General features: G+C 40.9%; 4 protein-coding genes across 4 annotated transcripts; 2 read left to right on the top strand and 2 right to left on the bottom strand.

Annotated features, from left to right (window-relative positions):
- Nucleotides 1-21,480: 21,480 nt before the first annotated feature.
- On the bottom strand, nucleotides 21,481-22,431 carry LOC139443688 (DNA-directed RNA polymerase II subunit RPB1-like). Its single transcript, XM_071224626.1, has one exon. It carries the CDS (start codon nucleotides 22,429-22,431, stop codon nucleotides 21,481-21,483), a length of 951 nt encoding a protein of 316 aa, XP_071080727.1.
- A 22,869-nt stretch (nucleotides 22,432-45,300) lies between these two features.
- On the bottom strand, nucleotides 45,301-101,667 carry LOC139442224 (anaphase-promoting complex subunit 1-like). Its single transcript, XM_071223007.1, has 51 exons — nucleotides 101,589-101,667; nucleotides 100,521-100,724; nucleotides 99,859-100,017; nucleotides 99,240-99,312; nucleotides 98,812-98,906; nucleotides 98,112-98,191; nucleotides 97,619-97,698; nucleotides 96,393-96,538; nucleotides 95,746-95,972; nucleotides 93,422-93,640; nucleotides 92,223-92,321; nucleotides 91,524-91,614; nucleotides 90,704-90,769; nucleotides 90,382-90,531; nucleotides 89,323-89,457; nucleotides 86,579-86,639; nucleotides 85,712-85,899; nucleotides 85,156-85,230; nucleotides 83,770-83,961; nucleotides 81,861-81,931; nucleotides 81,152-81,243; nucleotides 80,309-80,457; nucleotides 79,643-79,721; nucleotides 79,071-79,172; nucleotides 77,820-78,082; nucleotides 76,731-76,837; nucleotides 76,149-76,226; nucleotides 75,070-75,159; nucleotides 73,822-73,930; nucleotides 72,645-72,785; nucleotides 71,818-71,867; nucleotides 71,055-71,239; nucleotides 69,661-69,752; nucleotides 69,456-69,542; nucleotides 68,867-68,914; nucleotides 67,734-67,816; nucleotides 65,475-65,553; nucleotides 65,017-65,091; nucleotides 63,310-63,386; nucleotides 62,156-62,246; nucleotides 59,933-60,046; nucleotides 59,251-59,396; nucleotides 57,587-57,673; nucleotides 57,111-57,306; nucleotides 55,445-55,512; nucleotides 54,662-54,737; nucleotides 53,213-53,275; nucleotides 51,175-51,255; nucleotides 49,811-50,096; nucleotides 49,150-49,281; nucleotides 45,301-46,521 (listed from the first exon to the last, which is right to left on the bottom strand). The coding sequence occupies exons 2-51, from the start codon at nucleotides 100,716-100,718 to the stop codon at nucleotides 46,424-46,426; spliced, it is 5,829 nt and encodes a 1,942-aa protein (XP_071079108.1). The 5' UTR covers nucleotides 100,719-100,724; nucleotides 101,589-101,667; the 3' UTR covers nucleotides 45,301-46,423.
- A 2,926-nt stretch (nucleotides 101,668-104,593) lies between these two features.
- Nucleotides 104,594-121,004, top strand: LOC139442505 (ADP-dependent glucokinase-like). Its single transcript, XM_071223319.1, has 5 exons — nucleotides 104,594-105,002; nucleotides 106,377-106,567; nucleotides 111,408-111,504; nucleotides 118,449-118,585; nucleotides 119,404-121,004. Exons 1-5 carry the CDS (start codon nucleotides 104,668-104,670, stop codon nucleotides 120,072-120,074), a joined length of 1,431 nt encoding a protein of 476 aa, XP_071079420.1. The 5' UTR covers nucleotides 104,594-104,667; the 3' UTR covers nucleotides 120,075-121,004.
- Nucleotides 121,005-123,182: 2,178 nt separating this feature from the next.
- LOC139443689 (300 kDa antigen AG231-like) lies at nucleotides 123,183-125,492 on the top strand. Its single transcript, XM_071224627.1, has 2 exons — nucleotides 123,183-123,237; nucleotides 124,171-125,492. Exons 1-2 carry the CDS (start codon nucleotides 123,183-123,185, stop codon nucleotides 125,490-125,492), a joined length of 1,377 nt encoding a protein of 458 aa, XP_071080728.1.
- The last annotated feature ends 16,409 nt before the right edge of the window (nucleotides 125,493-141,901 follow it).

The following is a 141,901-nucleotide window of genomic DNA, read 5'->3' on the forward strand; positions in this document are numbered from 1 at the left end:
TTTTTCAATATTTTGATATTTCACTTACTGTTATCGTAACCTTTTGCAAATTAACACGGTTTGTCTTACAAATATGTGATAAATCATGTGTAAAGAAGATATTGAATCGCTGAAAAGTGAAACAAAAATGTCAAAAACTAAAATGAAAATGTCAAAAACACAAAACGAAAATGTCAAAAACTAAAATGAAAATACAGAAAACTATTTCCACCGCGGTGATAATATTTACACCGCGGTGGAAATAGTTTTCTGTGTATTCATTTTAGTTTTTGACATTTTCGTTTTGTGTTTTTGACATTTCCATTTTAGTTTTTGACATTTTCACTTCACATTTCAGCGACTCAAAAGCTACTTAAAAGTACATTTTCTATGTTTTCGGATGTTTTTATACATGATTTATCACATATTTGTATGGCAGATTGTGTTAATTTGCAAAAGGTTAAGATAAAAGTAAGTTAAACATCAAAATATTGAAAAACAGACTCCGTGTCCCTTATGGGCCACCGTACAAAACATCCGGTATATAAATTGGATACATGTTATTGGAAAATGTTCGTGGTGGCCTGATATTCGACAAACGGTGCGACAAAACGCAGCCATTGTCGATTTGCAATGTCTTAAATGGCATTGTTGTCACACTTGTTCAAAAATGTCATTGAGAAAAACAGTAAAGCAGAATTCACGTGCAAGTTATGGCATTCGTAACTCGTGGTAGTGGCTATAAAAAGGCAAGCATTAGCCAATAATTTGTCATTCAATCGTCAACATTTTTCAACTTCGAAAATGCCGAGACAGCCCTGCCGATCCGAACATCGCCATAGAACATATCCAAAGAGGGGAATCGCAGTCTTCTGTTGCATGCCACTTCAACGTCCACCACAACACCATTTGCCATCTTTGTGACCGATACACACAGTTCAATTCCCCCGCAGACCGTCCGAGAACCGGCCGACCAAGAGTTACCATCCCTGCACAGGATCGCTACATTCGACTGTCATCGCAATGCCACAGCTATGGAGACTGCAGGACGCCTCCCTGGTTTGAGGAGGGTATCGGCCCAGACTGTCAGGATCCATCTTCGCGAGGCTGGAATCCGACCCAAAAAGACAAGTTATCGAACCTGTTTTGCAACAGATACATCGACAGCGACACTTGCGTTGGTGCCATACCTAACAGCCTTGGAATTTGAGAAACTGGAGACGAGTGTGGTTTAGCTATGAATCACGATTTCTCCTTCACCGGAGAGATGGAAGACAACGTGACTATCGAGCTCCAAAATTTCATATTTGTATCTATGATATTAAATGAAATAAATCGACTTTATTAGGTACAATACATTTACTAAAAATCTGCCTGCGTTTCTATTTTTTAGGAGTATATAAGTGAACAAAAAGTAAGCAAATAATGCCTCCCGCCTTGTATATTTGAAAACATTGGATACAAATCTAGTGATAATTTATTGTGATTTAAATATTCCTTTTTCTTGACATACCCCTTGTTAAGAGAGCCAACCGCTCAGTAGCAAAGTCGACGCCATTGCTGCTCATCGCCAGAGGTGACTAAATTGTAGGGGCGGTCGGGTAGCCTGGTGGTTGTCACGCCGAAGACCCGGGTTCGATTCCCGACATGGGTACAATATGTGAAGCCCATTTCTGGTGTCCCCCGCCTTGATATTGCTGGAATATTGCTAAAAGCGGGCGTAAAACCATACTCACTCACTCACTAAATTGGATCCGGTGGCTAGGTACGATGGCTTGGTTGACAGTGTGCCATCGTTCCCCAAGAGTGTAGATCGTTCATCATCATATTAATCACCGGTTTGTCTGACACAGACTCAATTACAGATCGTCGTGATACAGCTGGAATATTACTGCGGCGTAAAACAACAAACTGACAGAAAAACACCCAGGATGCGTTTATTCAAGAATGTTGATGCCGTCATAAACTTGAAACCACCAATATTTCAAACAGTTGCAAAGAAAAGCAGTTTTGTTGTAGGACTCTTCTGGTCACAAGCTTCCAAGTTAAAGCGGCCAAAGTCAACGAATCTCGAGAGAGCTCCCAGTTGAAGAGTTCTATAACACATTTAGGCGTGTTAGTTCTATATAGTTTATCGATTGTAGAGGCTGCAAGACGTCCACACTTCTGTATATAACTACATCATCTGTCAAGTATTAAACTTCATCGAGTCGACAAAGTACTTAAAAGACTCGCAATTAATATCCTGCATTACGACTGGTTCGCTATTTTGCTGACATGTACTTGAATAAAACATTATTCTATTCATATCTTAACGCTTCTGTGCAAAATTTGGTGATTTTCCAGAACAAAATAATCTTGATTCTTGGCAATGATGGTTTGTATTAGGAAAATCATGCTCTTTTCTATATTAATTTAGTTGACAGTTTAATTTATAACATATTATTATCAGTCCATCATCAGACTAACATCCATCAGCTTGTTAGTTGAGTGTAGTCTTGAATCAGTTCCATCAGGAAGCAGGGGCGGTCGGGTAGCCTAGTGGTTAAAGCGTTCGCTCGTCACGCCGAAGACCCAGGTTCGATTCCCGACATGGGAAAGTAAATATCCAGTAAAGCATGAAGAGCAATTCACTCACGTAGTGAGCTTATCATCCTCTGTTGCTGATGAATATATAACATGATATAATGAATTATTAATGGAGAAATGGCTTGTCTGGGGTTTCTAGTTACCCAGACAATTAGGATATGGACATTATTCCCGTCGAGACCCTGGTTGCAATAGCACTCAATAGATTGTCGTGTTACATATTTCACACATACATTACGTGTATGGAAGGATGTTCGTGTCTATTCCTTGCGATGAACATTATTCTGCTAATGCTCGTTTTAACCATTAAGATGTAAATGCAAGTGACAAAACATTTCCATATTCTTGAGAGATATCTGATAAAACCAAGTCGATTTACGAAGCCGACTTTATCATAAGTTGGGGTGGTGGTCGGGTAGCCTAGTGGTTAAAGCGTTCGCTCGTCACGTCGAAGACCCGGGTTCGATTCCCGACATGGGTACGATGTGTGAAGCCCATTTCTGGTGTCCCCCGCCCTGATATTGCTGGAATATTGCTAAAAGCGGCGTAAAACCATACTCACTCACTCCATCAGGAAGCGGATATTTGCATGTTTCCGTATTCAGTTCAGTAATTCAACAGATGCGCCTGGATATCAATCATTAGTGTAAAGTAGGCGAGTTGTCTTGCATGGCTCTTAGTAAAATCTTAGTATTAAGTGAGATGCAGACGTTCAACGAATTAGGGGTATGCACGTAATAAGCTTAAGTATGACGTAGGCGATATTTTGCAGCTGTAGACATGATGCTATTTCAATGAGCTGAAATGCATAGTTTGCGATACAGACAGACGCGTGGGTAACGATTTCGCATTCATAAAGGGAAGGAAAAAGTAACTGCATTCATAATTGACAATAACTCGTTTGATATGGACAATATGGTTACAAAATTAACAATCCAAAAGAAATATGGTAGGTTGATGTCATTTTAATTCGTACTAGGGTTAAAGAAAGCCACAATTCAGATTTGGTTAAAGTTTCCTTTTCTAATTGCCTATATGTTTCACGGGGAATGAAAATAAAGAGACTTTTTCCCGCAACTTGCTATGAAGTATGGGGACGAATTTAAATTAAATCTAAAAATATTAAATTCTTTAGACCAGTTTAACCCCAGTATACTTATAATCTTGAAAAATAGAGGGAAAGTATGTGCTTCTTGGAAAGCTTGGAAAGTGGGGAGTGTGTTGGGTGGGTGGGGGGAGTTGGGCTGGGATTTTGTATTGAGATTAGATATTGCTTCAGCTACAGCTGCAAACCTAGATTTTTATTTTAATTTAACCTTTGACCCAAAATGTTATGCTCCAATGTCATTTTTGTGGCAGACAATTTCTCTGTTGAAAACAATATGCTGCAATTTTTTGTTTTCAAGACTTTTCAGGGACAATTTATTGTTTTCGATAAAATTCCAGACGAACCCACCAGAGAGAGAGAGAGAGAGAGAGAGAGAGAGAGAGAGAGAGAGAGAGAGAGTATCAAATGGTCGGCCCCTAAGATGTGTTAGTAGTTAGTCAGTTCAGATTTGTAGGAAGATAATCCTGGCGGTATCTAAACTTCTTTTCAGGAATACGTAGCACCAGTTCAGACAATTAAGACGTGTTAGGATTATTTTTACTTTAACTACCTCAAAAACGCAGGCATCATCTCTTCAGGTAAGTATGACAGCCAAGATGGTTTTTCTACGAACTTATACGCTTAGATGACGTCAATGAAGAAAAAAAGGACAACCATGACGATACTTCAACGACATTTCAAGCATACAGGGCATTAGCGACAAACACGATTAAATTTTGACTACCCTTAAAACAGAACGACAAACAATACGACTACGACGACGACTAAGACCGCTTATCAGGTAATGATGGTTTTCATACAGACACGATATTGCCGTCTCTTCGGAGAAGACACAAATGTATTTTTTGAACAGAAATTAGAAGGTTGGTTTTGATAGACATGTAGTTATGGTATAGAGTCAAAGGACCTAAAACATCGACATGCCACGCGTCCCAGAGACTGTGCTCTTAGCAGTAAGAAATTACACTGTGCAAATACAACACTCTACTGGGAGTTCAAGAAGTGGTAGATGTTGGAGAAGTTCTTGTACAAAAAGATGTGGAAGAGGAAATGTCATTTTTTTACGCAAAGTGTTCCTTTACGTGACTAGAGACGTTTACGTCATTCCTCGGGGGCATTGGCGACCGTTTCGTCATCTGTGTCTAAAACATAGTTGAACTGTACATAAAAATACAATGGCTGCCATTCATTTGATAATGGATGCCAATTATCTAATGGGCAATTCAACTAGACAGCGTTGCTCGGAATAACTAGCCCATTTTTCTCAGTTACCACTGCCTTTACCCTCAGATGGCTAAACATGTTTAATGTTATATAACTGAGAAAAGTAAAGGCATATTAATTGAGAAATTATGAAATACTTTGTAGAAAGGGCGAATATTGGACAAAGGTTGACGGTCATGTCATCACCTCCGTTTTTAACACCAGACAAGCTACCACTAGTACTTGATTAGAATCTAATATAATGTTCGGCAAAGATGAAGCTTGTTGGAAAATTGGCAGCTTACTTGACACGACGTTGATTGATAACATAAAAAAATAGGTCTGTGTTTACAAGCGAGATTGTGGGGCGTGAGAGTTTCCTATTGGGCAATGAAAGCCAATGTTAGTTTGGTTTATCTCACTCTTGTCAGATTTGACCGTTGGCATTTTAATTTTCTTCTAGGGATTAACGCTGTTATGAAAGAAAGCTGAACTTTTTACACTCTACTTTTGTAAAACAGCGAATATTCCCCAAATGACTCCTGTCTCGTTTGTATTCAGACATCAATATCTCGTTCAACAAGTGATGCCGGGCGAGAAGGGAGGCAAGAGTCTTCTGTGAACTTCTGACCAAACAACTTCGATTGCGAAATTGGACAGTGGCCTCGAAGAAAATTCATAAAAGGAGGGAAAAGTTGAAGTTTCATCTCAATTACATCTGTCTGCCCTGAATTCTAAAAAGGTTTACAAGAAACATTGAAAGATGATTCAATGTAAAGAGATTAATGAAAGAAGCTATACTTATTGGCAGCTTGAAAGATACTGTATTCACTATCGGGTGATTATAGTTTTTTCATCTGTGTGATGTTAGTTCAAAGTAATGAAGCGACGCGGACAAAATGGATAAATGGGACAATAATGTATGTAAAATTCATCGTGAGGCACCATCATCTGTTAGCAGAACTCCAGTGCGTGGGCAAACACGTCGCTGTAGATCTCAGGCATTATTTCTTCTCAAAGGATAGATTGAACATACTTTGTTTTCGATGGCGAACGAAAGTAAAAATGTTCCTGGAAACGTCTCACTATTGGCGGACAATATTAATGAGCTTTTTATGCAAATTGTGTGAATGGCGGGTGCTGCAGGGCATGCTTACCCTTTGCGTGAACACCTGGCGCAGTACTGGTTTTCATTGGTCCAATCATACTATTTTTTCAGCTATTTTGCCCTTTACGCCAAATGGAATCCGCTTCTACGGATAATCAAAACTTTCTTTTGAATTAACAATTTATATTCATCACCGTTCATTTCTTAAAAGCAGTATCGGTATGTTCTTGTTTTTGTATTCCAGTTATATCCGGCGTGTGATCTTCATGTGGGAGGAAAGCCCGAATTGATGCAGGTCTCAGACTTTTACCACTTAGGTAAAACCAATGAGCTGACAGTATGGTGTTGACAAAACTAGAAACATAATCGAACCGGGATTCGAACCCACAACCTTAGGTTTCTGGCGTGTACAAGGGACGCAACTCTGCACTGCGAATTGCGCGCCTGAGACAAATAGGCCACCCGTGCCCCATTTTACGAGATGGAATTTGAGGGGATATCATAATAGCCGTCTAAACTGGATAGGGAAATCCGTGTGTGACAGACTGTGACACGGTTATTAGTGAGTGAGTGACTTGGGTTTAACGCCGTTTTTAACAGTATTCCAGTTATATCACGGCGTGTCAGTTTAATGTGGGAGGAAAGCCCGAAGTGATGCAGGTCTCAGACGTTCACTACTTCGGAGAAACCCACGAGCACGGGTATGGTGCTGACAAACCTTGAAACATAATCGGGGCGAACCGGGATTCGAACCCACAATCATAGGTTTCTGGTGTGCCCAAGGGACGCAACTCTGCATAGCAAATCGCGGCGCCTCAGACGACTGGGCCACCCGAGCCCCCGACACGGTAATTAACATTGTTCAGCTGAATCACAGAATTTTGGCTTTTTCTAGCAGGAAAGACAAAACTGAAGAAGAAATAGATGTATATCACGTTGAAGAAACCCATGAAGACTGTCTTAAATGTTAAAGTTTGGAAGTCCCGTGAAGATCCGGGGTAGAATAGGTCTTCAGCAACCCATGCTTCCCGTATAGTGCTTGTCGTAAGAGGCGACTAGCGGGATCGAGGGGTCAAGATCGCTGACTTGGTTGCTGCTTGTCATCGTATCCTTAATGCGTAGATCGATGCTCATGATGTCTGGATTGTCTGGTCCAGACTCGATTATTTACAGGCCGCCGCCGTCATATAGGTCGATTATTGCAGAGTGCTTCGTTAAACAACAAACAACAGAAGTTTGAAAAGACTGTAAGTATATCTCATAAATATAAATATTAGTATTTGGACTTGTGAACTATGGCATACACCTTAATGAATCGTTCTGTTGTATTCTTCTCCTTCATTGAATAACTGTTAGGGATGCAGAAGACTAAACCTTATATGTGTAACATGTGAAATGACACTCATTTAATCATAATGAACGGGTTGGTACTTATTGTCAAGTTATTTTTATCTCCCATGAGATTGGCTCAGTCTCCAGTACTATAAAGCCAGGACTGTGGTGATTCCGTGTGTCTTTCGTGACTGGCCACACACTTCACATACTTCTCACACATTGCTGTTTACATAGACCCGTGAAGATCCGGGGTAGAATAGGTCTTCAGCAACCCATGCTTGCCGCAAAATGCGACTATGCTTGTCGTAAGAGGCGACTTACGGGATCGGGTGGTCAGGCTCGCTGACTTGGTTGATGCATGTCATCGTATCCCAATTGCGTGGATTGATTCTCATGAAATTAATCACTGGATTGTCTGGTCCAGACTCGAATATTTACAGACCGCCGTCATACAGTTGGAATATTGCTGAGTGCAGCGTTAAACGTTTGTCGTAGGGTTGGGACGGGTAACTCGGGTTCCCGGGTCGGGTGGGTACTGAATAGGACCCGGGTACCCACAGGACTACCCGGACCCGTGGTTAGTCACTTGATATATTGTTAAATGGCTCTATGGTTACACTACAAGTCACTAATGTTCGCATTTCTTTTTGACTATGCACCCATTCCTTCTGATTTTTCATATGGTTAAATGAAGATATAACTTAATTCAACTTCAGTGTATGAATGACCAGATTGTTCAACACATGTATCTAAATACGTTTTGCCAGGTCTATCCTAAAAATGTTCCTAATTGGACATTAAGAGACATCTACTGAGACCTAAAGTGGGTAAAGTAGGGTCGGGTAATAGGGAGGTGGGTACCCGGGTAGTAAATTTGGAATCGCCCCAGCCCTACAACAAACCAACCAACCAACATTGTATACAGCGGTCACGAATATAAAAACCTTTAGGGACGGAACTCTTGCCACGTGAAAACCAAAGAAAGCACATTGAAGTAAAAAAAAGACAAAATAATATCAGTCACATACAAAGCCGATGACAATATCCAGAGTAGCACAATGAGCCATTCACTCACGTAGTAAGCTTATCATCCTCTGTTGCTGATGAATATATAACATGAGATAATGAATTATTAATGGAGAAATGGCTTGTCTGGGGTTTATAGTTACCCAGACAATTAGGATATGGACATTATTGCCGTCGAGACCCTGGTTGCAATAGCACTTAAATGATTGTCGTGTTACATATTTTACACGCACATGATTTATATGGAAGGGTGTTCGTGTCTATTCCTTGCGATGAACATTATTCTATCAATGCTCGTTTTAACCATGCATATATAGAGAGAAGACTCGTTTATCCGGACGCCAGCCAACGCTCCGGTGAAATAGTTCTGTTTTACACAAATCAGGATTGAAGAAATCTGGGACACGGAGGAATGTTAAATTTGTTTTTCAGACGTTCCCATCAAGTAGGTTTCCGCACTAAGGGTATCCGGACTAACGAGGTATAAGTGTATCATCAATCAGACTATAGACAGCGTTGACAGACGCTATGGAATAAAAGTGAGATGCGGATAAAAATGTGGCCTTCAACAACTAATTATATACATTTTCATCCTCGCCCACCTGGGTTTCATCATAAGCTCAGTGGCATTTATCTACGCTGACTCAACTATAAATGAAATGAAGTCCTTGATAGGAATCTAGAAGTTGGAAAAGCATGAATACATGACACTTTTCATGGATAGCAACTTCTTTTATTCTTTGTCACGACCTTTCAGAACTACTCCTTGCTCCTTCATCAGGGCATGCTTGCCGTAAAAGGCGACTATGCTTGTCGTAAAAGGCGACTAACGGGATCGGGTGGTCAGGCTCGCTGACTTGGTTGATGCATGTCATTGGTCCAAATTGCATGGATCGATGCGCATGATGTCAATCACTGGATTGTCTGGTCCAGACTCGATTATTTACAGACCGCCGTCATATAGCTGGAATATTGTTGAGTGCGGCGTAAAACAACAAACCAACCAATCAACCCTTCATCGGGTGAATGCTGCGCTACTCCTAGAGTTGATATACTTTACGCTGCATGGAATCAGCAGTATTCATTTTAAAGAAAGGGAATAGTTTACATTTCATTTCACTTCCTTCTGCGCATTAATATACATTGCATTGTGACTTCATGACGTAGTGACGTCATAATGTAATATGTAAATGTGATCACCTCTCTCTCAAGATGAAGTTAAACATGTAGGAGAACAATCCTTGTCGTGTGATTATTTTGTGAAATTCTTTACACAAAAATAACTCACTCACTTCAATGGTCCATTCATTTAGTTATCTCCGACGTCAACGCTTGGTCGCGTCTTACGTATATAAGCGTTATGTTAAGCGGGTTTCTCCTAAGCTGGGTCACAGTTTGTAAGAACGCGTCAGTTCCTCCGACGCAAGATCAATGCGGGGATCTATTTACAGCGGCGTCATGGCAACTTATACCTGTGTAGATTCAATGTCCTCTGTTTATTTAGAGCGGGTCAGTAGTGTATTAGAACTGACCAGTTACTATCATTACTATCATACTATCATAGTATTATTCACACCGTTAGATTTATCCCACGCTGTGTGAGTTTAAATTGTCACTGCTTACATACTTAAAGCATTAACCCGTGAAGATCAGGGTTAGAACTGGTCTCCAGCAACCCATACTTGTCGAAAGAGGCGACTATTCTTGGCATCAAAGGCGACTGATCCCTGGCTTGGTTGATGCATGTGGTCGTGTTCCGCTTGTATTGATCGGGGCTCATGATATCAATCATTAGATTGTCCGGTCCGGACTCGATTATTTACAGAATATGTGGTTTTCCAGAACAGAAATTAATCTTGATTCTTGACAAAGACGTTTATATTTGGAAAATCAAGCTCTGGACTATATTAATTTAGTTAAATGTAAAATATATTATTTCCACGTCGATCATCAAACTGACATCCGTCAGGTTGTTAGCTTAGTGTAGTCTTGTTACAGTTCCACTAGAAAGCGGATATCTGCACGTTTTCGTATTCATTATTATTAAGTGAGACGAAGACGTTCGAGGAATTTGAGGATATAAATTTAAAAGCTTTGGTGTTGTTATATGGCAGTGCATTTTATTATTCAACAATGATTGTAGAAGTGTTACATTATTTCTGAGATTCGGTAGACGCTAATTGCATTGTGTTTGGACCGTGATCAGTCGTCTGGGGATTATTCTATTTAGATTCTAGTGTAGTGGGTTAACTTCTTCCGGTATACCGCGGACGGTAATAGTACGTTATAGAAACATGGATAATGTACTATGTTGTGAGGGCACGATGTGGAACTTTCCAGTAGCTAGTTCGACTATATAAAGGGGCAAGAGAGTGTTTACGTATCTCTCACGCACTTCATCACATCGGAACCAGCTTTCACGTGAGGATCACACATCATTCCCGATCCCTGCCTAGGCCCTTCTCGGGAGCTTGAGCGCTGTAGCCGCTTGGTGAATAGATATTATTTACACTGACTTGTGCTATCACCATCATATTTTGTATTGCCATTGAATATTTTTATACTACTCTATTGTGTACTATCATTATAATTGTTGTGCAGTAATTTGTGTTGATTTGTAAACCTAATTAATTGTTAATTGTCTAGTACCGTTTGTTAGTTGTTGATTATTTTTACCTACACAATTTTGGGTTAACATTATGTTTCAGTGACTCGACACGTAATAGTGTGAAGTGGGCGATAATCTCAAGGTGTAGACATGATGGTATTTCAACAAGCTGTAATGTATAGGTCAGGGAAGACAGACAGACGCGTGGGTAATTATTTCGCATTCGTATACTCCCAGAAAAGTAAATGTGATCGCATAGCTGCAATCACAATGAATAATGATTAATTTCATATGGAATGCATGGTTTCAGGGATTGAACAACCCAAAAGAGATCTGGTAGACTGATGTCGTTTTAATTCATACGGGCTTGAAACGAAAGTCAAATCTCAGTTTTCCGTCCCTTTTCAAATTGTTGTGTACTGGAATGAAAATAAATAGACATTTCAGCAGAACCTTCAATGCAGAATGGGAATTTATTATTTAATTTAAATCTAACAGTAAAAAAATATTCAGCCCAATTTAACTAACATCAGCATAGTTTCGAAATTGAAATATGAAGAATAAGAATGATGGCATGACAACGGTGTGCCTTTGACTATATATAAAGCTATTTAGGCAAGACTATCAAGATGATAACTGTGACAGTTGACGTAGGATTTTGGTCTTGGTTTGTTGTTAAACGCCTCACTCAGCAATATTCCAGCTATATGACGGCGGTCTGTAAATAATCGAGTCTGTACCAGACAATCCAGTGATTGACATCGTGAGCTCGATCCACGCAATTGGGATCGATGACATGCATCAACCACCCAATCTCGTTAGTCGCCTCTAAGTCGACAAGCATAGTCGCTTTCTACGGCAAGCATGGGTTGCTGAAGACCTATTCTAACCCGGATCTTCACGGGCAATTTGATGTACGAAAGACAACATCAAAGTGCTCCTTTTACTTTTGTTTTTGTTTGTTTATTTGTTGTTTAACGCCGTACTCAACAATATTCCTGCTGTATGACGGCGGTCTGTAAATTATGGAGTCTGGACCAGGCAATCCAGTGAATGACATCAGGAGCTTCGATCCACGCATTAACCACCCGATCCCGTTAGTCGCCGCTTACGACAAGCAAAGTCGCCTTTCACAAGCTTGGGTTGCTATTCTTCCACGGATCTCCACGAGTCTCCTTTTACTATTTGTAAATACCTCGGGGGCATTGGCGGCATTTCGTCATCTGTGTCTAAAAACAGTTGAACTGTACATAAAAACAAAGACACGCATTAATTTGATAATGGATACCAATTATCTAATGGGTAATTTAACTAGACAGAACAACTGGCCTATGTTTCACAGCACCACCACCGTCTACACAAGAGGGTTGTTTAATGTTATATAATTGAGAAAATTGAAGGCATATTACTTAAAGGAATTATGAAATACTACTTCTCTATAAAATCGATGAGTTTGTAGAAAGGGCGAAAACGAACAAAGGTTGACGGTTATGTCGCCATGTTCGTTTTTCAACAAGAGACGACTAGAACGTGATAATAACCTAATATAATGTTCGGCAAAAATGAAGCTTCTTGGAAAATTGGCAGCTTACATGACACGTCGTTGATTGATAGAATTTAAAAAATCAGGTCTGTGTTTACAAGCGAGATTGTGGGACGTGACGTTTTTCTATTCGTCAATGAAAGCCACGGGCAGTTTGGTTTATCTCACTCTTGTCAGATTTGACCGTTGGCATTTTAATTTTCTTCTCGGGATTAACGATGTTATGAACGAACGTTGGACTTCTTAAACTTTTTTTCAAACAGTGATTATGCCCGAACTGACTGTTTGTTCCTGTCCCTGGTGTCCTCATGCATCAATATCCTGTTCAACAAGCGATGTCGGGCGAAGAAGAGAAAAACGTCTAATTTAGTGTTTTCTGTGGTTTTAAGCAATTCTGATTTTTTTTAAACTCGACATCGATATATGACACTGGCCTCGAAGAACATTCAAAAAAGGAGAGAAAAGTTTCAGTTTTATTTTAAACACATCTATCTGAACATGTATACATAATAAGCTTACAGCAAAGATTAGAAGATGATTATATGTGAAGACAGTAATGACAGACGCGATATTTATTGGACAGTTTGAGAAATACCATATTCACTATCCGGTGATTATCATTTGTTTTTTCAGCTGCGTGATGTCAGTTCTAATAAATGAAGCGACATAGACAAATGGATACATGGATACATGAGTCGATAACGTATGTAAGATGCAGTACATAGTGAGGCGCCATCAGCTGTTAGCAGAAATCTATTGTCAGATACATGCGAATCTGTTTTGCCGTAGTTCCTGGATCTATTTCGTTATCTCGGACATTCTTTTGTTCATAAAGGATACATATTAACAAAAGGTGTTTTTTTGTATTTAAATAATAGAGACAAACCCTTTCCCTATTCAAATGAAATCTCTGCTAAAAGCAGAGTCGATTCTACGATTCCGACTATATCAAGAGACGGGGTTTGTCATAATAGCCGACTAAAGTGACAACGGAGGTCCGTGTGTGTGAGGCTGCAATTAACATTGCTCGGCTATAGCACGATGTGTATGCATACGCTCACCTTTTCGCGAACACCTGGTATGATTACTGTTTCATAGTGATTCATAAACTCGTGCTCGTGATATAGTTGGAATCGAACAATCGACTCTCTTGGATATTGAAAGGGTTTCGTCGCTTTATTATTATTTACAGATTAAAATAGAAAATGCAGCAAAGAGAGTTTGGACGATCCTGGCACAGTCAGGCTGGTTAGGTTCATCATCAGCTCAGGGCCCTTGCCCCTCTACACGCAGCCCAGGCAGCGAATGGGACTTCTCCCAGGAAGCGCTGCCTAGTCAAACCCATCCAGAACTTTTCGGAGAATGTGAAGACTCCCTAACACTGCAGCCTTCTGCATTGCCCAGATGGTCAGAAGGACTGTATTCCTGGTAGCAAACCCGGGGACACGATGTCAGTCAACAGATTGGGAGGTACCAAACCTAAGGTACCGAGAACAACGGGGAGTCGAGCAACTTGGTACTTGACCCGTGAAGATTCCGGGATAGAATAGGTCTTCAGCAACCCATGCTTGCCGTAAATGGCGACTATGCTTGTCGTAAAAGGCAACTAACGGGATCGGGTGGTCAGACTCGCTGACTTGGTTAATGCATGTCATCGATCCCAATTGCGTGGGTCGATGCTCATGATATTAATAACTGGATTGTCTGGTCCAAACTCGATTATTTACAGACCGCCGTCATATAGCTGGAATATTGCTGAGTGCGGCGTTAAACAACAAACCAACCAACAACAAACCAACTTGGTACTTGGGATACAAGCGTGACATTATTATTATTATTATTATTATTATTATTATTATCATTATTATTATTATTATTTGGTAGGAAAGCCTAAACTGTAGCAGGGCTAGGTGTTACCCGCGATGAAGAAACCAATGAGGGCTGTGTCATGAATGTTAAAGTTTGAAAACTGAAAATATCGTTAAACTAAACTTGAAACACAGTAGCGAACCTTTCTGTAATGAATCGATCTGTAGATTTCTTCGCTTTCATGGTCGCAGGTGACGCCTTCTTTTTGGGACATGCGCAGTGACAATCATTTCGTCGCACATGCTACCTACAATGTCATTCATCTCAACGTACGTGCTGACACTTATTCTCCGGCTGTTTCCTTGCATGTGACAGATATACCGTGGAAGGTTTGGTTTAGGGTCATCGGTTTGTCTTTCATCCTCGATTAGCTCACATGGGGTCGCCTCAATGGCTGACAAATATAACTGAGACAAAACAGTTCACACACTTCACATATCTCACATCATTTTACAATTTTACGTGACAATCAAACAGAGAAAGATGAAATAGAGAAATATGATTTTGTACAATGGGCTAAACCATTCTGCAATTGTTCTAATGAACAATTGACTTGCCTTTGCATGTGTTTTGTGACGGGAACCACTGGTTGGGTACGTTATGCTCACTGGTACACCTGGTATCATGACTATTTGAAAATGAATCGTAAAGACAGGTTTGTGATATATATTGTGAGGTTTGTGATATATAGTACACGTAGTACTATCTTAGCTTTACCACTTCTGCAAGCCTATGGTACCAGCCCATGGACCAGTCCATGATAAAACATTCAGTAAAGAATGTAATACGAGTTCCGACAAAAAACTGGAATATTGCTGAGTAGGGCGTTATAAAACACACAAATAAACATAGCCAAACAGAGGTTAGCTGAAATGGGGTTAAACTAGGACATCATGCAGTCATTTTGGCAAATCTTTCTCACAAAAAGACACTGTCCAGTTTTAATCCAGTTCCAATTCTAAATTAACAATGTTTCATAACATTCATGGCATGTTGGGGTTGAAAGAACAAATTGGGGTTGACATGTGAACCAACTCCGTGGTTGGTGTCGGCAGAGATGCTGAATATTGTCTGTCGTGTAGAAACCAAGGGTCTTGTCGACCTCGCCATAATTAACCTGTAGGAACTCGCTGCCACTCAAATATATTTGGATAAATGCAGTACCAATCTTGAAGAACATTTGTAGACACTGACAGTCATAAAGATTTTCACATAATTTTATATACGTATTTTTCAGTTCAAGTTTACAAATAAAATTTTACAAATATATTTGCACACAATTATTTTATGCATATGAGAATGGTTGTCTTCGGTTATGTCAAGATGGTGCTTAGAATTTAAGCTGCAATCCATGGTCGTGCACTTATTGCCTTGTTATTCTTTCAAACATGAAACTACCAGTGCACAGTGTTCCTCTTGACATGGGTATATATGTTGCGTCTAACTGTGCATTGTCAGAAAGTGGCGACATCCAAGGAAACAAATATATACAAAAATATCAGTCAGTTCCAGTCATTAAGTTCACCAAACTTTGGACAACTCCTACAGTGTATTAACCACTGAAAAACAGATACTGGATTAAATATTGGCTCTGGGAGGATGTGTTAATAGGTTGTGTTAATCAGTCACCTCCCTGTGAAGGTGCAGCGTTGAATGTCATTCACGGGACTAAATTATCTTAAAGGTACGACTAAGTGAGTAAGTGTGTATGTTTTACGTCGCTTGTCGCAATATTACAGCTACACACGGCGGGGGACACGAGAAATGCGCTTCAAAACTGCTCCCATGTGGGGAATCGAACCCGGGTCTTCGGCGTGGCGAGCGAACACTTTAACCACTATACTACCCCACCGCCCCACTGTCAAAAGTCTATGTTAGAGCATAGAACTTACAATTGTGGTAGCGTTAAGATCGCTTTCTGCAAGAGCTAGAAGGGTTTGACCCCACACGAAGGTACAAAACACCTCTTCATTCATGCCATCCCCTAGATGAATTACATCTTCCAAATGTGGTACATCCAGATGTCTCAAACAACATCTCGATCTTCACTAACAAGTAACAGTACATCACGACGTCAAATCTGAACGACGTTGGGCAACTTCTGTGTGACAGGAAGCCCTAAGATTGGTAGTCTCTCCGCTTAATCTGATCAGATTTTATGTGACCTCTGAACAAATCCGATTACAGATTTCCTCCTCTCCAGTCAAGCAGTCATGAACCGTAAAAAGAAGTCGAATATGTATTGTGTATATTATGTTTTTTAAACCCTGTGGAGTCTCAGCAATAGATGGGCGGTTCTAGGCTGTAAGGGCTTGAAAGCTCACTACCCTTGGAAATATAAAATACATTACTGAAATACAACTATCTCTTCCAAATTATTTTTCATCGATTTTCTGATCTGCCTTATGTCCGGTAGTTTCTTCTGTTGAATTTGGCACAATAAACGTCACCGCGCAATGACAGAAAATCACGTTTTATGGGGGAAAAAATCTGTTTATGTGGATTTTGAGAATGAAAGGATGAAAGACTAATGTGCTTACAGATTGATGGCGAGCAGGGTATCGCCTGCGATGGATCCGTGACACAGGGGGATCAGTGTTACAGGAACAATGGGCCTTTCAATGGGGGCTTCTCGTGTCAATAAATCCGCATATCTTTCTGACGTTTATGCCCGTGTTTTGATTTGTGATCCTGGTTTGACTTTCTTAGCTCCTTAAATCTTTTGGTGTATTATTTACTTCTTGTCTGACAAAACCTATTTATCCTTTGTGTCAACTGTCCCACCATGGTGTTATTCGGGCGAGGCTGAAGCACCCATTTAATCATAACATGGCAATATCCGCAAGTCATATTTGTGGACGTTGATGGGAAAGGTTGTTAGTATTTAACTGCATTTTAGTTCAGTAAAAGCGCAATGTGGTATAATCATATATTCTCCGTTATATTGACGACACCATGATCTGACTTGCAGAATGGAGGAGAACACTTCAATTCAGTTTATTACTCGAAAACCCACCAAGGGCGAGCATACATTAAACATTTTTAAAAATACAAGCATGATGACATGCCTGAAAGTTATGTTACAGCGGCAGCACGTTTAAACAGTAAATTAACAAATTTAGAAAGATTCTTTAAAAAATAAAAATGATTTGTAGATATTTCATAGATTATTTTGTGAATGTATTGTGAAACTCATCCCCAGCGGCAGAAGACTGACATAGTTGAGTGCTGTGGAAGGTTGACAGCGTGGTCTACTGTAACATGCAAGCACGACATACGGAAGATATCAATTCCCACGACAGTCAAATAAATTCAAGACATTGAAGATGTGCAGATTCATCCAAGGACCGGTTCAAGACTATTGCCCATAAATGACCTTAGTGAGCTGCGGAGGTTTCAGAACTAGTCATCTTCTGCGGTCAAAACACATTGAGGCGGCTGTTTAATGTATTCTTATTGTACACTTTCTACATTTTGGAGCATGTGCCAGACAGGTTCAGTTATCACAGACGATTCACTTTTAGTGATGAGCTCTAAAGAGGTAATATAATATGTACGCTCGTACACCGGTAGGTAACATAACATTAAGCATTTGGAGCAATATGAGAAAGAGGCTTTGGTCGCGAGGGATAATCGAAATCCGATCACTAAAATCATTAACATCTCATATACTGATTTCAAAGAGTTTTTTTTTTATTACCTAAGTCAGAATGGAGATGGAGGTTTTACTACAGCTGTAAATGCCTCGTGGGTAATAGGGCTTTAGCTCGCCTCTGAATGGCTCTTGAGGAAAAAACCGTAATGGCTCCAAGTATGTTGAAGCTTTTGTTACGTCGCATCGTTTAACCATTTTGACGTCCTAACACTGTCGCTAAGCAGTGCGAAATGACACGGATAAACAGGCTTTATCATTGTGACCTCTAGAAGGTGGTGGGTTCATCATAAAAACTGGATTTAATTTCATCCGGGGAAATAACAACTCGCAGGAGACTTGAGAACACCCCGCGAGGTAATGTGGATCGTGGTTCAAAGCGTGGGACATTAATTCACTCAGGAACCGTGATAACATGGTATTAAGCATAACTTGCAATTATTGCAGATGTGATGTGTCGTTATGAGACGTAGGTCTGTGTAGTAGTGCGTGTTGTTTTTCAAAACATTAGACTATTTCAAAGCAGACACAATGTATTGATCACAACGTCTTAGAAATGTCCATCAAACAATACCATTAGATCATTTCATTAAGCATAATATTTAGATTATACAGTTTGTCTGAAGCAAGGTTGTATGCTCAGCCCTCATCTATTAGGGGGCGGTGGGGCAGTCTGGTGGTTAAAACGTTCGCTCATCACGCCGAAGATCCGGGTTCAAAGCGTGAAGCCCATTTCTGGTGTCCCCGGTCGTGATATGGCTGGAATATTGCTAAAAAACATACTCACTCACTCTGGTAAGACCACGAAAGCTGTGTGTATTCAGAAGATTTCAAGTCTTTCCATTGACTTACCAGAATTATGTGATGGAGTATGAGTTCGTTATGGTTATGACTCGTTGTTTGTCAGGACCCATAATCTTGGGTTTCACCAAAATGGCAACCGTCTAAGATCTATTTATGTACTACACCAATCTGCTGATACGCCGTGATATATTTGAAAAAGTGGTATTAAAACCAGCACTCCTCAGTCGACAAGGTGTTGATGCTTGCTACTGCCACCTTTTCCCACTGCCAACCAATCTCTCACACAGTCTCTCTCACTCTCTCACTTTCTCTCACACACTCACGCTCACTCTCTCACACACTCACGCTCTCTCTCACTCACTCTCACTCTCTCACTCACTCTTTCTCTCACTCTCTCACGCTCACGCTTACTCTCTCACATACCCTCTCTCACTCACTCTCTCTCACACTCTCTCTCTCACTCTCACTCACACACAATCTCTCTCAAACACCAACGCTCAGTCTCTCTACTCTCTCACTCTCACTCTCTCTCTCTCTCTCTCTCTCTCTCTCTCACACACACTCACGCTTACTCTCACTTTCTCACACAGTCTCTCTCACTCTCTCACTCTCTCACTTTCTCTCACACACTCACGCTCACTCTCTCTCTCACTCACACTCCCTCACGCTCACTCTCACGCTCTCTCTCACTCACTCTCACTCTCTCACTCACTCTTTCTCTCACTCTCTCACACTCACTCACGCTCACTCTTACTCTCTCACATACTCTCTGTCACTCACTCTCTCTCACACTTTCTCTCACTCTCACTCACACACAATCTCTCTCAAACACCAACGCTCAGTCTCTCTACTCTCTCTCACTCTATCTCTCACTGACTCTCTCTCTCTCTCTCTTTCTCTCACACACTCACGCTCACTCTCTCTCTCACTCACACTCCCTCACGCTCACTCTCACGCTCTCTCTCACTCACTCTCACTCTCTCACTCACTCTTTCTCTCACTCTCTCACACTCACTCACGCTCACTCTTACTCTCTCACATACTCTCTGTCACTCACTCTCTCTCACACTTTCTCTCACTCTCACTCACACAGTCTCTCTCAAACACCAACGCTCAGTCTCTCTACTCTCTCTCACTCACTCTCTCTCTCTCTCACACACACACACTCACGCTTACTCTCACTCTCTCACACAGAGTCTCTCTCACTCTCTCACTTTCTCTCACACACTCACTCTCACTCTCTCTCTCACTCTCACACTCCCTCACGCTCACGCTCACTCTCTCACACACTCACGCTCTCTCTCACTCACTCTCACTCTCTCACTCACTCTTTCTCTCACTCTCTCACACTCACTCACGCTCACTCTTACACTCTCACATACTCTCTCTCACTCACTCTCTCTCACACTCTCTCTCACTCTCTCTCACTCACTCACGCTCACTCTTACTCTCTCACATACTCTATCTCACTCTCTCTCACTCCCACACAATCTCTCTCAAACACCAACGCTCAGTCTCTCTACTCTCTCTCACTCTATCTCTCACTCACTCTCACACTCTCTCTCTCTCACACACACTTTCTCTCACTCACTCTCACTTTCTCTCACTCCCTCTCACTCACTCTATCTCACCCACTCACTCTCTCTCACACTCTCTTACACACTCTCTCTCACACACACTCTCTCTCTCTCAGACGCAATCAATCTCTCTCTCATTCTCTCACACAGGCACGCTCACTCTTACTCTCTCACATACTCTCTCTCACTCACTCTCTCACACACACTCTCTCTCTCTCAGACACGATCAATCTCTCTCTCATTCTCTCACACAGGCACGCTCATTCTCACTCTCACACTCTCTCTCACTCTGTAACAATCAACAACAATTAGTATTGAGTTTAATTCTACTGTCTTTGTAAAGTTAGGCAAACTAGCATTGTGCGCTTACCTTGACATAAACTGAGCTTCCACATACATCACCATGATGCCTTCACATCAGGAATTGCATCAGTGAAATGAGCACGCAATGCTATGCCGATACTTCATCAAGAGATTGGAGCCAGGATTCTATTCCTGGCGTCTGCTCAGCGGGTTTTCCTACCCCAATCGCATTGTATACCACTTTCATATTTATGATTACAAATACAAGCTGTGACATAATGTTTAATTAACAATAACTCCATTAACGTCTTCACGTTTCAGAATGAGAAGGGTTGAAGCGGCTTCTCGACGTGAGAATAATGATTCTTGAAGCATTAAGCTCGGTGTGTCTTGGCGATATAATAGGACGAGCCTATTGTGTGAAATGTGGCGAAAGGTTTCCGGCTTGTAAGTGTGGTTAAAGTCGAAAATTCCTCCCATTTATAATCAGATGGATAATAGAAAGGAGGAATGTCTGTAGCTAAAGCTTAATCGCGTGATATCGTCATGCGGAGCAGGCGGTAAGATATATATATAGATTGTGTCACTGGATTGTGTCGCGGAGGTAGGTGAGGTGGAGTACATAACATTAGGTTGTGGAGTGGATGGGATTGTGGGTAGGACGGGGGAGTGGTTAGGGGGCGGCATTAGGTTGTTGAGCGGATAGGATGGTGGGATATAGTGATGCCACTGGATTGTGGGGCTGAGCGGTGGTAGGTGAGGTGGAGTAGGTAACATTAGGTTGTGGAGTGGATGGGATGTTGAGATATTGTGATGCCACTGTGAATGGTGGATGGGGCGGGGGAATGAGGACTCATTAGGTTGTGTAGTGGGTGGTGGGATAAGTCGGGATGTAGCGGGCAGTAGTTGGAGTATATGGTGGGATAAGTCGGGATGTAGCGGGCAGTAGTTGGAGTGGATGGTGGGATAAGTCGGGATGTAGCGGGCAGTAGTTGGAGTGGGTGGTGGGATAAGTCGGGATGTAGCGGGCAGTAGTTGGAGTGGGTGGTGGGATAAGTCGGGATGTAGCGGGCAGTAGTTGGAGTGGGTGGTGGGATAAGTCGGGATGTAGCGGGCAGTACATGGAGTATATGGTGGGATAAGTCGGGATGTAGCGGGCAGTAGTTGGAGTGGCCGGGGGGATAAGTCGGGATGTAGCGGGCAGTAGTTGGAGTGGGTGGTGGGATAAGTCGGGATGTAGCGGGCAGTACATGGAGTATATGGTGGGATAAGTCGGGATGTAGCGGGCAGTAGTTGGAGTGGCCGGGGGGATAAGTCGGGATGTAGCGGGCAGTAGTTGGAGTGGGTGGTGGGATAAGTCGGGATGTAGCGGGCAGTACATGGAGTATATGGTGGGATAAGTCGGGATGTAGCGGGCAGTAGTTGGAGTGGATGGTGGGATAAGTCGTGATGTAGTGGGCAGTACTTGGAGTGGCCGGGGGGGATAAGTCGGGATATAGCGGGCAGTACTTGGAGTGGGTGGTGGGATAAGTCGGGATGTAGCCGGCAGTAGTTGGAGTGGCCGGGGGGATAAGTCGAGATATAGAGGGCAGTACTTGGAGTGGGTGGTGGGATAAGTCGGGATGTAGCCGGCAGTAGTTGGAGTGGGTGGTGGATGGATTTGGGAGTTGATAAAAGAGGGCGGTTGCGATAAATGGAATTGAGTTGAGGATGGTGGGTAGTTCCATTCTGTGATAAGTTGCTGTGGCTTTAACTGGATAGATTGGCCTCGGTTGTTAGAATGTTTAGTGTACAGCTGGATTTATTTGTTGCTGAGTTGTTGAACATTTGAGGACGTTAAGGAGGTGGAATGGATGAATTAAGTGGCAGGTGGGTAGATTTAGCGGGTAGTTAAATGAATTACGTGGTCAAATTTGTACTCCCTCTTGTGTCTATGGGTCATTTTCCAATATCGGGCTCAACATATGGGTGGTAATTGTATTGTTTCTCTCTTTCTAGTTCATCCGATAGTCTCTTAGATCGTGCGCTTCATAAATCTGTAATTACATTAACAGATAATGAAAGAACAACCGTATCACCATCCGCCTCAATCCGTATCCAGAGACATTCAGTTGTGCAAAACCCCTTTTGATCGATGCTGGTTTACCTTCGGGGATCATTAAGACGTTGACCGTACAAAGCCCCGTAGCTAGGAACGCTGTTATGATACCCTCAGAAGCGTGGGATGGAGGGAGGCTTCAGGCACAGTGCTTCGGTCAGATCACAGTGACCTAGACACGGGTCAACAAGCGACCAACAATTTAAGTGGGAATCGACTACTTCGTGTGCGACCCCAGACAAGAGGAGCTGGGCCCGAGGTTGACACAGCGGGGATTCGGGGGCAGAATAGGTCGCTTTGTGGCCACCTTAAGCGCCGACCAAACTGGGGCTCGGGTGGGCACAATGGCTGAATGTGTTTCACCGTGGCCCGGCGGCGCGGAGTCTAATGCTACCGATCCTAGTTTACGTAGCCAAGAGACTTATTCCATCTCTAAGACAGCCGTCTGCAAGTACTCAAGTCTGGGCCAGACAATCCAATGAATGGCATCATGATCATCAATCCACGTAATTGGGATATAATGACCTGTATCAACCAAGTCAGCGATCCCGTTAATCGTCTCTTACGAGAAGCATAGGTTGTTGACGACCTATTCTAACCCGGATGGTCACCATGGAATAGTCACGAAAAAGTCATTCGATAATCGATTACGGTTTCAGTATGTGTATGAAACTTTGTAACCCAAACAAATATGATTCGTCAAAAAATTAATACAGGATTTTATGAAATGGTTATCATCTAAGGAACACAGTAAGCGGTGTTTAGCGGGGTTTTTTCCAGGCGTGCCTCGATAAGGCAAGGAAATAGCTGAAAAGTGTGCCCTATTCTATATGAAACAATCTCACCTAAAGAATTTCTGTTTCGAAAAAGCATGACATATTCTGAAGATGATGATTACATTGTCACTACTATTTACTATAAAACGTCGACAGCCTAACACTTAATTATGTGTTAGTACCTTAATGGTTCTAACAGCTGCAACGTGGGACCATATGACGAACATAGTTTTGTCAAAGGTCAAGGTATCCTTGTTTTTCATCTGGTGTCATGACTTGGTAGAGTCAGTAGGTGAGTGTTTGATGCAACAGTCGTCAATATCATAGCTGTCTGGACATGATGGGGGCTTGGTCAGCAAAACCAGTGGTTGGTCCCATGATAAACGATCTACGCCGTCGGATGCAATGAGACGAGCCAGATCATACCTATCATCAATATGTACTACTCAAAATACGATTTTTTGTTTGTTTGTTGTTTAACGCCGCACTCAGCAACATTCCAGCTATATGACGGCGGTCTGTAAATAATCGAGTCTGGACCAGACAATCCAGTGATTAATATCATGAGCATCGATCCACGCAATTGGAATCGATGACATGCATCAACCAAGTCAGCCACCTTGACCACCCGATCCCTTTAAGTCGCCTTTTACGACAAGCATGCATAATCGCCTTTTACTGCAAGCATGGGTTGCTGAAGACCTATTCTACCCCGGAATCTTCACGGGTCCCTCAAAATAAAAAGAAGACCCGATTCTCTATTGTCATGGGCATGACAGATTAACAAGGATAATATGAAAAGAATAAGCTGTTATTTAACTTCTATTGAGTAGTATACTTGGCCTAACTGAAAATAAAGTGTGATTAAGGTTTTGAAGGAACAGCTGTGAGAACAACAGAGCGAGGATTCAGCTCGCCCTCACTATACCCACAAATCACCTTTATATCCCGATAGGGGGCACGGTGTCCCAGTCGTATAAGTCGTCACGATTCGCTGTGCAGGGTTGCGTCCCTTGGGCGTGCCAGACACCTATGATTGTGGGTTCGAATCCCGGTTCTCCCCGATTATGTTTCTAGGTTTGTCAGCACCATACCCGTGCTCGTGGGTTTCACCGAACTTGTAAACGGCTAAGACAGCATCACTTCGAGCTTCCTCCCACATTAAGCTGACACGCCGCGATTAATCCCGCTGTATGACGACGGCTGGTAATTACTTAAGGCAAACTAAGGAGGCGATGCCAGTATTTGTGAGTGAGTGAGTGAGTGAGTAAGAGAATAGCGTTATATTATTTCAGCAATATTCCAGGTTTGTCACAGCGACCTGTAATTAAATTCAGTCAAAGAGCAGACAACGAGTAGTCGATTGCTTGAGAACCTACTTGATTTAACAACTAGATTTAAGAGTGGCCTCGTAGTTGTGACCTGAACCCTTGGTTCCAGTCTCACACTGTACAAAGCACTGTTCAATTGCCGGGTTCGAGTCTTATGAAAGATTTGTGAAATCCGATATTCACACGTCCTTAATGAAGTCATCTTCCAGAGTCAAGGGTTGGTTGGTTGGTTGGTTGTTTAACGCCGCTCTCAGCAATATGACGATATGATGATATGTAAATAATCAAGTCAATCCAGTGATTAATATCATGAGCATCGATCCACGCAATTGGGAGCGATGCCATGGATCAACCAAGTCAGCAAGCCTAGCAACCCGATCCCGTTAGTCGCCTTTTACGACAAGCATAGTCGCCTTTTACCGCAAGCATGGGTTGCTGAAGACCCGGAAGCGAGGCAAGGGAGTTAACTGACCCTAAAAGTTCAGTTTCCACCCTTGCCGAACTAGAATAGAATTTCTGGGTTCGATCATACTGCCACCAGTACGATCGTTATGTCCCTTCTATGTCCCTCCTATTGACCAATAAGATTCCACTTCTCATATCACAACACATTTCCCTCAAATAAAATGTCGTCGACCAGTGAAGACGATCTGATCGATAGCAAGATCTGTATTGTAATAAAACGGTTCTTACTTCGCGAAGTGCATCAAAGTGTGCACCTTGATTAAAAACATGAAAAGATTTTGAAAATATCTGTAGACGCTAAGCTGTCGGTACACATGCTTTGTAAATCCTGCAATCGACCGAAATCTGCACGGCAAGTTTATGAACCGGATGCTGATTTCATAACGCGATTTTGATTGGACTATGCATAATCTGGACTTTTATAGTCCCTTGCCTCGGGAAGATGTAATAAAGGACAAGGATCCAGTGTTTGGGGCCATTTTAATCTAGGTCTCTACTTTGTGAGTGAAACTGTGACATTGTACCCATGAAATCGGGTTTTCAGATAAACAAAGTGTTTTCAAAGACTTGAATCAAATTCTAGAACTCTCATTTGTCCAATGCCTAGTCCTCCTTCAACAATATTGCCGAAAGAAAGGTTGAAGACTGGAAATGCCATTACTGCATGTCAAAAAGGCTTCAGGAGATGTCCATGGACGTCGACGTCGCAAGTGTTTGTGGGGTATACTAACATGCTGTTTGCACATGCAGATGAGCAGATTGAAAAAATACAAAACATTATGCAGTTGTAATGTCTGGGAACCCACTGACTTGTGATGGCCCCGTTACAGTGAGGTACATTCACCGAAGTACGAGTCCCAGGGCTGGCGACCATAAAATGAAATCCGAGTCGAAACACAATATTTTCTTGCGTAATTCTTGCAACGTTAACTGAATGGGTCGATTTTCATTTACACTTGTGAAAAGAGTTTTCAGCCCGTTCAGAATCCAAGCGTATATAAAACCTTACCGGGAAACACAAATGTCAATACTGATGATTTCACTGTCCAACGCGGAAGTCATTCCGAAATTATAGTTTATGCAAAAGAAAACATCAACTAAGAGCGTCTCTGTTGGTGGGTATTACCATATTTTAACATCCTCACAAACAAACATTTGTGTCGTCAGCCTCAACAAATTGCAATCAGCAAATCTATGAATCACATTTTACGTCAAATCGATAGCGGTAATATAACTATGTCGATATTTTAACACGATAATTAATACGTTGGTGTGACTCCATGCCAATCCATATTCACTGATGGCGGACCGTGGGTGGGTTTTTTCCATCGTCAGAAACAGTTCAACTTCCTCAGGTGTAAATTATGCAATTTTCTACCACTGTTTTCTCAGACAGAATCTATCAATCAGGCTATGGGTCTATTCATGTAAATACAACGTTGATTGACGTCGCAACGGCACGTCAATTCAAGCACCAAAAACCCGTGCTAGTGGTTGTATTTCTAGGACAATCACATTGAACGCCTTCCACCCGTCCTGTCAATACAATGTGTGGCTGTGCAACACAACACCAGTGGAGAGTCATAAAGAGATCTGATATTGTCTGTTTTTCTAGCCACTGGATAAATATATTTTGGTAGTAGCTCGTGTAATTGAATGTGTGGTTTGGACCTGCTGCGTGATGGATCGTTTGCAAGTTTCAACTTTGCCGTTCCCAATCGGTCATGTTTTAATACGTCTGTCTCAAATGAGTGAAGTTTGGCGTTAGAAAGCAGCGGTTCGTAAAAAAACGTTTAAACGTGTTCGTGATCAAAGGGAGACAATTTGGTCCTGATTCCTTGAATTTTCATGGTATCGGTGATCTAGCTTTAAGAAACGTGGTTTCTATTTCGGAGTACTTTTACATACTAAAGCGACAGCTACTTTTGATTATCTGGTCGTAAAATATATTCTCTGAACAACGCTTCCACAGACTGTTTCAGTTATTTCAGATAATTTCGAGGATTTAGTACAGACTTATATGACGTGAATATTTTATTCTCAAGGAAAAGGATTGGGCACAAGTTTTTCCAACTAAGGTAGTCCTCTCTGAAACAATTTATATGATTTGCGTTATATGATATCTCAATTGAGACATGTACAAAAGACAGATGTAAACGCCCTCTAGCGACCCTTGGCAGCTTGGGTTGTATACTCCCCAGGGAGTTGAGAATGATAACTGGAATGCATAAGGTTCCTGGTAGATGAACAAATAAAACCGCATTTGAGCAGATACTAGTACCTGGATACCTGCGGTATATAACCGAGACAGTTAGGACTGTCTATTAAACCAATTCTAAATAAGTCATAATTCAGCTGACATAGCGTAATTTTGTGAGCAAAATGTTGTACCTCTTTCAACCACAGGAAAAATATGAGAAGGAGTACATTTAGTATGCGTTTTGGTGTTGATTTTACAAGAGCTTAGAGTACTGGATTCTCTTAATTGAGACTGACTAATTACTGACTAAATACCCGTGAAGATTCCGGGGTAGAATAAGTCTTCAGCAACCCATGCTTGCCGTAAAAGGTGACCATGCTTCTCGTAAAAGTCGACTAACGGGATCGGGTGGTCAGGCTCGCTGACTTGGTTGATGCTTGTCATCGATCCCATTTGCGTGGATCGATGCTCATGATATTGATCACTGGATTGTCTGGTCCAGACTCGATTATTTACAGAGCGCCGTCATTTAGCTGGAATATTGCTGAGTGCGGCGTAAAACAACAAACAAACAAACAAACTGACTAAATAATTGTGTTCCACTGAATGGTGACGATATATTTCGTGCATTTCTTAACTGGCACACAGATATTGCATCAACAGGATTTGGCAAAAGTTCACACAAGGAGGAAGGGGTTACATCGTTTTTAATTTGATAAAATTAGCTGAGCTTGCGAGACTTTCTTTTTTTTCAGGTGTATTTAAACCAGTTTCAAAAGAGAGAGCATCTCGGGAGCATATTTGAACAACCCGGTCACTATACGAGCTGTCACTGGAGTCTTCTACTTTTGATAAAACAATTTCTGAACTATTCTTAACATACAATGTGGAGACATTTACAGATGCAGTAAACAGAGATATCGATTTGGCTGTGAGACAGTTAACATCGTGTATTACCAAAGCTGCTGATGTTTGTGGTATGACGCAACATGAATCTTCATCACGACTAAGAGTGGATGCTGTGTGGCAAGATAGTGACAGTAAAGAACTGAAACGTGAAAAATATAATACCCTTAATATGTTTAGGATCACTGGTGACTTTACTTATCTTCATGAATTTAGACGTTTGAGAAATATGTATAGATATTTATGTCGACAAAAGAAAAGTGATTAGGAAGACAGTACTGTTATTAATCTTTTGTCGAATTCATCTAACTATCTTTTTTAGAGTAATATCAAGAATCTCATGTGTCAAAGGGATAATTCTATATCATCCATATCTACATATGAGTGGTTGAAATTTTTTAAAAATATATTGAATATTACTGACTTTGATGTTGATATTGATAATCTAAATAATGCTGAAATGTTTATTTCAGAAAACTTTGATGCTGTTTGCAGTGATATTTTGAATAGTTATGTTACATATGATGAGGTTCTGAATGCTATAAATGATTTGAAAGATCCTGACGCAGTTCTTCCAGAAATGATTAAATGTTGTAAAGCAATTCTTATTCTATATTTAGTTGTGTTGTATAACACTATATTGCAGAGTGGACAGTACCCAGAGGATTGGGCTCAAGGTCTTCTGAAGCCTCTTCATAAGACAAGGAGCAAAGCTGACGTTAATAATTATAGGGTTATTACCCTTAGTGATATATTTGGTAAAGTTTTTACATATATTTTGAACAAAAGACTAACTTTTTTATGATATATTTGAAAAGCTTCCAGAATCTCAAGCTGGCTTCCGGACTGGATATAGCACAGTTGGTGATATTTTTGGTTTTGATTCAAAAGTACTTATCTAAGACAAATGGACGATTTTATTGTTTATTTGTTGATTTTAAAAAACCTTTGATTGTGGCAATCGTTAACTGTTGTGGTATATTTTGTTAAGAAAAGGTATACATGGTAGAGTTCTTGGGGAAATTAAAGACATGTACTCCAAAGTTACATCAGCCGTTAAGTTATCTAATTATGAAATTACATGATTCTTTGATACTTTAAGTTGTGTCAGACAGGGGTGTCCATTGAGTTCCCTTTTTTTCTTTATTTATTATTGAGCTAGAACATATGTTGCCATCTTCAGGGCAGAGAGGTATTTTTTGTTGGACAGGACTTTGTTGACATTTTGTTGTTATTATATGCAGATGACTTATGTTTATTTGAGGACAGCGTTATTGGTCTACAGAGAAAGACTGATATACTTAAACATTTGGCTTGAAATGGGGATTGCAAGTAAACTTGGATAAAACTGAAATTTTAGTTTTCAGGAATGGTGGCAAAATACAGAGAATTGGAAAGTTTCTACTTATTACAGCTACCTGGGTTTAATATTTTCAAACCGTTTGTGTTGGACTTCGGGCGTCAATACCCTGGTGAATAAGGCTAATAAAGCTCTCTGTGCATCGAAGCAAATAAGAATTCGTTTTAAGAATATTCCTATCTCAGCCTTATTTAAGATTCTTGATATGCAAATAAAGCCCATATTGTTGTACTCGTCAGAAGTGTGGAGTTTTAACAAAATGCCAGCAGCTGAAAAAATTCATGTGAAATTTTGTAAGTTTGTTTTGGGTGTTGGAAATCATGTAACAAGTGCAGCAGTATTAGGAGATTGTGGTAGATATGGATTGTATGTTGATTACCATAAAAGGTGTATTAAATATTGGTTACATTTATTATATTTACCTAATACTAGATACCCAAAGCAATGTTATATACTATTGATGTCTCTAGATGCTGCTGGTCGCATTACATGGGTCACATTTGTTTAAAAAATGTTATTTGATTATGGATTGGGATTTGTTTGGATTTCGCAAGAAGTTGGTGATTGTAAAATATTTATTGATACCTTTGTACGAAGACTAAAAGATTGATATCAACAAGAATGGTATAGTAAAGTTTGTGAATCTCGTAAATTAATGTTCTTTAAAGAATTTAAGTTACTTTTGAACGTTGAATTCTATTAAACAAATTTATCTAGCCAACGTTATAGACATATTATTTTTCTGTTACGATCTGGTGAGCTATCCTTGATGAAAAATGTTGGTAGACGCTGTGGTGTGGAATATTCTCAAAAACTTTGTAATTATTGTGACATGCAAGCTGTTGAAGATGAGTTCCATTTCATGTTAGTATGTCCATATTATAAGCATTTAAGAAACAGGTATTTCCCAAAATATTATTGTCATAACCCATGTTTAAGAAAATTGTACTCTCCAGTGTCAAGAAATAAGCAATTCATGTTGATTAATTGTGCAAAGTGTATATACAACTCTCTATTTGTTAGACAAAACGCACATCTGTCTCAAAAATTATTTTTGTAATATATTGTACGTGGGCCAATTGCCTTTCTTCTGAAATAAACTTTGAATTGAATTGAATTGTCACTGGAGGTTTTTTTTAATTAAGTCATTGCTATAATTCTAATGAGAAACCACCCCATACCCTACAAGCATGTTCACGGTGAGGACGAATGAAACTGGTATGTATAGTATAAAGAGTCTTTCTTATTTATATGTACCTTTCTTTTTAATTATAATGTCAATCTCAATAAATCAGATCTTAGTTCTCGCTACTGCTAAACAAAGATCTGAGGACATCCCCTTACTGGTCACGTCAGACCGACCTTTTGCGAACTTTGACCGACCAATGGAATGGCTGACAAGAAGTCGTCATTAGCCAGTCAGAAGGCAACTTTCTCGTGCTTTACGGCACTAATTTCAAATTGGCGACTACGCTTCGAAACATATTTTGACAAATTCTCGATTAAAACTTTGAAACCTGAACAAAGGAACATTCTCGAATGGCTAATATATGGTCCAGATTGTATGTCAGTCGTTTAGCCCGTAATAATCGTTCGGAATACCCCGTTTTAAAGTTTTCGACGTTGCATGATTAGAAATCACAATCCGACTGTCACTTTCATGATCTGGTAAGAGAAGCTCTGATTGGTCGGACGAAAGGTCGTTCTGACGTGACCACTAACGGGATGTCCTCAGATCTTTGTTTTGAGGTAGCGAGAACTAAGATCTGATTTTAATGAGATTGTTATAATGTTCGCATGAAATTAATTATTTTTTGCAATAGATTTTATCAAAGACCATCTACCATCCGAAGAAAATGTTAACGTTGTACCAAGATGCTATGAGCACTTACAGTAATAATTTCTTTAGGATGAAATGTCAATCTTAGATTTGAATGTCTGTTTTAGTGTAAACATTATCCTTCTGTTTTGTCTGGATTGTATAATACGAGCCACGTTTAAGCCCTGTTGTTAATGCACCCAAGATTTCTGTTCAAAATGGTTTCTGCAATATGACGCCCAGTGGAAGGAATACCTTGAGAAGTTTCATCTGCAAACAATCTTGTTGCACACTGAAGGCTATCCGCAATACCATTAACATATACAATAAATACAAAGGGTACAAGGACCGAGCCTTGGGGCACTCCAGTGGTCAAGTATTGAGGACTAGACAATGTCCCATTTAAAAATAATACATTTTGATGTGAATGGTGAACTTTTTCACTAATTTAGCGACGTGCATGCACGTGTGTATATATCTGCTCGTAGTTGTCTGGACTTACGCCGATTTTATGGTGCCAGCCTACAAAGATTTTAACTTTTAACATGAATACCTCACTAAGACAATTTACTGACTACGAACCGCCAGGTTCTTATCAATAGATATCCCCTTAAAGTCGAACGCCAGGCAGTGTAACAACACGTACCATCTCCTAACGTCCTTTGAAGCGTAAAGTGGTCGAACCAGCGACCTTCCGCTCTCCAGGCAAACGCTCCATCCTCCAGATAACAGGATATTCTTAGAATATTACTAACAGCGGCGTAACACCACACTCACTCTATTGATACGAGCCACCCTGAACATGTATATTGGCATTGGGTCAGGTGGGAGTGTGTGAGTTGACAACTTAGGAAGGAGGAACACTTTCACGATTGAATAAACAATATTCATGCGCGGTGAATTGTCCACAATTGCGGACTTCACGTGTAGATCCGGGTTAGAAATTATCTTGAGCAACCCATGCTTGTCCTAAGAGCCAACTAGCGGGATCGGTGGTCAGGTTCGATGACTTTGTTGATGAATGTCATCGTATCCCAGTTGTGTACATCGATGCTCATGATCACTGGATCATCTGGTCCAGATTTGATTATTTACTCGATTACTGTGTTGATGAATGTCACCGTGTCCCAGTTGTGTAGATCGATGCTCATGATCACTGGATCGTCTGTTCCAAACTCGATTATTTACAGACCGCCGTCATATAACCTGAATATTGCTGAGTGCGGCGTTAAACAACAAACAAGACAAATCCCATGTAATCACGTTTTTCAACCAATCAGATTGGAACACACGCTCGCATTCCTGTTGCAACAATGTATACATCAGTTACATGTATAAACCTAAACTCGGCCAGAAACAATAACCCGTTACTTTAATGGATGTGTTAAATTTGGATTTATTTGTTTCAGTCTAATCAATATGACAAATAGAAATCAAGCTACTGAATTTATAAAAATGATTTACTGATTGACAGAATAATTCTTAAGGGCACCAATTTGAAAGAGTTCACAACATTGATGTTTTAAAAAAAACGGTTGCCATCTGTAATCAAACATTTCATTCATTTTTCTACATATCAAAGTATCAAACTTCAAATAAAGCAGCTGTACACATAGTCTAAACGTCATACAATCATTTAATCAATTCGCAAACCCTATTTCTGATGACTGCTACTTTGAAATTTGATGACCTTGTCACAGAAGTCAAATCGAATATCTGCCTGAGCGATCATGCTTGCCAATTTGGGGGAAGATTACACGATCTTAAGTTTGTTATTGCAATTTAAGCCTTGAGCCTAAACGACACAGTGCATATTGTAGACAAAATTGGGTCTTCAACTGATTTCCCACATCTACACGGTGACAGTTACAATGGGGATTTTAACAGCTTCAAATAGAGAAATGAAGGAGACATCTAGTCATCTTAAAGTAGTCACTGTTGGCTGACCATTGTCTATAGGTCAGTCTATTGTCTGTCACGAGTATATTTTCAGCAGCTAATTACACACCTACATGCAGCACAGAAGTTTACGGCCTCCCAACCAGCTCCAGCTCCAAGTTCCCATCGTCATTCATTATTATTATTATTTATAGATTAACATGTAAAATGCAACAAAGAGTCTTTGGGTGATCCTGGCACAGTCAGGCTTGTTAGGCTCATCATTCCAGACAGCGAATGGGACTTCTCCCAGGAAGCGCTGCCTTGTCAAACCCACCCAGAACTTTTCGGAGATTATGAAGACTTTCCAACACTGCAGCCTTCTGCATTACCCAGATTGTCAGAAGGGCTGTATTCCTGGTAGCAAAACCGAGTACTCTCCCAATGTCAGACAACAGATTGGGAGGTACTAAACCTAAGGCACCGAGAAAAATGGGGAGTCGGACAACTTGGTCCTTGGGATGCAAGCGAGGTCCGCATATTTGCCATGTTTTTTCCTGAATCTTGTCAATCACATAAGTGTCAAAAGGGACAGAAACTCAACGATATAATTGATTTCATTGGATAGATAAAAAAGAACAAGATCAGGTTTGTTGGCCTGGATCCGTCTGAGGTCGTATACTGGCCTATTCCAAAGAGCTTTGTATTCATCATTTTCCATGACGCCCTCAATATATTCTGGTTCGTGCCATGGATGGACCTCTAAGTCAAAACCACAAGAATGAAGAAGACGGCAATAAAATGAACGAGTCATTACATTATGTCGCTCAAGTTACTGTGTTTGTGCCAAAGCTGACACTGACAGTGTGTTGGACAGTCTCATTAAATTCATTGCATATTCTCTATTTCATGTTTACAATTTGATTTACAATCACAATGCCGACTTGATATGGCACTTCGCTTGGTTGACCATCATTTCTGTGCCGCCCAGCGGTACAGAACCATCAACAAGATCAACACTAGTACTGACATTGAGATTATGTCCCACTGTGGAATGCCTTTCATCATGAGTCTTGACATGCTTCAAAAGAGGATCATCAGACAAATAAATGTGTGTGAAAGTGCACAATACAATTCTATCATTAAGAGCCTCCAAGTTAATCAAACCACGCCCTCCCATAATAAATGGTAAATATAAGCGATTGATGGAAGAGCGAGGGTGGTGGGATCTATTGTCCGACATGACTCTTCGTGTGAGATTGCCGATACCCTGAACGTCCAATACCCAACACCTAAAGAATATGAAAGGACGGGTGCGGCACAAGTATTTGTGGCGTTGACTTGATTGCGAGCATTCACCTCTGAACTCTGATTTTCTTAAGCCTACATTTGTACTGTCCGATGTTTTTCCATGATATGGGCATTCTGAAGTTTGTCCCTAACCTGCATTCCCAAGTACGTATAGGCCTGACCTTCCTCGAGATGGTCAACAACTCCTACCCCAAGTTAACTGACTGATCCTCCTTCTTCTACCTTGCCCGTTTCAGAAGAAGATTGTTGTATTTGTATTATTCTTATTATGATAGGGGGCATGGGTGGCCCAGTCTTCTAAGGCGCCGCAATTCGCTGTGCGTCCCTTCGGCACGCCAGAAACCTATGATTGTGGGTTCGAATCCCGGTTCGCCCCGATCATGTTTCTAGGTTTGTCAGCACCATACCCGTGTTCGTGGGTTTCACCGAAGTGGTAAACGTCTAAGACCTGCATCTCTTGGGGTTTTCCTACCACATTAAGCTGACAAGCCGTGATATAACTGGAATACTGTTAAAAGCGGCGTTAAACACAACTCACTCACTCACTCACTCACTATTATGATAATTATTAGTATTATGTGAGAAGTCCAACGGGACACTGATCAAGGCCATAACCCGTCAGTACAGTTTGGGTAAAGTGTTGTTTGTCGTTTCCCGCTGCACTCCCGCTGCACTCCCGCTGCGGTTTAGGTTCTGACAGCGAAGGGTAATTGATCAGGGAGTCCCACCGCCGGTGAATCAACACTGACAACTATGCCACACTCGCTCTTCTGTGAATCGCATGACCATCTTCTGTAAAACGAAATGTTTACTAGCTTTCAGGAGTGCAGTTTCAGTTTGTCATGAAGACTAAAGTAATAAACGCTGTGTTAAACCATGTTTAATTAACTAATACACAACACGAAGTATGGAGAGACAAGTCTAAATACAGATTGCATATGCAGAGAGTAACCAGCCAATGTTTTCTGCCGAAACAGATTCCACTTGGCCTAAAGGGCAGATAGCTGCGGACATTATATGAATGGACCACGGGAGATCAGGGATCACACCAGGGGTTCACGAGGTGGTTAAGCTCGTCCTGCCCTACGGGTAGCACCCGGCATTCATACAATTGGCATAAAAAAGTAATGGTTTATTGCCTAACGCAGCACAGCAGTACTCCTGCCATGCAAGGAACATATTCCTCAGAACTTAGGACTAAGGTAGAAAGATAAAGTGTTATTTTTTGCACATACAGTAAACTACGGTTATAACGAACACGCTTATAACGAACTGACGGTTATAACGAACTTACTTTTTTGTTCCCGACTATTTGCTGTAGTTATGCTGTATATATGCCTATAACGAACTACGGTTATAACTAACTAAAACTAGTAGTCCCTTTGAGTTCGTTTTAACCGTAGTTTACTGTACATTAATATTTTCAGTGATTCTCAATGCTAATTGGCTAGGTGAAACGATATGGCCCCACAATCCAATATGACTTCCACTTTCTTTTCAGAATATCCCACAATGACAGATGATTGATTTTATTTGCTCTGTTGGGCTGAAATTTCATGTTTCTTTAAAATGCAATGAGCAACATAGAATGACTTGCTCGAAACTTGAAATTACTCATTATCTGTCTGTATAAGTGAGTAAGTTTGGTTTAACGGCGCCTTGAACATTATCCCCGTTATATCACGGCGTGTTAGCTTCATGTGGGATAAAAGCCCGAAGTGATGCACGTATTAGACGTTTACCACTTTGGTGAAACCAAGGAGCACGGGTTTGGTGCTGAGAACGTAGAATCATAATCGGGGCGATAGGTTTCTGGCAACTCTGCACATAGAATTACGACGCCATAGACGACAGGACCGCCCGTGACCCCAACCTGTCTGCATGTATTTATCCTGCAAATATCTTTCAACAGTTCTACCATAGTGGCACAGGTCATTGGGGTTTTCCACTTTGGTGAAATCAGCCATCTTGGATATGGTGCTGACAAACTAAGGATTATAGTCAGTGTGATCGGGCTTGGAATCCATGATCAACATATCCTGGCATAACAAAGGGATGCTCCTCTGCACAAGGAATTGCAGCACCTTTAACAGCAGTGCCATCTCTGCCCAAACTATTATGAATTTGAAGTGAAGTCTGAGCAAACCTTATTAATCACAAACATTAAAATCATATCATTTACTGCAATATGATACTCTCACTCACATAACTGGATCAGAAATCAAATGAAATGGGTTATTCAAGATGTTCAAGTAGAGCCGAGACACTTGAATGTTGTCATTCTGCTCCTAAACTGGCTGTTCGTAAATTGTTCAGGTGGGTACTGGTGACCTGGGTGTTTGAAGGAACTGTTGGAAGTTCAGGGTTGTCGTTTGTTTGAGTATATATCTAACTTGGCTCGATGTCTCAAGGACATGAGAAAGCGAATAGTTATTATTTGGAAATGTTAGAAGGATGAACCGCAGCGCCCTCAGAAAGCAGGATATAATTTAAGAAATTTGATATGCAATCATATCTAATTCAGAAAATTTAATTCGATATGATACCTTTCTGCATGAAGATCAGCGGACACTTCAATAGGAGGTTCAGTTGAACACAAAGCCAACTTTGACCACAAATCAAACAGGACACATGGGACTTCGAGCTTTCTACAATAATTTGCCATCATTTCAATCTCTTGTGAGTGAACTTCTTACATGTGGTTACACCATCGGCCCTGCTTTTATTGAGATAGCATTATTTACGTAACAAACATCATAAGTATGTTGGTTGGTTGTTGTTTAACGCCGCACTCAGCAATATTCAAGCTATATGACGGCGGTCTGTAAATAACCGAGTCTGGACCAGACAATCCAGTGATTAACATCATGAGCATCGATCCACGCAATTGGGATAGACTGACAGGCATCGACCAATCAGCGAGCCTGACCACGACACAGATAGTCGCCTTTTATTTCAAGCATGGGTTTCTGAAAACATATTCTATCCCGGATCTTCACGGATCTCATAAGTATGTAGATATTTAGGTTAGATAACCAAAAAGTTAATATATTCATATTGATATATTGTTTATTATTTTCTGCAAACAATTCAACAATTGATAACAGGTACATGTATGTACAAAACATTGGTTTGATGTTCATTTGGCAGTGGGTGAATTCTTCTTTCGACGGGTTTCACATACAGACATCCTATTGATAAACACACACACGATCTGCAGACAGCAATGCAAATGAGTGAGCGAGTGTGTGGGAGCAAACAGTGTTTGATGTCATGCACGACCATCTTTCTGATACACCACGACACAGAGGAAGGACAAGTATGTGTCACTTTGTAACTGCCATACAGTAAACTATGGTTATAACGAACACGCTTATAACGAACTGACGGATATAACGAACTGCTTTTTGGGTCCTGTCTATTTGCTGTATATATTCCGTACATTAGCTTATAACGAACTTATAACGAATTAAAATTAGTGGTCCCTTTGAGTTCGTTATAACCGTAGTTTACTGTAGTTTCAATACCAAATCATAAATTAACATTTTCAGTTGTATTTCCATGTTCGAAGACCATATGCCAAGCACAGCCACAGGCTAGTCTGAACACTTTGGTGAGAGTGTAAAACATTTTGTAAATCAGAGAAAAATAGAGCAACAAAGCTCTGCAGGTTACCTGAATTATGAAGAGATGTGGGGTGTTTGTGGGTGTGCAAGGTGGATATGGGTGTGGATGTGGATGTGGGTGTGGGTGTGGATGTGGATATTGCTGTGGGTTTGGGTGTGGATATTGGTGCAGGTTGGGTGTGGATGTGGGTGTGGATATTGGTGTGGGTGTGAATGTGAGTGTGGGTGTGGATATTGGTGCAGGTTGGGTGTGGATGTGGATATGGGTGTGGATATGGATATTGGTGTGGGTGTGGGTGTGGGTGTGAATGTGGATGTGGATGTGAGTGTGCATGTGTGTTAAAACATCAGGCAAAAGTATATTTTTCCCATTCCCACCCAGAATAACAAATGGTCTGTCACTAATGATCTTAAGGCTAAAGGGTTGAAAATGACTTGATGATCATGATCCTCTATTTAATCATTGCATCTATCATTGCAACACTCATTGTTTCTCCACATTCACCATGGTAATGTTCAATAAAATGCACAATACACCCGAGGGCACACTATGGATGAAGTTCATTCCTGACTTAAATCACTGACAGGAATCATTGCCTAAAACTTCCTGTAAGCAACATGTCATCAATGACAATATTCAAGTAAGAGTCACTAAGAAATATCAGTATGAATATTTCAGAAAATTTAATGGCAGCCTCACACCAGGTGAGTGACTGAGGTTGAAAGTTGTAGTCTCTGCCGTGCAACAGTGTCTAACAAATTCAAATATTCATTACTGAACTTATGATTCATTTATGGACATTAAAAATTCATATTATTGATAAATGTATCTTTAAATCAAATTATTGTTGACAATCAATGTTAACTTTCTAATGATATCAATCAATTTTGAGATACATTGTAACATGATTTAGACACAAAATCACACATTAAATAACTAAAGCTTCTATTAGTGATCTCAATAATTCATATTGTGTCAAATAAGAATAATTCTGTTACAAGACTTTTCATTACAATACAATAATGCTAGTACCAACCAATGCAGGTCAGATTTGAGTTGAGTGGTCCTGATGTCTGACTATGTCTGTGAAATCCATGATGACTTATATACTGCTCAAATTTTGACAGGGGTAATGCAATGTTTCACACTGCTTAACAGAATGTGTACTTTACAGTAACTATTTTATAACTTCAAATGTTGCTGCAAATGTGTCGAAATTGATGGCAATACTGAATACTATTTGTATGACAACATCTCATAACAATGTCATATTCAGTATCTCACCTGGGTCCACTTGCACAAAGCAATCTTAGAGCTAAGACTATCATAAGCCTATGTTAAAGTATGAGAGTTACGATCATCTTAGCGTAAGATCTCTTTGTGCAAGTGGGCATTGGACACTCAGAATATTCCTATAAAAAATTGAGCAGTGTATAATGAAAAGTTGAACTACTTTGTCCATTGAAGTTTTTCCCACGCTTGTGGATAGAGCCTGCCACAAAAGCTAAATATATATGGTCATTCCTTTTCAATATGACAATAAACCATGACAATATACAGAAAACATTCCATCTTATTGCCATTTTGAAAAATGCGTGTCCCAAAGTTGTGTAAAAGAAACAAAGCATTACTTTCTAAATGATAATCATCTATATTTAGTACAACAAGGGGCCAGTCCCATATGCCGTGTGTAATACACACACATCTTTTGGGAAGATCCTTTTCGGGGGCAAACAATACTATCCTTTCACTTCAGCTGGGACATAACTAGTCAAAATGTTAATGTCATTGTAAATAATGAAAGAAAAGGTTATTGGACATGTCTATTTCCTGTTACAGACTTTATTCTGCACATGTGTTAGTTTGTTGGTTTGTTGTTTAACGCCGCACTGTGCAATATTTCAGCTTTATGAAGGCTGCCTGTATATGATCAAGAATGGACCAGACAATCCAGGGATCGATATATTGAGCAATGATCCATACCATCAACCAAATCACTGAGCCTGACCACCAATCAATTTAGTCGCCTCTATCAACCTGCATTGGGGTCCAATACACACCCAGCAAACACAGGGATGCTTGTGTGTGAAAATGTCTTGAAAGCGACAGGATTCTGAAAAAAACAATTTAATAGGTCTTGCCTAAATCAAATTTTGAATTTTGTTGACATTTTATATGTGAACTCTCAGATGGTGACATCAACCTGAATGAACTGGCATTTGGGGCTGCAGTTTTGGAGAAAGGTGGGTAAAAACTGACACCTGCGTCATCTACAAGCAATCACAATAAAGTCAAATCTTTTACATCCATTATACCTCTCTCTGTATCGAATCGGAGGTAAGATTTTAATGTGATTGCATCTACAAGAGATGAAGTTGAACACTGATCATGAAGCCTTGAACACAAAGGTAAATTGCTTAAAGTAATTATCATTCACAAAATGTTCTCCCTTTCAAGACCCTGTGGTTTATAGAAAAAAAGTTTATACTCTTTGTCAATTGATATTTTTTTATAATTATTTAAATTTCTTCATACAATTAACAAATGGATCACAAATTTGTTCAAAGACGTGGGTGTCAGCATTGTAGTACCATGAGGGCCAAGTTTCACTTTCACCAGTTCAGCAATTACAAAGATAAATGTTATTAAGATTTTTCAAACGTTCAATCATTTTCAAATTTAGGTGAAAAAGAAACACAAGGATGCAAACATTTTGTTAAGTTTCATAAGTAAAATTTGCATCATGGTTCAGTGATAGGATGAGGTACGTTCATGGCTCTGTTAAGCCCACTGGAAAAGTCTAACTTTAAACTGTCAGAAAACTTTGAAATGTTCGCATAAAAATTATTAAATGTTTCAATGGCTGACAAGATTATTTCATGCGAATGTATGAGAGAGAAAATCTTAGGATGAGGAAGTCTGTGATCCAAACTGATTTTTGACCATATATTTGTACCGTTTTTATCCATATCTTCTCCTAAAAATCAGCTTGAGTCAAAGACATGCTCTTGTTCAAATATTAGAGAATTGCTTCCTGAAAATCTCTAAAATGAGCCTTTTTGACACATTTTAGCCTTACCTATACATTTAGTGAAGTCATAATTCTCTAACCTGAAATAGCTGAAATTAACGAAAGTGAAATTCTCATATGAACACATTAAAGGTATCCCCATTTCTTAAAATAGGCACATCTAGTGGGCCAAACCAGCTCTTATCACACCTTGTGCATTTCCCAAATGATTTAAGATTTCGATATAAATTGAAGTTTTTAGTTATTGTACAAAGGTTAAGTACATTTGTGAAACAATGGAAAACATTGTGATGTAAATGCAAAATTGAAATAATCATCACCATGATATTATGAGTGTAGAAACAAACACACCTCACAATAATGTCAGGGACATGTGCTGTATCACTCCTGAGTATAGGAAACTGGTTCAATAGATAGTTGACTGGCTTACGGTAATGTACAACTCAACAGTCGATAGGGATACTGAGGTATTCCATCCCGTGACAAAACATGACAATTAACTTCTTGAACACTGTATTTATGTTTCATCAACAAAAAATGGAACTGGTCACAATTCAGTTCCATGGCAAATTTGAATACTATTTGTATGACAACATATCCAAGCCATCAGTCACATTCCGACCCCACTGGATACTCCCAGTCCCTCTATCAGCAGCTGAGTAGTATATAATCTCCATTCCTAACATTGCACAGAAATGCTATGTACAAGAGAAATCAAATATCTGTATCACAGTCACACAAGCCAAACAGCCAGAGATTCATTACAAGAAACAGTATCTTGCTAACAAGCCTAATGACCTCGTCAAATATGCAGAAAAACATAAGAGAAGACAAAACAGTCAAAATCATGTGCATAGCTGGGGTACAATTTAAAATTCTGGTAATTATCGATGTACAAAATCACATACAATTGCCCTTTACACAACAAACACATACTGCCGCGATTTCATCAATAAGTTTACTGCTTTAATTCTGAAAATAACATTTAAACAAATGATGTGACCTGTCGTTCCATGGGAGATGCAAACAAGTGTAACTGAGGACTGTCTTGCATCCCCATGTGCAAGATCATAAATTATAAACTTCAATTGTTACAGGAATAAAGACAAACTACTTTTTTACAGTTGATGTACAGTATTTAACAACAAATCCCCACACCCCTATTTGATCTTCATGATGCATGAAATGCTAACTTGACAGTACCGTAATATATGTATGGCAATGTTGGTGAGCGAGGGTCACTGCAGCCCTGGCGTTACTGATGCATTCCTGGCAGTCTTCATGTGTGCTGACTGACACAAAGTCTAATAATGAAGGCCGCACTGAAACATTGTTTTGTTTAGGGATCTTTTTATGTAAATAGAATGATTGGGAGTTGATTTTAATCCTCATTGCAATGCCGCTTTCAAATCTCCACACTGACAGAAACTTAATCAAGTAACAGCACTTCATGAAAAATTAATCCAGTCTTGTCGCTTGGGATATTGCAGATAAAAACAAAGGATTGTTGAAAAAAGATATATCTTGAGATTCTAATTGAACGGGGATCGGCAAGCCATGTGGAAACAACACTCTGGAACTTAACACTGGTACAACGAGATTATGACACTGGCCTGTCAGGAAGCCAGACTGTCTGACAGAGACACTGCTTGAACATCTGGCTGTGCATGAGTGAGAGAAATACAATTAGCTGGACAATTCACTTAGATGTGACACAGTCGCGAAAGAGGCAGACTGACCTTGTGTGCTGTGGAAGACTGATGTACTACTGAATAGAACTGAAGTATGTCTGGCAACAGTCACTATCGTCTCCTTATATAGACACTACACTTGTGGCGGCAACAAGTAGAGAGAGTGTTGTAAGACACGATGTACATATATGGATTGCAAAACTGTATCAATTTATACTACTCTACATTTGATAAGGATACTGACACATTTCACACTGTTATGAAGCTTTGGGGTATCAATATTGGAAAAGAATTTGTTTATTTTGACTTGAAGCGAAGGGGCAATAGTGAATACTATTTGTGCGACAACATCTCCCAGCAATCAGTATCATTCAGTTCCCAAGCTTGATACTCAGAATATCCCCATAAAAATTTGAGCAGTATATTTTATATTCACCAACAAAAGAGTGTGTGAGTCAGTTGGGTTTAACGCCGCTTTTAACATTATTCCAGATATATCACGGCGTGTCAGCGTAATGTGGGAGGAAAGCTCAAAGTGATGCAGGTCTCAGACATTTACCACTTCGGTGAAACCCACGAGCAGGGGTATGGTGCTGACAAACCTAGAAACATAATCAGGGCGAACCAGGATTCGAACCCACAATCATAGGTTTCTGGCACGACCAAGGGACACAACTCTGCACAGCGAATTGCGGCGCCCTAGCCGACTGGGCCACCCGTGCCCCACACCAACAAAAGAAAGGCGAATATCATACATGTTGGTTGCCATATAATAACTTCGTCATATTCAAGAGATATTAGGTTGGTTGGATGCACAAACACACATACTGTTATGTTGTGTAAACCCATGCTCATGAATGCATCACATTTGACATCATAGATTCATGACTCGAGACGCACATATTGTCTCTTGTAAGATTAGCGTGTAAAGTTTGGAAATCATGTGTAGCATATTGTGATAAGAATAAAGACACGCTGGTAACACTTGACTGTTTGTTTTGTCAATAAGTGGTACACATTGGTGACATCTCTTCCTAACGTACATACTTCTCAATATGCTTCCATGGTTGAGTTTCTTTTGGTAGTGAGTATATAAGCTTAACCCCCTACCACCTTGGTTTACAGGCTTGTGTTAGAGATATGGGTGTGGTGTGGGCTTAAGTCAAGTCATATAAATATATGTGGGCATGGATGAGGGATCTGGAAGGCAAGTGGAGTATGGGTGTGGATGAGGGTGGGGCAAAAAAGTAGGATGTGGCATCACGATGGGCATGGGTGAGGGGTGAGGGGTGAGGCATAAAGTAGATAGACTAAGGGTGTAGGTGTGGCAATGGGTTGTGGTGAGATAGTCATGATGATGCTCATAATATTGCATATGGGACAGGCTGACAGAACAAACTTATATGACAGAGCCTTCCCAGTGTCTTAGCATGAAGGAAGAATGGAAAATTAGAGATTCATAATGGTTCTCTAGCTAATGCAAACCTTTGGTTCACATGTTAAACTTACTAACGTGGACAGATACTGTTGTGAAAAAAAGCATTGAAGCTGGACTAGGTACTGTACATTTAGACTTCTGCCATGGGCATACCTGCTTTCAAGTGCCATGCATCCAATGTCAGTTCTGGTTTGTTTCTTGCCTGCTCATCCCCGACATAATATCTTAATATTCAGAAACTGACAAGCTTCCTACAAGCAAAGACAAATGGTGACTCAACATAGGCCTCAACACTTGTTTCCTTTCCATGGCAACACAATAGTGACAAGAATGTCTTCTCCCTCTGCTCAGCATAGAACGCAACACTTGTTTCTATGGCAACACAATATTGAGAAGACTGTCTTCTCCCTCAGCTCAGCTTCTCTCCATGACAACACAATATTGATAAGACTGTCTTCTCCCTCAGCTCAGCATAGACCGCAACACTTGTTTCTATGGCAACACAATATTGAGAAGACTGTCTTCTCCCTCAGCTCAGCATTGACCTCAACACTTGTTTCTATGGCAACACAATTTTGAGAAGACTGTCTTCTCCCTCAGCTCAGCATAGACTTCAACACTTGTTTCTATGGCAACACAATTTTGAGAAGACTGTCTGCTCCCTCAGCTTACCATGCATATCACCCAAAACAGTCCCAAACACATTTCAATGGTCAAGTCATGAAATGAGTATGACAATGGAAACATGTTCACCAGCTTTGTCTGTTAAGAACATGAACGTCTCCAGTCTCCAGTGTGGCTATATGTCCCACATGTTATTTTTTGATGTGTGATGTCATAACACTGATACAAACACAGAAGACAATGTGGACTTGCAACACTAGGAAGGGTAGCACATCACAGTGGTTGACTGTGGTTGACTGTGGTTGACACAGAAGGATTGAACTATATTGTGGCAGCAGGTCATTAACTATACCAGAGGTTGCATAACAAGAATCGAGCAGAATAAGAGATGATTGGACAACACTTGACTGAACATGCTGAAAGAGAATGACCCTCAAACCGTACTGTGTTGTGTTAACATGACAATAGAATGACTGGACCATGCCATATGGCCATTATAGTGATTTGACTGAAGGAGAGTGTCCTTCAAATATGTGGATTGACTGGACACTATGAAGACCAACAGTTATTGAAGGAGAGTGTCCCTTTAACATGTAATGTGTTGTGTTTCAGCCGTCAATGGATAGACTGGACACTATGAAGGCCAACAATTATTGAAGGAGAGTGTCCCTTTAACATGTACTGGATTGACTGGACACTATGCAGTGGCTATTGGTCATTTTTGTGAAGGAGAGTGTCCCTTTAACATGAGCTGTGTAGTGTAAACAAAGATAATGTAGTGACTGGTCAAGGATCACAAGGAGAGAGTCCCTAAATTCCACCTCTGCTGTCCATTAGTTGATCTGAGGACATAACACTACAGTACTAGAGGGCCCCTGACTGGAGAACAGGGCCCTCGATGAGCATTGTTCTGAAATGATTACGAAAATGTAGACACTACTCTATGGCCAAGGTTGAGTCTCAACGTGTCTTGTGTTGTACTTGAGATGACGATGCAAAGTCTGGACACTGTGTGGCCAGTGGTCAGTTGACTGTGGTCAGGAATGTTCCTTCGCTTGTCTTGCTGTGAATCAGTAGATCAGCAGACGAGACATTTGATTTAAGAGGGTGGCCTTCAGCTTGTGTAGTACTGTTATGATGGAATGACTCTGCCAAGGGTGGCGGTCACGTGGAGGCCGATTGTCTGGAGGCTAGGAGCCTCATGATTGTCACAACACTGAGTCCAGGCAGATGCTTACACAACACCGGGAGACTGGACGCTCCTGCAACACGAACGAAATTACAAAAATAATTCATACCAATGAGTGTATAAGAGCACAACAACAGATACAACATTCAAAGCCAAGACGAATTCAGGGAAACAGAACAGATTATATCAATTAAACTTGTGTCAGTACAAATTTGAAATAAAACATCACTAAACATAATGATTAGCCGATTAAATTGTATTTCCTGTTCTGAAAGGCATTGTTTGATATGCAAAGATTAAGATTACCATGCGTCTTGTCTCGTAAACTAAGCCGGAAGTAGCATTCAGCTGTATACACTTTTCTCGGAATCTACCGGTGATTCGGCCAATAATATAACTTAAAAGAATTTTGATACAATGAGCGGAAGAATTGTATCTGAAGCTATTATTTTATCAGGAATAATTTATTCCAATATCACGTGTAGTTGCAGCTTTACTATATATATGTGAAATAAATTAATAACCATAAGCGTTGCACTTTGGTTCAGCTGATCGCCCATTGCTGGAAGTGTTTTCGAATGGAAGAATTTGACCAATCACCGTCTATGCGCCCGCGATTGCGAAAACTTAATGTTGACATATAATTGTCAAACTACAACAAGTATGACCTTCAGCGATTCAATGTATGGCATGTATGAAATATATATATATCCATTCTCTATCCACTAAAGTTTGTTTCAAGGCGTCATTAGCGGTAATATGACCGTGGTTGCTGTAAATAAAATAGATTACTAACATAAGTCCAGATATATAATGAAAACACTTTCTACAACCTTGTAATTACAAGGATTAATTGGAGTATTTCAGTACGGATTTGTTGACATGGTATTTCAGTAATGTCTTTGTGTTGCGGAAAAAAACACATAAAATACTCAACCCTGTGTATAACACGCACGCACGCACGCACGCACGCACGCATGCACGCACACCTTGAAAGCCTCCTCATTCTAGTTATGAAAAACTCCCCTTATACAAAAAAAAGGGCTGCACGTTATTTTCAAAAGCTATTGCCTGAGAACCAATTTTTGTTTTATTTTCAGCCTCAAACCATGATTACAATCACAGCTACAGCCACAGCCACCAGTTCAGCAAGAGACAGAAACACAGCTACAGCAACAACCACAGTCACAGCCTCAGCCACATGTACCGGTAAAACAACAGCCATGGTCACAGCTACAGTTACAGTTACAACCATGGTCACAGTCAGTCACAGACACAGACACAGACACAGACACAGCAACCAGTTCAGTAAAAGCAACAGTGACAGTTACGACCTCAGCCACAATCAGAGCCACAGCTACAGCTATAAACACAATCACAGCCAGAGCTACAAACAACCACAGTTAGCTACAACCTCAGCCACAATCAGAGCCACAGCTACAGCTATAAACACAATCACAGCCACAGCTACAAACAACCACAGTTAGCTACAACCTAAGCCACAATCACAGCCACAGCTACAGCTATAAACACAATCACAGCCACAGCTACAAACAACCACAGTTAACCACAGTAAGCTACAACCTCAGCCACAATCACAGCCACAGCTACAGCTATAAACACAATCACAGCCAGAGCTACAAACAACCACAGTTAGCTACAACCTCAGCCACAGCTACAGCTATAAACACAATCACAGCCACAGCTACAAACAACCACAGTTAACCACAGTTAGCTACAACCCCAGCCACAGCTACAGCTATAAACACAATCACAGCCACAGCTACAAACAACCACAGTTAACCACAGTTAGCTACAACCTCAGCCACAATCAGAGCCACAGCTACAGCTATAAACACAATCACAACCACAGCTACAAACAACCACAGTTAGCTACAACCTCAGCCACAATCACAGTCACAGCTACAGCTATAAACACAATCACAGCCACAGCTACAAACAACCACAGCTAACCACAGTAAGCTACAACCTCAGCCACAATCACAGCCACAGCTACAGCTATAAACACAATCACAGCCACAGCTACAAACAACCACAGTTAGCTACAACCTCAGCCACAGCTACAGCTATAAACACAATCACAGCCACAGCTACAAACAACCACAGTTAACCACAGTTAGCTACAACCCCAGCCACAGCTACAGCTATAAACACAATCACAGCCACAGCTACAAACAACCACAGTTAACCACAGTTAGCTACAACCTCAGCCACAATCAGAGCCACAGCTACAGCTATAAACACAATCACAGCCACAGCTACAAACAACCACAGTTACTCACGAACTCAGCCACAATCACAGCCAGAGCTACAAACAACCACAGTTAACCACAGTTAGCTACAACCTCAGCCACAATCACAGCCACAGCTACAGCTATAAACAAAATCACAGCCACAGCTACAAACAACCACAGTTAGCTACAACCTCAGCCACAATCACAGCCACAGCTACAGCTATAAACAACCACAGTTAGTTACGACCACAGCCAAAATCACAGCCACAGCTACAAATAACCACAGTCAGTTACGACCACAGCCAAAATCACAGCCACAGCTACAAATAACCACAGTCAGTAATGACTTCAGCCAAAATCACAGCCACAGACACGTTTACAGTTGAAACAATAGCAACCATAACAGCCACAGTCATAGCTACAGTTTATACAACAGCCACACCAACCTTTAGCTAATACTGGAGCAATATCTTCTGGGTGGGGGATGTCGAACCATGCTAGGAATCCCGACAGACAGGTGATCTCCTGCCCCTTCATCTCCTCCCCCTTCAGGTAACGCAGGAACAACTCCACATTGTCTGCAGGAAACACATACAGAAAACTACACCACATACCACTACATAGATTATATATCAGACTTCATAATGATACATGCAGAGCTTGCTGTAAAATGGGAACAATTAATATTAAATATTAAAATTGCTGCTGCAGCCTAAATGTTCAAATTGGATCAGAATTCTGTGAGCAGTTTTCTACAGACACAATAGCTGGGATCGTTCAAGCAAAGTTCATTTTGATTGAAAACTTTCAAAGTAAATGTCGAAAAGTGTAACAGATAACGAAGGACATATGGACAGTCAACAACGCGAAATAACATGAGTTCACTCGACCTGATAATAAAACCTGTATCAAGAAGACTATGTGTGAGTGAGTGAGTGAGTAAGGTTTTACACAACAATATCACAGGGGGGGGGGACACCAGAAATGGGCTTCACACATTGTACCCATGTCGGGAATCGAACCCAGGTTTTCGGAGTGACGAGCCAACGCTTTAACCACTAGGATACCCGACCGCCCCAAGAAGACTATGAGCACCTCAACACTCACCTATATGCCACTTATCCAGGGTGTCCTCCAGATGTCTCTTCAGGCAGAGTAAGAACTCCATCTCCAGGAGGTGTTGTGGCTGGTCCTCTGCGGTGTGGTTGATGCGGTACCTGCTGGTGTAGTAAGCCAGCACCAGCTTGAGCTGCCACACCCCGGTGGTGTGGAGCCCCTTCTGACACTGGTGGATGAGCTGCTCCAGGATGAAGTGGAGGCAGGTGGCTTCAGGCTTCTCCTGGGTCACACACTCATACACAACAGTGGACAGCTCCTGCACCGTGGACAGGTCCTGGAACAGTGAGTAAGTGTTGGGTTTAACACCAACTTAAACAGTATTCCAGTAATATCACAGTGGAGGACCGGGGTTTTCGGCGTGATGAGCAAACGCTTAACCACTAGGCCACCCGACCGCCCCCTGGAACAGTGAGTGAGTGAGTTTGGTTTAACGCCGTCTTTACAGTATTCCAGTTTTATCACGGCATGTCAGTTTAATGTGGGAGGAAAGCCCTAAGTGATGCTAATCTCAGACGTTTAACACTTTGGTGAAACAACAAGCACGGGTATGGTTCTGACAAACAGGAACATAATCGGGCCGAATTGGGATTTGAACCCATAATCATAGATTTCTGGCATGTCCAAGGGATGCAACTCTGCATGCACAGCAAATTGCGGTGCCTTAGATGACTGGGCCAAACGTGCCCCATCATGGAACAGGAATTGCTCATGGTGGGAGGAAAGCCTTAAGTGAAGCAGGTTGATAATTACCAACATCACGAGCATGGCTATGACCAAGAATTATAATCAGGGAGCAACTGGGTTTCAAACCTGTGATAAGCAGATTCTAGCATGACTGAGAAAAACAATGCAACAATGACATCATCCACAATTACAATATGACGTCATCCATTGTTCATGATGTCACAAATTGATTAAATTACGTCATCGGAACAATAGGGTCCCTTCAGTGAAATTTATCCGTAGGGCTGACATTTCAAACATTTTCCCTTAATTTTCGCTCTTATGATGTCAATGAGTAATACATGAAATAACATACTTTAACAAATCGGAATTATGGATTATCCGTCCCTCGTGAATGAAAGCTGTTAATGTTAATCGATTGCCCTAAACCTCGGGATTAACACCATTCATTCCCTCCAGGCAGATAATCCGTATTTCCTCATAGCTCATTGCTTATTCTCTAGTTGTCATGCTTCACGCCTTTGGGCACATCACACTGGAGAGATGCAAGGGGTTATAATGAAACCAAGTCTCAATGTCTACCCTAAGACTCTTCCTGTCTCATTGCTTAGTCATTAGCAACTTGAAGATTTCATTAATAAAATGAGCAACTCATTGTCTTGACTCACCATGTCCTCTTTGGACTTGAGGAAAAACTCTGCTAATGCTATAATCCGTGGGTCCGATGTGAAAGACTTGATGATGTTTGGCTGGTAACAATACAAACATACATGAACTGATAAATGAAGCAATACTCTTTCAACAAACGTTAAGTGCAACATGTCTGTCCAGTTTACACAGGAATACATGGGTGTCAATAGGGCTGTAACGATCAATCAAACTTGATGCATTGCAGTCATCCATGGTATGAGGCATTGATGCATTAAAAGATTAATAGTTAACAACAATGCTGCTACACAATCAATAGTATCAATAGACATAACAGAAAGATGTATTTATTGTTTGTTGTTCAACGCCGCACTCAGCAATATTCCAGCTATATGACGGCAGTCTGTAAATAATCAAATCTGGACCAGACAATCCAGTGATTGACATCATGAGCATCGATCTACGCAAACAATGACATGCATCAAGCAAGACAGCGAGCCTGACCACCAAATCCTGTTAGTCGCCTCTTAAGACAAGCATATAAGCCTTTTTACTGCAAGCATGGGTTGCTGAAGTCCTATGGTACCAGAAAGAAAAAAACCTGTTATTTATTTACTTTTCTATCCATTCTGATACAAATGCATTGCTCGAAGAGACACATGGGTATCCATTCAGAAAATATGAAAATAATTTTTCAGGCAATAATCTGAGTTTTGTTTGTTTTTAGTTGTTTAATGGATCACTAAATAATCAAGTCTGGACCAGACAATCCAGTGATTAATGTTGTGAACAATGATCCTCGACGTCATACGAGGGCCATTCAATATATAACCAGCCTAACCTATTTGCTACTGCTCCTCACTTCTCCTTTTTCCACATAACCACCATTGAGGTCTATGCACTTTGTCCAGCGATGTGTGAGAGCTAAAAGCCCGTTGTGATAGAAACAATGGGGTTGTTTGTGTAACCACCACCCGGAGTAGTACTCTCCAGTAACAGTCTGGCGACGTGGCAAGTAGTCAATGAGCAAGACCCCTTTGGTATCCCAAAAGATGGTTGCCATGACTTTGCCAGCCGATGGTTGAGTCTTAAACTTTTTGGGACGGGGTGAAGCAAAGCCAGTCCACTGCTTACTCTGTTCTTTGGTTTCTGGGTCATTGTTGTGTACCCAGGTTTCATCACCAGTAACAATTCTCTCCATAAAGTTGTCTGCATCCCGACTGCATTGCGTCAAAAGTGCCTGACACATTGACGCACGTACAGCCTTCTGATCATCACTCAGACATTTCGGGACCCATCGGGCAGACAGCTTCCTCATACCCAGACGATCATGCAAAATGGTATGGACACTTCCCTCTGAAATGTCCAAGGCCTTGGCCATTTCTGACACCTTCATTCGCCTGTCTTTGACAACCAGTTGTCTCACAGCTTCACTGGTTTGGTCATTGGTCTACAGGCCTGCCAGGGCGTGGCTCATCTTCCAGGTTCACCCGACCCCTCTTAAATTCTGCAACCCAGAATTTGACCTGTGCATACGAAGGTGCACTGTCACCATAAACATCTGACAATTCATCATGTATCTCCTTTCCCGGTTTTCCTTTTAAGTAGAGGTACCTAATAACAGCCCTGTATTCAACCTTTGACGAAAATTTGGCAGAATCTACCCTTGCCATCTTTATAGATCATGTGTGTGACTTCAAATACAATTTCCTCAGGGAAATTTTGTCTATGCACGCGACATACATTGGTGCACAGCACGTGACAAGCACACAACCGTTAAGATCTGATAAATAGCTGAGGCTGGTTATATATTGAATGGCCCTCGTAGTATGATGTCACTTTATCAACCTGGTCACTGAACCTGATGACCTGATCCATCTAGTCACCTATTACGACCAGCATAAGTTGCTGGGGGCCTATATTCTAACCCTAAATCCCCACACAGCTTAACAAAAGCACCTGCATCAACTCTCTAATAGCCTCCGAGCTAACTGTCGGCCTTTCTCATCATGTGGAATGACTAATACTGCAATAGTGTAACTGTGAATGTGTACTGACCTTATTTGAACAGTGACATGAATGGTCCGAAGTGAGAGATTTAGCAAGCATACTGCGATAACCCTGCAAACACAAGAACAATATCTGGATACTGGCATTCAACATGACACTGTTATATCACTGCTAAAATCTAAGTAAGGCTAATTTACAAGAGAAATAGAGAATCTTACTCAAGTGGTTTTTTTATATTAAACCTCCCAATACGAGTCGGTAAAAGTTTCAAAATCATTCCTACACCTTTTTTTCAGTTTGTATTGCGTCTTTTGTTTGTTTGTTTGTTAACACCATACTCAGCTATATTCCAGCTATATGATGACAGTCTGTAAATAAATCAAGTCTGGACCAGACAATCCATTGATTGACATCATGAGCATCGATCCACGCAATTGGGATATAACATGCATCAACCAAGTCAGCGAGCCTGACCACCCAATCCAATTAGTCACCTCTTGCGACATGCATAGTCTCCTTTAATGGCAAGCATGGATTGCTGAAGACCTATTCTAACCCGGATCTTCACTGGTATTCAGTTAGTAACCTGTAATAACAGTCTTCAGTATAGTTTACAAGATTAAGTATCCGAGAGACTAGTGATGTCATTTGATTGTGACATTGTGGTAACCGATGAAGTCACAATGGTCTGCAAAGCAACATAAAATTTCATTGTAGCGATATTTCCTAATATAAGGCATATTGCTTGATCTCACCCAAACAATATCTAATATCGAAGCCAGTCTTGGATGATAAAAATAAAAATCTGGAGGAAAATGGCTACAGAAAATTGTCTTGTTTTTCATGATTAATCAAACACTCCTCCATGAAAGCAGTTGATTGGGGCTTCAAAAAAACAATAAATTCTCTGACCCAGGGAGAATGGTTTCACACTTTAAAAAGACAAGGCTAGACTGCATATAGTAAGGTCACTATAGCAGATTCAGGCCTCCACATGTGGCCCTGGATCTAAAGATGCATTAAGTGAGGAGAGAGAAGTGGCATGTAATGTTTTATTTCATGCATGCATGTGTGTCTGCTTGTACTCATGCCAGTTAAATCGTTAATAATACTAGCCCACCTAGATACCATTCCGCAGCTTAACATGGTATATCCCACTCAGACACATAATACCGATTTCGAGGTGGCCAGTCCTTGTTTTAACTTAATGCTGTTTGCCAGACGAGGAAACAATATGCACCATTTTTTTTCACGTTTTTTATATGATGCGGCATGGGATTCGAACTACCGACTTTCAACTCTCCAGGGACATGCTACTATCTACTAAACCACGGAGGTGGTCCTGGAACATGTAAACAATCAACTAACTATTCAGCACTAGATAGGAAGATTGTATCCACCCAGAAAACAGCATGCTATATCAGACCTGGAGCACAAAGACCAAAGACTTCAGGCAAAGAAATGAATCGTCCACCTTTAACATTAACTTTCACCAACCTGTGGGTCTTCCATGTAAGACAGATGTCCGGCCCTCTGCTTCACACTGAGTGTACCATTCTTCTGGAGCAGAGCCCTGCCACAACAAACATGGATGTAAGCCACCTACACCACTGCTACACAATACAGCATACTGAACACACCGATGGTTACTCAATGACCAGGGCCCCCATGTACACAGCGATCTTAGCGATAAGGTGATCGTAACTCACATACCTTAACATAGACATACGACAGTCGTAGTGCTAAGGTTGTTTTGTTCAACGGCACAGTGGGATGTATCTAGGATTTCAAACCAAGTGCCTTTGGCAGCCAAACCATGTTGGAATTAATCAGTATTTATCATGACCAGCAAATGCTTTGACCATGAGACTAAGCTATTCCCACACACAATTTCCTGAACACATTAATGTACACTACAACCACAGTACTGAGTGAGTGAGTGAGTGAGTATGGTTTTACGCCGCTTTTAGCAATATTCCAGCAATATCACGGGACACCAGAAATGGGCTTCACACATTGTACCCATGTCGGGAATCGAACCCGGGTCTTCGGCGTGACGAGCGAACGCTGTAACCATTAGGCTACCCGACCGCCCCACAACCACAGTAAGTTCTAACTGTTAACCTACTTCATGGAATATGTTTATTTTGTATCCCGTGCTAGATCATGTAGATGTTACATTCATCATGGCTACAAAATGGTCATAGCCAAACAAACAACAATTTGTGAAATAAACAAAATGAAACAAAAGCCTTCCTGCTTAAAAGTGGTTTTACTTACATGATCGTGTTCCAGTTTTTGTCAACACGGAATGTAACAGGCCAATATCTGGGCCCCAGGACCTTGATCTGCAAATACAAGTCATTTAACATGGTGTTGAGGCTTACTGAAAATGAACAACTAAAGGTGAGGTGAGGTGAAATTGGGTTTAACGTCGCGTCCAAGATTATTCCACTTATAAAGCGACGTGCATGTACATGTGTGTGTGTGTGGCTGCTTGTACTAGTCTGGACTGATGCCGATTGATAGTGCTAGCACACAGAGATACCATGCCGCAGTTTAACATGAATACCCCACTCAGACACAGTATACTGACTCCGAGCCAACCAGTCCTTGTTTTAGCCCCTTAATGCTGAGCGCCAGACAGGATAACAACAAGTACCATCTTTTAACGCCTTTTGGTATGACGCGGCCGGGGATCGAACCCTGTACCTTCCACTCTCCGGGTGGACACTCTACCACTAGACGACGGAGGCGGTCGAACAACTAAAGAGTCAGGGTATGCTTAAAGCTATTATGTGTCGTTAGTACAGTGCCACTCTGTTAATCCAAACAGGTTCCCAGTGATTTCCAGATTCATGAATAATGGGTACACAGTAATGTACTTTTAATAGTCCTTATTTAGGTCAACTTGAATCACTACCTTAATTAGGTCAACTTGGATCACTACCTCGATAAGGTCGACTTGGATCACTACCTTAATGAAGTCAACTTGGATCACTACCTTAATAATGTCAACTTGTATCCCTACCTAACCTTAATAAGGTTAACTGGGATCACAACCTATATTTAGGTCAACTTGGAACACTACCTCAATAAGGTCAACTGGGATCCTTACCTTAATAAGGTAAACTGGGATCACTCCCTTAATAAGGTCAACTTGGTTCACTACCTTAAAAATGTAAACTTGGATCACTACCTTAAAAATATCACCTTGGATCACTACCCTAATAAGGTTGACTTGGATCACTACCTCAACAACGTCAACTTGGATCTCTACCTCAATAAGTTCGACTTGGGTCACTACCTTAATGAAGTAAACTTGGACCACTACCCTAATAAAGTCGACTTGGATCACTACCTCAACAACGTCAACTTGGGTCACTACCTTAATGAAGTAAACTTGGACCACTACTGTAATAAAGTCGACTTGGATTACTACCTCAACAAGGTCAACTTGGACCTCTACCTCAATAAGTTCGACTTGGGTCACTACCTTAATGAAGTAAACTTGGACCACTACCGTAATAAAGTCGACTTGGATCACTACCTCAACAAGGTCAACTTGGGTCACTACCTTAATGAAGTAAACTTGGACCACTACTGTAATAAAGTCGACTTGGATTACTACCTCAACAAGGTCAACTTGGACCTCTACCTCAATAAGTTCGACTTGGGTCACTACCATAATGAAGTAAACTTGGACCACTACCCTAATAAAGTCGACTTGGATTACTACCTCAACAAGGTCATCTTGGACCTCTACCTCAATAAGTTCGACTTGGGTCACTACCTTAATAAATTAGCTTCGACCACTACCGTAATAAGGTCAACTTGGATCACTACCGTAATAAGGTCAACTTGGATCACTACCCCAATAAGGTCAACTTGGATCACTACCCAAATAAGGTCATCTCAATACGGTCAATTTGGATCACTACCTCACCTCCTCAATACGATCCAGCTCTGGAAGGATGCAGGGGGCCATGATCCTGTAGCTGACATTCTTGTACGAAACACAGTCCTTGAACTTGATCTCCAAAGGGACATAACAGATGTGGCCTGTGTCCACATCTCGGGGCAGGACAAGCCTCGGCTCAGCTGCCAACACGTACAGGTGGCGGAATGCTTGAAGGTGATACCTAGAACAGACAGAACCACAAAGAATATTAAATATTACATGGTCCGTAAATAATTGAGTCTGGACCAGACAAACCAGTGATTGACATCATGAGCATCGATCTACACAATTGGAATACAATGACATGCATCAATCAAGTCAGCGATTCTGACCACTTGATCCTGTTAGTTGCCTCTTATGACAAGCATAGTCGCTTTTTACGGCAGGAATGGGTTGCCGAAAACCTTCTCGCTACCTAGTATATCATGAAGTACTCAGTCAAGAATGTCGTCGTAGTATACCTGTTGTCATTACTGTGAGCTGGGTAGATGGGGAAGAAGGCACACAGCAGTGCTCCTATTGCCTCCGGCTTTGTGCTCAGTGTGTACCTGAAGACATAACACAACGGTATCTTCAAAATATGGTCACATAAACTAATATATATTCTTTTAAAAAAAGATTCGGTAAAATTTATTTAAGAATTATCAAAGTTACAGTTAGTACGATTTGGGTGGACAGCACAAAAACACAAAGCAAATTTCTTTTCAGTTATCTGGCAAGGGTACCTCATTATACGCTGTTTCTATTTTTAACATTTTACTTGCCACCACCAGGAAGAGCAGCACGGTAGACATGGCTTAGTGAGAACAAACCCCTCTCAGTGTTACCTGCCACCACCCAGGAAGAGCAGCCCAGTAGACATGGCTTTGTGAGAACAAACCCCTCTCAGTGTTACTTGCCACCACCCAGGAAGAGCAGCCTGGTAGACATGGCTATGTGAGAACAAACCCCTCTCAGTGTTACCTGCCACCACCCAGGAAGAGCAGCCCGGTAGACATGGCTATGTGAGAACAAACCCCTATCAGTGTTACTTGCCACCACCCAGGAAGAGCAGCCTGGTAGACATGGCTATGTGAGAACAAACCCCTCTCAGTGTTACTTGCCACCACCCAGGAAGAGCAGCCTGGTAGACATGGCTATGTGAGAACAAACCCCTCTCAGTGTTACTTGCCACCACCCAGGAAGAGCAGCCTGGTAGACATGGCTTTGTGAGAACAAACCCCTCTCAGTGTTACTTGCCACCACCCAGGAAGAGCAGCCTGGTAGACATGGCTATGTGAGAACAAACCCCTCTCAGTGTTACTTGCCACCACCCAGGAAGAGCAGCCTGGTAGACATGGCTATGTGAGAACAAACCCCTCTCAGTGTTACTTGCCACCACCCAGGAAGAGCAGCCTGGTAGACATGGCTATGTGAGAACAAACCCCTCTCAGTGTTACCTGCCATCACCCAGGAAGAGCAGCCTGGTAGACATGGCTATGTGAGAACAAACCCCTCTCAGTGTTACTTGCCACCACCCAGGAAGAGCAGCCTGGTAGACATGGCTATGTGAGAACAAACCCCTCTCAGTGTTACTTGCCACCACCCAGGAAGAGCAGCCTGGTAGACATGGCTATGTGAGAACAAACCCCTCTCAGTGTTACTTGCCACCACCCAGGAAGAGCAGCCTGGTAGACATGGCTATGGCTATGTGAGAACAAACCCCTCTCAGTGTTACTTGCCACCAGCCAGGAAGAGCAGCCTGGTAGACATGGCTATGTGAGAACAAACCCCTCTCAGTGTTACTTGCCACCACCCAGGAAGAGCAGCCTGGTAGACATGGCTATGTGAGAACAAACCCCTCTCAGTGTTACCTGCCACCACCCAGGAAGAGCAGCCCGGTAGACATGGCTATGTGAGAACAAACCCCTCTCAGTGTTACCTGCCACCACCCAGGAAGAGCAGCCCGGTAGACATGGCTATGTGAGAACAAACCCCTCTCAGTGTTACCTGCCACCACCCAGGAAGAGCAGCCCGGTAGACATGGCTATGTGAGAACAAACCCCTCTCAGCGTTACCTGCCACCACCCAGGAAGAGCAGCCCGGTAGACATGGCTATGTGAGAACAAACCCCTATCAGTGTTACCTGCCACCACCCAGGAAGAGCAGCCCGGTAGACATGGCTATGGACATGTGAGAGCCATACATCATGTAGGAGTACTGGGGACCAACTCTCTTCCTCAACATGCGACATATCCTCATCACCTCCAGGTTCCCTGTGCCAGCCATCACCTGCAAACCAGCAGTGCCATATCACTTGAAGGTCAGGCCACTTCACTCAGGTCACGTAACACATCTTAATTATAAAGATTAAAGATAAAAGACATACATCATTCCAGTTTCCTGTTTCATAATGCTACCATGGTTACACAAGAATACATGAGTGAGTTTGGCTTAATGCTGCTTTAAACAGTATTCCATTTGTATCACGCTGTGACAGTTTGATGTAGCAGGAAAGCCAGAAGTCATGCAGGTCTTAAATGCATACCACTTTGATGAAAAGCATGAGTAAGGTGCTGTTAAAACGATCATGGCAAGTCTGGGATTCGTACCATGATCCTAGGTTTCTGGCATGTCTAAAGGATGCAACTCTCCACAGAGATTTGTGGCGCATTATACAATTTGGTCACCTGTGCCCCCAGTTACACAAGAGGCGATGCTAAGAACACTGGCCACATGGCCCCAGACCTCAGGTTCTAGACAATACATTTACTAAGACTTAAGAAAGCAAACTAGACAGTCCTACGTCACATTGTTCTACTTCTCACCATGGCTAATCCTGTGAGTATGACACACAGTCCATTCTCCACAGAGCTCTTGCCTGCCTGTTCACAGTAGCTGGGGACAGACAACGCCTGGAGACAACGCTTCATACAGTCCATCTGTAGAAGAGAATATGTAAAACTTAACATACAGCATCATGGCAGAAAAACACAAACATGTCTTCCACACTTAAAGTAAAGTTGTACAATTATGACCTTCAAAGGGTCACCATGTATGAATCAGTGAATGATTACTTTACACTACAACAGTTTTCCAGAATTCAACAATCTGACTGTGAGTGAGTGAGTGAGTTGGGTTTAACGCCGCTTTTAACAGTATTCCAGTTATATCACGGCGAGTCAGCTTAATGTGGGAGGAAAGCCCAAAGTGATGCAGGTCTGAGATGCTTACATCTTCGGTGAAACCCACGAGCACGGGTATGGTGCTGACAAACCTAGAAACATAATCGGGGCGAACTGGGATTCGAACCCACAATCATAGGTTTCTGGCGTGCCCAAGGGACGCAACTCTACACAGCGAATCGCGGCGCCTTAGACGACTGGGCCACCCGTGCCCCCCAACATTTTGACAGGGGCTTTTCACTCATCATTCTTTCTATTTATTACACACAACTCCATTGAGGCTAAAAAAAATAAAATAATTGGTCCTCAGGCAATAGCTTTTGAAAATATAGTGTGGGCAGGTAGTTCCAACTAGTATGTAACCAAATAAACAGTTGTGTTCAATAAACCTGGGAAGGGCCTCCCTACATAAATATATTCCTTGATGAGTTAAATAATGGAATACAGTATTTGACTACAAGTGAGTGCATAATACAATGAGCTTCGATTTTATTTCACGCGAAATTGTTTACATTAGTTTTGGTGAAATCATGTATGAATGATCAGCAAATCACATCAACTCGCCATCAACTCGCCTTGAAACAAACACTAGCCGTTACAAGATACAAAGTTTTCGGTCTTCCTATCACAGTTTTGTCATTTCTTTTTAGCTATTCTATGGGCCATGACATTAAGTATTTTTTAAACTAAATCCCCTCCAGATTGGGGAGAAAATGTCTGAACTGCTGATTGCTATTTCCGGCTTATTTTATGAGACAAATACACATGCAATCTTAATCTCTGTATATGAAACATTTTCAGGCTTTCAGTACACTAATACAATTGAATTTGTAAATCATTATGTCTAGTGATGTCTTATCACAAATTTCATGTTTTCATTGACCATATTTGCGAATGGCAAAACAAGCACACACACTCCTATTGCCGCCATGACCCTAATGCGAGATTTGCAGTAAAGCAGTGGGCATATAAAGGGAAGTAACTGCTTGCTATATTGGATCACATTAATTTTCGTATTACAGCATTTCACTGCCAGGGTCATGTGTTCAAGACGCAAAATATTTAACGATGTATATTGGGGGGGGGGGGGATAATAACGAAACATGCGTTGGACATTATGATGATGCAGGCGGTTCCTAAGAACCAAGACATTTTTTCTTTTTTTAGCCCTATACAAATAAGAACAACATATTAGAGGTTAATGTGGGATAAAAGCAACAAAGATCCCCATTTCTAAATTAAATAGGGGTGATCAGGAATTTTACTTTTACTACTAAGGGGAAAGAGGTGAGTGGTTGAGTGAGTGAGTGAGTGAGTGAGTTAGTTTACACAAAAGACAGATTACACAAATGAAAATAAGTGACAGCTCATATTAGTGGGAATAATCCTGTGTTAAGTAGGATAACTTTTAAAGGAATATTCATATATATTGTAAAAAAAATAATCTCTCTCTCTCTCTCCTCTCTCTCTCCTCTCTCTCTCTCTCTCTCTCTCTCTCTCTCTCTCTCTCTCTCTCTCTCTCTCTCTCTCTCTCTCTCTCTCTCTCTCTCTCTCTCTCTCTCTCTCTCTCTCTCTCTCTCTCTCTCTCTCTCGCTCATATGATGCAATTCATGATTTCCTGGTCATGTATGGGGCTGTGATCCACTGTCCTCATAAGATATATATCTCAATAGGCAGTTAAGGATATGATAAATGACAACTTGATAACTGACATGCCAGGAGACAAAGCCCATCTTCTAATAGGACAAACAAAAACATATTTCATATATTTGAATTAAAGAAAAAGTCTTGAGACCTCTTGTACATTGTTACTGATATGTGCGAAGCTGTGAAATACCTGCCCCCCGCACTGAGCTCTGTACTTACTAGAGTATTGTAAGCAGTCTGGTTGGCCGATCCAGCAAACTTGAGACTGAGCGCCATGCATGCCCCGGCAACTATGTTACAGTAAGCTTGGCTGCAAAAACACATACACAGAGTAACAGCAGCAGTAGAAGCACCTTCAACCCATCACACACTAGGAACCTGCTGGAGCAGTAGTAGTATCGGCTAGTTCTACTTAGCACTTGTATTACCAGTACTGCATTATCCAGGCCAATCAACTCTGAATGAAGAAGTCTGATTCTCTTGGATACAGAAAACAAGTGATCCTGGATAACTTATCTGGCTTGTTTACTAAACATACAACTAGAGATTCTGATTTTGTTATCTACTTTAATATTTGTACTCATCCTTCAGAAAGTGTACTTGCTCAACAATCCAGCTGTATATGCCCCGCCACACACAAAAGAATTTCAAATCTCCACCATTCTAAATTTGACAGGTCACCATCGCAAACTAGTCGTTTACATCAACAAAATTAGCGACGTATTGATTACCTCCTTGGGTAAACTGGTTTCAGTGCAAGGCACATGTGCAACACTACGATTTGTTGAAAACACAAAGCCTATTACTTGATGATATAAGCGACATAGTAATTCATAGTTGTTTGCGAGTACACGTTATGAAAAGATGTTATATCTTTAAGTTTTGTCACAAATTCCAATAACTGTGATAAATAATAACATGATTAGTCACTGAAAATAATTCAGAAAATGGATTGTTATAACCAGAAGTCTGCTACTAAGAACTGAACAAATTTTCAAACAAGGTTTATTTTCACAACCGTCAAATAAAATATATTAAGTCTGTCATGAATTTTTCATGGTCCTTGGCCCACAAATCTATCACTGTGATAAATCACACTTAAGCTTTTATTAACAAGTACATGTAGATGTCACTTTGTACAAATTCATTGCTTTTCAAGATATTTTGGTTATTTTCAAGGCTTTTAAAATTGACTTTAAAAATCAAGGCTTTTCAAAAGGGACCTTAAAAATTCAAGGCCATTTCAAACCTGTACGAACAATGCAGGAAAACATCTCAGCGACCAGACACCAGGGCACAGGGAGGGGAGGCCAGAGACAAAAAAATGATTTTTTATTCTTTGTGAACAGAATAAGCTGATCAAGAATGACTACCTCATTGTTTCAAAGTCTATGAAAATATCCTCTTCTTCCACTGTTTGATTCTTCTTAAAGGCATACTTCTTTACAATCTGAAGATATAAACATTTCATTCCCTATAAAAACAGTATCATCATTCACGAAAGAATTGATGATTCAACATGTAAATATCTGTAAACATTCTGCTTCATGTCAGTTTAGTATTGACTTTCACTTAGTGTGAGTTTCAGTTCCATCCCTGTTACAGTGCATGACGGCCAATCTGTTGGAAGGTTGGATTTTGTTTGTTGTTTAGCGCCACACTCAGCAATATTCAAGTTATATGACAGTGATATGTAAAAAATCAAGTAAGGACCAGGCAATCCACTGATTGACATCATGAGCATCGATCTACATAATTGGGATCGATGACATGCATCAACCAAGTCAGTGAGCCTGACTACCTGATCGCATTAGTCACCTCTTACGACAAGCATAGTCACCTCTTACGGCAAGCATGGGTTGCTGAAGACCAATTCTCTTCCTAGATGTTCACAGGTCTGGAATGTTGGAGGTTCAATAATTCAAAGTTGATTCAACAGCCTGTCTAAAAGAAGCTTGACTTATTTCATAGACCTTGTGCCATGATAAAGTTACTGTCAACATTGAATGATACATGACAGTGTGGATATACCTTGTTTTGAGGAACAGTCTGACAATTCCCTTGTCCTCCATTTGTAAAGGTTTTTTATAGTTACGTATGCTTGTGATTTCTCAGGGATGTGTACCAAATGCAGTTGCTTGTAAAATGTACGAATGTCAAATTATGCTCTTCACAGTTGATGAATTGGCCAATGTGTGTGCATGCATGTTCGTTGTTTAACGTTGCTCTCAGAAATATTCCAGCAATATGACGGTGGCCTGTAAATAATCAAGTCTGGACCAGACAATCCTGTGATTGATATTGCGAGCAACTACTAATGCCGTTGGGTATGATGATACACCACTAAATCACCAAGTGTGAGTGATTGAGTTTGGTTTTAGGCCACTTTTAGCAATATTCAAGCAATATCACGGCGGGGAACACCAGAAATGGGCTTCACACATTGTACCCATGTCGGGATTCAAACAAGGATCTTCGGTGTGACGAGCGAACGCTATAACCACGAGGCTCCCCGACCGCCCCCTAAGTCACAAAGCATGACCCAATCCCTAAGATCGCCTCTTGCAACCAGCAAAGGTCGCTGGGTACCATTTCTAACAGGGAATCCCCACAGCTGTCATATCCAATGCAAAGTCTGAATTCTGCGCCATCTTCATATCAAGATATCATTTTGGTTAATATTTTCAATAACCACATCTTGACTACCTTTCTGAAACACTACGTTGTGAACATCCAGCCAAAGTAATCACATAACACAGTTCCCAATGTGGCACAAATCAGTGTAGCTTTATAGTATTTGTTTGTTGTTTAACGGCGCACTCAGCAATATTCCAGCTATATGATGGCGGTCTCTAAATAATTGAGTCTGGACTAGACAATCCAGTGATTGACATCATGAGCATCAATTCACGAAATTGGGATTGATGACATGCATCAACCAAGTCAGTTAGCCTGACCACCTGATCCCGTTAGTCCCCTCTTACGACAAGCATAGTCATCTTTTAAGGCAAGCTTGAGTTGCTGAAGACCTATTCTACCCCGGATCTTCACGGGTCATCTTTATAGTAAGCCTCACTGACCTCCGGTATATGGCTGCCAACCCAACTGAGGTTGGGCACAATGGAGTCCCACATCACCAAGCCTCGACTCAGGGTCTGCAATATTGAAGACAGATTACTGTTGTGAGAGATAAAGACACCATCCAAGATACTGCAACACTCCTTACCATGATTCTCCATTTCTCCTACTTTAACTTAGGAATTACATGACATCAGTAATTACAAAAAAATAGACAAATAAATAGAAAAATAAATTACAAATACATTTATGCAAATAAATTACCATTTTCCCTACCTTAAAACATAGATTAAATGTCATCACTTGACATAAATGAAGATTTACCATGTTACCCTCAATTAAAAATATTCTGCTTCACAGATATCTATTAATCTGGGTACGTGATCAATATTTGGTAAAAAAAAAATTATTTGATCAACATTTTATATTGATCAGCACATAATCCTATACATAGTCTTACCCTGAGCAACAGGAAGTCCGGCCGGACATGGTCCAGCATAAACTGAGTATCCGGGGCTTTCAGCCACTCAGCTACAGCACTGTTAAAAACAATTGTCAAACATCTATTTTGTGGGCATATTTTGATAATTACAGTCTTTAAATGTTTATCACAGTGACTGTTAAAGTATTCACATAACAATAATATTATCACAAAATTAACCCAAATACCATTCACATTATCCTGTGAAAGTAAATCAGTATCTTCATCACATGAAAATATTCAAAACATTCACATCATCAGAAACAAAAAACCAAAACATTCACATCATCTGAAAGAAAAAACCAAAACATTCACATCATCAGAAACAAAAAACCAAAACATTCACATCATCTGAAAGAAAAAAACAAAACATTCACATCATCAGAAACACAATAAAAATTCAGATCACCAGAAACAAAAAAACAAAACATTTACATCATAAGAAACCAAAAACCAAAACATTCACAACATCATCAGAAACCAAAAACTAACACATTCACAACATCAGAATCAAAAACCAAAATATTCACATCATCAGAAACGAAAAACCAAAACATTCACTTCATCAGAAACGAAAAACCAAAACATTCACATCATCAGAAACAAATATTCAAAACAGTCACTTCATCAGAAACAACAAGCGCATAGTTGACAAAGTCATCTATATCCCCCGCCCATTTTAACACGTTATGGTCCCAAACCAGGTAACTGACCCAACATTTCTCTTAGCCCATGTCAAAATAGCTGCAATGGAAATTCTAAAATAAACATTTCTAAAACTCCTTAATATCAAATGGCACTAGTTCAGTATGCGCTTTATATATAGACATGCAATGTTTGGCAAGGAAATATTTAACAGTTTATTTGTTATACTACTTAAGTAAACCAATCCTATATTAAAACTTAAATCCAACTTGTCATGGAAACATAAACAATAAAAATTTCTAAAAGTGCTTCAGTATGTGTCTGGTAGACATGCAAAGTTTTGTAAGAAAGTATTTAACGTTTTTTGAGTTACACTCTGGAAACGAACACCACCCCTGTAGAACCTAAGTCCAACTTATTGCCATGGAAACGTAAAAAATAAAAATTTATAAAATTCCTAAATAGCAAAAGGCACCAGTTAAGTATGTGTCTGGTAAACATGCAAAGTTTTGTAAGAAAGTATTTAATGGTTTTGAGTTACACTCCGGAAACGAACACCACCCTTATTGAACCTAAGTCCAACTTGTTGCCATGGAAACGTAAAAAATAAAAATTTATAGAATTCCTAAATAGCAAAAGGCACCAGTTCAGCATGAGTCTGATAGACATGCAAAGTTTCGTAGAGAAATATTTAACGGTTTCTGAGTTAAGCTCCGGAAACGATTTTGGGACGCACGCACGCACGCACGCACGCACGCACGCACGCACGCACGCACGCACGCACGCACGCACGCACGCACGCACGCACGCACGCACGCACGCACGCACGCACGCACGCACGCACGCACGCACGCACGCACGCACGCACGCACGCACGCACGCACGCACGCACGCACGCACGCACGCACGCACGCACGCACGCACGCACGCACGCACGCACGCACGCACGCACGCACGCACGCACGCACGCACGCACGCACGCACGCACGCACGCACGCACGCACGCACGCACGCACGCACGCACGCACGCACGCACGCACGCACGCACGCACGCACGCACGCACGCACGCACGCACGCACGCACGCACGCACGCACGCACGCAGACGGAACCCATTTCTATATCCCCCGCCAACTTCATTGGGGTGGGGGATAAAAAACCAAAACAGTCACTTAATCAGAAACAAATAATCAAAACAGTCACTTCATCAGAAACCAAAAACCAAAACAGTCACTTCATCAGAAACAAATATTCAAAACAGTCACTTCATCAGAAACAAAAAACCAAAACAGTCACTTCATCAGAAACAAATATTCAAAACAATCAATTCATCAGAAACAAAAAACCAAAACATTCACAACATCATCAGAAACCAAAAAACCAAAACATTCACAACATCATCAGAAACCAAAAAACCAAAACATTCACAACAATCATCAGTAATCAAAACTACAAATTCATATAATGAAATGAGAGGCCAAATCAAATAGTTTCAAAAGAACTGCTCTAAAATTCTGAATATCTGACAAGATCCGGAACATAATATTCTTGTGCTAGTGATTTTAAGCATGTGTTTTTTATCAAACAGAGCTACCTATTGCCGGTGTTGAAGAACAGCATCCCCAGCGCCAGTGTTGCCCCTGGTGCCGTCACATTGACATTCACACTGTCACCCTCCTGCAACATCACGTGGGTATCAGATACACTGATACAGTTGAATCTGTCTAAACCAGACTCATGGGAGCCTAGTCCAGTTAAGACAGTGCACAAAATCAGAAAGATCATAGGAGTTAGGAAGGCCTATTGTAGCAACAATTTTTTTATTTACCATTTACACAAAATTGTACGAAGTAACTCAACCATCATTTGATAAAATAACATTTTGTGATAAACATACAAGGCTTAAGAAACTGTAAACAGGATTGATCTCAAGTGCTCAGCCAGGATTTTACATACATGGCTTAAGAAACTGTAAACAGGATTGATCTCTTGTGCTCAGCCAGGATTTTACATACATGGCTTAAGAAACTGTAAACAGGATTGATCTCTTGTGCTCAGCCAGGATTTTACATACATGGCTTAAGAAACTGTAAACAGGATTGATCTCAAGTGCTCAGCCAGGATTTTACATACATGGCTTAAGAAACTGTAAACAGGATTGATCTCAAGTGCTCAGCCAGGATTTTACATACATGGCTTAAGAAACTGTAAAAAGGATTGATCTCAAGTGCTCAGCCAGGATTTTACATACATGGCTTAAGAAACTGTAAACAGGATTGATCTCAAGTGCTCAGCCAGGATTTTTGTTGAACACTGATCATTTACACTGCACTTTAATAGTCATGTTTGATAAGAATTGAAGCTATTAATATTAAATTGTGCGAACATTTACCAGTCATACCACATGTACCACTCGTCTTGGTTCGACGGAGAAAGGATTTGTGTTTTTTCTTCATAAGCATGATTATCTGTCTTGGAAACTAAAATAGCCCGAAAATGTATTTTTTGACACATTCATTGCAGGGTGATCGGCTAAGTTAAGTAAATACATCTGGACCCTTTTGCACAAAAAGATCTTAGCACTAAGACTATCGTAAGCCTATGTTAAAGTATGGGTGTTACGATCACCTTAGCGCTAAGATCGCTTTGTGAAAGTGGGCCCTGACCTAGAACTGGAACAGTCAATTTAACAGTTTAACAAGCAGCGTGATCTTTATGTGGACATACCCATATAAGGTAGCTGGGGGACTTGTATCTATCCTTATAAGGACCAGGCTGCAACATAACAACAATGTTTTCATACCTTCATGAACTACTAAGCTGTTATATCAGCTGTTTATTTAAGTAACCAGACATTGGAAATTGAGAATTTTTGATTAACTGTGATATAACATTTATACCTAAAAAGATTATTGAAATTGATAACAATGAGTGAGTGAGTTGGATTTAACGCCGCTTTTTACAGTATTCCAGTAACATCACGGCGTGTCAGCTTGATGTGGGAGGAAAGCCCGAAGTGATACAGGTCTAAGACACTTACCACTTCGGTGAAACCCATGAGCATGGGTATGGTGCTGACAAACCTAGAAACATAATCGGGGCGAACTGGGATTTGAACCCACAATCATAGGTTTCTGGCGTGCCCAAGGGACGCAACTCTGCACAGCGAATCGCGGCACCTTAGACGACTGGGCCACCCGTGCCCCCTGATAACAATGAACCTTGATATCAGAAAATTTGAAGAAAACCAGAACTATATGATTTAATAATGACATTTGATTATTAGTGGAAATAGTTTAAAGGAAAGAGAACTTACCAAGGGCCTCTTGTGACCGCCCACCATGAAGTGACACAAGATGTCTGCCATACTGTGGTCAGACAGACCCACCGTCTGTCTCCCCTTCTGTTAACACAGGATTCAGAATTCCTTGTATTAGCCAATGCTTTTGGAAGTAATGTATGTGTTGCTGATTTACACAAAGAGTGCACACTGGCTTATGTAATATGTTGTTTCTACTGACCCCAAACATAAGTAGTCCCAGAGCCAGACCAGCTGCCAGAGCATAGGACTCCCTGTCCGAACAGTTCTCCATCTCAGGGCCTGGAGGGCGACCTGTCACAAGACAATGAAGGCATGGACAGCAGTTTTCTATACATCAAATATACACATACAATATGCTGCACTTACATATCCACCTATATCAGACAACAGTGCCCCCACCAAGCGTAGATACCCACCTATATCAGACAACAGTGCCCCCACCATGTTAAGATACCCATCTATCTCAGACAGCAGTGTCCCCACCATGTAAAGATACCCACCTATCTCAGACAGCAGTGCCCCCACCATGTATGGATACCAACCTTTTATCAGACAACAGTGTGCCCACCAAGCGCAGATACCCACCTATCTCAGACAGCAGTGCCCCCACCATGTGTAGATACCCACCTATCTCAGACAGCAGTGCCCCCACCATGTGTAGATACCCACCTATCTCAGACAGCAGTGCCCCCACCATGTGTAGATACCCACCTATCTCAGACAGCAGTGCCCCCACCATGTGTAGATACCCACCTATCTCAGACAGCAGTGCCCCCACCATGTGTAGATACCCACCTATCTCAGACAACAGTGCCCCCACCATGTGTAGATACCCACCTATCTCAGACAACAGTGCCCCCACCAGGTGCAGATACCCACCTATCTCAGACAACAGTGTCTATGCCATGTGCAGATACCCACCTATCTCAGACAACAGTGTCTATGCCATGTGCAGATACCCACCTATCTCAGACAACAGTGTCTATGCCAGGTGCAGATACCCACCTATCTCAGACAACAGTGTCCCCATCATGCATAGATACCCACCTATCTCAGACAACAGTGCCCCCACCAGGTGCAGATACCCACCTATCTCAGACAACAGTGTCTATGCCATGTGCAGATACCCACCTATCTCAGACAACAGTGTCTATGCCAGGTGCAGATACCCACCTATCTCAGACAACAGTGTCCCCATCATGCATAGATAACCACCTATCTCAGACAACAGTGCCCCCACCAGGTGCAGATATCCACCTATCTCAGACAACAGTGTCTATGCCATGTGCAGATACCCACCTATCTCAGACAACAGTGCCCCCACCATGTGCAGATACCCACCTATCTCAGACAACAGTGTCTCTGCCATGTGCAGATACCCACCTATCTCAGACAACAGTGTCTATGCCATGTGCAGATACCCACCTATCTCAGACAACAGTGTCTATGCCATGTGCAGATACCCACCTATCTCAGACAACAGTGTCTATGCCATGTGCAGATACCCACCTATCTCAGACAACAGTGTCTATGCCATGTGCAGATACCCACCTATCTCAGACAACAGTGTCTATGCCATGTGCAGATACCCACCTATCTCAGACAACAGTGTCTCTGCCATGTGCAGGTGCCCCGTCCCCTGGTACACAAGGCCGACGCCCAGTATGGCTGCCACCTGGATGTTGTGTGGGATGTTCAGCTCGGTGGATGTAGGTGGGAGCAGGGCTGGCACGTGGATGCTTAGTAGACGAGTGATGGCCATATCCATTGTTCCCTTTCTGACAAAAACATAGAAGGAAAGCTTACATCCTTAGGAACCAACTACTTGATAGTATTTCTAGTTGAGGCAGAACACTTTTACAGTCATGGAATCAAGACAAAGAATATGTTCTTTGACAGGAGCCAGCCATTTGTCTTCTTTAACACATCAGGACATCCAGTGTGTCTAGGGGCTGATTTATTTTGGGGGAAAATGGCTGAGGAAAAGTATGCTTGTCCATCATTTTAGGGGTTAGATCATTCTTTTCCAAAATATATCCCAATCTTGTGATAATGATAGCTAATTTCTATATCAACGGCCCCGGTGGGGATTCCTGGTTACAACAGAATAGATCAGTCCCACTGATTTGGTTGATTCTGTGTCCTGTACCCAGACAGTTCATAATATCAATCACTGGTTCATTTGGTCCAGATTCACTTATTTAGAGGCCACACATGCAGTCAGATCATTGCAACAAAAATTACATGTTTGTCTTCTTCGTTTGTCCCCCCACCCCCTCCATATAATTCCAGATACCGAAAGCTTGCATTTGGCAACATACAGAACTGAGTTTACTGATGTCACTGTAACACTTACTTGGCTGCTGCTAAACCAAGAAGTAAACCAATAGTCGTCATCTCATGCCCCTGAAACATAATGTGAAAAATACAGTCTAACTATGGAGGACTGCCTGTTTTCCAAAGAAATGAAATGCTTACATTCATAAGCATTTTTCTTTGGGTTTTACCAACACCGCCAAAAAAATGTTTTTTAAATTTCTAGTCTCCGAAGAAGAATATTTTGTGTATGCACAGCTATTTGTCACTGTGTTACCTCCCGAGATTATATGTTACTATTCAGTGTCTTCACTGTAAGATCATTATTTTAACGAAATGAAGGGCAGGTCAGCTGTGGAAGAAAACAGCAGTATGCCATCACTAATGTTATTGTGAGTGAGGGAGTGAGTGAGTATGGTTTTACACCCTTTTTGAGCAATATTCCAGCAATATCACGACACCAGAAATGGGCTTCACACATTGTACCCATGTTGGGAATCGAACCCAGGTCTTCGTAGTAACGTGCGAACGCTTTAACTGCAAGGCCACCCAAACGTCCCTGATGTTATTGTGAAATATGCATTAGGAACAAGCAATCTCAAAAGAGAGGTGCTGGCACAAACCGGCATTACCTTCGCCGACATCACTTTCGCCAACATTACTTTCGCCAAGTTATTTTCTCCAGTAATGGCAACCAAAAGTGTTCCTATTGTTTGCACCTCAAAGCAGCCAATAACATCTTATCTACTGACATCACCAAGTTATACATCTAAAAAAATGCAATGGCAATACATCATAATAAGTATGAAAACACATTATAATTCAATCCAACAGTCCAGACAATACAATAACAGTGGTTGTCCTCACCTTACTGAGGTAGTCATGCACATTGAGGGTGTTGAGATTCACCAGGTGGTTGTTGAGCCCCAGCGCCATCAGGAAGCCAGCATACTCGTTTGACAACTCATTACTCTTGGGCTTATTGTATATAATCCATGTCGATTCAACCTGAAATACAACAAACACAAATATCAATCCAAAGAAAGAAAAAAGAGTATACAGGGAGGATTTTGATGAAGACATTAATTTTAACACTGAATAATATAGGTGAGGTAAGATAATATGAGGTTTAATGTTGCGTTCAAGATTAATGCACTTAGATAACTCCGAGCCGACCAGTCCTTGTTTTCCCCGCTGGCCGAGCACCAGGCAGGGTAACAACAAGTACCATCTTTTAACGTCTTTTGGTATGATGCAGCCAGGGATCGAACCCCCAACATTCCGCCCTCTGTGCAGATGCTCTACTACTAGATAATGGAGGCGGCCTGAATAATGTAGTTGGTTGGTTGCTTGTTGTTTAATGCCACACTCTGAAATATTCCAGCTATATGACAGTGGTCTGAAAATAATCAAGTCTTACCAGACAATCCAGTGACTGACATCATGAGCAACAAAAAAAAGGCAATTGGGACATGATGTCATACATCAACCAAGTCAGCGAGTCTGACCACTCAATCCCGTCGATCGCCTCTAAGGACATGCATAGTCGCCTTTTACGGCAAGCATGGGTTGCTTAAGACCTATTCTACCCCGATTCTTCACCGGTCCTGAATAATATGGACAAGCAGGCACTGAGAGCAAGTGATTTCACTTAGCAACCTCGACTTTGAACATGATCAAATGCACTTTCTTAATATAATGGGAACATGTTGCAAACAAGTAAACAGATATAACTGTCATTTGATCTTTGAGGTATTGTTAGCTTTCGTCAGTGACAGATCTAGGGGGGAGTTCCCGGGGTATGACATCCCCCAACCTATTTGGAAACATATGTACCCCAATGAAAAAACAAAACAAAACAAAACCACTCATATTAAAGAGATACCAGTGTTCAACCTTGTCTGATGTCAAGTGAAACCCCACTCCAATTCACCCATCCCACCAGATAAATTCCCCCATTGAAGTTGAGCATCAGAAAATGCGACCACCACATTTGAATACTCAAGGATCCACCTCTTATCTGTGGCTTGCTGTCATCACCTACTTGAGATACGTTGGCTATCCTGAGTCCAGCAGCGACACCGTTGTGGAACTGAGGCCAGGCAGCCATGTTGGCGGGAGTGTCGATGTGTGTGAGATCAACTGTTGTGTTCCTGAAACACAAACATCACATGTATACACAATTACTTATACAGGCAATGAATAGACAGATAAGCTTTCACAACGCTTACAGCAGTATCAGGGCAGGGTCTTAGAAGTATGTATGCTTAACAATGGTAACAAAATAGATATCTTAAACCAAGTATATTTATGACCAGCAAATGACCATTTATAACTGCGTGTTAGTCTAAACTAATGCCGGTTTTTCAGTGCTCGTCCACTGAAATTCCATGCATAGTTGAGCATGGATACCCCACTCAGACACAGTAGACACAGATAAAGTACCTCTATGACATGGGTCATTGCTCATGCTATCAACCACTAGTTGACTATTATTCACAGACTGATATGATAAACTGAATTTTCCTTTATAAGACAGCTATGCGATAAATCCCAAAGAACAGTGAACAACCAAGCTTGGTTTATGTCGCAATAAAACATTGTTCTATCATGATGTCATTTCTGGAGATTGAATATGCGCTCGCTCGTATATTGCACATCAATATTTATTAAAGGGGAGTGTATAGTGAGTTGTTAACCATAGATGTAGCTGGGCAACACAGTTAACCGTGATGGCCGAACAATTGCAGGAGAGATATGACGATCAGTATTTGGAGAAAAGGTACAGGAAATCGACGTGACGATTGTGAGAATATGCAGGAAATGCCCACCTGTGCATAAAATGGACTTGTCCAACATTGCCAAGGTCAGATTCTATTGAGGGAGTCATCATTATTTAAATAAGGGTAAATATTTTTAAAGCTTGTACATTTTATGATCATCTTATAAGAGGCTGTACATAAGGTTGATATCTCATATAAGAAACGAACGACTCGTGGTCATTGTTTATCATACAATAAAACACTGCAGGGAGAATAAACCACTCTGGTCGGCGCCCCTCATAGTTTATTCTCCCTGCAGTGTTTTATTGCTTGATCAACAACTCCCACTCATTGTTTATTTCTTAAATATTAAGTGCTCACTCACCAACTTCTAGACCCATATTATATGTCCCATATTAAGCCAAAATCAACATGACTTTCCATATTTTTTAGTGTACTTTGTAGATTTTATTTTACAGAAGAAGCAGTTGTGTGGAAGACTGTATACAATGTGTGTCATGCAGGTTTACCTTGGTGGAGCCCTCCCTGTGAGACAGAGCTTGGGGATAGGGAGAGTCTCTGTGGGAAGGGGCTGGTATGTTGACAAGGTGAACATTCCCCTGAAAAACACCAGCCATCATAAGGCCTCACAGACAACAAACCTGGATGTCATACATCTTTCACATGAGCAAACAATATAAATTTATCTTCCACAAGGAACCCTTTTCAAACTGGGGCTGTGATCCAGTTGCTACTCTCCAACCTAGGTCTAAACATTGTATCTGGCATGTTAAGTGCCCTGAGTGAAACTACGATAATATCTCTTTCAATTGCATGCTGCATACAAATCTTGAACCACCACATTTAAGGCATCTTAAAGCATTTCATGGCAAATGATAACTTGCCAAGGTTATTGTAAGACCAAATTTTCACTTTATTTTATTGTCAAAATGGTTCCATTTGTACATCCAAACTCACTACTAAAATATTCAAGTCCACACACCGTAGATTCAACAATATTTATCAATCAATTAACAACATAATGTCTACTACATGACCGCATTGAGCATGAAAACAGCAGAAACAATTGTAACATACTTGTCTAACAGCAGAGTTATCTATGGCTGCCATATTCAAGGCCTATCCCATGCATTTTGTTGAATTTTAAGGTACATGTATTTTTAGACATAAATCTGGACTGCCTAATTAAGGATTATTAAAAACCTGAGTATACCTCTTTTATGTCAAAAGGTCTATCATAGCTATCTTTCTTTCTTTGATGTATTACCCAGCACTCAGCAATATTTCAGCTATATCATGCTATATGACGATCATCTATCCACGCAATTGGGATCGATGACATGCATCAACCAAGTCAGCAAGCCTGACCACCCGATCCCGTTAGTCACCTTTAACGACAAGCATAGTTGCCTTTAACGGCATGCAGGGGTTGCTGAAAACCTATTCTACCCCGGATCTTCGCAGGTCCTATAAAAACTAATAAAATGTCAGACAAAGTGGTGTCTAGGGACTTAAATCGAACATGTTCGAACTGTTTACCCCCATGAGTCCCCTTCAGTTCAAACAAACAGACATGTTGTCTTCTCACCTTCCTGTAGGGAGGGACATTGTCCTGATACAGATAGCCAGAAGGTGTCTCTCTTGCTCTTCAATGAAGTCATGGTCACTGAAACAGGAGATATATTGGAACCATACTTCCTCAATGACAGTTCAGTTGGACCTGTTATTATTATAGGTGAACATGAATGAGGTTGCTACCCAAATATAGGCTTGAGTCTTGTGAAATTATCTGATTTTAAGCACAAATTTGGTGTAACTTCTAAACTAATCAAGTTCTGTCTTCGAATTTAGGAGGGTCCACGGTTCTTGGTCTTTCCTTTGGTTGAATCTAGGGACATCCTAAATTGTTAACTTTTACTACTTGGGTTATGACAAGGAACCCATGGCTATTACACTTAATTTCAAACACTGAGGATGATTCAAAACATTTCCCCCACTGTACAGAACTTGTAAATTCATGGACAAAGAAACTACTGTGTTCTGATGCATTTTCCCTTACAAGACTGCACCATTGCACACAATAGTCAGCTTCAGAAACTTGCTCAGCAATATAGCTAGCAGACTAGCATGAAAGTCGAGGACAGATAGTACATCAGGCTGTTTTACACACCTAACTTCTGGCCTCTGTACAAGGGCAATCCTGGCCGGTCTGGCTGACTGCAGTAGTCTCCGGACTTCCTGGACCCGCAAGTCTTCACTGAACCGCAGCTTCAGCAGCTGCAACACACACACACACACCATCTCACTGTCTCATCACAAATGGGGCTACATATTGAATCTTAGGGTCAGACTCGGTGACTTGTGTGTCATTGTATCCAGATGTCATGTAATGTTTTGTTCGAGATATTAATCACTGTCATATATCCTAAATATTGCTGATTGCAGCATTAAACAACAAACTCATCATAACAGTTCTCACATAACTCTTTCGATGTCAGCATAGTGAGAGACACTTACATATTGTAAGATTTGGACCAAAACGAGCACAAAGCTTTCTACACAGCACCATGTGGGGAACTGAACTCTGAATATTCAACATGACAAGCAAACACTTCTACCAATAGGCTATGCCATTTCCTCAGAAATAAAACAAGATTGCGAGCTGTCAATGTAACAGTTCAGGCAATATTGCTGCAATGTACCAAACAGTATCAACCATTTCATGAAGACGAGCAAAGAGGCAGGTGTCTATCAATTGTAACAAATCATCGCATGTAGTAGTTCAGAATTATCATGACAGCCTACTTTTGGTCAAGCCTGGAGCAGGGAAACCCATGACCGTCAGGTTCAACCAAGATGTGGTGACAACAGATGGTAGCAACTGTATATCCTGATATTATCATATCGTGACCTATGTCACGTGATACATATCATATCATGATCTATGTCACGCGATACGTATCGTATCATGATCTATGTCATGTGATACATATCATATCGTGACCTATGTCACGCGATACATATCACATCATGATCTATGTCATGTGATACATATCATATCATGATCTATGTCACGTGATACATATAATATCATGATCTATGTCACGCGATACCTATCGTATCATGATCGATGTCATGTGATACATATCATATTGTGACCTATGTCACGCGATACATATCATATCATGACCTATGTCACATGATACTTATCACATCGTGGCTTTGCTGAATTGCTTCACCCCTACTGTTGACCAGTCACCTCCTCGTCCATGTGCTCCATCCCATCCTCCTCCTCTTTGCTGCCTTTCCCTTGGGGTGAGGACGGAGTGGAAAGGCTGCCCTGAGGGGGGCGAGGCTTCTGATTCTGGGCAGACATCAACTGTGCCAGGTCTTGTCTACCAATCATGATGTACGCTGCTTCTGGCCAATCAGATGGAGGGTTACATCTGCAGTGAAGGATGGCCTCTCGAAATGGAAGAGCAACACCCACTGGTAGACACTCCAGGTCTTTTTGCAATATGCCTGTGGAGAGAAACATGCACATATATTACATGACCTGTTCCTTTAAGTGAAGATTAAATACAGCTTCCTTGTTTCAAAGAGTTCTTTAGAAAATCAAAACTAGTAGAGTAAAATCAATTACATGGTGTTCATATCAATGCTTTGCATAAGTATCTGAGTTGTGTACCAACAGGAAACTGATTTTCCTGATCTTCAGACAGCAGCTCTCTCATATTCCCGTGTTTGTGTGTTTGTGTCTGTTGCTTAATGCCCCACTCAGCAATATTCCAGCGGCCTGTAAATAATCGAGTCTGGACCAGACAATCTAGTGTCTGATACTGTGTTTAACACCCATGCCATCAGGGCATTTTGACACACCATCAACCAAGTGACGAAGCCTGACCACACAATCTATTATTCGCTTCTTATGACCAGCATAGATTGCTAGGGACCAATTCTAGCCCAGAATACCAATGGGTGTTTCATATCCCTACAAGTGCAGAAGCGATTGCAAAATGTTTGTCTCATGGCTTTCAATAAGGTAACTGAGACGTGTTTAAGGCACCTGAGATGTGAACCCGATAGGAAACAGATTATCCTAACATCCCTACAGTGTCTTAGAAATACGTAACCATTAAGGACTGAAACTGTTTTCAGCTGAACTTCATCAGTCATGTTCAAGATTATTTCACTTATATGTGTGTGTGTGCATGTGCTCTTGTAACAGTACAGAGTAATGTCAGTTTTATAGCTCTCTAGCGACATACTATGCTGCAGACTAACATGGATATCCCACTCAGTCACAGTTTACTGCCAACTGACCAGTTCATGTTTTATTTCCTAACTAGCAAGTGCCAGGCAAGGTAGCAACAACTACCATCTGATACGAAGATGCCGGGAATCAAGCCACCGACCTTCCACTCTCCTCGCAGACACTCAATCCAATAGATCACGGAGGCGTTTTCTTACAATATGTAGGATGTAGGACAAGGAACAAGACAACACTTACCCATCTCAGACATAGTGAGTATGAGCCGCTCTGAGACATCAACATGAGGGTAGGTCTGGAAGCTGTGAGACATGGATAGGTCCGCCGTAGGTGCTCGGTGACCTTCAACAGTCGATCTTTCATCAACATCAATGTTTCTTCCAGCAGCTCTCTCACAATACATTTTCAAATTTGAAAACTCTTGCATGGACCCATTTAGCAACATGTTGGGAAGATGTTCTCTTAAATCTCCAGAGAAAGTGATAGAAACTTTGCAGAAACTCATTATTATGCACCATTGCCATGTTGTGTCAGTTACATGTATGTTTCTTTGCTTGTCGCTTAACACAGCACTCAGCAATATTCCAGCCATATAATGGCGGCATGTAAATTATCGAGAATGGATCCAACAATCCAGTGAGCGATATTGTGAGCAATGAAAAACATTGTTGTGGTTCGAGGACACACTATCAACCAAGTCAATGAGACTGATCCATTTGGTCACTTTTCACAACCAGCATAGGATGCTGAGGACCTATTCTAACCCCGGAATCCTCATAGGGTTCATATATGTCATTGGATTCTAGTTATACCTGCTGGGGCAATTTTCTTGAGACATTTCTCCATGGCCTGCTCTGTCAAGAGATCTTTGTTCAGCAGTATAGCATATAGCTGAAAAGCAGAAGGAGCTGTGTTGATAGTACTAACATATAATATATTATTTTAAAATAACAACCTCAGAATGCGTATTGTTTTATGCTTCCAGCAATATCACAAGGATCTGCCAGCAAACCATTGGTTGGCAGGCAGAACAACGATCCATATTATCAGTGCATGAGTGAGTGAGTGAATGAGTGAGTTGGGTTTTAACGCCGCTTTTAACATTATTTCAGTTATATCACGGCGTGTCAGCTTAATGTGGGAGGAAAGCCCCAAATGATGCAGGTCTCAGACGTCTACCACTTTGGTAAAACCCTCGAGCATGGGTATGGTGCTGACAAGCCTAGAAACATAATTGGGGTGAACCAGGATTCGAACCCACAATAATAGATTTCTGGCGTGCCCAAGGGACACAACTCTGTACAGCGAATTCCGGTGCCTTAGATGACTGGGCCACCCATGCCCCCTATCTGTGCATCAAACACACAATCCATACGGTCATACACTGTAACAATCCTCAATCAGACCCATATAATAGTCTCCCTCTTGACAAGACAATGCATGCTTCTCAACTGTCAGCAAACACTGAAAATACTGACTGTGACGACATTCCTAATGTTGTTGCAGACAGTGGGGATGTAGGGCAGAGGTGTCCAGTCCTGGCCGCGCAGGTAGTAGTAGATCCATTGCTGGACACTGGGCACCTGTCGGGGGAACACGGAGGGGTACTGCATCTTCCGAAGGTCATCTGATGCAACACATAGTGACAGTCAGTCATGTTGCACATATTAATGACAATCACATTCCTTACAAGGCAGTCGTATTCTACTTAATGACAATCAGTTTCTACATAAAGACTATCATATTCTTCATAATTCTGTATCAAATTCCTTCTAACACGATCACATTCATTATAAAGACAATCATAGTCCACATGAACAATCAAACTCCACATGTGAAAACAGTCACATTCCACATAACAATAAATCATCTTCCACATAAAAACAATCACATTCCACATAATAACCAACACATTCTACATGAAGACAATCACAATCTACATAAAAACAATCACATTCAACACAAAGACAATCACATTCTACATAAACACAATCACATTCTACATAAAAACAATCACATTCTACACGAAGACAATCACATTCTACATAAACACAATCACATTCGACATAAACACAATCACATTCGACATAAACACAATCACATTCTACATAAATGCAACAACTGCTTTAAGATAAAATTAAAACAATCTTTTTCTCTGAAAGCAGGATCAATACAACTATTTGTCAGGAAAATGCATCATTTCACAAAAGGTAGGGGAGGTGTTCTTTCTTGCAAACTATTTTTTTAATTTTGACACATTTATGTGTCTGGCATTCATTGCATGTAACACAGTCATAGAGCAGCATGTAGTGGAGACTTACCTTCCGTGATCTGGCTGATGTCGTCAGAAGCATCGTACAAGCCAGGGAAGTCACGACAATAGTAGTCTGTATACGCCAAGCACTTCAGATCACTGTCAAAACATAGCCTTTGATGAACCATTGTGTAAGTTGGTAAGATCAGCATTGTTTCATGCACATCAGGTATTTTCAAAATTACACAAGCTTCCATGTCCAAATAGAGAACATGGAAGCCCCTACGTAATGAAATCACCACTTCGATCATACATTTCAATCATACATCACTTATTTTCAAAATAACACAAGCTTGCATGTCCTTCGATAGGAATTGGTGCTAGTCTTTTAGTCCTTGCAAAACTGCCCTTTAGTTAAGGTATTATAAGGACAAATAGAAATTTGACATTTTTAATGGTTTTGCTATATGTTATAATTATAAGAACTAGTGAATAAAACTGCTGTCCAAGTAGAGAAGAAGGAAGCCTCTATGTAATGAAATCAGCACTTCAGTCTTCCATTTCTTACCCACTCCTAGATCATGTAGATTATTACAAAATATTAGGTTATTAGGTTATTAGGTTATTACAATTACAACTGCATTATGTCAGAGTCCTGCTTGTTCCTGTGTTGCAGCAACAACTGGAGGACTCACAGTGCTACAGTATTTACATGTTATACAGGGGATTCATCAACGTTGCAACTTTACAAAAGGTAATGTAACAAGCATACAAACCTTGCAATTTGGAACAGAACCGTAGCCAGGTCTTGTAGTTCCTCAGCCAGCAGGACATTCAACTTCATCTCCTGACAAAACATGATAATAAATAATAAATGCATATTGATATTGCTCTGTTTTATGGTTTGTTGTTAGTTGAGCTATGTACAGTCAAGTCTCGTGAATCGACAATCGGCTTTATCTGACAGTAATGATGGCAACTGATTAAATCATTGCTATTTAGACCTGTTAATCCAACAGTTTCGCACTCCGACTCCGACACACCTAATTTGCTAGTAGCTACATATTACAACGGTTGCAGAGATAAACTTGCTTAACAATAAACAACTTATGCTTCAAATTAACAAAACAGGACTAATCACATGCTAAGATTATCTCAATCTCATCAAAATCAGATACAAGTTCTCGCCACTGCTGAGGACATCCAATTACAGGTCATGTAAGAACGACCGTTCGCGAACTATGAGCGACCAATGAAATGACAGGAAGTCGACATTAGCCACTCAGAAAGCAACTTTCTTGAGCCTTGCGGCATCAGTTTCAAACTGGCAAATTGCATTCAAGACTATGCTTTTAAAGTATTTTGTGTTGAGCTTCAGAGGTTGCATGTTTAGAAAACATATTCAGCACTCATTGTAACATAACAATATGAATATTTCATTTTTTATAAGGTGTTTGTATTGTTATCTATCGTATACATATAGATGTCCGATTTTCGATCACAAACGTTGATACTACATAATCATTTGCAACCAACCATGTCAGATTAACAGGACTTGACTGTATATATCTGGACCAGATGACCCAGAGATTGACATCATGGGCATCAATCTACGCAAGTGGATACGATGACATGCATCAACCAAGCCCTAACACCCGATCCCATTAGTTGCCTCTTATGACAAGCATGGGTTGCTGATTGCCAGTTCTAACATGAAACTTTATGGGGGACAAGCAAGGGTTGCTGAAGACCAATTCTAACCCAGATCTTCATTGGGTTATTGATATTGCACCATATCCATGCCCTAAGACACGCCCATCAGCTCGTACACGATCATACCCCAGTCCATGGATCAGCTCGCACTCAAAATGCATTCTCAACTCCATGAGGAGAATACTCTTCAGGTGCTAGGTTTACAATCATACTACCATCTCATCCAAATGGGTACCATTCACTCCTGGGTGAGTATTTCGAACAAAGCCACTTGCCCTAGCAGAAGTACATATTCTATAAGCTGTGATTCAGTGTTGCTAAACTTTATCTAAAACATGGCTGAGGACCAACCATTTGATGGCAGTCATAAACACGCTGGCATCTTCACCTTCAGTAGAATCATGTCATACTGTCAGGTAATATGCATCTAAGTGACTCGTTAATGTTTGCAGACCATAAGCTTCATAATCACTTAAGAGTTCCAACACAGTCAAATTCACTGAATATACTTTTGTCCTAATCCCTCAACAATTCTTGTACACCACTCAAAAGAAGTTACAGAACACTCAACCTTTTTCATATGACTATTGTTAATCTGTCATGACATAACATGTGGAAGAGTGAGTGAGTGAGTATGGTTTTACGCCGCTTTTAGCAATATTCCAGCAATATCACGTCGGGGGACACCAGAAATGGGCTTCACACATTGTGCCCACGGCGGGAATCAAACCCGGGTCTTCGGCGTGACTAATATGCAAAGAGCACCAGATGTTTTCAAATGACATTAGTTCAGATAGTCAGAAGGAAAACTAGTGTGTTCTTTACAATATGGGACCCAACCAAAAAGTACTCGAATTTGTACTTTACTAAGAATAAAAAAATCGTGTGTTCTTTATTTCTGTTGAGTAGTATACATGTACACTTGCTTGATGGCACACCGCTATACTTGAACAACAACAACAACCAACTGACCTCATAGACAAGGTGCAGAGCCAGCATGACCGCAGGGCTGTGTACAAACAGGAGGCTGTTGGCGTTGATGGAGCAGGGCTTGGAATAGGCTACTCGATCTGGGATGGCTGTGCAGGGAGACAACTCTAGTGCATCCTCCAAATTCTCAGACACAAACCGGTGGTGGTCCGAGTTGACAAGATTGTCCCAATCCTATAAATAACAGTCAGTTCTTTAAATCAGTACCAACCAGATATACATGTACTGACATTACCAATTCATACATTTCTTACACTTTGCTGGAGTATTAAAAATAACATTAATGAGATTCATACCTGTTCATAGATTGATAACTCAAGGTTAAGCATAGACAAAAGCTTTTGGTGTGATAAATTGGCAAAATGGCATTAGGAGTTCAAGGGATATACAGTTTTTGTGACATTTTTGTGACATTTTTTGACATTTTTGTGCGGAATGGAACTTTTTGACACGTCATTACCTGCGCGATTTGGTATGGAACATGCACTGGTTTATCAGACAATTTGTCAATGCTAACAAGGGACACACCAAGAGCAGTCTCCATGTGACATTTCCGTTCGCTGTATGGTAATGGTGTATACTGCTTTTCATAGGCGGAGCCAGAGGGGGAGGCCAAGGCGTCAGGACCCCCCCCCACCCCCCCCCCCCCCACCCCTCCCTCTTTTGAAAACCAAATCTAGTATGTTGTAGGCAGTAAAATTATAAAGAGTATTTTAATATTTTGGATCCCTCGCTTTCAAAAAGGCTGCATCCGCCCTTGCTTGTTAAGTTTGTTCATGGTCTCAGTCAGCCACAACAAGGAACAGACTCACAAAACCATCCTTTATTGGATGTGGAAACACTACCAAATAATGCTTTCCAGCCAATGCTATACCATGTATACCAATCTGAATATCAGCTCCAGTGTTTGAAATTAAGGGGAACCCTGAGGTGCTTGAGGTTAGCTCCTTTAGTCCATCTATAACGTTAAACATTAGGGCAATGCCAAGGACACCATGAATATCAAGCCTAATTTGGAAAAATGAGCTCAATGTAGAATGCAAGGAAGAAGAGAGTGAGGATTTTGAGACACATAAATCAGTTTTCACGTCTGAACATTTTTCTCACTCGTACCGAGAATTTAGAAGCCTCGATGCTGATTGGGTGAACAGAAAGTTCACCTGAGTCAACCTCCTATGGAACTATCCTCTGATTTTCACATAAAGAGGCATCGTATCTGAGGAAAGGATCTGATTTTAATGAGACTCCTCTCCTGTAAGTGTAACATTCCAGTCAACATACAGCCATGTGGCATCAAGGAAGACTGGTCTAACAAGAAGCTATACTGAGATAACACTCGTGGGAGTCGGTGTCACATGGAAGACTCACATCCTCCGAGCCCTGGTCTGATGGCCGCGCTCTCTTTGCAGACATGACTGGGGACATAGAAGTGTCAAGGTCACGCTGCAATACAAGGATACACGTGTCAGCAACTCATAAAAGCCTCAACCCAATGACACCCCTTTAACTCAAAAGATCCTATAGAATGTATAACAGAATAACATATTATTCTAGTCATGTTTATAAGAATATGTTTTTTAGTTTTTTTGGAAATCATATTTTACATGCATGAAATTCTGCATAGAAATTAAGAATATGTAATGAATTTGCGTGAAAATCCAGGGTAGATTAAACATCCGCTTGCCATAAAAGGCGACTATGATTGTCATGAGAGTCGACAAATGGGATCAGCTGGTCAGGTTGATGACTTGGTTAGAGCATATCGTTGTATCCCAATTGTGTGGATCGATGCTCATGATGTCAATCACTGGATTATCTGGTCCAAACTAGACTTACAGACCGCTGTCATATAGCTGGAATATTGCTGAGTGCGGCATTAAACAACAAACAAACAAACAATATTATGAGGCCTTGGGGTACCTACCTTGCTTGTGAGAGCAAGTCTACTGATGTCATACCCCATCATGGTCAGCAGACACTTGGTGAACAGCATCCACTCCGACTGGTTGCCGGGGCTACCAGGGGTGTTGTGGGAGGTATACCACTTCCCCAGCACCTGCAGAGCAGTATCCCTTGGCAACAGGTGCTTCAGAGCTTGCAGACACATCCCAACTTGAGAACAGACACTGGAGTTTACCTTTCTATACTAATCCCCTTTTCATAGATTGGGGCATACACTTGCTTTTAGATGGTGAGTTATGGTGTTGAAATGAAACACATTTCCTCTTAACTGAAAGAACTGAATGTCGGATTTGAACATGTTTTGTCTGCTTGCATAGAGCTCAGACCTGCAATTAATCAACTTACAGCTCAATATGACCTGGACCGATCAATTAAATGTTTAAAATGTTCTGCCTTCTTATTGTCAATCATAACCATGGAAATCTTAACAAATGTCATCATTTCTGTACAATGATTTATAAATTCAGCATCAATATTCTTTCCATTCTATACATTAATAGACCCGCGAAGATCCGGGGTAGAATAGGTCTTCAGCAACCCATGCTCGCCGTAAAAGGCGACTAGGCTTGTCGTAAGAGGGGACTGACGGGATCAGGTGGTCAGGCTCGATGACTTGGTTGATGCATGTCATCGATCCCAATTGCGTGGATCGATGCTCATGATATTAATCACTGGATTGTCTGGTCCAGACTCGAATATTTACAGACCGCTGTCATATAGCTGGAATATTACTGAGTGCGGTGTTAAACAACAAACCAACCAACTATACATTAATACTGTTATATACAATGACATCCCTCCTATAGTTGATAAGACAACACTGACTTACTTCCTGGTGACTTGCTGAGTGGCGGCATGGATGTCCGACAGAGCTGCCCACTTAACAGTTCCTGGGAGGAATGCACAATGAGTTAGTAAATGTCTTCTCAGGCTGCCAGTCTTCCATTTCAGAACTATTCTCATGATAATCTTTACAACGTAATCAAAATGAAATATACTTTCACCAAACAGAAATGAGACACCAGCAGATACAGATTAATAACATTTTATTACACTGCATTTGGCATACATAAAGTGATTTGGGAATCTTTTTAATTTTTCTATGCTGAATGAAACCAGAGCAGTGCAAATGATATTGGTAAAAACACACTGGCATCTTAACCTTCAGTAGAATCATGGCATATTGACATGTAATATAACAACCTATACGAACCACTAGATCCATTCCTGTAGCTCTCACAATCTCAAATTAGAATCCCTTGATTTCCATTTGCCAATTCAATTGGCTATGCTACAAGGTCTAATGTACCAATCAGAATGCGAGTTACGAGTTACAACCCAGTCTCAATGTTGGGTTGGCAATATCAACAAAATGGTGGCCAGTCCCACTGATCGAGTTTGCAAGAAATTCAACATTGAAAAACTGACTGACACTCAAAAGAAAGCGTCTTCATGTCCCTTAAAACTGGCGGTGGCTTTGGTTTCCAGGTAATACATGTTAAATCTCTGGGGGTTAATCTGCAATCGCAAGAACCAAGGGAATGGATCACACGGGTGAACTATTTAGGGTAATAATATCACTTATACTAATCCTAGCATAATCCTGACAAATTGCACCTCTCTTCTCATTCCTGAAAGATCGTGGAAACTTCCTGTGAACAGAAAAACATTTTACCCAAATGCACCTCTCTCACGCGCAGTCTCAGCAAGAATCACGTGACCAGTCCGTGTGACATTACTCATTATTTTCCCTATACTTCCTGAGTTGAAATTACATCAGGAGAGCAGGGACAGCTGTGCGGGTGCTTCAGTGTGTGGTTCAAGATCAGTATAAATGATATATTTACCCTAAAAAATTGATATTTTACCGTATCCTGACTCATACTAATTGCTTGAATCTCACAGATGTTGGTGGGTCTCTATATGACTCTGAACTTGATTGTCCACCACTGGAGATGTTTCTTCAGGCATTGTGGAAGTGGAAGTATGAGTCCTTGTTGGTCTAAGAACAGTTTGAGATATTCTGAACGTAGATAAAGTCTGCTAGGCAGAAGTTAGTAGACCTAAAGTCACTTGCCACTGGTTGACTGATATTTGTTTGTGAACAGAATACAGCCTTGGATTTTGATCCAATGATCATCTGGAACTTGAATAAGATTCTGCCCCATCAGGAACCAGAGCATGAGACAGAAAGACCAAAGAAACAACATCTGGTCAGATGTATCTAGCTGTGCTTGCTATCATCCACACGATAGGTCCTAACTTTGGAATCGGACATTAAGGTATAGTCTTCATCAATTTCTGGAGCCCAGAGAAAAGCAGCCACGCCAGGGACATTTCTTGGCAATGAAGTGTGGTGTTGGTAAACCCTGGGTCTGGGTAGGCTTGGTGAAAGAAGCATCCAAATTCTTAGCTATCTGGGAGATTGGCTAGATCGGCACGATGGTCAAGGTATCTATATCCTCTCTGTTCTTGCTATAAGTATCACTAGGGGGAGTCTCCCTGGAAGGAGGAGGTCAGAAGCATTGTGTTAGGTGCCACAGATTGGTGAGATGACTGAGAAATGAAGGTGAAGGGTTGCAGTTGTCTTCTATCTCTTGGAAGAGGATTTCGTGGATTATGATGGCTTTGATTTCATGGAGGTGAGCCTTCGTAAAAGACATGGTCTTCATGGAGTGAGACAACTTCGAAGAAGACGAAGAAGATGAAGACGACTTCTTTTTCATTGCTAAGGCTAGAAGATTCTTGCCTGGGTCCGATGATGCAGGTGGAGATTTCTTCTTAGATTTTGAAGCTCCATTCAGTAAGCAATCAGCACTCCTGCTAAGGGAAAAAATCGGTGCTGAGACAGCATGAGCAGTCTGTGACGAAGGAAGTTCAATCCGCACTTCATCTTCTATGAAGGGGGGATGGAGTAGTCTGATGCTTTTCTGTCTTCTCCCTCTTCCTGGAAGTCATCTCTGATGATGAAGTGCCTTTAGAAGAGTCCCTTCTCTTTCCGTCTTTCATCTTCCTCTCGACTGTGTATAAGTATTCAGCAAATTCTTCGTCTTCAAGTGAAGAGCAAAAAAAGCATCTAACTTCAGCAGTACAGTGTTGAGAAGAGCACATAGAACTGATGGGTTAGGGATCACGATCGGAGATACGATGGTGACATATGGTAGATGTTTTCATCATGAAAATTATCGATGAATATGATAAAGGGATGTTAAAAATGTAATCCAAATAACAAAATTTAATGAGAGTGGGTTTGTTTGAAAGGATGGCTTGGATTATGAGCACAGAAAAAAAAATGACAAACTAGCTCATTGGCGCGAAAATAGGAGGGTGAAGAGTCCCACGGATTGGTCACGAGGTTCTGGTGGCGTCTGCGTGAGAGGGGGGCATTGCAGTGATATGTATTTCTGTTCTCTGGGAACACAGTACTAGAAGTGTCCACTACCTTTTGGGAATTTCAAGAGACAAGCAATTAGTATGAGTCAGGATAAGATAAAATTGGTAATATGTGTTTCTCTATACTGCTGCCACTCTTCACAAAAGAAATTCATAACTCAACTCCACTAGAACACTTACAATTGTGAACCTGTTGCCAACGTTGTCCCTGAGGTTCTGAATGAAGCTGTTGCCACCTGTTGCCACATCACTGATGGAGGCGTCCAGTTGACTCATATCATCTGTCTCGGAGGGGACTGGTGAGATGTAGTTAAACTTGGGGACAGAAAGTAGACTCTATTAACCTTGTATCACCTCTCTGGGAGGGCATAGAGGGAAGACAATATTACCCATATATCATCTCTCTGGGAAGGGACATAGAGTAGGCTATATTACCCATATATCATCTCTCTTGGAGGGACAGAGAGTAGGCTATATTACCCATATATCATCTCTCTGGGAGGGCATAGAGGGAAGACATTATTACCCATATATCATCTCTCTGGGAGGGAATAGAGGGAAGACAATATTACCCATATATCACCTCTCTGGGAGGGCATAGAGGGAAGACAATATTACCCATATATCATCTCTCTGGGAGGTCATAGAGGGAAGACAATATTACCTATATATCATCTCTCTGGGAGGGACAGAGAGTAGGCTATATTACCCATATATCATCTCTCAGAAAGGGACATAGAGTAGGCTATATTACCCACATATCATCTCTTTGGGTTGGGACAGAGAGTAGGCAAAATTACCCATATATCATCTCTCTAGGAGGGAACAGAGAATAGGCTATATTACCCATATACCATACCTTCGGAGGGAACAGAGAGTAGGCTTTATTACCCATATATCATACCTCTGGGAGGGACAGAGAGTAGGCTATATTACCCATCTACGATATCTCTGGGAGGGACAGAGAGTTGACTATATGATATCAACCATATATCCTATCTCTGGAAGTGTAGGCTATATTAACCATGCATCATCTGCAAAAATATCACTAAAGTAATACAGTAAAATCTTTCTCTGTGTAATTGGACATGCTGATACAATATTGTGGTTAGTGTCTTCACTGACACCTTATCATGGTAACTAATTTTAAAAGTTTTGAAGACATGTTGTTCAATCATATGATTATGATCACATATTGCAGCCACCGCCCAACACGAACATGATCCACATCCCTCCTACCTCATCATCAAACCTTGCATCCATGGCACTGGGAGGTCGGCTGGAGGTGAAGATACCCCCCCGGGCAGGGCTCCCCAAGGGGGTGACCGCTCTCTGCATGCTTGCAGACCATGACCCAACAGGTAACATCGGGATGTGCACGTGACTGACCTGGAAGGAAGGCCAGGGGTAATCAAACACTGTTTTGAGAAAGGACACACGTTATTAGACCATGTTGACCTATGCTTTTCAAGTAGCTATTGGCATTGGAGTGGTTCATTGTTCATACAGAAATTTAGTCACCATATGTAAGGCTAAAAAGAATAGTTGGCAGTTTACCCACCTTGGTAGTGCCTGTATACACCACAATGATCCCAGAAGGCTCCAGCACCAGTAGCAGGTCCAGACTCTGCAACACAATAGTGAGGTGAGGTGAAATGGGGTTTAACAGTGCGTCCAAGATTATTGCACTTACATAGCGACATGTATTCATGTGTGTGTGTGTGTGTGTGTGTGGTCACTTGTACAAGTCTGGACTGGTGCCGATTTAAAGTGCTAGCCCACTGAGATACCATGTTGCAGTTTAACATGAATACCCCACTCAGACACAGTATACTGACTCTGAGCCGACCAGTTCTTGATTTGGCCCCTTAATGCCTAGCGCCAGGCAGGGTAACAACAAGTACCATTTTTTAACGTCTTTTGGTATGGTGGACTGGGGATTGATCCCCGAACCTTTCCCTCTCCAGGCAGACGCTCTACCACTAGACCATGGAGACGGCCCACAACACAATAATAACCATAGTGATGTTGACATGACGACCACAGACACGACAACATAGTACAAGCCTTAACCACATTAACATAACAGTACACATCTGGTTATAATCAACCATGCTAACCAGACTTTTTTTATATAGTCAAGACTTATTAACAAATCAAACATCCAAAACAAGTGTCAATTGAAAGTCACTAGAAGGCCGCTAAAAAGATATGTCTTATAATATTCAAAATACTAACTCTAATATTTGGCTAGAGATATGACAACGTTCTGTGAGAGCGACATGGCTCAGACAATGTAGTTATATATTTTATTCCTACCATAAAGGTGGTGCCCTATGTCAGGTGGCTGACGTGGAGTGGTCGAACAGATTCACACTCACCTCGATGGGTGTGACGTCCTTGGCCTGTAGCACAGTGATGGAACCGAAAATCAGCTGACTCAGGTCATTGCTCTCCTCAAACTTGACACATCTGCAAACGAGGTACAACTACATATCACTGTGTATGAATAATGTTACACAATGTATCACAGGCATCTTATATAGTTGTTTGTTTGTTGTTTAAGGCATCACTCAAAAATATTCCAGCAATATGACAGCAGTCTGTAAATATTCAAGTCTGGATTAGACAATCCAGAGATTGACATCATGAGCATCAATCTACACCAATTGGAGCCTGACCAGCCGATCCAATTAGTCGCCTCTTCTGACAAGCATGGGTTGCTGACATCAATTCTAACCCGGATCTTCACACATTCTTTAGTGATGCCAAACTTTTAGCTTACAAAGTTGCCATGCTACATCCTTTCAGTGCCTGTCTTAAGTTTGAGTAAAGAATTACGGTGTAAATGAACTGCTTGAGTATTTAGCGCACCATATTTGGCTAAAAGGATGTTGTCGGTGATTTTGTATATTCTGATTCCGCCAAGCCACTCAAAACACTTGACTGCACATTCGGTTCCAAATTCAAATTTGCACGGGTGAATCTACAGGTAACCTAGCCCTGCATTGAAAACGAGTAGGTTTATCTCCTGATGATGATGATGATGATGATGATGACGACGAATACACTGGACTCACCTGAGCTGTTGTCTGTAGGGCACCATGAAACACAGATACTGCTGGCCACAGAAGTCTTTACACAGGAACGCTTTGGAGGACTTGCCCAGTGGTCCATCCCTAGCGACATATATTGACCACCAGTGAACATACTCTGTACTTGGAACTTGGGAACTTTTTTTGGTTTGGTTTGTTGTTTAACGCCGCACTCAGCAATATTCCAGCTATATGATGGCGGTCTGTAAAATAATCAAGTCTGCACCAGACAATCCAGTGATTGACATCATGAGCATCGATCCACGCAATTGGGATCGATGACATGCATCAACCAAGTCAGCGAGCCTGACCACCTGATCCCGTTAGTTGCCTTTTACGACAAGCATAGTCGCCTTTTACGGCAAGCATGGGTTGCTGAAGACCTATTCTACCCCGGAATCTTCACGGGTCACTTGTGAACTAACGACTGGGACATAAACATATTTCTGTGATAACCCCTCCATTTGGAGTAAGTTGTGTTTAATGCTCTTTGATAAGAATTTCAGTTATATCCCGGTGTGCCAGCATAATGTGGAGTGAGTGAACATTGCTTAAGGTTGCCACATTTTTGTGCAGCTATTCGAACCAGCAGCTTGGTATGTGAACTAAGTGCAAAGTTATGAATGTCACCGGAATGAAACCTAGAAACATAATCAGGCGAATCTAAGATTCAAACCTACAGATGTCTGGCGGGATGTGAATTCCAGTGCATTGAGCCTGCCTTTCCTGTACTCAATTTTGATAATAGCACCAAAACAGCTCACCAAGAATTCCATGAAAGAAACATGGAGGCTTAATCAGGTGAAAAATACCAGTAAGACACTAAAAATGAATGAATAGATTTTTGCAAAATGGAGAGGACAATGAATACATATTCACTGAAGTCTTTGATTTTTAATATTAATTTAAGCAAAAAGCTTGGGATAAACATGATAAATGGCCATTAGAGCATTTGGGATATGATGACATGTATCAGAAGGCCTGACCCCAGTAGCCACATCTTTACAGGGTGTGTACTCTTAGATAAGATGGGTACAAAACAAGTAAATAAATCAATGTAATCAGGGCACAAATCAACAAGACAAAAAATATAAACAATTGACTCTCAGATAATACATAATAAATTATTGGTGAATGAGGGGGCTGTTTCATATAATCTAAAAGGTGTGGTTTTGAAAACCTACCTCATTGGAGGGGGTGGTTCAGTCCACAGATGATCGAAACATATCTCCGGTTTAAGGGGAGCCTCAAACTCGGTGATGCTGTCATTGCCAGTGAGGGAGACATTATGAGAGCCACTGGGGGTGCGGAAGTAGGCCCCAGGGGAGCGGGCGGAGGCAGGGGACGGGGAGTGGAATCTGTACATGGACGACGACCCTGCCATGCCAGGGGACTGGGAGCGACTGCAACAGATACAAGGAGCAAAACATAAATACAACGGAACGCATGAATGTTGTTCCACACCCCTCAGCAATATCCCATCTGTATCACTGGGGCCTGTAATGAGTTGTTTGTTTGTTGTTGTTTAAAGCTGCACTCAGCAATATTGCAGTCTCTTCACGACCAGTACCTCAAAGCTTCTAAAATCTGAAATACCAGCATGTACTTCCAGTCAAAAAACATGACTTCCAGACCTTGACCATAATCAAGACAACTTCTGAAGATCCAAGTTTTAGGATTCAACAAGTAATATGTGTAGTATGTTTGTTTGTTTGTTGTTTAACGTCGCACTCAGCAATATTCCAGCTGTATGACGGCAGTCTGAAAAATAATCAAGTCTGGACCAGACAATCCAGTGATTGACATCATGACCATCGATCCACGCAATTGGGATCATTGGCATGCATCAACCAAGTCACTAAAGTCAGCAAGCCCATTAGCCGCCTCTTAAGGCAAGCATACTTTTTATGGGTTGCTGAAGACCTATTCTACTCTAGCTATATGACAGTGGCCTGTAAAGAATCAAGTCTTGACCAGACCAAGTAAAATGTGTAGTATGTTTGTTTGTTTGTTTGTTGTTTAGCATCGCACTCAGCAATATTCCAGCTGTATGACGGCAGTCTGAAAAATAATCGAGTCTGGACCAGAAAATCCTGTGATTGACATCATGACCATCGATCCACGCAATTGGGATACGATGGCATCATCAACCAAGTCAGCAAGCCCATTAGCCTCTTCTTACAGCAAGCATACTTTTTATGGGTTGCTGAAGACCTATTCTACTCTAGCTATATGACAGTGGCATGTAAAGAATCAAGTCTGGACCAGACAATACAGTGATTGACATTGTGAGTAACGATCCACACCATCAGGGTGAAGTGACAAACCATCTATGCAGTCACCTAGCCCGACCACCCAGTCCATTAAGTCGCCTCTTGTGACCAGCATTGGTTGATGGGAGTAGTTTCAACCCTATTTCCCCACAAGGAAGGTACAATGACACACAATCAGCCAAGTGTCACACACTGTGTGAAATAGTGGGGTTCAGATTCATTAGAATGAGTGATTATTGTTTTACACCGCCTTCAGCAATATTCCAATAATATCACGGCAGGGGACACCAGAAATGGGCTTCACACATTGTACCCATGTCAGGATCTGAACCCAGGTCTTCGGCGTGACGAGTGAACGCTTTAACCACCAGGCTACCCGACCACCCCTAATTCGAATGAGCACAGATTGACCGGAAGGTCCAAACAACCATAATCAAACACAAACTTCAATACTTCATTGCTACTAAGTACCTGCAGAGAAAAAGTGAGGCCAGTCTTTTTTTTAAAATAAAGTGATGAAGTATGTTGTTATGTTTGTATTTTCTAGGTGCATTCTAGTATAACTGAACATTATCACTTCTATGATTGATCAATTAGGATGATCCAATCATCAAACATATTTTACAACCAATCCCGAGTTCTAGTGACAACTCAATCCTCAATAGTCTGTTCTTACGAAAAGTAGTTGTGAGTGAGTTGGGTTTTACGATGCTTTTAGCAATATTCCAGCAATATCACAAATTGTAGCCATGTGGGGAATCGAACCCGAACATTCATTTTGATAGACCGCCTCCATGGTCTAATAGTAGAGCGTCCGCCCAGAGAGCGGAAGGTCGGGGGTTCGATCCCCGGTCGCGTCATACTAAAAGACGTTAAAAGATGGTACTTGTTGTTACCCTGTCTGGCGCTCAGCATTAAGGGGCTAAAACAAGGACTGGTCGGCTCGGAGTCAGTATACTGTGTCTGAGTGAGGTATTCATGTTAAACTGCGGCATGGTATCTCAGTGTGCTAGCACTATAAATTGGCATCAGTCCAGACTAGTACAAGCAGCCACACAACCACACTTTCAGATGTGTCTATTGCAATATATAAGTGTTCAATGTACATAGGAAGCACCATGACCTATCACAAGCACAAAACATTCAAACCTATAAATACAAAGCAGTTAAAACTAAAAAAAACAGTTGATGCATATAATGAATTCTCTAAATGAATCTTAAGAGTGCAGCAGTACCTGACGGCGGCCATGTTGGTGACACTAGGACTCTGCATCCGTGATAGTCCCGCAGGGGAGGAGATCCGCCCGGAGAAGCTGCGGAGTGGGGAGACACACGGGGACTGGCCGGAGATGTTGGTGAAGAAGCGGGAGTGGTTGCTGCTGGACTGGTTGTGCCCAGGGGTCCCAGACATCAGGTGGAGGAAGCTGGTGTTGTCAAGGGCAACGGACAGAGTGCTCTGCTCCTAGGGTTGGAAATGGAATGGAAATATGTTCAGAATAGTAATAATGGAACATTTTTCAGATCAGAAGGGAAATTAGAGATACAATACTTGTAAGGTATACATTACAATATGTATCACCCATCCAGGTGATACACGTCCCGTCAACCGATGACGACCATTACCATCGTCTTTACTTGCTATTTGCCTTACTTCATGGCATTTTACAAATAAATATCTGACTGAAAAACAAAAAGAACTTGTAATCTCAAAATAATTTTGTGTAGATATTCCTACTTCTTGCTTATAACTGATGATTAATCCTTCTATCTCAGTCTCTTTCCGACACTACTGCAGTTGTTCAGTGAAGCCAGTAATCAGAGCATTTAGACTGTTCCACACATTGTCTATTTTACATTAGTGTAACAGCAAAGCATTTCTTACGTCTGCTCTGGCTGAGCGTATCCTCCACACAGAGTGAAGTCCGAGCTCAGTGTCGTATGTGAATGCAAGGGAGGGGTTTGTGCTGGTGAACACCAGGTGCTGCGTGTTGTCTGTCATGTAGCCGACTTTGGGGGAGCCACCGCCACCTACACAGAGACGGGACCAGGAATCAATACATGACAGTGATTGATTGATTGATTGATTGATTGATTGATTGATTGAGTGAGTGAGTGAGTGAGTGAGTGAGCGAGCGAGATGATGTCAGAAATCAACCAAGTCAGCGAATCTGAACACCTGATCCTGTTTGTTGCCTCTTACAACAAGTATGGGTTGCTGAACACAAGTTTACTGGGGTTGAAATGGTAAGACCTAGCTGGCAGGGGTTGTCAAGTGGTTAGAGTCAGATCACTGCCAGCAGGGCATGATTACATGATCAGCTGATGGCTGGGCTTCTATAGTGATCTATCCACTTTCCACTGTTCGATCAGTGGAAGCTTCTGATGACAAGAGAAACTTGTCAAAGTGACCCCAACACAAGTGCAGTAGTACCAAACAAACAGGACCACCCACCATCAGTCACCGTTTATAAGTGAGGTGAGGTGAAATGGGGTTTAACGTCGCGTCCAAGATTATTGCACTTTTATAGCGACGTGCATGTACGAATGTGTGGTTGTGTGGCTGCTTGTACTAGTCCGGACTGATGCCGATTTATAGTGCTAGCTCACTGAGATACCATGTTGCAGTTTAACATGAATACCCAACTCAGACACAGAATACTGACTCCGAGCCGACCAGTCCTTGTTTTAGCCCCTTAATGCCAAGCACCTGACAGGGTAACAACAAGTACCATCTTTTAATGTCTTTTGGTATGACATGGCCATGGATCGAACCCCGGACCTTCCGCTCTCCAGGCGGACGCTCTACCACTAGACCACGGAGGCGTTTATAACTAATTGTAACAGAGTTAGATTCCAAATTTCATTCATCTGAAAAAAATAATCTCATAGTTTTCACACTTTGACAGCCAACATACATTAACAAAGAAAACCTGGTGTGGTCTGAATAATCCTGGAGAAGATAGTCCAAGAAAGTAAAGAGAAACAATGCAGGTCAGTAATTGCATCTGCAGAATTCCATACATGGCTGAAGACAGTTTCTCCTTGTCCCAAGACAGCACTACACATTACTATTAACTGCATAAGAAAGATACAGCCATTCAGACCGACCCGAAGTCTTGGTGATGATGGGAGCCACCTCGTCCAGGGGATGCAGCATACTGAACAACACAGTCTGGTTGGGAGCATTCCTGGAACATATACCACCATGTAAACCTCATAGTAACACACGGACCACAGAAATACTGTCATACATGTTCAAAAGCAAAGTTTAACATGCTTAACAGTGTTAGAAACTAACAGTTTTAGTCCACTAGTCCTTATAATGATAACATTTACCAAAAAGGGCAAATTTCTACAAGTCCTTATGATACCTTAACTATTTGGCAGTTTGGCAAGGACTACAGGACCAGTGCCAATTTCATACACTGCTTAACATATCTACAACATGATCTAGATTCAGGACAGCCATCCTGAAAAACAATTATGCCATATGCTTCCAAGGACTGAGACTAAAAGAAACGCTGCTCCTCAGCAGGTTCAGGTATCGTAGAACAAACTTTAAGATAAACACGACCAATATAAAATACAAACACCAACTTACTTTTTTGGCATGGTAATTTCAGCATGAGAAAGGGTTCTCTCAAATATTAGTCCATTTTTCATTTTCCACATTTTGGCAACCTACAGAATAAAATCACTTCTGAATATATTTGCTGCCACTTCACATGAACACTTGAGAACCATTGAGAACCATCAGCAAACTACAGACTGATGTTCACTCTACATGACCAGACCACCAGCTGGTGGATAAGACTTCATGATCCTATACTTTCTCACAAAATGTGTTTACCAAACAATTAATCTGGTGCTGTGTAACTATCAATGAAAAACATCCCATACAAACTACATACTCATTCACTTTCAACTCTGATATGATGTAACAACAATTTCAGTGTTAATAAGTTTAAATATGATCATAGAGACTAGGATACAGGTCATTCTGAAGGAGAATCGCTTCTGAAGTGAACGAAACCGTAAACCTAATATCTACAAGATTTTCCCAAAATGTAGGCCGAGTGAGTGGGTGGGAGGGTTGGATGGATGGATGGATGGATGGATGGATGGATGGATTCAACTTGATGTGGGAGGAAAGAGTAAAAAAATGCAGAAAGATTATCATGGTGAACCTGGTATTCGAACCCACAATCAAGGGATGCAACTCTGCACAGCAAATTAAGTCACATAAGCATCCATGTCTCAAGGAGACGAGGGGCCTGTAAAGGGTACAACACTGGACTGACCTGGAAGGGCAGAGCTGCAACATACTCCCCTCCCTTGTCCATGAAGAAAGTGACGTTGGTAGCTTCCACAACACACACACCAGTCTGGATCATACCTTCAACAAAGCACAAATGGAATCTATAAAGTAACCTACATATTGATTTTATTATTCAGGTATCATGATCACAGGACAAGACTAGACTTTACCATGTTCACAGAATAAATAAATTGCAAGTGATCCCATGCCATTTGATTGACTAACCAGGCAATTTGGGGGTTGATGTTTCCATAAACCAACAAAAAACATTAGGCCACATCCACTAACAGACTACCATTTCCTGTGTCACACTAATGCAGGCAAAGACTGGACTCAAAACTTTGTACTAATGTTGGACATCAAATCCAGACTTTGAATGTGATGAACAAAAGCACTGGTTGCTAGGGTTACCTGGCACATCAAATGTGGGGTACAAGTCCAGCTGGACATCCTTCTCCGGCAGCACAAACGAACACCACAGAGCCTAGAAGGAAAACAAATCTTCCATTATAAGAAACACATCCGAGGGAGCAGGGCACCAGGCAAAAGCACATATCCCAGGATCTGACGCATCAGTGCATCAACAACACCATGCTTTCAACAGTTTAATGTGTGAGTTTTGTTTTTAAACTGAAGCAAAATCAATTTTCTTCTTTTTTTTCAGAATAAAATATTGGCTGCCTCTCTTCAATAATTGCCATGATTGCCTGAGTGAAAACCAACTGTCTTGTGTTGTTAAGATTCATTATGGGTCTGTACGATGAAAGGTGTTTTAAGATGCCGTCACTGTCAAAGGAATCGCCATGAGGACACCAGAAATGGGCTTCACACATGGTACCCGTCGGGAATCGAACATGGGTCCTCGGCATGACAAGCAAAAGCTTTAACCACTAGGCCACCTGACCGCCCCTATGGCTGGTACAAATACATGCAGATAGTCCGTCAGGCAGTTTTAAATTAAGAACTCTGTCCAATGTTTAGAAACAAACATGATGATGCTACTTTCAGTGTTGTCAGATTATGTCCTCACCTGTAGCACTGGCGTGTCAACAGTGTACGTCTTGACGACAGAGCGGACGCCATCTTGACCACCCCTACTCCACACAACAGTGTTTCCACTGACATACAGTTCCTCATCAAAGCTGCTACCACTGCTGTCTTCATGGGAAGCAAACACCCACTGCTCTTTCTGAAAAACAAATACTTCGGCTACAAATGAAATTCTGAAACGTAACTTAGTAATCATTTGCAGACATAACGTATATGATTCTCACCAAAATTACCAGATCAAAGTTTTTCAGATACTCAGGGTTCAAAATTAAGTCATGTCCACTGGACCAAGACTTCAGGGAGGACCAGTGACATTTCTATGTGGACAATAATTTTCACCATTTCGTAAATGGCAACTCTGTAGCAGATAAATAAATAAATGAATGAATAAATAAATAAATAAATAAATAAATAAATAAATAAATAAATAAATAAATAAATAAATAAATAAATAAATAAATTTGTAATGCTGGACACTCCTTGTGAATGTTTTAGGTCATTCATGAGTTTGAAAATGATTTACCAAAGACATGTGAAACATTCATGTTGTTTAAAGATTACGATCAAATCACATTATCATCAATATCATGTCACAAATGAATATATTGAGAAAACATACAATAACAAATTCTCCATAAGCACCTTAGATGAATCATGCAGAGAAATATCTCTGAAGGATTTAAGCAGTGGTAAGCCATGGTCAGCATGGGCAGTGTTCTGCACTTGTAGCTGGAATTTCCCAGGGTGATGTCTGCTGTATTCGCGTCCGAATGGCACAAAGTCCTGGGTTTCGCACGCAGCGATCATATCATCTGGCTCCAGCGTGGCAGCTGCTAACATACACGCCTGTCAGCAGACACATCAGAGTTAACACATGGGACAATGGTAAATTAATAAAAAGCATAACCTATCTCACATGATTTCACATTACAATCATAGCAAATTGCAGGGTTTTAGATCGGTTCATTTTCTAGAAGACTGACTGATTGTTATCTGAAATGTCCTAAAGATATTTTTGGAGATGGTATAGAAGAATGCCCAATCAAAATTTGCTAAAATCATGAAAATGTTGAAATGACATGACATGACAACTGCACTACATTATTTCCTGGTGAAAAATGCACTGAATCTTCATACCATGTTTATCAGCCTACAATACTGTAACAAACAAAAATTAAATATGAAGTTTGTATGTCATTGACTCATATTCCACTCAGGGCATTTCAAATCTTACAATTTTCCATCTTTCCTTATCCAGGTTAGGGTTAATTTTAAGGTGCTCCGCTAATATCCAATAATAGTAGCAATGACAAGGACTGCAGTTTACAAAGTGCAGCTATCACAGATATATCGCTAATTGGACCCGTCTGTTGTTGATCAGTGAAGATAACTCAATTGGCAGCTGATTAGCTAGACTACAGGTAGCTGCGTCCGGTAAACTGCACACTTGTCAAGACAGCATTCAAACAAGGTCCGTGCAGTCCGAGAAATAAATTTAAAATCTCCTATTTACGACTCACTAGTTAAACAACATGTATGTTAGGCCTAGATACACGCTGACGCAGACCTCTGATACTGACACCGACGACTACAGGTCCAGATGCACGAAAGACAGAGATGAGAAGTTCACAACTTGCATTTTACAACTACAAATTAAGTATGTTACTCCACCTTCGACGATCGATGGACGCAATGATAAAAACAAATTACCTTGTCAAGTTTGAAATATCAAAGCACACTAAATCGAGCGTGTTCAACATTCAAGATTGGGAACGATTTTCATTTTTGCCTCCATATTGCTGTGACATTAATCTCGCACTGAATAAATAGGACACTTTGAACGAGGTGAAAAATAAATATATCAAAATAGACACATTTCTTCCCATAGTATATCATAGTAAAGGGTAGCTATGATAACATATCAAATATCATTATTTAATTTATATCTCAAATTAACTGGAATAAACAAATACTATTTGGTTAACAGCTATCAGACACAAAGTTATGCGGGAAATTCATCTTAACAAAATGTCGTGAATTGTTCCTAATTTGAAATTTTGGGTACATAACTCCGCAACTAAACTGTTATTAAACAAATTATGTTATACTGTACATTTCAAAGTAATCTAGTTATTCATGAAGGCAATGAAGTCTTTTGAAATAGCGATACAGATTATAGAGTAAAGTACTGTTATAAATTACTCTAATGTGTATCGTATACATTAAAGCTGACTGTATGGGATTTTCCATACCAAATACGGGCGTGACTTTAAGGAGATGCATGAATAGGTTTTGAATTTCGGCGAAAAAGGAATATCTCGGATTTTTTTAAAATCTTGTTTTAAATGTTCACCTGGAAACAAGGGTCGCTTCTATTCCAATATCTGTGCAGCTTGCTACGAAACTTGACAGCCCAAAGAATATTATTCAAATTCATTGAAACAATATATTTTATATCTCCAAAGTTAAACTCAATTATGTGTATCTATTTAGCAGTTAAACATTACACTAATTACCGAGACAATGTCTCCGTTTCACATGCACATACAACGGCTTGACCTAGGCTGGATATTCACACCAGTGCACGTGACTATACCCCGATACGATACGTATCATAATAGTTTGTTCACGATACGATAAGTACCATGCTCAATTCGCGGTAATTTTGCGTAATGTTTATATTGCATAGGGCATTAACACTATTAAATAGTCCCAATCTCATTAAAATCAGATCAGATCAGACCTTAGTTCAAACAAAGCGGTTTAGCGGTAGCGAGAACTGAGACCTGATTTTAATGAGATTGAAATAGTTCTTAAACTTCCTGAATATCTGCTCCAAGAGTTGAAAATAATAATGTTTCATTTCAACCAATACTTTTTCACAGATAAATATAAAACCAGTTAGAATAAGATAAGAACAGAATTTAAGTCTGAAAACTTTATACATTTTACAATGAAGATATAGCATAAATTAATAATGATAAAATTGTTTACTAAACTATTGTTCCTGCTATTGATAACGTCCGGCGCCGTCCGATGTTTATTGGACATTTTACCAACAAATGAATTCCAATGCTGTTTTAAAAGTTCCACGTGTGAAACGATGCTGGATTAAAATCTGAATCTATGCAGGTAAGTGTGTATCGCGTATCATATCGTCTGAGAATGATATCGATGCATCGATATATTGGTGAATCGTGACATCCCTGGTAGCTATCACGTCATCATTGATAGGAAGGACGAATGAGACTTTATAGCTTTATAATCCTTATTCTCAAACGAAGCGAAGAAAAGACAATAGACAAAGACAAAGCGCACCTCCTCCCCCCCCCCCCCCCCCCCCCTTTTTTATTTCGAAAAAAATCTTTATTTCTGTATAAATTACCACCAAAGACAATAAATAGATCTTAATTGTGCACACACACCCCACCCCTCTTTTTAAAAAAGCTGTATCCGCCCATGTCACTGATTTCGTATTGTTGAACTTATTTTTGTGTAAATGAATATATAAGAAGTCTGTGATGTTCTTATTCTTATCTATAAGAATTGACTTCAGTATGTTTTGTGTTTATGGAGTTATAAACGTATAAGCCGATACGCTCTTTGCATAAATCTGCTATGTATACGTTAGAGGCTTTTACGTTTTAACCCCCATAAACGAAAAATAAGAACATTGAAGTCAATTCTTTAATAACAAGTGTCTTGATTGTTAAAGTACAGCTAACCAGCTTCGGTAACATAGAGATTAGGGATAGCATTTCCATGTGACATAATTGTAATCGATGACGTCACACAGAAACAAAGCATCGTGATGTCGTTCACTGTAACATAATTCAAGTCGAAGCCATATGGGGCGATAAAGTTTTTTAAACCTCTCGAGGATTCACACACAAGTAAAATATCAAAATCACCTTTTATCCGGCACGTCACAGAAATATCAACTTTTATTTCTGTTCAAACTAACCATGGTATTTGTGTAGACGTCCAATTTTATCAAATACAACTTCAATTGATCTTTGTCGAAATTCTTACGAAAATGTTGATTTACCCATGCACACAAAGTCCTATGAAAATAAAACATTCCGGATCTTAGAAACCCATTTGAGATCAGAGCCAAAACAGGTAATAAGGACTACCTTATTGATATTAATCACTTAAACGAGGAAAATGGCTTTATAGTGTCATTGGTATCTAAGAACTACCGTGAAGAAAAGAATTTTGAAATTAAGTTTGAACTGAGACAAGAACATCGGGGTTCGATGACAAGCATGGAGCACGGATCCTGCCCATTGACCTCCATTTTAGTCTGCTCCTTAGACACGTGTATGATGTTGTTAGTGAACTCTCGTAGATCGAAATTACCCCATGGTAAAGACAGCATTAAATCCAATGTATCCATGTATGACTTTGTCATGTGTGTAATTCCACAAAAAATGGCTGAAACGAGAGAGAAAACCTTTCGTTCAAATCTTCAAAGGCGTTCTCTTTTCTAACCAGACGGAGAATACCTATCAATTGTATTTTTTGTTAATGAATACTCTTAAGCAACTTTTTATTTCATTATATAGGAAAATTAGTTAAATACTGTGTTATGTGTGAGCAGGTGCGCGTTCAACAGAGGTCCGAGGGTATATAAAATTAGTCTCGGGGTAATAGTATATACTTTCACTTCCGGTCAGATCCGCAGTTTGTTTTGATTGTTCTAGCCACGCACATTGAATTGGAGATCCTGTCATAGCCGGTTCTTATCTTTCTTTGAGACCTTTGTTGTTGTTTATATAGCAGAAACATGGCGTCAACAGGTTTCAAGGCAGGCAGTGTCATCACCGTCCTTGTTGTAATAGCTGCATATTTGTGCAAGCGTCATGCAGACGAAGCATTGCGAGAGCGGGTGCATCAAGTGTTGTCCGGGTTACTGCGGGCCGAAAAAAAGGTTCCGCATCCAAAGTTTCGGGTCGCGATCGGATTTGGAGGATGTCAAGATTTAGTTTCTGATGGCCTAGAATTGTTGGAAAAAATGCACATTGGAGCACCCGACAACCCAAAACATTTCCATTCGGTTGATAATGAAACGGAACTTGCCCAGCTGATGGGATTCTTCTTCAGGCACGGTGCTGCTGCAGAGTAAGTACTCTATTCAATTTTTAGGAGACTCTTCAAACTATTTGACAAATGTCAGACGCTGTGGAAGGTTTTGACGTTTACACAAATGTGACTATCAATTTCCATTCTGCAACACTGCAGTTTACCCTTACCTGATTGCCATGTTTACCAGGCTCCGCTTATAGATTTAATTGGCTTTGGCTCAGGCTGACGGCTGTGGCTTTCCGTTGACTGATTTCTTGAGGATCAATATAATCAGAGTAAAGTCTTTGGTGATGAGTCAATAACATATGTTTAGTGGGCACAGGGGTCCCAAAGTTGTCAAAGATGCTGCTGTTAGCTGTACTGAGTTGCGTTTGGTTATAGCTGAAACGTCACCGATTGGCGAAACGTCACCGAGCCTCAAGCAAAAACGGCTACTATTGCTACTATTTAAATTTTTTTACCTTGGTCAAATAAATGAAATTAAACTTAGATGGTAACTAGAAACACCAATAATTGTGAAATGTAAAAACAAGTTTACATTAGAAATTAGCCTCTATTCCAACTTAGCCTATACGCGACTCAACTTATTGTGAAAACCTTAGAAATTAGCCCCATACTCCAATTTACTAGCTGACGATTGGGAGGCTCAGCTAACATATTGTGAAAACACTATACACATTGAAGTTTAAGTACCTTTACTCAATTTAACTCAATGTCAAGCTGAAACTGTATTTAAGAGGCCTTACATGGTGATGTCAGATCACAATTATTCACAATGGCCTTTCGATGTGTTGCATGCGAGAAGAATGTCAGAAAATATCAACATGCTGTATCCTGTGATAACTGTGACCAGTGGACCCATCATGTATGTGGTACCGGACTTTCTGTGATCGTTATCGAGAAATTAGCTGAGTCAGCTGCTATCAGAATGTTCGGTGGTACGTGGACTGATATTGTAAACACGTGATGAAGATATAATACTACATAAATCATTCTTATCGATAGCAAACATAGAGGTGCCATTTTTCGCCAGACACAGAGTAGCTGTTTTTGCCAAATGCAGTGCTGTTTTCACGAGAGAAATCGGTGACGTTTTGCTGAGGTGCAGTTTTAGCCTGCACCCAGTTGCGCCCCAGGACATGCCAGAAACCTATGATTGTGGGTTCAAACACTGATTCACCCCGATTATGTTTTTGGGTTCAACTTAACAGCACCATACCCGTGCTTGTGGGTTTCACCAAAGGGGTAGACATCTGAGACATCCATCACTTTGGGCTTTCCTCCTACATTGAGCTGAAAGCCATGATCCAACTGGAATACTGGTAAAAGCAACATTAAACTCAACTCACTCACTCCTTCACTCACTCATATCCTTACCAAATTAACAGGACAAAACCTACATATTTTCAGGCGATACATTTCCAACGAAACACTGTTCAAGGAGCTAGTCGACAAGGCAGACAGTCTGTCACATCGGGTGTGGTCATTGGGGGGTAACGCCCCAGTCATGGCTAACAGATTAGCCAAAGAAGGACTAGATGTACTGCTTGGGGCAAGACTTACTCCCAACATGGCAAAGGCGCTTGATCCAAGCATTAAAGGTAGGAATTTTTATTTTATTAATTCGCTGTATTATCATGTGCTGTTTATTATTACAGGTGGCCATAATAATCTAAGGTGCTGCAATTTGTTGTGGGTTCGAATCACAGTTCTTCCTGATTATGTTTCTAGGTTTGTCAGCACCATATCCATGCTTTTAGGTTTCACCAAAGTGGTAAATGTCTGAGACCTGCATCACTTCATGCTCTCCTCCCACATTAAGCTGAGACGCCATAATGTAACTAGAGTACTGTTCAAAGACGCTTTAAAGGGGCACTGACGGTCGTGCAGATTTCAGCTGAGCATAGCTTACTTATGTTACAGTCAATGAGTGAAATGACTAACACTTCCTCTTAGGCAATTTTTTAAACGCCTAAATGTTTAGTTATTTTACAAATGTTCAAATGTTTTTTTATTGTTCACGATGACATATGCATCATGATACTTACATGTGCTCCATCGATTCCCGACATGGGAACATTGCGTGAAGCCCATTTCTGGTGTCACCCACCATGATATTGCTGGAATAGTGCTAAAAGCGGCGTAAAACAATACTCACTCACTACATATGTTCTTATCTGTGGTACATAAGCCATCCTTTTCAAAAACAGAATGGCCAAATAGATACCTGGCAAATTGTTGATTTACTGTTGGCAGTGTATGTGCAATGGATGAAAATATTTAGGTTTTCACTACTAATAAGTGTTTGGTGTAACATTTATTAAAGCAAACATCCAAGGTAATTATTGACATTTTCTCTTTGTGTGCGACTGTGATTGATACTTGTATCATGATAAGAAATACCTGGCAAATTGTTGATTTACTGTTGGCAGTGTCAAGTATGGTGCAATGGATGAAAATATTTAGGTTTTCACTACTAATAAGTGTTTGGTGTAACATTTATTAAAGCAAACATCCAAGGTAATTATTGACATTTTCTCTTTGTGTGCGACTGTAATTGATACTTGTATCATGATAAGAAATACCTGGCAAATTGTTGATTTACTGTTGGCAGTGTCAAGTATGGTGCAATGGATGAAAATATTTAGGTTTTCACTACTAATAAGTGTTTGGTGTAACATTTATTAAAGCAAACATCCAAGGTAATTATTGACATTTTCTCTTTGTGTGCGACTGTGATTGATACTTGTATCATGATAAGAAAATTTGCGATCCACCAATGCATTGATGTATTGTCCCACCACCACCATGACCACTAGCATTCACTTCAGACCTGGATTTGTGGGCCAGTCTTAGATTGAAAGTTACCCCAGATATAAGAAATTCCAAAGGGAAAACTTTGTCAGGAAACTATGCCCGATTTTTTTTAGAATACTGATTTCACTTTGAAATTTTACTGCATCCGCCATCTTTGTTTATTTGACTTGACTTTTGCTATTGACATAGGCTTTTATATTTCTTGGTGTGAATGTTGTCCAAACTGCACGAAATTGCTTAAAATGCAGTCAAAATGCAATCAGACCCCCCCAAGAGTTTTCCTCTTTTATGGGGAAAACCTGCTCACATCCCCCCAGTTTACACAATAACCCTATGCAATAACCCCATGCAATGGCAAAATTGGGTTTCATTTTCAGCCTCAAAAAATCAAATGTATATTTTTAATATCATATGTCTATTGATATGACATGAATATATATCAAGCTATAAAACACAGAAATAGGGTCCAAATCAATCTCAGTCATCATATTCTCCACGCAATCTGAAATATATGTTATTGGCAGCTGTCTAGCAAGGATGCTGACCTATATCTGTCCATATTACAAATGAATTTGTTTTAAAGGATTTTTTGTTTTACTTTAAGAAACATATCTTCATTAACACTGCATGTTGACTTACATGATTAAAGTCTGTGCCATCACAATGTTTTAATTAATGCGTAAGTATCTAACATTATCTTGCAACACAAACTGATGGACCTAGTCTTGTTCTCTACAATTTACGATCAGAAAAATGTGATACTTAACATGAAAATTAAAATTTGTGGCATTCATAAACATAATTTCATTTTGTTTTCACACTAAATATGTTTATTGAAAACATTACCATTCTTACCTCACCTCAATCATTATCATGATCATTCTACTTCCTATGACGTAATTATTCTTTCTTTCTCTCATTCGTGCGACCTGTGAAGATCCAGGGTAGAATAGGTCATCAACAACCCATGCTTGCCATAAAATGCGACTGTGCTTGTCATAAGAGATGACTAACGGGATCAGTTGGTCAGACTCGCTGACTTGGTTGATGCATGTCATCGTATCCCAATTCAGTGAATTGATGTTCATAATGTCAATCACTGGATTGTCTGGTCTAGACCTAATTATTTACTGACCACCCTCATTCTTTTTATCTCTCATTCGCCATAATCAACTTAGTTTACCCATCATTTCATTACCGATTTTACTTGTTTATTCTCTACTTTTCGGCTTCCCACACACCCTGCCTCAAGCTCTCCACATTCAGTCTCTCTTCTTCAAATGCTAGAATGTACTTCCATGGCACAGGGCAAATGCTGTACAGACAAAACCCCTTTTATTCAATAAATTTGTTATTGGCGGACTACAAATTTAAATACTTACTCATCAACCATCATCATAATCATGATAATTATCCGGACCCTGCTCTTTAGCAGGAATCTAAAAATCACTCAGTGGATGGAAACTTTTTGCCTAAACTTAATTAAAATTAATGTCTGTTTTGAGCAGAAACCTAGTATTTTGCTGCTGGCAACGTGGTTGCCTTTTGCTGGTGCTGTTGTTATTGCTTTTGGCAACACAAGTTGCCCATTCTAACTCCTAATCATTTCATATCAGTAACAAGAGCTAAGGTCAGCCATCAAGTCCCGCCACACTTATGACCTTCAACATACTCCTTTCTTGATTATACTGTCTTGCCAACCTTTGTCTTCAAGACCGGGTCCAAGAGCATTGGGTGTTTGAAAATAAACGCAACGAAACAATAGTTATTGAAGAATAACTGACAAAATGAGAATTCTAGAAATACAAGGAATATCTTTGTTAGGCCAGACATTCAGTTTCTTGTTTTACCCATGTTCTTGCAGCTAATATGCCAAGATGAATGGTGGAAATTAACAAAAATATTAAAATTGTCAGCAGTGTAGGTTTTCAGTTATTCAAAAAATGTCACTTGAAATATAAACTATAACAAAAATAGAATATTATCATGTTGAATATCAGTCAGACACATCATAAATACTTTTGCTGAAATGTTTAAGAAATAGGTGAAGCCTCGTCATGTATAAAGAAGATATTTCAAAATAACCACTTTGTGATGTGTTTCCTAATAAGTTTCCTGATTCTTCACCCTACAAAGGCTGCAATGACATCTCTAAGATGCAGAGTGATAATGTTTTGATCAAACAAGAATCAAAACAGAACTTTTACTTTCTTGTTGACATTGCTACTTAACATGTTCTGAGGCTGCGCAACAAAAATGAAATATTCCTTGCGCTCATTTTTCTCACATGAGATGAGGTAGTTTGTACAATTTATTTTTTATTTTAGTGAAAACAAAAATGATGCAGGACGAACATTTTATATTTTTTCCACCAAGAATACCAACAAATAGTTGAAACACAACTAGGCACTCTGAACTCAGCTCTTGAAGTGTAGGATAAAGCATGTAAGAGGGGTTTTATGATATTTAAAACCTGCATCTGCAGCATAAAACTTAGGGACATTATTCAAAGGATAAGGGTTTTAAATATCATAACAACCTGCAGGAAAGTGTATTAACTAACTTATAAACTGAAAAAAGAAACTTATATCAACATTAATCAACTTTTTTATGTTTCAAACATACTTTCCCTGAACCATAGGGAATGGTCCTAAATTATCTGTTGCTGGCTTAACCTTGGCTACAGATACAAGGGTTGCGTGTTTGATCCTTGGGAATATAAAGAAAACATTGGTCATTTGATATTACATTTCATTACATTGTGTTAAAATACCAAATAAATTTCCAGTGAGAAACATTCATATGTTACTTTCTAAACGGAAGCTGTATTTATAAAATTCCCAGGATATTATTACATCCTTGATTTTGAGATTTAACCTGCCTGGAGAACCATGGGATGCTGTCACTGGGGGTTTATGATACAGTGTCAGATGTCAGGCATGTCTTTTCATGGATACCAGAGTACCCAGATATGCTTCATTATATGACATGGAAAATATGAAACCCATATCTTTTGTTCCATGGCAATAATAGTGACTGATGTGCTGGATTTATAGTGATGCAACGATGCCCGAGAAACAGTCTTTAAAATAAGTGCCTGTCACAATAAGCTGCAGTATTTTAATCAAGGGCCTGAAGAGTTTGGTCAGGGACTGCAGTTTCCAAAGTATATGGGTCCTGGTGGCAGACAGACCATTGTTTTTATTTCAAACACAGCCAAGAAAGGTCCTTCTTTGGCCTAACACTGTCTATGTGGTCTAGTGGTACTGGTAGAGCTTCCGCCCGGTGAGCGAAAGGTCTGGGGTTCAATCCACGGCCTCATCATACCAAAAGACGTTAAAAGATGGTACTTGTTGTTACCCTGTCTGGCGCTTGGCATTACAGGGCTCAAACCAGGACTTGTCGGCTCGGAGTCAGTATACTGTGTCTGAGTGGGGTTTTCATTTTAAACTGTGGCATGGTATCTAAGTGAGCTTACACTATAAATCGGCATCGGTCTAGTACAAGCAGACGCATGCACACACGCAAGCTCGCACGCACATCGCTATATAAGTGCAATAATTTTGGACGCGACGTTAAACTCAATTTCACCTCACCTTCTTAACCTAACTGATGTTCTTTCAGTGACAGGGAAGCAGACGATAACGGAGGATGTCCACCTCCTTCTGGAATACAAAGCAGGTGCCAAGTGGGGACAATACACAGCACCTCGGGCCAACAGGTGAGACAACGGTTTTCGCAATAACATGCATTTATCCAGAATCGTTTTCACTGAAATTGTCCTAACACATGAAGTGTACCACCTTACAGTGGTATAAATTAGCTTATTTCAGTGAAACCTTCAGAAAGTTATTGTTTGGTATGCACTGTTGTGGATGATAGCATACAGAAGAAGGAAATTAGTCGAGCTAGACAGGAAATATTTCCGACAAGAAAACAATATATAATTACAAGGAATGCCTGCTGTTAGAATAAATGGCACAACAGGATATGGCAGGGTGAGGGAATATACTGATTGCACATAGTGGTGTCAGTTTATGAGCAGCCCAGTGAAACAGGACTGTTATAAACGTCCACGACATCAAGATTATTGACGTTAGAAATTATTTTTCCATGGACTGCTTCACAAATGACCTCAGGAATTTTTTTGGCACACAAAGAGGTCAAGGTCACAAGATTGAAAAACTCACAGAAAAGTTTGTAGTTGCATTTTTCATTAAACTTGGGATATACAAAGGATGGATAAATCTGGGATGGGGCCCATCTTTGAAAAGGTTTAGTCAAAATGAACCAAAGGTCAAGGTCAGCATTCAGGGTTTTGTAAAACACAGCTACATCATTGTCATTTACCATGTTTACTCAGGCATCGTTACCCCTACTGGCATGACTCTTTATATTTGCATATATCTTTCCATTTCCACATAAAATGTTGGCACCATGTTTCAAACAATTTGTATCATTCATTGCCAGTTACTACATACATATTGACCCGGTCTTCTTGCTGTTAAGGCAACTATGCTTGTCATAAGAGGCGACTAACGGGATCGGGTGGTCAGGCTCGCCGACTTGGTTGATGCATGTCATCGTATCCCAATTGCATGGATCAACTTCAACCACACCCAATAAAACTAATGGAGTTTACTTTGTCGCTTGTATCAAAAAGGTTTGATTGACTTCTTGTACATCATTTACGTGTATATTACTTTTGGGTTTCCCATTGATAACTGCTGAAGAACTATAATCACTATACAGATGCTATTAAATTGTGAATACAACATGTTCAATGAATGGTAAGGTGTTCAAATAGGCTTTGCCTGTTCACCAATCCAATTCCTTTTGGAAATGAGTATTATATTATAGATTATAAAAATGTTGTCATAGATAATAACTCAAAGAAACTATTGTGATGAAATAAAGTTTAGATTTACCGAAACAGACTTGTCATTGCCAATAATGTCCATTGTCGAAGACAGAATGCAGCTGTTTTTGTTATATCGCGTATGTCCACAAAGTGATCCATGCATGAATGTGTCACTGCTCACCAGTGTGGTGAAATCTGTTGATTTCTTTCAGGACTTTCTTGCATATTTGCTATCCAATATTTGTTTATAATTAATCAATATTTAGTTAGCGATTAGCGACCTCGATGATCTAAATCAGTAGCCAGCCCTAATAACATGTATAAAAATGAAGTCTTGTTAATCTGTGCACCTCTGTTCCAATAAAATGATTTCATATAAAAAATGTCTGAACTGTTGGAGAGACAGGGGAGAACGAAGTACTTGGCAGTTATTTCCTGAGAATGTGGAATTCCTGTGAGGTCTTGAAAATCTAGCAAAGCCAGTTTGAGCTACCAACAGAATAGCTGTTTAGGATGAAGCCTTGTCCTGATGACAGACGTTTAACATACAGAAACAAATAAAGTTGTCATTTTTATAAAATGGTTCATTGTTATGTATTTCATTTTTTTCAGTTCATTGAGAAGTGGGAGGTTTGGACAAATGTGTCTGATGTCTGTGTATTACATTTAAATCTTCTCTTTTTTTCAAACATATAATAATTGTGGATGCAATACTGATTCAACGGGGGCACGGGTGGCCCAGTCATCTAAGGCGCCGCATTCCCTGTGCAGAGTTGCGTCCCTTGGGCACGCCAGAAACCTATGACTGTGGGTTTGAATCCTGGTTCGCCCCGATTATGTTTCTAGGTTTGTCAGCACCATACCCGTGCCCGTGGGTTTCACCGAAAGTAAACGTCTGAGACCTGCATCACTTCAGACTTTCCACCCACATTCAGCTGACACACCTTGATATGACTGAAATACTGTTAAAAGCGGCGTTGAACCCAACTCACTCACTCACTCACTCACTGATTCAACAAGTTCAAAGCACAGAGAACAAGAGCAGAAATGATCTATGTTCTGTTTCATCTTAGTTTGCTGGTTGAACAAGCTGATTTTGTTGTATTTCAATCCCCTGCTTGTGAGTCCTGACTAATGTCATGGTGATGTCGAGTGTACAGGCTGTCACAGAGAGAGAGGGCTCATCTCAAAAGTGTTAGCGCTTATTTTCTGACAACGTGGTGTTGTGCTGGAGCAAGGGATCAACAGTCAATGACAATCATCAATTTGCTTCAGTGTTTTGATTTAAAAAAGCACCTTGTATCAGTCATCAATAGTATTCTCAATAGCAGAAGTGTTTTCCCTGTGTGAATGTTGAGTTTGAAACCTGTTGGCATAATGGATGAATGCGGACCTGGTTGTAAAAGGCAGGCCGAGATTGAGGTCAATGGAGCAATTTTGCTATGCTTTTGTGCAAGCCTGGGTGTGTCTCTCTGTCACAAATAACAACTATAGTTTTGTTTGGCTTGCTCTCCTCATATTTCAATATTTGAAAGCAATGTTTATCTAATGCGCATTCAGTTAAAGTAAGGGGGCACGGGTGGCCCAGTCGTCTAAGGCGCCGCGATTTGCTGTGCAGAGTTGCGTCCCTTGGGCACGCCAGAAACCTATGATTGTGGTAGGGCTGGGACGGGTAACTCGGGTACCCGGGTCGGATGGGTCCTGAGTAGGACCCGGATACCCACAGGACTACCCGGACCCGTGATTAGTCACGTGATATATATTGTTTGATGACAAAAATTATCTAAAACTCTATGGTTACAATATAAGTCACCATTTCCCCATTTCTTTCTGACAATGCACCCATTCCTTCTGACTTGTTTGAATGTTTGAATAAAGATAAAACTTCATACAGTAAACTTCAGTGTATGCATGAGCGGATCGTTTTACATGTTTATCTAAATACATTTTGCCAGGGCTATGGTCAAACTTTTCCAAATCGGACAGTTTGTACCTATCTCTAAATATCGACAGCGGGTACCCGGGCCGGGTCGGGTAATAGGGTGGCGGATACCCGGGTAGCAAATTTGGACCTGTCCCAGCCCTAGATTGTGGGTTCGAATCCCGGATCGCCTCCATTATGTTTCTAGGTTTGTCAGCACCATACCCGTGCTCGTGGGTTTCACCGAAGTGGTAAACGTCTGAGACCTGCATCACTTCGGGCTTTCCTCCCACATTAAGCTGACACGCCGTGATATAACTGGAATACTGTTCAAAGTGGCGATAAGCATGTTTGCCAGAACCTATCATATATTTACCCCATGAACAGTTTTATCCTGTGTGTGTTGACTTGTGTCCTGTCAGGCATAAAAGTGTAGATAATGCTACAGTGGGGTGACGAGACGCATTCTCATACTATGGGTGTGATACAATATCCATACTATTTCTAAAGGAGAAGTGGGGCACAGGTGGCCCAGTCGTCTAAGGCGCCGCGATTGTGGGTTCGAAACCCGGTTCGCCCCGATTATGTTTCTATGTTTGTCAGCAACATACCCATGCTCGTGAGTTTCATTGAAGTGCTAAACCTGCATCACTTCGGGCTTTCCTCCCACATCAAGCTGACATGCCGCGATATAACTGGAATACTGTTAAAAGAGGCATTAAACCCAACTCACTCACTCACTCACTCACTCACTCACTCACTCACTCACTCACTCACTCACTCACTCACTCAATCTAAAGGAGAATCACAGCCCTGAATCATTTGTGAACGAATATGGGATATTGTAGGACAGAAGCATATAGGCTAGATGGCATCGTAAAGGTTATGCTATTTATAGCCAACAGGGAAGTACTGGGTGTTGAACAGTTTCTGTTATTGTTCCCAATTTTTACAACATTATAACTTGTAATGAAATGTATCGTATGTATCATGATACGAGGGTTGTAGATTGATGTATTGTATTGTGGGCCTCATAGGGGATTTAGAACAAACCAAGAGCCAGTCAGTTACCAGCTAATTGGATGCATGTAGAGAAATGATACTATTATAATCAGTAATTCATCAGTCCAGGCCAGCCGATTATGGTGATATATTCAGAGAAGTTATTGGAGCTGCGTGCAAGCTGTTGTAGTCATTACATAAATCATCATAAAAACATGACAATTGATGTGAATTTATTGTTTTATACAACAGGGATGGAGACTATATTTCTGGAATGTTAATTTGCATCAACATGAGTTTTGAAAATGATGGTTAATTTATTTATTTTTGTTTTATTTTTTTATACTTTGATCATACTATTAAATACTGTCTGCTACGTGCCAGTCATCCTGTTATCACTGTTTTGTGTTTTGGTAGATTCTGGGACGTAAGTAACCCCTGATGAGATTGTAACAAATGTGTCAGCCTGTCTCACTACACAGACACGACCCGTGAAGATCTGGGGTAGAATAGGTCTTCAGCAACCCATGCTTGCCTTAAAAGGCCACTATGCTTGTCGTAAGAGGCAACCAAAGGGATCGTGTGGTCAGCCTTGCTGACTTGGTTGATGCATGTCATCGTATCCTGATTGCGTGGATCGATGCTCATGATGTCAATCACTGGATTGTCTGGTACAGACTTGATTATTTACAGACCGCCGTCATATAGCTGGAATATTGCTGAGTGTGGCATTAAACAACAAATAAACAAACGAACAAACACTACACAGACTGGTTCCTGGCAGTGTTTGCACTGAAGCACCTTTATTTGGTGTAATGATATTTTGGGGGGTTATATTTAAGAGTTTCTTTGTATTCAAAAGTGAGGATGTCGCTGAAACAGAAACAGAAACACAGGATAGGTTGAGTAATTCAAATAACAAAGCACTTCTCACATCAGTGACCTTACTATACTAGATGAGCACAGGCTTTAAACATTAAATCTGTAGTCACCCTGGTTTAGCTGTTTGTTTATATCCCTGAACATTTACATTCATGTGAGCAATATTCTAGCTATATCATAGTGAGGGATACCGGACATCACACATTGTGCCCATGTGGGAATTAAACCCAGGCCTTTGGTGTGCCGTGCAAACACTTTAACCACTATGCTGCCACATCGTGTATATTGAAGTATTCTGTTTGTAGTTCTGTTCGTGCTCTGAAATGGATACATATGTATAGGTTCACAGAGACAGTGATTCATTCTACAGATGTATAGGTTTACAGAGACAGTGATTCATTCTACAGATGTATAGGTTTACAGAGGCAGTGATTCATTCTACAGATGTATAGGTTTACAGAGGCAGTGATTCTACAGATTTATAGGTTGACAGAGGCAGTGACTCTACACGTTGTAACACCTGCTTCCTACTGGTATTGATCACACTTGATCGGGGACAAATGCCATCTTTACGCTTGTATTGGATGTTTATTTTCGTAAATTGATGTGGTTTTCATTTCCTTTGTCATGTTTGTCGATGTACACGCTGTGACATATGTTTCGTCACAGAAAGTATTGGGGTTCAATAACAATGTGTAACCATGGTAACTATGAAATAGACGACCGTCAAATAATTACATTTCTTTTGCTTGATTTGCGGATCTGCTGACCTTCAAACTTGAAAAATAAAAATAAAATGTCAAGGTTTTTTTATACCACCAATGGTAAAGATTGCTTTGACAATAAAGATGACAATGAAATGCTTCTGTCAGATTTTAGATGTACAATATTTATAAGGACACAACCAGGCGAAGAGATGAAGAGGTTTCAGATTTGCTGTATACTCACAATTTTTACTTTTGTTTAAATATCAATCTTCCAAGAATCCATGAGGCTTAGGAATCTGAAAATTGATTCTGTGATTCTGGTTTGTTCTGCTGGTGTAATATTCAAGATAGAAAATATTTGAATATTGTCTCCTCAGAAACCACAAGGCCCAGACACTTAAAACCTACTGGAGGTGTGTAGGACCCATCTTCCCGAGGCAAGAGAGTTAACTGACTATAAAAGTCCAGTTTCCACCCTTGCCGAACTAGGCTGATAATTATGGAGTTAGATTTTGGCTGGACTAACGAGTCTATGCATAGTTTGATCAAAATAGCGCAATGAAATCGAAATCTGGTTCTTAAACTGTCATTCGGATTTTGGTCGACTGCAGGATTTGCAAAGCATGTGCACCGCAAACTTGGTGTCAACAGATATTTTCCAAATCTTGTCATGTTTTTAATCAATGTGCACACGTGATTTGATGCACTTCGCGATGTAAGATTCGTTTTTTCACAATACAGATCTTGATTATCGATCAGATCATCTTGACTGGCCATCGCCATTTTGTTTGAAGCAAATGCAAGTGATACGAGACGTGGAATCTGATTGGTCCATAGGAGAGGCACAGAGGTGACAGAACTCGCAATAGCCACTTGTGGCGCTACGATCGAGACCAGGAATTCCAGCCAAGTTCGGCAAGGGTGGAAACTGAACTTTTAAAGTCAGTTAACACTCTTGCCTCGTGGAGATGTGTAGGACCATAATGTGACTTTGTTCAATACGAAACCTAAACAAAACACAGTGTGAACACATCTTTGGTAGGCATTAAACACTACAATTCTTCAGGAGCCTGGGATTGTTTTTTAAATATTTTGTTTCAGAAAATGCAAGGAGACAATAATTTCACCTCAGGGTTTACATAAAAAGGTTGTTCACTTGACAATCGGAAAAAATGCGATGTGGAAAAAGTGTGTTCGTCGCCACGACTAAAGAAGTGCATTTCCTGAATCAGTGACGAGAATATAGAACACTTGTGATGTGAAATGTTCAGCTGTGTTGTTGCCTGTTTCAGACTGATCGTGCACAGTGACTCAGTGAACCCCTTCCTAGAATCTCTGGAGGAGTTCCAGCAGCAGCTGGAGACATACAACGCCGACCTGCTGATTGTTGGCGGGCTGCAGATGATGGACAACTTCCCATTTAAAGATGGTAGGTAGTGATGAGATAAGAAGAATGTGGAATCGCAAGTGGAATTACTTACATTAGTTCTTCGGAAAATTTGAGAAATTGTGCTCATAAATATTTTTTTCAGTAAGAGCAAAATAGCCAAAAAATAATTAATAATTATGTTTTTGTCTGTCTGTGTATTTGTAACTAAAAAAAACAAGACTGCTGATGTATGATCTATTTCTGGAATCAACAGAGTCAAGTGATTTCTCAGACTAAAACCATGTTCTGGTTCACATATAATGACCTGTAGTTGCAACAGTTTTACTTGTTAAATTGAGACCCGTGAAGATCCGGGTAGAGAATAGGTCTTCAGCAACCCATGCTTGCCTTAAGAGGTGACTATGCTTGTTGAAAGAGGCGACTAAAGTGATCGGGTGGTCAGGCTCGCTGACTTGGTTGATGCATGTCATTGTATCCCAATTTCGTAGGTTGATGGTCATGATGTCAATCACTGGATTGTCTGGTCCAGACTCAATTATTTACAGTCGCCTTCATATAGCTGGAATATTGCTGAGTGCGGCATTAAACAGCAAACAAACAAAACAAAGAAACTTGCTAAATTACACGTTCAGAATGGCCAGTAACTCCAACAACACTAGCATGAAGTCATCATAATTGTTTCATCAATGGTTCAGTCTGGACTGACAAGGTTTCACTGTACACAACACACCATCAAATTTACATGTAGTCAGGAATCAACCCGGGCAATGTTCGGAATTAAAAATCATTCACAGGCCTGTTTAAATTTGTATATGATACAGTATGTTAATTTTTCCTGTTTGTTTTTCGGATTCCAGGAAAAAGGCAAGAAAGGGTGAAGAAATTAGAGTCAACTCTTTCTAACATTCCCAAAAAGACCCAGATTCATTTTGAACTGGCATCCTTCACAGATAAAAGCCTCATGGATGAGATCTATGAAAGTGTGGTCCTTTACTCAGATTCACTCGGTATGAACGAACAGGAACTGCCAAACCTTGTCAGCATGATGACCGGTGGGAATGTCACGCTTCTCTCCGACAGCCATCCCAGAATCGCAACAACCCTGGACCAGATGAGGCAGGTGTACAACATGCTCAAAAACACCAAAGAAACGGGGGGCCGAAGAAAACTTACACGCATCCACTTGCATACTCTTGCATACCAAGCAATCCTTACGAAAAAAGGGTCTGCGTGGAAAAACACGATGTCTGCTGCTGCGAAGGCCGCACTCACTGCTCATCGACATGTCTGCGGGTCTCAGTATATTCACGTGGAAAAAGCAAAGTTGATTGTGGATGATTCCTTTTCATCCAGTAAAAGTGACCCCAAGCCACAAAGGATCCCCATCAAGGATAATCGTCCAGTCACCTGCTGGGAGGAGGAGGATTACGAGATCTGCATCGCGCCGGTGCTGGTGTGTACGCAGGTGTTGCAGACTGGGGGTGGCGGGGACAACGTGTCATCAGCTGGTCTGGTGCTGCAGCTGTAGAGATAACCCTTATCCTAATGTTACCCAAACTACCATGCTTACATTGCAATAATTTACCTTGACACTTTGCTAATATGTGCACATTGATAATATATTGTTCTCTGTATTAATGCCCCTTAACATGTGTTTATAAATAAATAAATAAATAAATAAATAAATAAATAAATAAATAAATAAATAAATAAATAAATAAATAAATAAATAAATAAATAAATGTTGATTTTATTTAAGCAAAAGTATGTATATATTTCATATTGATATAATTAATGGAAAGATGAAACAGTTTCTTTAATATTACCCTGATGAACCATTCCTGTGTCTTTGAGAAAGTTTGTACTGAGAGATAATGTGTTGTTGATTAATATTGTCTATGTATGGATCATATCTAGAGGTGCTAGCTTTTTAAAACACTAGTAATGCATATCCAGTCATGCTTTATAAGAATTTAATTAAATCCAGTGATGTTTTTTATGCAAAAAAATTATTACCCGTTAGCTGTTTATTGACAGTACATATGTTATTTTTTATCTTTGCAATGTTTATCATACACAATGTAAAATGCAATACAGTTGCCAACTTACAGTAGCTCTTGTACAGTCAATAACAAGTAATTTGTGTTACACTAAATACATGTGTATTTCAGAGCAGGAACCTACTCACAACACAACATACAGTAGTGCATGTACAGCCCCACAACAAGTTACACAACACAAGACCGCCTCAGTCGTCTAGTGAGAGTGGAAGATCCGGTGTTTGATCCCGGGCACGTCATACCAAAATATGTTAAAAAATGGTACTTGTTACCCTGTCTGGCGCTCAGCATTAAGGGGCTATAACAAGGACTGGTTGGCTCAGAGTCAGTATACTGTGTCAAGAGTGGGGTATCCATGTTAAACTGCAGCATGGTATCTCATTGGGCTAGCACTATAAATCGTCATCAGTCCGGACCAGTACAAGCAGACACACACACGAACACCCCCACGCACACACGCACACACGCACACACACACACACACACACACACACACACATGTATGTCGCTATATAAGTGCAACAATCTTTGACGCGATATTAAACCCCATTTGACCTCACCTAAACAACACAACATACAGGCGCTGTTGTACATGGTTTTCTGTTCTAAAGTTGCTGTTGAGAGGGCTCTATGGTCTGTTTATCCCAGTTCTTCATTCATGTCTGTGACTTTGGCTGCTTTTCAAGATTTCTAGTGAGAAGTCTGAGTGGTAAGATTTCAGCTCGTCAGGTACATATGCTTGGACTAGAAGATAAAGCCCAATTACATGTTTGGACTAGTAAACTAAGAAGTTTCTGGCAGACCACTCTAGAACGTGAAAGCAGGCCACTCTAGAACATGACGGCAGACCACTCTAGAACATGAAGGTACACCACTCTAGAACGTGAAGGTACACCACTCTAGAACGTGAAGGCAGACCACTCTAGAACATGAAGGCAGACCCCTCTTGAACGTGAAGGCAGACCACTCTAGAACATGAAGGCAGACCACTCTAGAACGTGAAGGTACACCACTCTAGAACGTGAAGGCAGGCCACTCTAGAACATGAAGGCAGACCCCTCTTGAACGTGAAGGCAGGCCACTCTAGAACATGAAGGCAGACCCCTCTTGAACGTGAAGGCAGACCACTCTAGAACATGAAGGCAGACCACTCTAGAACATGAAGGCAGACCACTCTAGAACATGAAGGCAGACCACTCTAGAACGTGAAGGCAGGCCACTCTAGAACGTGAAGGCAGGCCACTCTAGAACATGAAGGCAGACCACTCTAGAACATGAAGGTACACCGCTCTAGAACATGAAACTTCCAACATTTATACATATGAAATCCATGTGTAGACCTGCTATATAATTAAGCACACGTAACTATATATTTCCATATGAAATAACAATTGTTTTTAGATCGTATCCTGTATTTATTTTCTGATGAAAAGTGCCATACTCATTTTGAAATATATTAGGCTTTACATCAGCCAATGTTATAGTAGATGTTGCTAATATATGGAAATAGAGGCGGAGCTGTGCTTAACTTTATTACATGTGTATATCACCACCGTCAACTTTAACGTACCACAGAGCTACTCTTGTACCACATAGCACTGGAAAAGGGGATATGTCACACTTAATTTCTATTAGAAGTTTGTTCACCAGCTATCTCATCAAAATCAGATATTAGTGCTCGCTGTCGCTTCACCAAAGCTTGCTGATATCACATCAGCTTTGTAAGTACATTGTGTACATGGTGTAGCAGATGCGAGAGCTAAGATCTGAAGGTGATGATGTTGATTCATCAAGTGCCTGTACTGTTAGTGTTTCATTAAGCAAGAAAGATTTGGATTGAATTAGGGACAGAAGTATTTACAGGCATCTCGAGATTATCTCGAACATTAATGAGATGCACAGTTTGTATTTTCTTTCTTTATAGGAAACAGTATTTGGATCTTATTCCACTCATCATTTATACAAAGTGTCATTTAACTAAAGAAATCACTTTTGATTTTCTAAACCGTGTTCCGTTTTTATAAGTAATATATATTTGGACGTATTTTCATTAAATGCATACCATTGTTTTACTTTTGAATTGCTTGTGTTCTTGAATATAACTTCCTTCGATGATCTGTTTTGTATTATTAATTTTGATAAATGAAATTTTGAATAATTTCATTTCGTTTCATTTTTACCTGAATGGACCAGTCTATTTGAATTCCAAAATGTATTACATTTTCTCACCTTTGCTTGTTTACCGGCTGAATTTTGGTCATGAAAACCTTGTTGAAAAAGTTATTTGTGCTCTCTGTAACATGTAACATCAAGAATGTTACATTTTAATGTGTTTTGTCAATTCAGTTAAATAAGTTATTCAGTAAAGGATAAAAGACTTCTCCAAGGTTTTGTTTGAAAATGTATTCACGAGTGAGAAATTTTACTTTTTTTAACCCAAACCTCAGAGAAGTGTTTTATCCAACTTATAAACTGACTAACTGCAAGAAATACCAGAATAAGGAATACCTTATAGGGAAACAATACAGTAGTCATAGTATAAAACCAATTTGATAACAGCGAGCGAGAGAAAGACCATGTGGAGCATGCAGACATCTGAAGCCAGAATGCCTAAGGCATGGACACTAGCAAGTTTGTCCGCTTTCCACTATTTCAAGAAACCCTGAGAACAATAGGAAGACATGACCATTGGTCTATTATTGAAAGTAGACGGGAACTAGTACTTCTAACCATGCTCACAAGGTTACTTTGAGAGAGCAACATGCCTAAAATGTGATTTGCAAAATGGGCACGAGGTAAGAAAATAATGCCAACCTATCTAGAGGGAAACTTGAGAAGACCTGTATGTGGTTAATTATGATTATGAGGTGGAGAATGAAAGGTCTTCAGGCCAAATATTTTAAATTTGCTCTTTCTTTGTTTACAAGTCCTGATTGCAGCAGGCATTTATTGTGTTTTCTTGAATACGAGCATTTTTAAACTATAAGAGCCCACAGTATGATCAGTAATCATTGACAGGTCACATTATAGAAAAATTGGCTTCAAGAGAGGTTCCACAATGCAAATGTCAAATCTTTTGAAAATTAGTTTTAAGCCCGCTGATATTGGTCAGTTGGGAATGGTTAAGCAAACTATTCTTATTCGGGAGCCCACTATGTTTAAGAAATCAAAAACGATCTTATATTTTATTATGTTGATTTTAAATACTTTTATTTGATAAGTTTCTTCTCTTTTTAGTATATTGATTGATGCTCTGTGATTGGGTGACAGCTTACATGTTTAACACAGCCTTGGACGATGTGTGTAGGTGATGATTTGTTGTGAATGTTGATTTTACCTAAATACTGTGATAACCAGCTCAATAATGTTTAATAAAAATTAACATAATCTGTTCTGTCTGTTGATAGTAATTGGGCAATGTGTATTGCATGACTGTGCTTAGGCGACTAACGGGATCGTGTGGTCAGGCGCGCTGACTTGGTTGATGCATGTCATCATATCTCAATTGCGTGGATCGATGCGCATGATACATGTAGATGGTTTGAGATCATATCTGTGCATAAGTGGATAACCTCAGCTCAGAGGATGAGACCAGAACAAATCAGTGGGTGACATCAGACCAGTGGGTGACATCAGATCAATGGGTGACATCAGACCAGTGGGTGACATCAGATCAATGGGGGACATCAGACCAGTGGGTGACACTAGACCAGTGGGTGACATCAGACCAGTGGGTGACATCAGACCAGTGGGTGACATCAGACCAGTGGATGACACCAGACCAGTGGGGGACATCAGACCAGTGGGTGACATCAGACCAGTGGGTGACATCAGACCAGTGGGTGACATCAGACCAGTGGGTGACATCAGACCAGTGGGTGACACCAGACCAGTGGGGGACATCAGACCAGTGGGTGACATCAGACCAGTGGGTGACATCAGACCAGTGGGTGACATCAGATCAATGGGGGACATCAGACCAGTGGGTGACATCAGACCAGTGGGTGACACTAGACCAGTGGGTGACATCAGATCAATGGGTGACATCAGACCAGTGGGTGACATCAGACCAGTGGGTGACATCAGACCAGTGGGTGACATCAGACCAGTGGGTGACATCAGATCAATGGGGGACATCAGACCAGTGGGTGACACCAGATCAATGGGGGACATCAGATCAATGGGGGACATCAGATCAATGGGGGACATCAGACCAGTGGGTGACATCAGATCAATGGAGGACATCAGACCAGTGGGGGACATCAGATCAATGGGGGACATCAGATCAATGGGGGACATCAGATCAATGGGGGACATCAGACCAGTGGGTGACATCAGACCAGTGGGGGACATCAGATCAATGGGGGACATCAGACCAGTGGGTGACATCAGATCAATGGGGGACATCAGACCAGTGGGTGACATCAGACCAGTGGGTGACATCAGACCAGTGGGTGACATCAGACCAGTGGGTGACATCAGATCAGTTGGTGACATCAGACCAGTGGGTGACATCAGATCAGTGGGTGACATCAGACCAGTGGGTGACATCAGACCAGTGGGGGACATCAGATCAATGGAGGACATCAGACCAGTGGGTGACATCAGATCAATGGGGGACATCAGACCAGTGGGTGACATCAGATCAATGGAGGACATCAGACCAGTGGGTGACATCAGACCAGTGGGTGACATTAGATCAGTGGGGGACATCAGATCAATGGGGGACATCAGACCAGTGGGTGACATCAGACCAGTGGGTGACATCAGACCAGTGGGGGACATCAGATCAATGGAGGACATCAGACCAGTGGGTGACATCAGATCAGTGGGTGACATCAGACCAGTGGGTGACATCAGACCAATGGGTGACATCAGACCAGTGAGTGACATCAGACCAGTGGGTGACATCAGATCAGTGGGGGACATCAGATCAGTGGGTGACACCAGATCAATGGGGGACATCAGACCAGTGAGTGACATCAGACCAGTGGGTGACATCAGACCAGTGGGTTACATCAGACCAGTGGGGGACATCAGACCAGTGGGTGACATCAGCCAGTGGGTGACATCAGACCAGTGGGGGACATCAGACCAGTGGGTGACATCAGACCAGTGGGTGACATCAGATCAGTGGGTGACATCAGACCAGTGGGTGACATCAGACCAATGGGGGACATCAGATCAGTGGGGGACATCAGACCAGTGGGTGACATCAGATCAGTGGGTGACATCAGACCAGTGAGTGACATCAGACCAGTGGGTGACATCAGATCAGTGGGGGACATCAGATCAGTGGGTGACACCAGATCAATGGGGGACATCAGACCAGTGAGTGACATCAGACCAGTGGGTGACATCAGACCAGTGGGTGACATCAGACCAGTGGGGGACATCAGACCAGTGGGTGACATCAGCCAGTGGGTGACATCAGACCAGTGGGGGACATCAGACCAGTGAGTGACATCAGACCAGTGGGTGACATCAGACCAGTGAGTGACATCAGACCAGTGGGGGACATCAGATCAGCAGATGACATCAGACCAGTGGGTGACATCAGATCAGCAGATGACATCAGACCAGTGGGTGACATCAGATCAGCAGATGACATAGACCAGTGGGTGACATCAGACCAGTAGGTGACATCAGACCAGTGGGTGACATCAGATCAGCAGATGACATAGACCAGTGGGTGACATCAGACCAGTGGGTGTCATCAGATCAGCAGATGACATAGACCAGTGGGTGACATCAGACCAGTGGGTGACATCAGATCAGCAGATGACATAGACCAGTGGGTGACATCAGACCAGTGGGTGACATCAGACCAGTGGGTGACACCAGATCAGCAGATGACATAGACCAGTGGGTGACATCAGACCAGTGGGTGACACCAGATCAGCAGATGACATAGACCAGTGGGTGACATCAGACCAGTGGGTGACATCAGATCAGCAGATGACATCAGATCAGCAGATGACATCAGACCAGTGGGTGACATCAGACCAGTGGGTGACATCAGACCAGTGGGTGACATCAGATCAGCAGATGACATCAGACCAGTCGGTGACATCAGATTAGATCAATGGGTGACATAAGATCAGATGTGTAGGTGACATCAAATCTCTTGGTGACGCCAGAGCAGTGGATGGGTGGATGACATCAGACCAGCGGATGACACCAGATCATAATATATCAACATCTTAATGAATCATAGTGTCACAAACATGTAAAAAATGATATTCATCTTCAAAAAATGGTTTCTTACATAAGGTACACGGTATTGACATTTTAATTCTATTCCATCTATTCATGCGTTCCAACATGTTCTAACCTTGAAAGTTTTAATCGAAGCCACCGCTTGTGTTCATCAAGATCCGCCAGTGTATTGCCGCAGGGTAATGTAATACAGTTTGTGGATATTTTTTAACGCCTCGGTGCACCTTTTCATGTTAACATTCGTCCATATACATGTTCATGTTTATTTCGTCTTACATCCGGTTTCACAATGTTGAAAGATGTGATAGCTGGTCGGCATGCGACAAACAACGTGTAACCACAAAAACATGCTCGCAAATATTTCCATCAGTTAGTGTCGGAAATTTCCGCTATATTTAACAGTATAGTAACACGGTCGATTCATTAACATAAAACCATGGACACTTAATACGACATATATTTTTGGTCCATGATAAAACTAATCAAAACTTAAGTACAAAGACTTCTTTTAAAGTACCTTTGACGCAATGTTTTTGATTAGAATGCACAATGTAGGAATTTCAAGTGTATGGCATGATAGTCTCTCCCACAGTTGTCGTAAAATCGGCTAAAGTTAGGAACGTGTGCATGGTTGCGATGTATGTCCTTGTGTCACTGTCATCGTATCCTGTTTATCTTGTCCTGTGGAGTAAACACTCACGTTCAGTTGTTGTTTTCAATTCCCTGGATATGTTAATTCATTCATATCAACAATTAAGACAACCGAAATTTATGTTCAGTTAATAAGTATGTCCCACCTGTCTGGCGGCGATATGTAAATCTAGATCAGACAATTCAGTGATTGACATCATGCGCATCGATCTACTCGATTGGGACATGAGTCAACCAAGTCAGCGAGCCTGACCACCCGATCCCGTTTGTCGCCTCTTAAGACAAGCATGGGAAGACCAATTCTTACCCGGATTTTCACGGGTAGTTAGTTAATCATTGCTGGATATTCAAACATTGCAACTCATTTTTAAAAAGAAACTGGAACTTCGGTGTGTGTGTATTTTTCAAATTTTATTTGGAATATATTATTGTGTATATACATAACAGTACAGGCGTATATTTGTAGTCAGATGGCGAATAACGCCTCAAACCTTGTGCGTAAATAAAAATATGCTGACGTAAAAAGATTCTCAACTACAGTACAGAATGCCCGAAAGCACTACGTTTCAAAATACATTATTATATAATTCTCTCGACCCCAAAACAAAACATTTCTTTCCATTAATTGACTTATCAGGATATTTAGTTAAAATATGGTATTTATATCCTCGTAAATATGAGTGTACCACACTTTGTGAAATAACCTCTCGGCATATATCAAAACCCGATAATACAACCACAAGTAATTAAAGGGAGACAACTCCTAAAAGACTACGAACTGCACACACAACTATCCATCATCAGAAAGTGCGGAAGCATGCATGCATTCAGTGGATTCAGATTAAAAATATATCATCTTGCATCAGAGTTCATTACATATTTCGTTCAATAGATATAAATCATATGATATATATGAAATTAAGGGTAAAACGTGTCAGGCATATTTGCTATGCAAGCTTTTTGAGAAAAATGTGTCGAAGCTTATTATAATAATTCTTGTGACTTTTATATTTAAAAAAGACATTAGCTTTGTGATGTTAGACCTTACTCAAAACAGGAGGTTTTTTATATGTATGTTCACAAATCTGAATATAATATTTTATTGTCCGACATTTTCTACTCATTCATTATGGCCTTTGTTGGGATAAGTATGGGTCCTCAGTTCCCCCGCTATAGAGCCGACTCAAAAGGGATCGGGAAATCAGGCTCTGTGACGTGTTTTTGTTTGTTTGTTGTTTAACACCGCACTCAGCAATATTCCAGCTTTATTATGACGGCGGTCTGTAAATAATCAAGTCTGGACCAGACAATCCAGTGACTGACATCATGAGCATCGATACACGCAATTTGGATACGATAACATGCATCAATCACGTCAGCGAGCCTGACAACCCGATCCCGTTAGTTGCCTCTCACGACAAGTATACTAGTAGTCGCCTTTTGCGGTTTGCTAAAGACCTATTCTCTATACCCAGATCTTCACGGGTCTGATATTTCAGTAATACCACGGCGTGTCAGCGTGGTGTGGGAGGAAATCCCGGTGTGTTTCGAGTCTTAGACGTTTACCACAGTGGTAGACCCAGGAGCACGGGTGTGGTGCTTACAACCCTAGAAACAGTCAGGGTGAAATCTGGGATTCGAAACCACGATAATACATTTCTGGCACCAGACCTAAGGGACGCAACTCTGTACAGCGAATTGTGTCGCCTTTACACGACTGGGTTACCTTTGCATCCTTCTTTAATAAAAAGAAGAAAAACACACAAAGAGATGCACATTTTGTACCCGTGTGGGAGTCGAACCCGGTCTTCAGCGTGGACTATATATATAACCACCGTTCCTATGGCATATACAAAGCGTGTACCCGATGCTGCATGAGACTAAATATCTCTGACAACGTTTATGATTTCTGGAGTAAAGTATTGATAATTCTGATGGGCTCTTTTGGCTTTTGACCGAGTATTTATAGTTACTTTGTTAAGTGTTGAAGTTGAAGTTCTGAATTACAGCATAATCTTCAAAAGATAAAGACTACGCCCGTACTCCCCTTTAACCACTTAAAAGACATGACATAAAACATGACAATCTACAGATTAGCTTGTCTTCATCTGGGATTGCAGTTGACGCAAGAAAGCAGATACTGTTAAAAACATCAGTGAGGTTTTTCCTCGCTGCTTTCAGCAATGCTGCAGCCATACACGGATAGGGACACGAGAATTGGCTTCATAACATCTATATTATAATATATACAGAGTCTATTTGTGGGGAATCGACCCTGGGTCTCCGAGATAACGAGACAACACTTTAACCCCGGGGCTACCCCACAGCTTACAGATTAAAGATAAATAATCAAGGCCTAACAAGGAAACCAATACCTGTGAACATGAGCAATGTTCAAAGTCAGGGATCCCTGGGGTCAGTCCGGCTCTGTCACTTGTTTTCGGGGGCACGGGTGGCCCAGTCGTCTAAGGCGCCGCGATTCACTGTGCAGACTTGCGTCCCTTGGGCACGCCAGAAACCTAAGATTGTGGGTTCGAATCCCGGTTCGACGGTTTCTTGGTTTGCCAGCACCATACCCGTGCTGGTGGGTTTCACCGAAGCGGTAAACGTCCGAGACCTGCATCACTTCGGGCTTTCCTCCCACATTAAGCTGACACGCAACGATATAACTGGAATACTGTTAAAAGCGGCGTTACTGTAAAAAGCAGCTCACTCATTCACTTGTTGGGCCTTTACCTGTGGGGACTGCGGGTAAGAATATATAAGTCTCCAACTTGTCGTAAGAGCCGGTTTAATGGATCGGGTGGTCGGGTTTGGGGACTTGGTTGATTGTATGTCATCGTATCCGAACTGCATGAATCGATGCTCATGGTGCTAATCACTGGTTTGTCGGGTCAAGACTGGATTCCTTACAGACCGCCGTCATATATATATCTGGGACGAGTGCGGCGTTAAAGAATGAAAAATGTACAACTTCGTGACTTCTGTATATAATATGTGCCATATAAAGTAGTATAGGCTATTCTACAACTACACCGAGAAGATCTGTAAAAGTAAATGAGAGTGTATTGTTTTACGCCACTTGTATCATTATCTCAGCAATATCATCAGATTAATAGGCCGCACACATATATAGTATCCATGTACCTTGTTCATATCTTCGTAAGACCCGTGAAAGTCCGGTGTAGAATTGATCTTCGGCAACCCATGATTCCCGTAAGAAGTGACTATGCTTGTCATAAGAGGCGACTAACGGGATCGGGTCAGGCTCCATGACTCGCATGGTTGATGCATGTCATCGTATCCCTATTGCGTGGATCGATGCTCTTGATATCAGTCACTAAATTGTCTGGTCCAGACTCGATTGTTTACAGACCGTCGTTATAGCTGGAATATTGCTGAGTGTGATGTTAAACAACAAACAAACAAATAAACAAACAAATCTTCGAAAGCTACTCGAGTACCCCGTCAACGCCATTACTGGCTGAGTCTGGCCCAGACAAACCAACCGAGACGCAAGGTGTCCAGTCGGACCAATAACGGTTCTGTCTCGTTTTTGGTGTGTATTTTTTTCCCCCGTTTTAAATCTATTTGGCGTTTGTTGTTGCCAGCCTTTTAAAACAGGTTCTGGTGGCTATTTTTTAAGACACTACGTGTAAATGAGTGCAATTTTCACTGATATGCAGGTTTTTATGTGGCTATACATGTCAACTGTTGGCGTATGTTGTATAATAACTTGTATCCAGTGAGCAAGGTTGGTGGTTTTGTCGCGGAGACGGCCATGGGCTCTTCTTTAAAGCCATCCGCGGTTACACGTGGTAATGAATTATAGCACTGCTTTGACATGCTATTTACATAACAGTGTTGACGGAAATAGACAATGATGCAACGAAGTCCGTGTAATCCATGGATCACGATGATGTTATTCCTGTGATGTGTTAGAGTCTGACTACGTCACTCCTATAGCTGAAGGCGGTCTGGTATTTAAAGAGTACAGCCCACCCTGTGCAGTTATTTCAACTGAACATATACTTAAAGTGAGTTTTTCCTCTTTAAAGTATATAAAGGTAGATTTGTTATAAGTAAAAAATACCAATTTGTAGCACTGAGAATAGCTAGAGCATATTTTCAATCAAAAGCATAACACTCATCGTACCTAGATCTGGTGCCATGGCGAATATTTTCAAATCTTTTTGTTCCTTCTTTATTTCATGGCTCCTCTGTGAAATAAAATAATTGGATATCGTGAAAATCGCATGAATATTTTTGGTATGTTAACAATAAAACAGCAGTCCATCTTTTGTATGACACTCCCAAGACTATGCAGTTTTTATAGGTCTCTCCACGTGAACCTGCCATGTTTTGTTGACCCTACCCTATTTTTTAACAGTGACGTGTTTGCCTTCAAGGGTGTTAGGTATCCTGACTTACCGGCACGATTAAATCATGATTACGTCTGAACGAAAAGGCTACATATATATGATGTAACTAAATTACAGAATGGTTCAGCTGAAATACATAAACAATAAGGTTAGTCCTGCGCCATGACTGTGGAATATGTGTATTTTTTTTAAAACCAAACCAATCTATACATATATAAAAGCACGTCTAGCCAGCTCTAGCCAGCTCCACATCAGTAGCAGGAAATTTATTTGTATTAATTTTAGAGGAGAGAATATTTTGTAATAAACGATTTCATAGACTATATGTTAGTCTGCCTCAAGGTCTACGTATACATATACACAGGAGTATTTGAAGGAGAGTAGTAATTACTACATATTTTCGGGTTCGAAAACGTCAATTAGGGCCTAACCATTTTAATTTTAAATTATGTGAGTTTTAAGTGGCAAGCATTCGCGTACCCATTTCAGTCACATGTAACACTAAACATTCAATATTTATAATTGAAACGTATTTCGTTGAAGAAGTTATTACGTTTGCCCAACAGGATTATCAAAAACAAAAAAGCGAGCCCCCAAAGTTACTTAGGTGAACTTAACCGGCAATTCATTGTAGATTTTACGTGTGAAAGTCAATGTGTGATTAAACTTGACAAGCCACGCCTTTGTCAATTTGTAAACCACGCCCCTCGGTCGATTTGCGTCCAAGGGTAGAAATACAACAACAAACTATACTCACGTTTTAAATCGATATTATATATACCTAAATGATAGTTTTGGTGAATTTAATTTCATAAATATACGGTGAGTGTGTTTAAAAAAATACTAAACCCACGAAAATGGTCGGTTATTGTCGATACACACCATTTTAAAGTTAATAAGTCGATTTTATGTACAATAAGTTGACGAGATAGTAGCACCACTTTTCACCGCTAGGTGGAGCTAACAAACGGGGAAGTGTGAATACAGAGGGTCGTCGCTATTTTACATACTTTTCGAGACCATGTGTATGCGTTAGTTTTATCGACTATCGCGCTTTTCAAGGGAGACAACTCATGGCAACTGTCAAATTCGCGTCTAATGTTACAAACCAATTAAAGTCAGAAAGTTCGCGTGTTTTACGACTGCTTATGACACTTGGATACAAGGACATGTCATCAGTTTTCCGATATTAATCAGCGCATATATCGTCAGTTGAATGATCATGTCGTTTATATGTTTATGTTAGGCGTGGCGGGCGTCATATATTGTATTCAGACGGTAGTCATGCGATAAGTTTGTCTGACATTTGTAGACAGAACCCAGCTACCCTAATGTTATCGATATTACCGCCCATGTTCTTTGAACACTTGTATTCCAATATCTGCATATTTTGTTTTCCCACATTGCGAGGCATATGTAATTTTGTTTCATTAAAATAGGCTTCATTGTTTTTTTAGAAATCAAATGGTTTCTCGTTCAGTAAAGAATGGTTGATTTTACCTTGATCTGCTTCACAGTTCTGATTTTTTCCCCATTTACGTCAAGTTTACAAAGTTGTGATTGAGAAAGTTTTAATCATACATCACATAGATCTAGCATCTTGTACTGAAAGTTAATATAATATGAGCAATTATAATGTATCTTCATACACAGTAAACATCGCCATGGCCTAATGTAATGTTGAAACCCCATAATGTTAGACAATAAGTAGGTTTATAAGTACAAAATATTTAGATCTAGCTTCTATTTGATTGTAACAAATGTTATATTTGGGATAACACTTTCTTAGTAAAGTACAGATTCTAGTACTTTTTGGGGTTGAGTTCTTGATTGATATTTTGAATATTACTTCAGATTTATATCATAATGTTCCACATAAAAATTATATGGAGACTTTTATCCTAGGTTAGGTTTTATTAAACAGTGGTTATAGGCCTATCTATTTTGTTTCAATTTGAAAGTTTCTTCAAGTTACTTATTATCCTGATTATGGGACACTTCAAAGAAAGACTGCATTAAGACATCAAATGCGTGTAAACAGAAAATAGGTTACTAGTTTACAATATCCAGCTTAGGCAAACTCACTATATACTGAGTTGAGCTTATAACACAGACAACATCAACTTTGCTTTATTTCTTTACATATAGCATCAAGCACCACCTTTGCAGGCCTTGGATGTCTTGTGTATAGTATAGTACTGCCATGACGTTTGTTTCTGGAATATATCAACTTTGCTTTATTTCTTTATATATAGTATCAAGCACCACCTTTGCAGGCCTTGGGTGTCTTGTGTATAGTATAGTACTGCCATGACGTTTGTTTCTGGAATATAAATGGTACAATACATACAGACTTAGCTTTAACTTATTTAATCTAATTACCAATTGTGTGTTTTATAAATGGATTACAGCAGTACAGTGAAGCTTTGTTATTGGGTGTACCATTCCCATGGAAACTATCCAGTTGGCCAGTTATTGTAATTATGGTCTTTTCTATGTGTGTAGGTTGGTTGTTCGATGGGTGGTTGGCATTTGGCATAAGGGGAGTAAAACGGGCACTTGTTGTCTTGGAGTCCATATGATGTGTCTGAATGGAGTATCCATCATGTTTCACTGCAGCATGGTACAGTGTAACTCGGTGGGCATGCACTGTACTCTTTACATTATGTAATGTCTGAACTGGTACAAGCAGCCACATACATGTTGCTATACAAGTACAATAATCTTGAATCCGACCTTTAACCCTGTTTCACCTCACCTCCGCTGCCTCAGGTCACAAATATTATATGTCTTTATCTGTTGTAAATGAGGCAGGCTCTGTCGTTGGTCAAATTGGATGGGAATTGAAAGATTTGTAATATCTTTCAGAGAAGTACTTCCTGTAAATTCACCAACTACAAGACTGCCACCTGACTCATAATTGTTAAATAAGAGTTTTTCAAACTTCTTTGAAATTGAAGTACTGTCAAAAGTGGCAGTTAATCCATAATAAAACAACAGGCTCAAATTTGACCAATTCTATTTATATTTCTGAGCAGATCTTATTGCATTCTTCATTCTTCACAGAGTTTATGACACTTTAGATGTACATAACATTTGTATGGCAGCATATTATGTTTTCAATGTAATTTCATAATTACATAGAATGAACATTGTCATTCTGTTAACTGTTTGAATGCCTATCAAATGTGCCCCAAAAGGCAATGAATACGACCATTGCATAACTCTGCTGTTATACTTAAACTCCTTTCAATATTTTATTGAGGTCTCATCATTGTTATAATAAAGTCTATGCACTACCACGCTTTGTGAACATCTACAATCTGTTTCACTTTGTGCCTCATCATGAAATAGGGTAATGCTCATGTTATAACCTTAAGTTGCTGTTCACATCTTTATTAATCTCAGCTATGGCAAAAAAGGTCTTTATGTCAATCATTGTCAAATAGTCAATAGAAGGGAAAGTCATAGACTGCCAAACAGAGTTTTAGAATATAGCAAAAGAAGAAAAAAAGAAGAATATCATTCACACTGTCATTAATATAAGCAAGCAGCTGGATAACCATGACTTGATATTTATGCCAGGCTCAACTCAGTATGTGGCGTCTCTTATAAATGAAAAACTCAAGACAGTAGATGGATATACATGTACTTGGTTTGAACAACTCTGGAATGATACATCAAATCCTCAGCATGGAAATATGCTACTCAGCTACCATATGTTTAAAAAAAAGATCTTGTCCCCGAACTTAACTTGCAAACTTTTATGTCCATGAATCTCAGAAAATATCTCCCCAGACTATGTTTGGAAGTCTCACCGTACACGTTGGGATAGGTCGGCACAATGCACCCCCATCCCTTAGAGCTCAGAACTTGTTATTTGTGTAAGAAAGAGAAAAATGAAGTTCATTTCCTTAATTGACCCATGAAGATGTAGAACAGGTCTTCAGCAACCCATGCTTGCCGTAAAGGCGACTATGCTTGTCATAACAGGCGACTAAAGGTATCGGGTGGTCAGGCTAGCTGACTTGGTTAATGCATGTCCTCGATCCCAATTGCATGGATCGATGTTCATGATGTCAATCACTGGATTGTCTGGTCCAGACATGATTATTTACAGACTGCCGTCATATAGCTGGAATATTGCTGAGTGCAGTGTTAAACAACCAACCAACAAACAAACAAAACAGAGGGTAACATTTACAGTATATAACTTTATCATTGAATCTGTACTCTTAGTCTATTTTGAGCTTAACTTTCTTTACCATTTTTCACAATACACTGGCTTTTTTGCTGTTTTGCTGTGGTAATAAGTTTATCATAAATATGCCATACACTTGTGTTGACACTTTGGTTATTAATATTCAATGTTTCTCTCTTATTATTATTTTCGATGATTTAGGAATATTTTGCATAATTTGATTATATTCTAATATTATTCAATTATATACAAATGTTGTTAGTGCTAAACAGACTAACTGCTTATTCTATTATTGTTCAAGTTTATACTCTTCATTATTAAGCTTTATTCCATTAATTCGATCATTAATTCGAGAACATGCTACCAAGAAGAAGAGATAAGGTGACACTGGATCACCTACACAACCTCTATTATTTGGCAAAAGAAACATATATTTGAGTATATTAGCCCTTAGGTCGTATTTTTCCAAAAAAAACTATAGTGAATGGTTTGGAGACAGTATGAAAAGTCTTTTCAAAATCAGTGAAAAATAATAAGCCTGGCCTGTCTGTTTCATTTCATATATATATAATATAACACATTAGTCTCTCATGTTCACTTATACAGGAATGCATGCAGTTTGATTGGAATGAATTGTTATGCCAAATGTTGTTTTTTCAATTGTGTTGATTTCATATGTCCTAAGCATTTATTTAAAGTTAGGTATTGAAATTGGCAGTCAAAATTTTTAATGTCTTCAATCTTTATTTTGTTTTGGTATACAAGTTATTATAACATTGTCTTTAGTTATTTTAATGTCTTTCAATGTTTCAGTAATACACTGTTTATCTGTATACCCATATACCCACATCTGTTTATAAATATTTAAAGAAATCAACAGGAAATGGGTATTTAGGAAAGTTCATGCATTTCAATGGTTATTTTTCAAACTGTCAGCAATTGAATTACTCAGTCTTGTTGTCAGGTGGTGGGGTTGCTTGAAGACTTGGGTTTGATTCCTCACATGGGTACCATGTGTGAAACTCATTTAGTGTGTCCCCTGCTGTTTTATTGCTAGAATATTGCTAAAAGTGGAGTAAAACTCACTCACTTACCCAGTATTGGTGTCTTGATTTTGGCTTATATTTTGCTAGTTTCACCGTGAGGTTCATCATTGGATGAGTATAGTTGCTCATTAATTCCCATGTTTCCCCATCAGTGTTTCCCCATCAGTGTTTCTCCATCAGTGTTTCCCGATCAGTGTTTCCCCATCAGTGTTTCCCCATCAGTGTTTCTCCATCAGTGTTTCCCATCAGTGTTTCTCCATCAGTGTTTCCCCATCAGTGTTTCCCCATCAGTGTTTCTCCATCAGTGTTTCCCGATCAGTGTTTCCCATCAGTGTTTCCCCATCAGTGTTTCCCCATCAGTGTTTCCCCATCAGTGTTTCCCCATCAGTGTTTCTCAATCAGTGTTTCCCCATCAGTGTTTCCCCATCAGTGTTTCCCATCAGTGTTTCTCCATCATTGTTTCCCATCAGTGTTTCCCCATCAGTGTTTCCCATCAGTGTTTCTCCATCAGTGTTTCTCCATCAGTGTTTCCCCATCAGTGTTTCCCCATCAGTGTTTCCCATCAGTGTTTCTCCATCAGTGTTTCCCATCAGTGTTTCCCGATCAGTGTTTCTCCATCAGTGTTTCCCCATCAGTGTTTCCCCATCAGTGTTTCCCCATCAGTGTTTCCCGATCAGTGTTTCTCCATCAGTGTTTCTCCATCAGTGTTTCCCCATCAGTGTTTCCCATCACCAAAAGTGTGCCAAAAAACCTATGATTGTTGGGTTGGGATCCTGGTGTTCTCTCTGATTATGTTCCTTAGTTTGTCAGCATTTTTGTGTTCATGGGTTTCATGCCGTGATATAACTGGAATACTGTTCAAAGTGGCATTAAACCCAACTCATTCCACTTTATCTCGCTCATTTGGTACTTGGTGATAATGTGGCTGTTAAATGTGTTTTGTAATATAGTGAAACATTGCTCTCAGTCACTCAGTCACTCTTATTAAAATGAACTGTTGCATGAAGCAATAGAATTAAAATTTACTTTCAATGTTATAAGTAATAACTATACTGATAGAAAGACGCAAGGGAATTCCTGATATATGAAATATAGTATGGTTATGCTTTAACTGTTTTGGAAATGTTGCATATGCATATTTACATTTCTTTTTCTTAAACACAGAAGTAAACATTTCTCTGAATATTGTTATGAATTCCCTTTACAATTTTTCTGTTAGTATATTATTGTAAGGGAACTGAATCACCCTGTGTTAGCCTATCCCATTCACCTGTAATGGTGTCAGCATTTCACAGATGAATGGGATAGTTTCCAGGCCAGGCCACGTGGAGGCCCAGGGTATCTGGCCCAAAAAAACAGTTAAAAAAAACAATACCTTAGTAAAGTCTTACTGTTTCTTCTATAGATCATTAATGTGCCATATTGATTACAACAGCAACATATACCCCAAAAGTATTAGTGTGAAATTTTCTTCACTGTCATGTTATCCTGACTTTCTTCCATCTGTTGTGGGTAGAAGGCTTCTGTGAGGGTATTGGTTGTCATGTTATCCTGACTTAGTTGAGGGCTGCTGCGAGGGTCATGGTTGTCATGTTATCCTGACTTTGTGGCATCTGTTCTGGGTTGAGGGCTGCTGTGAGGGTCTTGGATGTCATGTTATCCTGACTTTCTGGCATCTGTTCTAGGTTTAGGGCTGCTGTGAGGGTCTTGGTTGTCATGTTATCCTGACTGGGTTGAGGGCTTCTGTGAGGGTCTTGATTGTCATGTTATCCTGACTTTCTGGCATCTGTTCTAGGCTGAGGGCTGCTGTGAGGGTCTTGGTTGTCATGTTATCCTGACTGGGTTGAGGGATGCTGTGAGGGTCTTGATTGTCATGTTATCCTGACTGGGTTGAGGGCTGCTGTGAGGGTCTTGGTTGTCATGTTATCCTGACTGGGTTGAGGGCTGCTGTGAGGGTCTTGGTTGTCATGTTATCCTGACTTTCTGGCATCTGGTCTAGGTTGAGGGCTGCTGTGAGGGTCTTGGTTGTCATGTTATCCTGACTGGGATGAGGGCTTCTGTGAGGGTCTTGATTGTCATGTTATCCTGACTTTCTGGCATCTGTTCTAGGCTGAGGGCTGCTGTGAGGGTCTTGGTTGTCATGTTATCCTGACTGGGTTGAGGGCTGCTGTGAGGGTCTTGATTGTCATGTTATCCTGACTGGGTTGAGGGCTGCTGTGAGGGCCTTGATTGTCATGTTATCCTGACTGGGTTGAGGGCTGCTGTGAGGGTCTTGATTGTCATGTTATCCTGACTGGGCTGAGGGCTTCTTTGAGGGTCTTGATTGTCATGTTATCCTGACTGGGTTGAGGGCTGCTGTGAAGGTCTTGATTGTCATGTTATCCTGACTGGGCTGAGGGCTGCTGTGAGGGTCTTGATTGTCATGTTATCCTGACTTTCTGGCATCTGTTCTGGGCTGAGGGCTGCTGTGAGGGTCTTGGTTGTCATGTTATCCTGACTGGGTTGAGGGCTGCTGTGCGGGTCTTGATTGTCATGTTATCCTGACTTTCTGGCATCTGTTGTGGGTAGAGGGCTTCTGTGATGGTCTTGGTTGTCATGTTATCCTGACTTTCTGGCATCTGTTGTGGGTACAGGGCTTCTGTGAGGGTCTTGATTGTCATGTTATCCTGACTGGGTTGAGGGCTTCTGTGAGGGTCTTGATTGTCATGTTATCCTGACTGGGTTGAGGGCTTCTGTGAGGGTTTTGATTGTCATGTTATCCTGACTTTGTGGCATCTGTTCTAGGTTTAGGGCTTCTGTGAGGGTCTTGGTTGTCATGTTATCCTGACTGGGTTGAGGGCTGCTGTGAGGGTCTTGGTTGTCATGTTATCCTGACTTTCTGGCATCTGTTCTGGGTAGAGGGCTTCTGTGAGGGTCTTGATTGTCATGTTATCCTGACTGGGTTGAGGGCTGCTGTGAGGGTCTTGATTGTCATGTTATCCTGACTGGGTTGAGGGCTTCTGTAAGGGTCTTGATTGTCATGTTATCCTGACTGGGTTGAGGGCTTCTGTAAGGGTCTTGATTGTCATGTTATCCTGACTTTCTGGCATCTGTTCTGGGCTGAGGGCTGCTGTGAGGGTCTTGGTTGTCGTATTATCCTGACTTTCTGGCATCTGTTCTGGGCTGAGGGCTGCTATGAGGGTCTTGGTTGTCATGTTATCCTGACTGGGTTGAGGGCTTCTGTGAGGGTCTTGGTTGTCATGTTATCCTGACTGGGTTGAGGGCTGCTGTGAGGGTATTGATTGTCATGTTATCCTGACTTAGTTGAGAGCTGCTGTGAGGGTCTTGGTTGTCATGTCATCCTGACTTTCTGGCATCTGTTCTAGGTTTAGGGCTTCTGTGAGGGTCTTGGATGTCATGTTATCCTGACTTTCTGGCATCTGTTCTAGGTTTAGGGCTGCTGTGAGGGTCTTGGTTGTCATGTTATCCTGACTGGGTTGAGGGCTGATGTGAGGGTCTTGATTGTCATGTTATCCTGACTTTCTTGCATCTGTTCTGGGTAGAGGGCTTCTTTGAGGGTCTTGATTGTCATGTTATCCTGACTGGGTTGAGGGCTGCTGTGAGGGTCTTGATTGTCATGTTATCCTGACTTTCTGGCATCTGTTCTGGGTTGAGGGCTGCTTTGAGGGTCTTGGTTGTCATGTTATCCTGACTTTCTGGCATCTGTTCTGGGCTGAGGGCTGCTGTGAGGGTCTTGGTTGTCATATTATCCTGACTTTCTGGCATCTGTTCAGGGTTGAGGGCTGCTGTGAGGGTCTTGGTTGTCATGTTATCCTGACTTAGTTGAGAGCTGCTGTGAGGATCTTGGTTGTCATGTTATCCTGACTTTCTGGCATCTGTTCTAGGTTTAGGGCTGCTGTGAGGGTCTTGGTTGTCATGTTATCCTGACTTTCTGGCATCTGTTCTAGGTTTAGGGCTTCTGTGAGGGTCTTGGATGTCATGTGATCCTGACTTTTTGGCATCTGTTCATGGTTGAGGGCTTCTGTGAGGGTCTTGGTTGTCATGTTGATACTGACTTTCTGGCAGAAGGGCTTCTGTGAGGGTCTTGATTGTCATGTTATCCTGACTTTCTGGCATCTGTTGTGGGTAGAGGGCTTCTGTGAGGGTCTTGATTGTCATGTAATCCTGACTTTCTGGCATCTGTTCTGGGTCGAAGGCTTCTGTGAGGGTCTTGGTTGTCATGTTATCCTGACTTTCTGGCATCTGTTCTAGGTTTAGGGCTTCTCTGAGGATCTTGGTTGTCATGTTATCCTGACTTAGTTGAGGGCTGCTGTGAGGGTCTTGATTGTCATGTTATCCTGACTGGGTTGAGGGCTGCTGTGAGGGTCTTGGTTGTCATGTTATCCTGACTGGGCTGAGGGCTGCTGTGAGGGTCTTGGTTGTCATATTATCCTGACTTTCTGGCATCTGTTCAGGGTTGAGGGCTGCTGTGAGGGTCTTGGTTGTCATGTTATCCTGACTTAGTTGAGAGCTGCTGTGAGGATCTTGGTTGTCATGTTATCCTGACTTTCTGGCATCTGTTCTAGGTTTAGGGCTGCTGTGAGGGTCTTGGTTGTCATGTTATCCTGACTTTCTGGCATCTGTTCTAGGTTTAGGGCTGCTGTGAGGGTCTTGGTTGTCATATTATCCTGACTTTCTGGCATCTGTTCAGGGTTGAGGGCTGCTGTGAGGGTCTTGGTTGTCATGTTATCCTGACTTAGTTGAGAGCTGCTGTGAGGATCTTGGTTGTCATGTTATCCTGACTTTCTGGCATCTGT

This window comes from Haliotis cracherodii, unplaced genomic scaffold (genome assembly GCF_022045235.1).
Source record: "Haliotis cracherodii isolate W230 unplaced genomic scaffold, xgHalCrac1.p SCAF_5, whole genome shotgun sequence".
In the NCBI taxonomy this organism is placed as follows: domain Eukaryota; kingdom Metazoa; phylum Mollusca; class Gastropoda; order Lepetellida; family Haliotidae; genus Haliotis; species Haliotis cracherodii.

Excerpts from the sequence above, each read along its gene's own strand:
- LOC139443688 (XM_071224626.1), bottom strand. The coding sequence starts at position 22,431 with ATGGAACTACCCACCATCCTCAACTCAATTCCATTTATCGCAACCGCC.
- LOC139442224 (XM_071223007.1), bottom strand. The coding sequence starts at position 100,718 with ATGTTAGCAGCTGCCACGCTGGAGCCAGATGATATGATCGCTGCGTGC. Across the intron at positions 67,817-68,866 it reads CCCCCAGCTACCTTATATGG|GAGGGTGACAGTGTGAATGT; the intron begins GTATGTCCACAT and ends GTGATGTTGCAG. Across the intron at positions 59,397-59,932 it reads TACTCACAGGATTAGCCATG|GTGATGGCTGGCACAGGGAA; the intron begins GTGAGAAGTAGA and ends GCTGGTTTGCAG.
- LOC139442505 (XM_071223319.1), top strand. The coding sequence starts at position 104,668 with ATGGCGTCAACAGGTTTCAAGGCAGGCAGTGTCATCACCGTCCTTGTT. Across the intron at positions 105,003-106,376 it reads AGGCACGGTGCTGCTGCAGA|GCGATACATTTCCAACGAAA; the intron begins GTAAGTACTCTA and ends ACATATTTTCAG. Across the intron at positions 111,505-118,448 it reads ACAGCACCTCGGGCCAACAG|ACTGATCGTGCACAGTGACT; the intron begins GTGAGACAACGG and ends TGCCTGTTTCAG.
- LOC139443689 (XM_071224627.1), top strand. The coding sequence starts at position 123,183 with ATGTGGAGCATGCAGACATCTGAAGCCAGAATGCCTAAGGCATGGACA. Across the intron at positions 123,238-124,170 it reads TAAGGCATGGACACTAGCAA|TGGATAACCTCAGCTCAGAG; the intron begins GTTTGTCCGCTT and ends TCTGTGCATAAG.